The sequence below is a fragment of the Haliaeetus leucocephalus genome, unplaced genomic scaffold (assembly GCF_000737465.1).
Source record: "Haliaeetus leucocephalus isolate CR32 unplaced genomic scaffold, Haliaeetus_leucocephalus-4.0 Scaffold616, whole genome shotgun sequence".
Classification (NCBI taxonomy): domain Eukaryota; kingdom Metazoa; phylum Chordata; class Aves; order Accipitriformes; family Accipitridae; genus Haliaeetus; species Haliaeetus leucocephalus.
The window spans coordinates 3,836,804-3,962,453 of NW_010973052.1; the positions used below are offsets into that span (position 1 = coordinate 3,836,804).

General features: G+C 38.3%; 1 protein-coding gene across 1 annotated transcript; it reads left to right on the top strand.

Annotated features, from left to right (window-relative positions):
- Nucleotides 1-9,103: 9,103 nt before the first annotated feature.
- Nucleotides 9,104-114,491, top strand: SLC36A4 (solute carrier family 36 (proton/amino acid symporter), member 4). Its single transcript, XM_010578271.1, has 12 exons — nucleotides 9,104-9,216; nucleotides 9,463-9,497; nucleotides 13,798-13,921; nucleotides 14,708-14,798; nucleotides 15,967-16,055; nucleotides 17,351-17,446; nucleotides 19,057-19,141; nucleotides 30,766-30,993; nucleotides 32,239-32,337; nucleotides 48,808-48,977; nucleotides 56,593-56,762; nucleotides 114,184-114,491. Exons 1-12 carry the CDS (start codon nucleotides 9,104-9,106, stop codon nucleotides 114,489-114,491), a joined length of 1,608 nt encoding a protein of 535 aa, XP_010576573.1.
- Nucleotides 114,492-125,650: the final 11,159 nt, after the last annotated feature.

Here is a 125,650-nt window from a genome sequence, read left to right on the forward strand (position 1 = left end):
GGGGTCGGGCGGGTCTGAGGGAAGCGGAGCCTCTCCCGCCGCCGCGGCCTCCTCGGAGAGGGAGAGCCGGCCGGGGTCTCTCCACAGCGGGTCGGCGGGCGGAGGGGCAGGCGGCGGGCCCGCCTGGCGGAAGGCCGGCGCTGAGGGAGGCGCGGGCGGTTCCCTGAAGGCGTCGGGCAGCGCAGCTGGCCGGCTCTGGGTTTCGTTGGGAAGTCGCGGTCTTGCACAGGAGTTGAGGAAATACTTTCTCTTTGAATCGCTAGGTGATGCTGTCATCTGTGATGAAAGGCGGGGGGGTTGGGGGTTTGGTTTTATTTGGGGGGTGTGTGTTTTGATATATTAGCTGTATTTATTGCAGATTGCTCTTCGGTCCTTTAAGTCTGAGTGTTGGAGGGCACAGATGCGTTCACCGCTTAATTTGTCTCTCCTTAGATGGGCGAGAGATAACTCGTAGCAGGTTTAAAGTATAGCTGATTCTGGGCTGGACTGGGCAGACTGAAAGTCTCATCTCAAAGCTGTGTCCCACAGTAATGTCAGGAATTCGTCCTGTCTGGTGGTAATGGTGGGCAGCAGGAGACACGCTTCAGATTTTATTGTCCCAGAGTCTGATCCACCTTGCAATGAGAGATTGCCACCTCTGGAGCAAAGGTGGCAGAAAAAAATTTTAGCTTTTTTTTTTTGCTAAGGTTCACAGCTCTGACAGTTTCTCTGTTAGAAACCTTAAAACCAAAATTTTTTATGGGATTAACTGTTTAAAAATGCAGATCAACACCTGGTAAGATTTCAGAATTTTTTTGCATGGTTTGGTCCCGTTCAATACTTAATAAAATTTAAATGTTACCAATGTGTCATCACTTGAAAGTGTGTTAATCATGTAGAAATGTGTAGCTTGCTCTAGACAGGACAGTGGATTATTTAAGACTAACATCTTCCCAAAGAAATGATATGTTGTAGGTCGCAGTAAAAGCCCTCTGCTGAAAGTTCTTCTAAACCATGGAGACCTGTGTCGGCTTTGGTTTAATAATTCAGGTGTCTGGTTTTATTAGCCTTCTGGATTTGACAGTTATGATGCAAAAGCAAACCGTTCTTCCTGCTTACTGAGTGGCATTATTGACTTTCAGCATTTGTTCAGAAATAACTGTTCTCAAGATTAATAAATTCTGCCATAAAGCAGAATAAATCTACTTTATTAAAGTTACAGTCTGTAATGAAGAGAAATAAATGACACAAAGACATGTTTTCCAAAGAAAAATAAGGAGTGATTCAAATAATTGCACAAAGTAGAGCTTTAAAGTTCTTGGAAAAACAAACAACAAAAGCTAATGCTAACTTTTACTATTATGGAAAATAATAATTATTAGCATTTAATAGCAATTTTTAAATCAGATTATTTTTCCTTTTTAATTTTCATTCTGGAAAATACATTTTCATTTTAGGGGGGATTTTTTGTTTCTTTGTTTTTAGCTCTCTTATATTCAGTAGGAGTTGTGGTAGTGGAAAATAAAGAGAGCTGGCTGGTATATGTTTGAATGGGATTATCTGTTAGCTCCCCCTTGAACTAGAAGCTACGAAAGTTTTTCAGTCTTGACAAGCATGCCCCTAGCACTACCATTCATAGTCACTTTTTATTGATCTGTAATTTCTTCAGTGGTTGTGGAAGCACATGACTGAGTAACGTGGCAGATCTTGCCAGATTTATGTGTGTTTGGTGGACAACGCTGTACTTTACAGTTCGATGCCTTCTGGAGAAATGCTGGGAAGGTTATTTATAGGCTGACGTTTGGAGAGTGGAGAAACAGGTATTTCTTTCTATGGTTGAGGGAGTAACAGCGTTATACAGCAAGCTGCTTGCTGAGCCAGTTGCAGATTCTGAAAATAATGGCAGTGTTTTCTTTGTAACTATTTTTTTCTTCAGAGCACTGGTTCAGAATGCTGAATTGAGAAGCTCTGCTATTCAGAGACTTGATCACTAATCTTGTCCCATAAGAGCAGCCACTGGCTTGGTTAGGTGACAGAAGCTCTGGGCATGCCCTCTGGATCATGAATATGGCATTCTATAGCTTGTGAGAAAATATTAACATAAAACCACATTTTAGGCTAGTGTAAAGATTATGTGGTTCTGATTTTCTCTTTTATACAGCAGTCAAAACAGCTTCTTATTAAATTGAATCTTTATCCCTATTGCAGAGGCACTGGGTCACATTATTTAATAAACGCATTTCACAGGACTGTGAATCTTGTGCTATGTTTCTGGCCACGTTAGCATGTTCTTGTGTAGAAGCCGACTGAGCAGTGAAGTACTTACAAGACCCCCTTTGCCTACTGCTTTTTGCCAAGCATTTAATGTACATGTGAAGTGGTGCTCCAGCAAGACCTGTGTGTTCCTTCTCCCACAAATGAGTAAAAATAGCTGATGTAAACAATGATAAGCTATATCCTATCCCCCAAATCTTTTAATGCTTGTATGTCAAATCCAGTTTTTTTCTACGTGATGACACTGACTTCAAAACCCTCAAGAAAAAAAACCAGATCATATTGCTTAATTGGTTTTGGAAAAGGGGTTTTAGATAGGAGTTTTTCTTGGAGGTGACCTTCTGCGAAGGAACAATGGGAGATTGTATTTGGCTTTGTTTTTAATACGTCCTTTGCCTTTAACTTGCTGTGCAGGCCTGGCAGACTGCTTCATCCTTTTGTCTCTGTTTCACCCACAAAATTCAAATGGTGGAGATTAGTTTTGTCCCTTGTGGTGCTAAGGGGTTCAGTTAATTTTGGAAGTGTTAATTGCTTGAGCAGTATAGAAAAATTAACTCAAGTTCTCAGTGAAAATTAATTTCTTTGCAGAGCTTTTGAACCAAAGGATTACTTCAGTGTGCTATAAAAGCTGTAGAATTAAGTACATTTAGTAACAGTTCAAAGGTTTCTTTGGCAGTACATCCATAAATGTTGGCAAGATGCTGGCAAGTTCTAGGAGGTAGAAAAATACACTTGAAGATACAAAGGTGGAAATACTGGTTATGACAATTTAAACAATATAGCTTTAATCTCACTGCGTAACTAGTGGTTGAGTAGTGATTGGAATTCTTCAGAGGTCTTTGAGGGTATAGTGTTGACATTTATGCATGATTACAGTGTGATGTGTAGCTGTAATGAATCAGTGATTTATCTCTCCAGTGGGTTAAGGAATCAGTTTAATGTTGCAGTGGTAATTCTGGGAGAAGCTGAAATGCACTTTATGTTGCCTTGTGTGGTGGGTTGACCCTGGCTGGACACCAGGTGCCCACCAAAGCTGCTCGATCACTCCCTTCCTCAATTGGACAGGGGAGAGAAAATATAATGAAAGGCTCATGGGTCAAGATAAGGGTAGGGAATGATCACTCAGCAATTACCACCATGGGCAAAACAGACTCAACTTGGGGTAATTAGCTTAATTTATTACCAATCAAATCAGAGTAGGATAATGAGAAATAAAACCAAATCTTAAAACAACTTCCCCCCACCCCTCCCTTCTTCCCAGGCTCAACTTCAATCCTGGTTTTCTCTACCTCCTCCCACTGAGCAGCGTAGGGGGATGGGGAATGGGGGTTGGGGTGAGTTTATCCCACCTTGTCTCTGCTGCTCCTTCCTCCTCAGGGGCAGGACTCCTCTCTTGTCCCCTGCTCCAGCATGGGGTCCCTCCATGAACTGCTCCAGCGTGGGTCCCTTCCCCGGGCTGCAGTCCTTCAGGCACAGACTGCTCCAGCGTGGGTCCCCCGCGGGGTCACAAGTCCTGCCAGCAAACCTGCTCCAGCGTGGGCTCCTCTCTCCACGGGTCCACAGGCCCTGCCAGGAGCCTGCTCCAGCGTGGGCGTCCCACGGGGTCCCAGCCTCCTTCGGGCATCCCCCTGCTCTGGCGTGGGCTCTTCCCTGGGCTGCAGGTGGAGATCTGCTCCCCCGTGGAGCTCCCTGGGCTGCAGGGGGACAGCCTGCCTCACCAGGGTCTTCCCCACAGGCTGCAGGAGAATCTCTGCTCTGGCGCCTGGAGCATCTCCTCCCCTCCTTCTGCACTGACCTGGGGGGCTGCAGGGCTGGTGCTCTCACATATTCTCACTCTCTCCGGCAGCAACTTTTCCCCTTCTTAACTCTGTTCTCCCAGAGGCACTACCACTGTTCCTGATTTGCGCAGCCTTGGCCAGCAGCAGGTCCGACTTGGAGCCAGCTGGCTTTGGCTTTATTAGACATAGGGGAAGCTTCCAGCAGCTTCTCACAGAAATCATCCCTGTAGTCCCCCCACTACCAAAACCTTGCCACACAAACCAAATACACCTTGCTTGATAGTAACAGTACTTGCAGAGTTTTTTGGCATCCTTCTTGCATGGGTGTTCACAGAAGAAAGCAGAAACAATGACAAATATTTAAATAACTGTTAAGACAATCTGAAGACAGCATTTGATCTGAAAAGATTTTTGTGGTGGCATGAGGAGAAAAGAAATTCATATTAGCTGAAGGTAAGACAGGGCTGAAAATTGGCTGATACTTTGGCTAAGTAAAAACAAAAGGGTGTGTAGAAGTGAATTTCCTTATTCTTAGTTGTGTTGAATGAAGATGATGCAAAGTTTTCAGCAAGTCCTGTGACTAAGCAGTGGACTGGATCCCTAATAGTGTACGGTGTTTGGACGCAGTCTGGACAGCTTGGTAGAGTGTGGACCTAAGGCAGTCTGAGGTGTGCTCTGCACCATGTGCTGTGTGAGACAGCGGGCAGCCAACTTCATCTCTGATTCGGGTATGGCACGCATATGCTGTTCTTGTAGCTGGAATTTGAGATACATATTTAAACTGCATGTATTGGACCTTTCTAGGAAGAAATCAAAGTCACTGTGCATATTCCATGCTGATTTTCTGTCAGTGACTGTGGACTTTCCAGAATAGTTAATTTCAGGCTAGGTCCAACTATGCAAAGCACTTGCTCTTCTCTTTTGTGAGTATGTATCTGTTTTATGGGGCAGAGAAATCTCAAGCTTTCTTGCCTGGTGTGCTCTAGACCACAAGTTTGGATCCATTAAATTTGGATGTTACACAAATCTGGATGTCAGTGTGAGTATGGACTGCGCAGTAGGGACGTAGCCACAGTATTCCAACAGCAGACATCTATTATCAAACAAAACCCCATGCTTAGAAAGTTGCATAATCCAAACCTTGTATTATGTCCCAGTACCATTACTGTTAATAGATTCACATGTTTTAGGCTAAAGCTATACACCAGTCATGGGATAAATGAGGAATGATGGGGAAAAGAGGCAATTCAAGAACATTTATATGGCTAGAATAGAGACCAAACAGCATTGCTGGAGTATTTTATATAATGCAGTATTTCAGGTGAACCTGTAGTAAGTGTAGTTGTCACAATATAAGTTGGTGCTGGTTGCTGTTACCTGTGTTTTAAAACTTGTAGTGGAATTTATTCTCAAATGAGCTATTATGTTAGAATAGGATCAGCGAACTGCCAGCCTGAGTGTATAGATAGGAAGTGGATATTCTGAGGTCTAATTTAAGCAGTTTCTGAGAACATGGGTAAATAGTCGACCTAATTTACTCCAGTTCCCTCCATATCTGTTGCCCAGAACTGGTATGCCAAAGGATGGCTGAAGAGATTTCGAGGTACTGTTGTCATGGTTATGTACTGGTCCCACAGGACAAAAAATGTACGTAAATGGATGTAGATTTTAAAGTGTTATTCTTCTGTGGAGTTTTACATGCACAGCTTTCTACTGGGTGCTTGGTTGAAAATCATATTCTTTCACTCTGGATTTAATTTCTTCAGAAGAAGTCTTAGATTTCTACTGTTTTTTCTGCTGACCTGCAAATATATTTTAGAAGCAAGAGATTTAGTCTGTAGTAGTACACAAAATTTCTCAAGACTTACTATGACCTGTACACATAAAGGACATATAACTTTAATTTGTGTTGTATGGGGTAGTATATTTAACAATAGTAATGATTTTCTTTATTGTCTATATTAAGTTCAAATTTGTTGCTTTGAATCTTGTTTTTAAAAAAAGAATTTGTTTCCAGGCATATGCTCAGACAAATGAATGTCTGCATAATAACTGGGTTAAAACAAATGCTTCTCATCTGTAAAAAAGGCCAATCATAGAAGATAATTAATTAAGCCTCCTACTGTGCTCTAGCTGTGTGCAATTTTGCTGCTGTTGTGACCAGCTACCACCTCGGAGAAAAGCTGATGGCAGTGGTCTTGGAGCTTTGGAAGGCCTGGTTGTATTTTTGAGATGCATTAGATGAACTTTTTTTCTTTTAAGGATTATCAATTTGATCAGCATTTTAGAAGTATTAAAAGTACAGCAGTGTGGTGAACCAATAGCAATAAAATCAGTTACGTAATCCAAATACTATTCAATGAATGTTGGCAAAGATTTTATCTGTAAAAAGAAACACATACAGATGTTTTAATTGAATGCAGCTTTAAAAAGTTTTTAGTGGGACATTTGGGGAAAATCACCTTTTGCTGTGGTCAGATAGACCAATTCTCAATGTTTAAGTAAGGTGAAATCTTCCCTTCTTTCTGGAACAGCTGATGCTACATCCTTCACATAAGGAAATTCCCTGTAAAACGTTGTTTTGACACTTAGTGGCTTGGCACATGAATGTTGCCTGGCTTGAGAAGTCTGGCACACTGCTTAGCTGTGTTTGAAAGAAGTACTTTTAAAGAAACGCCTAAGATCCTGCCATCCTGTTAACTTTTATTGACATTCAAGTCTTCATTTCAACATGTAGACCAATGATGATGGGCAGGTTAGCATGACATGTACTGAAGGCAGAATGTAGGTAACTGTTAACATGTAGCAGAAAGTGGTGTGTGTGCAGAAAACTTTGGGTTCTTGCATGTACTGACAACAGAATAGCAGCTGCTCCTTTCAAATAGGAGGTTCCATGCTATTGGGACGCAAGTTTTGTATGAAATGTGTTGCCTTGTACGTTGAGCCGCTTCGTAAATAAAACTTTAATGTGGTTTTCAAAGTAAATATTCTTTATGATGCATTGCTTTTCTGTTGTTATCAGTGATAGCTCATGGCTTTCAGCTGGGAAAGCAATTGAGTATGAAATTGGGATGTTCTGTTGCGTAAGTGACACTAATAAAATAGCAGAATGGTGTGGGAAAACAGATACTAAAAAATATGTAGCTTATTCTTCCCCAGGACTTGTAAATAAATATTCAAACCACCATGATAAATGTATTTAGACACCATTTTTTCCCTGAAAGGATGGTCAGGTACTCTACCCAAGTGGCTTAAGTTAAAAAGTGGGTGCTATATTAAATTCACTGTTGCCTTCCTTTTGGGCTAAGACTATTATGATACTGCTTTTAGCTTAGGAAATGGTATAAAATTGCCACCATATGTGGTCTTCCCCTGCTCAGCGTTCATGAGACCCCTCCTGGAGTACTGCACCCAGCTCTGGGGCCCCCAGCACAAGAAGGACATGGACCTGTTGGAACGGGTCCAGAGGAGGGCCCTGAAAATAGTCAGAGGGCTGGAGCACCTCTCCTGTGAAGGCAGGCTGAGAGAGTTGGGGTTGTTCAGAAGAGAAGGCTCCGGGGAGACCTTAGAGCAGCCTGCCAGTACCTAAAGGGGGCGAGAGACTTTATAACTAGGGCCTGTAGTGACGTGAGAAGGGGCAAGGGTTTTAAACTGAAAGACAGTAGATTTAGATTGGTCATGAGGAAATTTTTTAGGCTGAGGGTGGTGAGACACTGGCACAGGTTGCCCAGAGAAGTTGTAGATTTCCCATCCCTGGAAGTGTTGAAGATCAGGTTGGATGGGACTTTGAGCAACCTGATCAAGTGGAAGGTGTCCCTGCCCATGGCAGGGGGGGAGTGGAACAAGATGATCTTTAAAGGTCAGAAACCTTTAAAGGTTTATGTTGGCTATATGTATGGACTAAAAACTTTACATATAACCTCTTTTGGTGGGGAAGTAGGTTATCTTTCTTTTGGGTCAGTATAGTGGGTCACATGATTGGTTGCGATCTCAAGGAGTAAATTGGTGAAAATTCTATGGGAAGGATACTTCTTAAAAACTGCATCGTGTAGACATCTCCTTAAAACTCAAGTTTACCATTACCAGTAGCAGGCAGAGTAGTAGTCTACTATCCAAGTGTCCTGCTGTTTCTCCAGGAGGCATCCCTGAAAAGCACAGTGGTTACTGATATTTCAGATAGCAAAGGATTTTTTCTGCACAAGAATTAATGTATTGGAAGTGGTGATGCATGAAGGGACGTAAGAATTTAAATATACAAGGAAAGTATATATGGTGTGAAGGATGGAGAGGTGGGAACAGGCTCATCAACTGGGGGAGAGGCTGGCTTTTTGGAGTGGATAGCTGGTGTAAATCTTCTAGTGCGAGCTTTCTTCCTGCCTCGTTGAGAATGCTTATGTTGTTTTCGTTACTGCTGTCATCTTGCTCCTGAACAAAGATCAGGATGTCGAACAAGGAAAAGATGAAGAAAAGGGGTAATGGTCAGGCATTCAGTCTCATAGGTGAAGAGGCTGGCTTCTCTCTGGATGATGATTCAGTCTGGAAAGACAGCATCTCCTCCATTTCATGTGTTATCTGTCATCCTGTTCTTGGTCTTCTATGACAAATACAGCGAATTTAAATAAATCAGGACAGTGTGTATTGTCTGACCTGCATATATTTCCTTCTGTTCAGTTAATTCTTACATCCAAAAATGCTTTGCTTTTTGTCATAATCGGTCAACTGCTGTGTGGGACAAATGAGCTTATGGCTCAAGATCAGAAGTAAGGCCAACCAGCAAGAATAGAAAGGCGAGTCTCTGCTACAGACCACCAAGTCAGGAGGAAGAGGTGGATGAAGCCGCCTTTAAACAACTGGAAGAAGCCTTCTGTTCAGACGTCCTGGTTCTGTTCAGACGTCCTGGTTCTCATGGGGGAATTTTACCACCTAGTACCTCCTAGGGAGGCAATGTGGCAGGGCCCAAGGAATTGAGGATTTTTCTGGAGAGCTTGTAGGATGGTTTCTTTCATGCAAGTGCCCCCAGCTAGGGAAAACGTATTGCTGGTTCTGCTACTCATGAATATAGAAGATGATGGATGGCAGCCTTGGCTGCAGTGACAGTGGATGATGAAATTGAAGATCCTGAAATCAAGGAAGGCGAGTTCCAGATTAAAGCATGCTCTGTGATGGTGAATGTATGCATGTTCAGGTCATCTTGGTCAAGAGTGTAGCAAGAGTATAGTAAACATTTTTGTTCTATTTATTTACTAATGGTAGAGTGGTAAATAAGAACTGAATTGTGTATCTCTCTAGTGCACACAGGGAAGAAACCTTTTTTTTTTTTTTGATGATGTAACCTAGAATTTACATAGATGCTATGCATTAGTTTCTAAATAGCTGCTATGTTATTTTCCTGCCAGAGTCGAACTTGGAAAAATTAAGTGCATTTTGCCAGTCTGATTGTGCTGTTCTTTGGTGGCAAAGAAGTAGGTAACTGACAGTGTCTGGTGGAATACCGATAACTAGGAAAAATAGACTGGTACTTGAATTTCTTTGAAAGTTCTCTAAATATCTTTAAAATTTCTTGCTGTTAAAGATTTTAATACTGAAATCTTGTTCTGTAGTGCTTTAAATTTTTGCTTGTTTGTTTTAATATGTTCCTAGTGTGAATTAAATTTACCAGTTATTGCAAATATCTATTTTGCTTTGGGCTTATTTGGTACAATGCATTTGTGAAATCTACTGAAATAAATGGGACTGGTATTTATATAGATGACAGAATAAACCATAAAAAACCCTCAAAGGCAATCTTGTTTAAGGACAGCCTACTCTGAAGCAGTCCTTCAGTGAGCTGCACAACTGCTTCACAGGAAAAGTTAAAAATGACAAATGGTTTAAAAAAAAAAACCAACTTCAAAAATAACCCAGTAGGTGAACTGAGGATGATTAGACTGTAAACTCTTTAGGGTAGGGGCTGTTTTCTTAATTTCCGTTTATGCAGTGAGTTGTTTAGCACTTCTAGACATGACAATAAGTTAGTAATTATCAGAGCTGGGATAGTGATAACAATAACCCTTAGATGACTAGGTGGCTTTAGGCATGGGCAGACGAGTTTTTGAGGGAAATAATAGCCTGTCTTAGAAAAATTCTTATTATTTAAAAAATGAGAGGAATGCTTGAGTATGTCTAAATCCATTCTTAAAGGACTACCTCTGTGATCAGAAGAAGGGTCAGGAAGTTAGGAGAAAAGTAAAATGGGATGTCTATAAAATTCAGTCTTCTGAGCGTGATCTGGTTGAATGGTAAACAGTGTGGATGTATGGATATATCCAACATTTCAGTATCAGGCTGGAATGGAAGAAGAGAAATTCACTTTTCTCCCTTCACTGAGCAGTTGTTGATACTCACTGGTGCTGTTGGTCCTAAGAGTCATGCTGATCCCCTCATACTGCTAAATAGGAACCTTACTTGCTGTGTGTTGTCATCGTTTAGCATTACAAATAGCATCCTACAAAATGTGATGGAGTCAAAACTGGAAAAGTAATTTAACGATGATTTCTTTTATATGTTGTTGAATCTCAGGTGATCACAGACTTTGCATGCACACTTGTAGTTTGGCTTGTTCCTAGTGAAAACACTTCAGATTGTTAGTTTAGACTCAATATTTTAAAAATGAAAATGAGCCTAATCACTTGCCCACTGGGTGAAACTTCCAGCATTGGCACTTTGTCTCCTCTGACCCCTGAGGGGACAGGCTTTTACTCCAGAACTAGAGTACGCAGGTCTTGTTGAGTGTGGAATGAGCCCAGTAGTGACTCAGAGCTGAGAGAGGATGGTCATGGCATTCTCAAGAACTAGTCAACACAAAGCTGTGGGAGTAGAGGGAAGAAACTTCTTTGCTGACCTTTCTTTTGATCAATTCATAGACTATATGCTATGTAGTGAAAGATGATTAAGTCTGTCTTGACTTGTATAATTAGAGTATCACTTGAGTATAAATTTGCTTTACAGTGTACTTTCTGGTTGAGTCTCTGACCTCTGATTTTGCTCTCTAATGGGCATCTTTGCTTCTGTCAAGTGCTTTCATTACTGACTTTAAACTTCATTGACACCAAATTCAGATGACACTTTGCTGTTTTCAGGAGAGTTTGAGCTGTATGCATTTAATTTTAACTACCTGGATAAGCTGCTTTCTGCTTTATGGCATATATTACACTTCTACAGTTTTCCTTTGTGAGTGCCTCTTGCTTAGGATTGACTTCAGTGCCCTGCTGATGGGTTAAACATCTTTAAGGTTTCATGGAAACCTTCATAATTTGTTGAATGGCTGTGGTGGGTTGACCTTGGCTGGACGCCAGGTGCCCACCAAAGCCGCTCGATTGCTCCCCTCCTCAACTGATCAGGGGAGAGAAAAAAATATAACAAAAGGCTTGTGGATCAGGATAAGGACAGGGAGATCACTCAGCAATTACTGTCATGGGCAAAACAGACTTGACTTGAGGAAATCAATTTAATTTATTGCCAATCAAATCAGAGTAGGGTAATTAGAAATAAAACCCAATCTTAAAAGCACCTTACTCCCACCCCTTCTTCTTGGGCTCAACTTCAATCCCGTTTTTCTCTACTTCCTCCCACTGAGTGGAGTGGGAGGACAGGGAATGGGGTTGGGGTCAGTTCATCACACATCTCTGCTGCTCCTTCCTTCTCACAGTCTTCCCTTACTCCAGCCTGGGGTCCCTCCCACAGGAGACAGTTCTCCACAAACTTCTCCAATGTGAGTCCTTCCCAGGGGCTGCAGTTCCTTCCCCGGGCTGCAGTCCTTCAGGCACAGACTGCTCCAGCGTGGGTCCCCCGTGGGGTCACAAGTCCTGCCAGCAAACCTGCTCCAGCGTGGGCTCCTCTCTCCATGGGTCCCCAGGTCCTGCCAGGAGCCTGCTCCAGCGCAGGCTTCCCGTGGGGTCCCAGCCTCCTTCGGGCATCCCCCTGCTCTGGCGTGGGGTCCTCCCCGGGCTGCAGGTGGAGATCTGCTCCCCCGTGGAGCTCCCTGGGCTGCAGGGGGACAGCCTGCCTCACCATGGTCTTCCCCACGGGCTGCAGGGGAATCTCTGTTCTGGCACCTGGAGCATCTCCTCCCCTCCTTCTGCACTGACCTGGGGGGCTGCAGGGCTGGTGCTCTCACATCTTCTCACTCCTCTCTCCGGCTGCAGTTTCTGTCCCCCAGCAACTTTTTTCCCCTTCTTAAATACATTATCCCAGAGGCACTACCACCATTGCTGATGGGCTCGGCCTTGGCCAGTAGTGGGTCCATCTTGGAGCCGGTTGGTATTGGCTCTGTCGGACATGGGGGAAGCTTCCAGCAGCTTCTCACAGAAGCCACCTCTGTAGCCCCCTGCTACCAAAACTTTGCCATGCAAACCCAATACAATGGCTAATTTTCAGTATGTTCTGTATTTCCTGTCTGTTTCTGTGCATGTCTCTTGTTTTCAAATTAAGCAGTAATTTTTATCAGACTGATCATAACTCCTCAAAATAAAACTTGTATTTGGCATGTTCATATATGGCTATGTACTATAAAGATGTCAGTTGTTCATGCCTTCTTTTAAATGTATCTACAGTCTCACCGGTGTTAAAGATTTCAGAGGTATTTAGTTAATATCTATATTTTTCTCACAAAATAAATAAGTTAGTATATGGTTAAGGTATTTAGTGTTCACTCAGTTTATGAAATTTCTTTGCTTGCTGAAGAGTGAAGTATGTTTTAATGTAGCTAATGTCTTTTGTGATATTCTTCATGCTTTCCAAGTTCCATAAATAATCTGATAATTCAGTAAGATGTGCTCTTGCACACTTAGAAAAATAATGTGATAATTCAGTAAGATGTGCTCTTGCACATTGAGAAATACACAGTATTTTTCTTTTAAATAGATGATGTTAAAATCACAGGGATTTCTTTTTTTTGTGAAAATGATGGAAGTTGAGACTTATTCAACATATTTTATGAATGGATACTGTGGTAGACAAGTGTAAGGTAAATAAGCTTTTTGCTCTTGGCAGGGTTTGTTTTGCTTAACTGTAGTAATTTAAAAATGTTTATAATCTAATCAACATTAAACTGCCGTAAGCTGTAAGTTTTGCCTGAAAGGCAATTTTGTTCACTCCTGGCTGCTTGCTCTTGCTTGGTGCTGTTGTTTAGCTGGATGGTGGAATGGCATTTGTTGACTGCAGTGGCAGTTTATGCTACTTTAAAAGGTTCGTGAAATTGCAGCTTTCAAAGCATGCAGCCTAATTCCTTTATCTTGGTTCTCTTGACATTGACTGGAGACGTCTTCTGCAGTACCTGTCTTACCTATCCATTTTAGGATGGGATGACTCTGGGGAGTGCCCTTGCTCACCACTGATAAGAGTAGACTAAATGCTTAGTTTTGCGGTAGCTAATGGGGGGTAAGATGAATCTCATCCTTTTGTAACAATAGATGACTTTTCTGTTTTGCTTTATGTTTATTAGCTTTCAAAATGATCTAAACCTTTGACATTTTGATGATAAAAGGTTGGGTTTTTTAATGAAAAACTGTAGTGTGTGGCCATAATGATAATTATAATAATGGTAATGAGATGATGTGCCAGAGATAATTTCCTGTGCAAACTTGTGCTGTATGTATCTATCTGCCTAAATCGGCTTTATAGTTAGGAACACAGGTAAACCTCATGGCATGGGAAGTTTAAGTCACATTTCACTTCTAAACTGTAAGTTAGTTTCTAATGCTAATGTAGTGTTAACTCTGTTGTACAGACATGGAAGTAATGAAGCCTTTAATTGATGAACAAAATTCAGATGCCATCTCAGATGAAGAGCATGAAAATAATTTCCTGCCAGTTGAGAAGCACTACCAGCTTGATAATGAAGAAGGCATTACGTATGTATTACTCTTAAGTATGAGCTGGTTAAATTTTGTTGCTTCTGACTTGTTTCTCACGAGTAGTTTACTGAACTCTTAAGGGTTTTTCTTGCACCTGTGGTACAGTTTAGTGGTTATACATCAGGACTTTGCATAGTTCTGCCAAAAAGCAGCCCATTTTGAGTAGGTTCTCTGTTTTTTGGAAGCTAACAATGTACTCGCTGTAAAATATTTCAAGGTGCTCATTTATAAAGTGATTGGGTCACTCAAAATCCAAGCACTGTTTAAAGAAGGTTTTGATTGATTTTATTTTTTCATAAAGAAACTTCAGAAAACTTTGGAAATAATCTGTTTGTTAAAGTTTAATTAGAAGAACTTGTGAAGTGTTTTTTTTTCTTTTGATAAATCTTTGGCTGTCAGACTTGTGATTTGCAGCTGGTAATTGTTTTGAATGTTATTGATTCTAAAATAGCATGGACGAAACGTGGTAATTTTGACTCTGTGGCAAAAGGACAGTAAAATTGCACAGAAAATAACCTTTCACAAGCTGGAGGAAGGAATTGAAGATCAGACTTGTATATTGTATTTGAGGGAGCTCACATGTAAAGATGAGTAAGAACATTATTTGAATGTGCTGGACATTCTTTAAAGTAGCTGGACCACTTAAAGTAGTTGAAGCTCACAATTTATCCCTTTATTAATAAATGACAGAGGGTGTGGTTTTGGTTTTGCTTTTTTTTTTTTTTGCTTCCCCCCCCAATCTCAGCGTACTTCTAATGTGACTTTCTATATTTTTATCCTCAGGTTTATACAAACACTTACACACCTCCTCAAGGGAAACATTGGAACTGGACTTCTTGGTCTTCCACTTGCAATAAAAAATGCTGGCATTGTGGTAAGAATTCAATTATTTTTCATAGATTAGAAAAATTATCTAGAAAGATCTACAGATATGTGTCTGAGTCTGAAAAACTAAAATCTCAATACTTTTTGTTTGTCACTTCAACAGAGTTGTGTTCTATTTTTCCTCTTTAGTCTGGCGAAGTTGGTACTGAAGATTGAGTTGGTTTTTTTTGGTTTTTTTTTTTTTTAGAATTACTACTTCACACTGAAGGCTTTATAGCACGTGCTGTGTTTTTGCTCAGCCAAAGTGTTTTTCTGGCGAAAACAAAAACTTTATCAGAAAAAAGAAAGATTTTGATTCACTCAGACTCCTATGATGTCTCATGGGAATTGTTACTATGGGGTTGTCTTATCTTTGTCCAGACTTCTCTAGAGCCAGACTGTATGTCCGAGGATGCAGCATCAGCTTGTTAAATCAATCTTCTGTTTCTGCAGAAACAGGGTATAGCACAGCTTGTTTATACTAGGTAACAACCAATGCATTTCCTAAGGCAGGGCAAATTTAATCAAGTGAAATTTTCACCTTATGCTAAATAATCCTGTAATTCTTTATTATAGGACATTCGGTTTAAGAATGGAAGTTACATGTGAAAAGCAAGTACCTTCTGTGAAAACTTTTGGTCAAACTTCTACTCCAAAACAAATTACTTAATTTGGAAATTATCTATGACTTCTAATAGTAGAAGTTATCAGGGTTGTGGTTGTGTTCTTGTCTTTTTTTTTTTTATACTGTACATCGTCAAGTCTACTAATGTAAGGGAAAGAAACTTTCGTTGTCATTGCCACTTTAAAGTGGTTCAAACTACTGTTTTGAATTGTGCATATATGCAGGCTGCTCCCTTGACAGATTTTTTTGGGAAATGTCTTAATGAAGCTGTTAGAGGAGTGAAGTTGTTCACACTCATTTGGTATTTATGGCTTGATCTCCCCTGAGTAGCCTTCTGTCAGGTAGTGAACTAAAAGTAAGGAATGCCATAAAGCATCAGCAGCAAATCCCCCTCTGTGAGGGGGGGGGAAAAATATTCAGTTGCATAAAATTTTTAATTCTTAATTTATTTGCTACAATGTGAAATTTTTGCATGTAAAGATTTTCCCCCAACATATTTTCATGGAAAATTCTGTTTATCTCCTTTGTCCTCCCTTTTTTTTTTCCATACCAGATTGGACCAATCAGCCTTGTGTTCATAGGAGTTATATCTGTTCATTGTATGCACATCTTGGTACGTTGCAGCCACTGTCTATGTCAGAGGTAAATGTGGAACTACTCTGTTGCTGAGTTTGAATATTTTTTTCTTTCTTCTTTTCTATTCCTGATTTTTGGCCTACAGAATGTCCTGCTGCTGTAGCAGTTTCTTCTTTTCTGTTCAGAATCCTGTACTTGAAAGAAACAACACTCAAATTCTTATAGTGCAACTATAAATGATAGCTATGCTTTGTGCAACACTGCTTTAATACATTGAAAAAATATTTGTTCTCTGCTCATACACAAAATGAAGTCGGTTTGACTTGTGTTGCCTAGTATCCTGGTTTTTGCTGGCAAATAATCAGGTCTTTTTCTTTGCAGTTCTAATTGCTTAGCTTCAGTCCATTAGTCCTTCTTTATCTTCATAGCTTCTGAATCTTCATAGCTTTGAAAACTGTCCAATTTATAAATAGCCAGTTTATAAGTACTTTAATAGGAATAGAAGATAAACGCAAAATTGTTGTTGATGTCTTTCATGATTATATGTGAGTTCTGTTTCTTTGGATTGTGACAACTTGATTCTTTGAAATTGTAGTGCTGAAAGAATGTGTTAAAATGATGCTAGTGAGCAGGTAAACACTAGATACTCCTCCAAGTGAGGTGTGCAGTACTGGGGGGGAAGTAGCAAATTTGATAGAGTATTTTGATTAATAGTGACTTTTATTAAACATTTTTATCTTACTGTCAGGTGTTAAAGAGAAACAGTGGGAGGGTCTCGTATTTAAGAAGTGCGGTGAAGTTTTTGAACTGAATAGAAACACAAAACTGTTTGTGTCCCTGTAGCTGGAAACACCATCTTATCAGTTTAATGTGGTATTGTACTGTGAAGGGATCCTGTCGTTCCTGAATTCTTCACTTTCTCTGTAGTTTTGAATGGCCTTTGAAGATGTACATAAAACTAAGATCACTGAAACAATTGTGGTTGACTGCTTGTCCAGGAAAATCTGTTGAATCCTGTTGAAGTTTTTTGTGACTTCTAGGTTTGAGATTAATTTCTTAAGCTGATATTCTAAGAATCTAATTTTGGATTAACTTACCAAGAAAGTTGTTCTGTAAGAAACTGACTTAGTACTGTTGAATTAGGGGGAAGCATCATTGTGGTTCACATGCTTGTAGAGTGCTGAATAGCCCTTCCTGGGGGAAAGAAGCCCAAACCATACCTCTAAAATTCAGCAGTTGCAGAATGGTGCCACAGGTTATTACTTATTATAATCCTGGGAGGCCACCAGCATTTTCAAGGTAGGGATCTAGGCCCTCGTGGTTTCTAGTAACTCTGTTCTTTCTTCACTCTTTGATTTCAGGATGAAAAAATCCTCACTGGGGTATAGCGATACAGTTAGTTACGCCATGGAAGTGGGGCCCCTGACTGCTCTTCAGAAACGAGCTTCTTGGGGACGGTAAGTTTGCATTAGAATTTAATTTAATAAATTTGTTATTAAAAATTAATGGCTACACTTGCATTGGTTAGGAGATTTCCTTTTTACTAAGATGTTACCTGCTTTAAGAATGTGTTTTCCATGTTTGAAATATTTTTATGCAGTGTTGTTATTTCATGCAGCCAGCTAGTAGTGGTGACATGGGAGGATTGAGGAATGTCTCTCTCTGTTAGGCATTTCAATTTTCAGGTCTACAAGAGCTGTGAAGAAAAGAACTCTGTGTAGTAATATAGGAAGAGATGTGGTACAATCAGAAATGCATTCTGTATTGTCTAATGTAGTGAAGTAATTTAAATTTTCATTCTCTTTTACCATAAACACACTTTCTCTGCATCAGAGTTCACTCTTTAAGCAGGTCGACACTGCAGATGTTAATTACTTCAGTATATTTATTCTGAAAGGAAGCAAAGCAATTCTTTGATTCCTGTTTAAATATAACATACAAATAATGGAGAAATACTTACTAAATATCTGCATGTCATTATTGCAAAATAAATAGCTTGTTGTCTCTTTTAAATACTTTATCCCTCTTTTAAAAAAGACCAATATTTTTTCTTTGCCATTTGTTGCTGTATAGCTGTTCATGGAGTTTATGGTATGAATAAAGAGTAGTGAAACTCAAAAACTCAGACATATTGTTCAACGTTAATTTAAAGTGTTTTTTCCTCACTTGAGGAAGAATTTTTTTTGGTTCTGCTGTTTTCAAGGATGCAGCATCTTGCATCCTGTGTTTTGGCTGTTTGTTTCGAATAAGAAAAAGGTCAGCTAGTCTTTCAAGATCTTTTGTGATAACTGCATAGGAATGGAGTAGAGCTCAATTAGAGGAAAATTGGTTTGTAGTGAAATATAATGGCAATTCTGTAATGCCCCAAAGAGTTACAAGCCACAAACGGCAGTTTGATTTCCAGAGACACTGTGCTGCAGCAAATCCATTCTCTGAGGCAGATCTCTGCTGTATGCCTGAATCTAGCAGAGTTTAGTTACAGCATGTATTCAGTCCACTATTGTGTATAACATTTTTTCAAAAACAATCTGAACCATAGTTTAAAGTGTTTTTTCAATGAGATACAGTGTCTGAATGTGTATTTGGATACATTGATATAGATCCACTTAGTAAGATGTGAAAATGTTTGTTATTTTGAATTGCTGAAACTTATATAACTTAGACTGTATGAGACATTTCATCTCTGGTCCTGGTGGAAAACTGCTGTGTTGGGGGCTAACGGACCCCAGCAGAATTTATATCTGCATTGAATGTGTGTGTCTGTTGCTTATATTTGTCCCACATTGTTAAGTCTTTGAATTTCATTTTATGCCACTTTAAAATATGATCACCTTTGTTGTTTTTTTTTTTTTTTGAGAAACTTTGATGCCTACTATAAAAAACAAACATACAAACCCACTGTGTTTTGCCATAAGAGGAACCTGCATTGCAGTGCTCATGAGATTAATGTGGCATTTGAATCTACCATTTTGACCACTGTAAAAAGGAGCAGTAATTGTATATTTGGTAGAAATGGGTTAATTGTTTGGATGGTAAGTATAATGTATGTTTGTTTTTTCTTCCTCAGGTATATTGTCGACTTCTTCCTAGTGATAACACAGCTGGGATTTTGTAGTGTTTATGTTGTGTTCTTGGCAGAAAATGTGAAACAAGTGAGTAAGTTACTGTATGGAAACAGTTATGGTTTTACATTCATTTTTCCTCACTTTTATTTCCTATCCTTATAAAGTCCAACAGAACTACTTGTAAAATGTGAAGTTGAGAGATGCACAGAATAGATTGGTTCTACCACGGTTTCCACAAAAGAACCTTTGGTAAAAAAGAGCAATGTGCAAGGTGAACTAAATTCAGATCTTGTGCAAGTGTTTGTGGCTTCATTGACTTCTAATTTGTTTGTTGAATTTAAAAATAGTGGAAATGATAGAAAATTAAGGTTGAAACTGTTCTAGGAGCCAGTCGTCCCTGATATTCCCCCCCCACCCCGGCTTTCTGGTGACTTCCTTCCCCCCCCTCCCCCCCAACCTCCTGGCATATTTTAGCCTTTTCATGTCACTGGAATCTTTCTTTGGTTCTTGTTTAGTCCCTCCCATTTTCTAGAACGGTCTCATCTGCCACAGAATCCACTGTACTTAAACCAATTCTGATTTTTGTTTTTAAAAATGCCTGACATTGAAATTTCTGCAGCCTCCTCCAGTAGTCAGTTCCAATGCTTTCTTATCTGTTAGACAGCTTCTTCTTTGTAGAAGCTTAAAATTTCTTATCGGCTTTGTAAGTCCTTTATTTCATGTTCTAGCTATAAGTAATTCACTTTTTTCTATTTGTGGATACCTTTTATATTTTTGAATATGTTCCCCTATTACAGGGGAGGCATGATAGAATCTGATAATTATTCTTGCTTTTCTGTGAATGCTCTGCAGTTGGTCACATCTCTCTCTTTTTTCCAAGTTTTATCCCTGAAGTTGGTTATGCTACTCTAGCTGAAGTTCTGCTTGTGACCAGTAGAGCTGAAAGGTTATTTCAGAGGTCTTACAGATCATATTCCAGACTTGACACTTCAGTGTCATGGTCATTTTGCAGGAGCATGTCATTGCTAACTCATGATTGACTTGTGATCCACTGTGATCTCCTGATCCTTCACTGCAGAGCTGCATTCTAGGCAAGTCTTCTGGTTCTTGTTTCTGTACAGATGGTTTCTGCTTACCTATAGAATACTTTATTTTTCCTTACCGGATTGATTTTTAACAGTTCTCACGGTTTAATTTTAATGCTGTTTTTCAATATTCTTTCACTTTCCATCTGGAATAGATGTTTAAACCCTGTTTACTACATCATGTGTGTTACTAATGAGAATATTAAATAGCGCTGCTCATGGAGCATTTCATGTGTTTTACTGTAAAACTATTACATGTATAGTATGTAGTATTAAACATATACAGACACATTTCAATATGTTATAGATTTTTAAATAGATTGGATATTAATTGTTAGAAAAATACTGTGATTCATTTGTGCAAGTTGATTTATTTAAGGATGTCTAAAAATCAAATACTTCACCATGCCATATTTATGAAAAAGTCAATTAAAAATTGCAAATGAATCCCCACAAATGCCTATACACCTCCCAAGCAACCCCCAAACCTTTCCATAAAATCCAACTATCCCTTTTCTCCCCCACAACCATCCATCACTGACAAAAGCAAACAAAACCATGCCTGTCACTTTCATGACAGCTGCTCCTACTTTCATTCATGTTTTTTGTCTTTCATTCTCCAGTCCTTCTAAGCTCTTCTGTTTCTCATCGGTGGAGATTTTTCTGTTGACGGGCTCCCTGATGTCTGTTGGTCCTTCCTCTTTGCACACTCAGCAGTTGCAGTCAGCAGTTTGTGTGTCTGAGCGGGTGGTCCGCAGGAGGTCAACCAGCACAGGCTGGATGCTCAGACAGGAGCCACACACACTTTGAGCTTGTGGTGCTCTCTCCTCCATGGACTTATTAAGATGCCAGGACTATACCAGTGTACTCTGCTGTGTTTTCTGCTCATAAGATTATGGTTAGTCACTTGACTTAAAGCTAATGAAGATGATTCTGGGCCTGTGTCTAAACATGAGTGCTTCTGTAATTAGTGAAGTGGGTGAGGAATAAGGTATGGCAGATTACTGAGCATTAAACATCCATATGGACTCTTATTCTACCCAAAAGGTAGAATAAAGGTGTCTTGGCATAGCTTAACTTACTTTAATTAGGAAGAAGAGTGTCCCCTTGAGAAACTAGTACACAGAAGATAGTATGTTTTTTTCCTTCCCTTGTAGATGAGTATTTATATTGTATTTAAAAAGTATTCCAAGTTCTACAGATGAAGATCCTGTCAAGATGAGGCAAATTTGTGTGTTTGGAAGCTGGATACACTGTAATTTGCGTCTTGGGAGAGAAAAAACCCCCCAACCTTGAAAACTACAGTCCTACTGTCACAGTCTATCTCAATACCTAAAAATCCTATTTTACATCTGCTGTCCTCCTTTTGCTGGCCTTCTGAAGTGGGGTTTTTTATTGCATCCTTTCTAACGTAAGTTCTAATTAAAACCTTTCTTATCAAATATGTATCTGATCAACCAGTTGCTATATATGTGTTTTGACCTTAAGGAAAAGATGAGACTGAACACTTATTGACCTTGGCACTTGCAGATTTAAAAAAAAAAACACAACCCAAAACCTTTTCAAGAAACTTGTTGGTGGTTTCTTGAAGAAGAGTTGAAAGATCTTACAGGAAAGCAACTGCTGCAAAAGCAGTAGCTGCGGAGACCCATGACATGTAGCCTGTGAATGAATTGAAGTCGTCAGCAATTCAGAAGTTCCACTTCCAAGTGTATTTGATTTAGATTGCTCTGTGCTCTCCCTTCTGGGAGGGAGAAGTCTGTGGTTTCTTCCTGGCAACTTTCTGTTGCAGAAATCTGTCCCGAAGAGGGCACCAAAGAACACAAATTGGTACTGCTTTAAATCTCTAATTGGGGGTAGTGGAAGGATGAGGAAGGGGAACAGAGGGATTGGGGGAGTGGAGAACTGAGGTAAAGGGAAAACAGCAAAAATGTTACTAATACCACTCCTTGACCCATACCTCTGTGTTATGTTCATACTCTTCTGATCATGTTTGCATGTTGGTATGTGCAGATTAAGCCCACTGGAACCAGTGGGAACTTCCACTGAGATCTTTTCTTTATTATTCTTAGTTAAAACTAGTACCAACCCAAATTAGTAGTCTCTTCCTTCACTTTATTTACTGTTTCAGAGAACTAAGATGTGACAAAGCATTTTAAAGTGGTTCTGGCACATGAATGGACAGTCCAGATTACTTTGAGGTGAATATTTAGTTAGACACACAGTGGTGCATGTGAGTCTAAATATTTGTTTCATCTTTTGAATTCTGTGAAATGTTTGATGTACCCTTCTCACTAATGGATATGCAATATAGCTTCTGGTGCTAAATCTTTTCTGATTAGTGTCTGTAGGATTGTAACAATGTTGGCTGCATTACATTAGTGTTTTCCAGTTACTTTGTGCTACAAGACCCTATTTTGTTATATCACATTTGAAATGAGGCTTTTCCTAAGGAATATTTTCCTGGGGCACCAAAGAAACTTAGGTTGGTGGAGAGAGTTCTGGTTAACTCTGGCAGGATGCAATAAGGGGCTTAGGGGTGAAGGTGTCTAGAATTGGAGAAGAATGGTGAAACTGGAACAAAGAGCTTGAGGGTTGACTGCAAGCAAGACTGGAGCAGGAACACACTGGGATAGGAAAAAGGATCTGTGCTCAAAAGATGGTCCCCTTTCATGCCATGGTTCTGTTGCTCAAGCAGGAAAAGCAAAGTAAGACCTTAAGTCAAGCGTCTTGGCATTTATCAACTTGCTTGTGAGTATTTGCTGAGTTCTTTGGAAAAGTGTTCTTTTCTCATTGTTTGCTGGCAAAGCTAAAAAATGCCACACAAGTCCTTGCTGTGTGGGAGCACTTTATTAGATCTTTAGAATTTTGAAGATGACCCATGAGTGGGGTGCTACATAATGGAATATTGATTTACCCACCCCACCAGTTTTTGTAAAATGGAAAGGAAAAAAACCCAACACCGTCAGGAAATTGAATTTGGACATAAAATTAGAAGTGTGAAAAATGTGTAGTTTGGAAAGTTGAGTGCTGAGTAATAACGAAATACCAGAAGGAAATGAACTGTGAAAATTTTCTTTGGCCTTTTCATGCCAAATTACAGGATTACAATATAGTATTTATCTGCCTGATAAAATATTGGTTTTGTGCCAGATCTGGCCTTGTCTGTTGTACTGGCTGTTACTCCAAGTTGAATAAGGAAGGAATTAAAAGGAACCAATGAGCTCAATGACTATTGTTTTGATCCCACTAGGTGCTAAAAAGTCCGTAGACTGTGTGACAGAAAGAGTGAGTTTTGGGATACAGGCAAGAAAACAGTGGTCTTGGTTGAAAAGACTAAGGAAACAATTATTTCCTGCTTCTGAGAGAGTTCTTGTGTGTTTATCAGTTGAACTGAATTTTCTGCAGTCACTGCTTGTGCATTTGTCATTTTCTGAGTGCCTGACATAAGGAATCTGATAACCAGATTTGCACAAGTGTTTGATCTTCCTGGATACAGCTGAAGTTGGTGGATGCTGCACTTAAGGTATGTAAATGAAACATTAGGAGAGGCACTCCTGTACAGAAAGCTGTTTCAGACATCACACCATCAAGTAAGTTAATGCTTGAATAACCGAAGTGACTTCTGATGGAAGTCACTTTGTGACCGAGGACTTCACTAGCCTTTGTAGTCACTATGGCTAGTGACTTCCGTGGCTGTGTATTTCCTTTCTAAAACCATAATGATATTTTCTCATGTGGTTTAGGGAAATGTTTGTGGAAGGTACAGTCATGATAAGCATAGAACAATATGCAGATAATGTGTGTTCAGATTGGAAGTTGAACACTATTCACTGGGCTCTGTGACACGTACAAAAGAATACGTATGTATGCACGCCTTTTTCAAGAACAGATCCATTGGATGGATAAGTGAAAAGATTTGTCTAAGTTGGCTGATATTCCGATGAAATTTCAGATTATGTTGCTTTCTTTAGGAAAAAGACAGATATAATGTTTGCTGTTCTTGGCCCAGCATGACTGCCATATGCAGTGATGCACTAGCAGAGAGCAGCAGGAGATTGAAAGTGCTTGTTGTCCAGAATAGGAATCTGAGATTATATTAATCCTAATATTTAGGAGTCTAGGTTAGACAGACAGTGAGTCATAGCTTGTCCTAACACTATCAGCAGTAAAGCTTATAGTAAGCTAAACAGCATATGAGAAAGAGTTTAAAAAACCCAAAAGTCCTCCTGCTGCTTTGTATTTTGTTACTTGTTAGAACAGCTTTAAGTGTTGTCTGATTAATTATTTTTAAAAAAAAAATCTAGTAAAACACTTTCAAAGTGATGGTAATGTTAGCGTGCACCTGAACAAATCAGTATAATCTCATCTTCATTAGAGTTTTCCTGTTGCTCTTTACTGTCAAATCTCCCACAGCCAATTGCTCTACTCTAAGAGGGAGAATAGTGATCCTTACTTTTTATAATTTTTACATTTTACTTTCTGACTCAGCTTTCTTCAACTCGTCAGTCACTCTTGCCTGTTTGTTTAGCTCTTTCACAAGATTAACCTTTGCTGGATCTTATCTGGTGTGCCTCTTCTGAGTCAATGTACAAAATCACTATCCTGTCATGTTTCAAAATCCACCTCTGTGATATGGATATTTCCTGTGACATGCCTAAACCTGTAGGTAGTACTGACCTGATGTTGTTAAAGCTACTTTATTGATGTGAAGTTGATTTAAAGGTATAAATAGCCACAAAAGGGAATAAACTGTCTTCCTGTGCTTTATATCAGTATAATCGTGTCCATAATATGGGTTACATGGTATATACATGTGTGTGTATGTGTAAATAAAACTTAGCCCCAAAGTATTTTATTAATGCAAAACCCTGTGTATAATGGACATAATGAAAACAGCTTGACTGTCAACAGTTGAACTGAAACTTCCAAAAGTTTCTTTTTTTTAATAAATTGAACTATTAATTTTGAAGTCACGGGCTTCACATTTTGCTGCATGCAAGTAATAGCTAGTGAAGAGTAAACTTCAGAAACCTCCTCCTTGCCCAGACAATACTGTTGTCTTTAGCAGTGTTACAGTTCACAGTAACCTCTTCATCTGATGGCAAGCTGATTTCTAAAATACTCTGCCTGGGGTAAGTGTGTGCAGTTTCAGCAGTTATTAGGGGATAAGCAGAACTTAACTAACCCTTTCATGTGGTTTTTCTCTATACAAAGCCATAATGCTCCATAGGATAGGCTTCAGGAAACAGGGCTGTTTCAGGTAGGACTCTGATTTTCTTTTTTTATTTATCTAAAGACTTATAGCAGAATAATCCTCTAGGGTTGGTCACATCTCACTAGGGGGTTTGTTCCATTTTCTGAGTAGAGTTACAAAATACCGTCATACAATGACAGCTGTGACCACACAGAACAAAGATGGGAAGAGTAAGGAACTACCCTGCTTTATATTGTCGAAGTCAGTGTCACTGTTGTGCTCTGAAGACGAAGAGAAAAGAGGGAGTCTGGGACCAGATGGGCTGTATCTGAGAGTGCTAGAAGAAACCTGAAGTCTTTGAAAGACAATACAGAGTGGGGGATTTCCCTGAGAACCAAGGAGAGGCAAGTGTTGTACTTACCTTCATAAAAGGCCAAACGAATAATTAGGAGAATTACAAGGCAGTCAGCCTCCTTTCAATCCCTTTGAAAATCAGGGTTTGAGTCTTCTTGGAGCATATTCTGGGCACATGAGGGAGAATAAGGTGACTGGAAACAGTCAGCATGGATTTACCAAGGTCAGTTGATCAGTCACCAACTTGATAGTCTTCTATAAGAAAAAAGTCTGCATTTGTACATAATGACAAAGTACTAGATGTCACCTTGACATTAGCAAGGTTTTTCATGCTGTCTCTGACAATATCCTTGTATCCAAGTCAGGCTGTTATGGGTTGGATGGATGGGTGGGTGGATGGACAGACAAGACAACTAGCTGTGGAAAAAAAAGCTGGTTGTATGGTCAGGCTCAGAGGTCATGATCATGAGCCAGCAATGTGCCCTGACAGCAAAGGAAACCAACAGCATCCTGGATTGTATGAACAGGTGAATTGCTGGTAGATTGAGGGAAGTGATTATCATCCTTTACTTCACGTCTGTTAGACCACATCTAGAATACTCTGCCAAGTTTTGGATATCCCCAATACTGGAAAGACATTGACAAACTGGAATGAGTTCAGGGGAGGGCTGTTGAAATGGTTGGGGCTGGAGCACTTGCCCTGTGAGGGCTGGGGAAAGTGGGTTTGTTCAGCTTGGAGAAGAGCTGGCTTTTGGAGGACCTAAGAGCAGCCTCCCCAGGACTGCAAAGATGGCGTCTAGAAAATTGAACCAAGCTCTTTACTGAGGTCAAGTGGGAGGATGAGGGAAAGTGGTCATAAAATAACATGGGAGTTTCTGACCTGAGGCAAAGAAAAACTTTAAGACAGCCAAACACTGGAACCAGTTGCCCGGAGAGGTTGTGCAGTCTCTATCCTTAGAAGTTTTCAAGTTTTCAAGCTGGACAAAGGGGCGAGGAACAATCTGGTTTGAACCCATAGCTGATGGAGCTGTGAGCAAGCGATTGGACTATAGACCTCCTGAGGTCCCATCTAACCTGAATTATTCTATGATTCAGGGAATTCAAACCTCCATTTTTAGATGAGGTAATGGAGAAGACTGTTGAGAATACAATGTTTTGGGTAGTAGATAGGAGGTTTGACAAGGCAAAGTGACTCAAATGAGAGATGGTGTGGGAGAGGGGAAGGGGCAGCAGGAAGACTGTGAATTTTGTGGAACTGACATTTATTCCAGACCTAGAATTGCAGCTTTTGGGTTAAAAACGTACAAGAAGTCGGTGCTTTTGATAGCTGAGACTAGGACAGCTGTGATTGCAAATCTGCTTTACTCAAAATATTAATCTATGCTGAGCGGGTTCAGAATTTAATCTTTTTTCTTTCTTTCCTCCCAGCTAGAAAGTCTTTGATACCCTGGCTTCTTTCTTTAAACTGTATTTCAAGGGACACGATCTGATGCAGGCTCCTGCATGTCGTGACATTTTTGAGAATCCGCTTGGCGTCCATTTCCTTCCTCTGGTGATGCTGGGGCAGGGAAGAGTGTGGGGAGAAGAGGCTTACAGTATTGTAAAGCAGAATACAGTGTTGTGGTTTATTGTAGGAATATAACTCATATCTGAAACATGCAAGTGGGAGGTGGGAAGCTAGGGTCAGGGTGTCACAGTCTGATAATTTTAACTGGCTGTGTTTTGCTAATTCTGCATCGATATTCATTCATCTGATAATGGTTGTGGAGAGGTTGTGTGCAGCTGTAGTGTGTTCTGTGCTTTCCTCATATTTTTGTGAAGATAAAAGGCAGATAATTATAAAGGCTGTTTTGTATGACCACTCTTACCTAACATAACGTGGAGGTATGATCTGATCTTAAGCCCATTGTCAGGGTATGTGATCACAGTAGACCTAGTCTTGAATAGAATTATATAGAATATTGTATATGACATTTTTCAGCCATATTAGCCAGTAAACTCTGGTTGACTATCTAGTTGGAATTTGGTGGTGTTAATAGAAAAAAAATAATAGTTCTAATTTTAGGAACTTTTAATTGGGGTTTGTGTACAAAAATAGAATGTTTTTGTCTTAAGAGAAACTGAAGTGTTTGAATTCTTGAAATGATTTGAGTAGAAGCTGTTTTATACTGTGGTTTTGTAAAAATGTATTTTAGAACCTGAACTGTATCCTGCCTGCAGTTATTTTTTTAGGAATAATTTATTTTTTTTAAACAGCTCATCAGGCTTACAGACATTTATGTAAATAGAAGGCACATTAGATTAAATATTTATTGTAGCAGAGGTTTTCAGCAGGACTTACATGCTCAAATCACACTGTCATTCTTAGGAAACCTCTTACGTGTCCTTGTGGGCAGGCTACCTGTGAATGCATGCAAGCAAGTAAACGCACGAGACTGTTGTAAAAGCAAAAGGCTGTTAAGTGCTTGTTCTGTATTTCCTGCTTTCCCACTACACTTAAAATAGAAACTTCTACAGAGAGCTTTACTTCATGTGGCATTAGGGAAGTAATTTGGTTAAGTGTTTGACATATTGCTTGGCAAAGTGGAGTTACTGTAGCTGCATGAATTCACTGGAATTCAGTTCTAAATGTATTTAGGTCTTCGCCATAGCTTTCTAAAACCATTATCTTAATGAAAACTAACAGATGTTAAACATCTTGTAAGTGACACTTAAGATTCTTGCAAGGTGGAAATGATCAGTGTTTCCATAATGACTGGTGTCCTCTCTTGTCATTTAAAGTGAGATTTCTGGAAAACATGTGGTTGCAGAATTGTATCTTGTATCTTTCCCTTTTTCATAAGGAAAAAAATCTGTGTAGTGCTTTTTGTTACAGAGAAAAGAATTTTAAGTTAATTCTGTCTTCCTGAGTTTGTGGATTATTTGAAACAATGGACATAAAGTGAATTGTGCAATTTTTTTTCTCCTAGACTTGTGAAGGCTGAGTTTTGGCAAACTTGCCAATTTGAATGACTTGGTTTACATACAGTTGGTCTTACATTATCAATTAATTCCCTCTGCCTCATGAAAGTCTCGTAGTGCAAATGATGCCTTGATTGCCTACCGTATCTCCAGCCTGTCCTCTTTTCTCCACTTCGTCCTCTTCCTCAAAGTAAAAAACGAATAGCCCTGAGTTACTGTGACCTATAAAATAAAATAGATGCCATTAAGTACTGGTAATTTGGTGTTCGGTTAGGACTGCCGTGGCTATGTAAAAACTTAGAGTGTAATGGTAATACTTCCTCCTTTCATTGTAACAGCTTAACGTGTTTGGATTTTTAGAGACAGGATCTATGATCTTATTTCACTTGCACAGACGATAACTGGCATCCTAAAGAACAAACCACATTGAAAGAATTGCCCATAAATTAATCAGTCTTGGGACCATGCCTGTGAACTGTGACAAGGATAATAATATTTGAGAATTGCTACATTGTACACTTCCTGGGATTGTAGGGTTATACAGTCTTTCTCTGAGTTCAGTTCTATATTAAGTTTTAAGAAAGTGCTATAGTACTTGGTTGCCTGACAGTACTTAGGAGTCAGAGTATTGTCTTCAGTTGTTTTGTTATATATTTATAGAATCATAGGGCGATTTAGGTTGGAAGGGACCTTAAAGACCATCTAGTCCACCCCCCCTGCCGTGTGCAGGGACACCTTCCACTAGACCAGGTTGCTCAAAGCCCCATCCAACCTGGCCTTGAACACTGCCAGGGATGGGGCATCCACAGCCTCTCTGGGCAACCTGTTCCAGTGCCTCACCACCCTCACAGTGAAGAACTTCTTCCTTACATCTAATCTAAATCTACCCTCTTTCAGTTTAAAGCCATTACCCCTTGTCCTATCACTACATGCCCTTGTCAAAAGTCCTTCTCAGCCGTTCTTGTAGGCCCCCTTTAGAGGTACTGGAAGGCTGCTCTAGGTCCAGGATATTGATTTCCCATTTTTGTTTAAGTCTCTTCGTGCTATAAGGAACTTTTTTTTTTTCCTTCATTGTCTAGGTATCTTTTCATAGTCATCAAGCTAAAGGCTTTCTGCAGCATGACAGATTAAGCACAGTCATGTGCTGATCTGTAAGATGGTGAATGCAATGTAAGGGAAAAGGAAAGGATAAGCTCCTAGGGAAAAGGCATGATAAGATTTAAAACAAATGGATTTGAACTATTACCATTTTGCAGCAAGCAGAATAACCACCAGCTCTTGATGTTTTGGTTGTGGTGTGCACATAGCACAGAATATATTTCCACAAAACAAATTTTGGCAGTTATGGCCACATTAACGTTTTTCCAAAAGAAGCAATGAGAGTTGTGAATAGTGCCAAACTCAGTTTTCTGAACTGCACTGTAGATAGCTATTGTAATGTTATGTACACAAAATGTAATAACACTTTTACATTGTGTACTATTGTTTATCTATAGGCATTAATTTATATCAGTTTAATGGATACAGGACTCACAAGTCTCTCAGAGCTCATGGTTTTTAAAGTTGAGTTAACACTGATTAATAAAAGAGTAAAGAGTGAAAAATAAAATAATTTGAATTAAAGAGTTCATATTCTAACTTTATTTTGTATGTGTGCTGCTATGATGTGCATGGCAAAGGCATAAGATTGTTAGGCACTGAAGTCAGGTACAATAGCAGTTGGTCATCTTTACTCTCCTTAGGAAAATTAAAACTAATATTTAGGCCTAGATCCATCTGGCTTACATTCATTTTACCAAACTCTGTTTCTGAAAGGAATCTGATCTAAACTGCTCATGTGGATTTCCTCTTTAGTCATTGGTGGGGTAAAGATACTTTCAGGTCTTTCAGGTCCTGATTTCATCATTTGTCTTAAGGATGAAACACTTGCTAAAAGTGCCTTGTCTTCCACTCTGCACTGAGAGTACAGGGATCCCCAAATGCCTGACACTCAGCAGGTAAAGCAGAGGGAAAAATTTTCCTATAGAAAAACACCGATGTGACCATATACTCAGTGCTACCACTGTTCAACACGTTTTTTGGGGTTTTTTTTTGTGTTTTTTTTTTTCCTACAGGTCCATGAAGGATTCTTGGAAAACAAGACTACTCCCATAAATGTCAGTACCACCAGCAGTTCTTCTGAGAAAAGGAGTACTGATTTACGCATATATATGCTGGGTTTCCTGCCATTCATGATCCTCCTGGTCTTTATTCGTGACCTTAAGAGCCTGTCCTTTCTTTCATTGCTTGCCAATCTGTCCATGGCTGTCAGCCTGGTGATCATTTACCAGTATATTGTTAGAGTGAGTATGAAAAAAAGTTTATTATCTTTTTTTGTTGTTGTTTTTAGTGTGGCAAGTTGTATTTGTTGCATATGGCAGTTGGTCTCTGATGGATGTATACTGACTGACAATTTCTGAAAGGCAGAATTATGTATTTAATGGAGGCATCTTAATTTAAAGAGGTGCCTTAATACTTGAGACATGCTTTAAACCAGACTTTTACAGTACTTTTGAAAGAAAGGATAATATTGCTGCACTTAATAAAAATATGTATTGTAAAGTCCTGGAGTCCTTGAGTGGAAGAATATGTGAATTTTTATGGGTTGCGCATAGAACTTGCAAGGTTTTAATCTGGGTCAATCTTTTTGTTGCAACACAAGAACAATTTCAACAGCAACATTTATTTCTAGTGTTTCTCCAATACAGTCAGGAAAAATTTAAGACTTAACCCTTTAAGAATACATATTACAGACTTCCACCTCCTGAGAAGTTGAATAGTTGCTGCATTTTCTGGGTTGCGGCTGTTTTTCATATTTGGAGGCATTCCATAATGGAAAAAAATCACATCTAGAAACCTCTACGTTTTTCTTATGATTTTTGAAAAGTGATAAGTGATAGACACTGTTGCACATGGTGTAGATAAGTGGTGAGTGCCACTATTGTTTGAGAAAGCTTTCACATGAGTGTTATTAGACAAGGGGGAAGTGGAGGATGGGGATGAAGGCAGAAAAGCCAGCAAGAGGTATTGGCTGGGCGAGGAGGCGGGAGAAGTTACACAGAAGCGATTGGGGGACATAGTCATTAATTGTTCTGCAGGAACTCAGCTTGTATTAAAAAGATTTTCTTTTACTGTCCCTTATGGTTACGAAGAATATTTGTCCAGTATGAAAAGAGATTAAAAAATGCAATACTCTGAGAATAGCATAAGTTTGCAGAAGATTAAGCTTGAGGTGTGAGCTTTCCCTTTTGTTTTAATTGATGCTCACTCATATACACCAGTGTGATACTTTGAATGTGAGTATTTCTAGTGTCAGTAATATGAACCTAGAATAAATATATCTGCAACTGTCTGTGTGTGTGTGGGAAGACGGCTATAAATATGTATATAGGACTAAGTTTGGGAGGAAAACCAGGGATTGTAAATAGCAATGTATACACCACTGTCAACACGTACTGAGTTTTCTCTCCTATAGCATAACACAACAATCAAAATTGTAGGAACAGCTAATGTGCTTTACATAGCACTGTTTTGCTTTGTTTCTTCAGGATATAGTAGATCCTCGAAAACTGCCTCCTGTGGTTGGCTGGAAGAAATACCCACTGTTTTTTGGGACTGCAATATTTGCTTTTGAAGGAATTGGTGTGGTAAGTGCTTTTTACTGACTTAAAAAAATTTGAGTTTGTGCTAGACGATGGGACACCCGGCAGTTTTACTCCTGTTGTTATTTAGTTGTTTTTGTTGAAACAATAATCTCCCATGTTGATATGAAAAGGGTTAATTTATCTTGTCAAATGAGGCAAAAGTTGAGGACACAACATCCCCTTCAAAGGGGAGTTTGGTGAATAATGATTGCTACTTGGGACACTTAGCACCTTCCCAAATTACAAGAATGTCTTCAGTTCTAAATAGAGTGAGACAATACTGTAATAATAACTAGTATCATAATATGCTATATAATAATTTAATACTCAGCTAATAATATGATGATACTATAATTATAATGATTCAGCGGCTCAGTTTTAGGTGATGAATGTGTAAAAATAGAAAGCTATTCAGCATCCTTCTTTTCCTTTGGGATCACAGAGGACAGTTATTTATTAGAAATGTATTATTCTTCCTGCTTCAAACTTGTCTATAGATCTGACTTGACAGAGATGGAGTTGATAAGAAAAAGGATAGAAATTTAAGAATATTTTTTTAATTCATGGCCTTCTTACAATGAAACTCAGTTCCTCATTGTTTCCTGAAAGATGTCAATTAAATAGATTTATCACTGAAAATTCGGGTTTTAAAAGTGGATCTTTTTAAATCTCTTACTTTTTCCTGATTCTAAGGGCTTTCTGATTGCATCTCACACTAGCAAAGTTTGCAAGATAGCACTTTTGTTCCACATGGCATATTTTAAAAATGTAGCCAAGGAGGCTTCTGGGAATGGTAGGTCATAATGTCTTTAAACTGTTGGGAAATTACTATATACACTTTATTTGCTACTAATATAATTATGCACTTCAGCAAGTGTTACTGTATGCTTAAAACTAAAAAAACCCAACCCTAAAACCCAAATAAAACAACACCTCCACCGTCCAAAAAAACCCCAACCAAACCAACCCCAAACCAGCATGCCATTAATCTGAAATGATGGTCATGAATGTAACACAGGAGAGTTTTTTCAAATCTTTTTTCTTTTCTGGAACTGTCAGCACTGCATTAAACCAGAATACACCCTGCTTCTGTATTATCACTGCCAGAAGAGCTGAATAGGAAAACCTTTTAACTCCTATTATGTTGCAAAAGTGTGTTTTCACGCATGGGATATGTGGATCTAGTGACTGCGAGTCTGCATTTCTCAAACTGTTCTTGACTGTTTCTCAAACTGTGAACTGACTGATGCAGAGGTTTAGCTGCCATATTTCTGAGTGTATCCGGACATCTTCCCTTTTGTGATCTGGAAGTTCCGTCATAGAAGATCAGCCATTTGTCTGGGATTGTTTGATGCCTACAAGTCTTGGGCAAAAAACCCATACTCAGTGAATCAGATTGCGCTATACTAAGCTTGTTGCTCTTAAATTGTATATTCTGTCTGGGACAGACTGCATTTACTGCATGTGGGGAAATGCAAGTCACGTACAGTGGGTCTGATATGTATCCCAGTTGTATTAGATTTGCTCATGTACTGCCCAGCACGTGGGTGTGTATTTGTAGCCAGAAAATCCCAAATGAGAGTCCTGTGAGCCTCAGGAAAGTGTGGAAGGGTTCCCATTTGGTAGTAGTAGTTTATTGAATTATAGGTAGGGAATTGATGTATGGTAATTATTTTCTGCCACATTAGATGCCACGTTAGACAGCTCCTTAAATTTCCATCAGCAGTAGGAACACTGACTTCTGATGTAAACCTTTAAAGAACTGCCCAGAGCATTGTGCTTGATTGAATCCCTGGCTGTTACTAATGACATCTTTAAGAACTCCAAACTTTTTTCCTTCTTTTATTCAAGAGCATATAATGTAGGGTTCATTCGAATTGTACCTTTAAAGCATAAAAATATTGCTTGATATTATTAGATAATAGCATTACACAGTTGCATATATTTCTGTATAGGCAGTCTCAATTTCTTACTTGATCATAATTTACTCTTCAAAGGAAATGAAAAGTGCATTTTAGTTTTTTCACTTTGTTACTGATGTTTACAAACTAATTAGATGTTTATATTCTTTATGGTTTGATATACTTTGTGTGTGTGTTTACATTACACAAGACCATTAAAATAATGCAGGTACCTTTACAAATTAAAATTATAGTAAAAGTGAAAATCTAGAGCTTAAAAGTTTCTTATTTATATGTAAAATGATATTAATATGTCTTTGCCTCTCGGGGATATTTTGAACATTCATAATGTTTGCTGTGCATTCTTTGCTGTAGTTGCATGCACCATAGAGAAGATTTGAAGAAAAAAATTACTTTATGGATTTGAATAATCAGTACTAAATAAAGTTGTTTAAGCATGAAATAAAAAAGATGAGTGAAGCAGAGGCACACATTTCCACTCTAAATAGTTAATATTTCATACAGTTCTTGGTGATTGATTTAATTGGTAACTAGTTATTACAGCTCCGTAAGTTACCATCATAGACTGAACTGTGATATATCTGTATGTGTGTTTGTGACCTCTTGCAAATGTGAAGTGAAACACATTTAAAATTCTTTCACCGAGATGTGAGCTAATGCGTTTCAATTCACATTACAATGCATTAAGAATATTCACATAGTCAGTTGCTCAGTTGTGATAACCTGTTACCTTGTGTCTTAATTACTGTTTTTATATCCATGTGGTTGAATAGTTCCAGTAAGGAAAAGAAACTACACTATTGAATTAGATTGACTCCTTAGTCTGCTCTTTCTGAGTGCCGGCACTCAAAATGGATTTCCCTAATCTTGGTCTTGATGTTAGAGACTTGATTTTAGATTTTATTCTGGAAAGTCTTACAAATAACACTTATTCTGTGAAGCTATCTGAATATTACATTAAAAACAGAAGGCTTGAGGTCTTAATTTTATCAGAAAGTTTGATTATGGTTGATTCATTTTATGCAATAAGTTAGCCTTAAGCAGTTATGAGGCCTCATTTTTCCTTTTCCTTGATTCCAAACATTCTTTACGCTAATTCACACCGTACTCATCTGAGAGCTGCGAGATTACTGAATGTTATGAACAGGGACAGCAAATGAAATTCTGAGTTTTTTGGGCTGGTTAAATTATCTTAAGCAGAACCTGACGTGAAAGGAAAAATGCCCTTGGTGTGGTTTCTCTGCCACCATTGTTCTGTTTAAAATGGTCTTTCCTGCTAGGAATATTTAATGATCAACAATTTGAGTGGAGGAATAAATGACCTATCAGGCATTGTATAAAACAGTACACCTTAGCCATAGCAGTCAGGAGGATTTCTTTTCAAAGATACTTCATTGATTCTGTTTTTATTAACAGGGGAGTGGCTAACGTAGACAGAAAATAATTGGCAGTTCATAATGCCATCATGCTCAGTATGGAAACATCTGTTTTTCTGGTTTCTTTGAATCAAATAATTGGCTGCAGGGAAAATACTCTAGCTCCGATTTTTCTCATCCTGTTGTATAAAAAGGTTTTTATATATTGATTTTTAGATATTGATTTATTTTTCTGTGTTCTTTTAGTTCAGCACTTGTCATCACTTGAAGTATGACCATAGTTCTTCAGTAACTCTATTAAAATTAGTGAGACTAATTAAACAGAGGAGTCTAAAGTCCTGTTCACTTTGGGAAAAGGGAAAAGTGATTCTGGAAGGTGCAGTGATTCAGCAGATTCCTAGTAGGATTTTCTTCTTGATCTTGAGAGAGCGTATTTCTCTTTTAGATGGTGTGTGTACAAACATGGGTTTTGGTTAAAATCTGTCATTTAGTTTAGGACTGATTAGCTGTCCCTGTGTAAAAAGAAAATCAGCAGTATGGAAGTAATTTGGAGTATTGTTGCTTTGGCTATAGTCGATCTGTAGATAAATAGACTTTAAGAACTTTAGTTTTACTAACTTGTGTCTGTAGTAACTCCAAGGAGGAAGGGTAGCTTATTTATAATTGAAATATAGAATCTCAAATAAACCAAGGCAGTGCCTCGAAACTAGTACTTGTGTAATACTAAGATCTAGTTAAACATTTCATCAGCCAGTGTTATAAAATTATTTCGTGATATTTTCATTAAAATAAAAATAATTAATGTGATGAATTGATTATATTAGTAAGATGATTTGAGCTGTTCATTTCTGCCTGCGAGATCAATCTAAACTCTTATTTGATGGCAGACTTGAACAATTTTGTCATTTTGGTAAAGTCCAGGCAAGTTGTTCGTTTGTTGCTACAACTACTACAGCAGAAATAAGGTTAGTGCTGTCAAAGGGCTGATTAATGTTAATGCATGCTAAACTCTGAGTGATAGTTGTAACAGGATTAAAAAGTGCTGCAGTCTGTTGCTTGTGCTGTTCATTTCTTTGCTCCCTGTTTTGAGCTGTCTGTAAAAATGGGGTCACTGCTGACTGGTATAAGGTACCTGCTGCAAATTGTGAATGTCTTGGCAGCCAGGTGGTAATCATCGCTGTGTGCTAACAGCAGGAGTTCGCAGCAGGGTGTCCTGGTTTCAGCTGGGATAGAGTTAATTTTCTTTCTGGTAGCTAGTGTTATGTTTTGGTTCAGTATGAGAAGAATGGTGATAACACACTGATGTTTTCCTTTGTTGGTAAGTAGTGTTTAGACTAAGTCAAGGATTTTTCAGCTTCTGATGCCCAGCCAGCAAGAAGGCTGGAGGGGCACAAGAAGTTGGGAGGGGACACAGCCAGGACAGCTGACCCAAACTGGCCAAAGGGGTATTCCATACCATTTGATGTCATGCCCAGTATAGAAACTGGGGGGAGTTGGCCTGGGGGGGGATCACTGCTTGGGAACTAACTGGGCATTGGTCAGCGAGTGGTGAGCAATTGCATTATGCATCACTTGTTTTGCATATTCCAATCCTTTTATTATTATTGTCATTTTATTATTGTTACTATTATCATTATTAGTTTCTTCTTTTCTGTTCTATTAAACTGTTCTTATCTCAACCCACGAGTTTTACTTTTTTTTTTTTTTTTTTCCCCAATTCTCTCCCTCATCCCACTGGATGGGGGGCGGAGTGAGTGAGCATCTGTGTGGTGCTTAGTTGCTGGCGGGGGTTAAACCATGACACAGGGGTACCCAGTGCTCCCTTAATACTGAGTTAGCAAACAGCAACTGAGAGCTCAGTACTGCCAGTCTGGTGGCTATCATTCATAGTGTTTAGAGTTGATTTGGGATTTCAACACTAGACAATAATACGTTGATTAGGAGATGATTGATTAGGCTTCAGGTTGTGCCAGGGGAGGTTTAAATTGGGTATTAGGAAAAATTTCTTTACTGAAAGGGTTGTCAGGCACTGGAACAGGCTGCTGAGGGAAGTGGTGGTGTCACTGTCCCTGGAGGTATTCAGAAAGCACGTAGACAAGGCACTTCAGGACATGGTTTAGTGCGCATGGTTGACGGTTGGACTCGGTGATCCTGAAGGTCTTTTCCGACCTAAACGATTCTATGATTCTATGAAGAAAATGTATATTCAGCCCTCAGTGGACCTTTTTGAGTACAAGGCTCTGCTGGGGATGGGAGGATCTGCAGCTGCTTCTTTCCCTTTGTGCTTTAGGTTCTCTCTGTCTGTGGGTTCCCTGTGCCAAATGATTCTACCTGGCAAATCATGGGGTTGGTGTTCAGGCCTGAACAGAAGAGAGTACCAACACAAATTCTTGAATGCAGGAGCTGCTGGTGGTATTATGCAGTGAATGTGTCTTTCACAGAACGTGTAACGTTATTCTGTAAGAACCATGTTCAAGAGCTTCTTTCATATTCCAAAGGTGAGTAGGTCTGTTTTTGTAGTGAATGTGAGGTTTTTGTTAGTGAATTAAAAAGTAACTTCAGATTGTGCTCCTAAGTGTGCCCAAAATATAGTAAAACCTCTTGAACATACTCTTCAGAATAGTGTAAAACCAAAGCCGTCAGGCTTGGATATGTCTGTAGCATTACCACGTGCAGGTTAATAGCTTTGCATAATGTTATGTTTATGTAATAGCAGTTACACTTAATATTTTGCGGTGAAATTCTTGTCGGCTTTCGCGTTCGAGGTATAAAAGCCAAATCCAAATGTGGAAGTGATATTTTAGTATAAGCTTCAGGGGGAATGAGGATGAAATAGATGCGTAACGTTTAAACAGGAAAGATAATTTTTCTTCTCTATTACATATAGGTATGCTAAGTTAAGTATGGTTTGTACAATTAAGTATGGGTTTTTTTCCCTGTTGAGTGCTGCAGACTGATTAGCCTAGCAAAGAGAAAATGTTACTTTCCAATGTTAATTTTAGGTCTGGAAAATAAGGCTTCTGATATTTTAGCCTGTTACTTGAAGATGTCTGTTCAAACTGCTTTTGAACTTGGCTATCACAGTTTTGCAGTAGAAGGTAGGGCGGTATTTGTATACCAAAAGACAGGCTCTGGAATCACATTAGGCAGCAGCTAACCAGTTCCAGGAGATTTAAAAAAGAGAGAACTAAGTGGATTATAATTTTAAAATGTCATTATTTGGATTTTGAAAGTGATGCAGATGAGCTTGCTAGGTCTGTGGCTTTGAGATAAAAGCCTCTCATTGTCAAAAAATCTTTCACCAGATTCGTATTATCCTTTAAAAAAATTAACGAAACCCAATGGCACTCTTCTGTTGTCTAAGGCCAGACTGGATTTGTCAGAAACAGACATTTAACAGGTAACATGACATCATCTAAATCTGCTTGGGGGCATCTCTGGACCAGGGTGTATCAGTTTCATTGGCATTCTTTTGAGATGGTGCAAAGGCTTGTATCATCAAAATACAAAAGGTGGGAGTTGTCAGAGGATGTTTTTGCATTTGGACGCCCAAGTGTAGGTGACTGAATGTGATGACTACGGAGATGACCTACTGCTAAATGTACATGGTAAACGTAGACTTTAAATGTCATGTCAGCAACAGGCATGTTACAGCTAGTGTGCAAAATCACATGGTTTGGATGTCTTCTGAAGATGATTAATGTAAGAGTGGAGGAAAAAGATTATGGGCCAATGTGTAGAAACAGAGAATGTTATTAGATGTAGCAGATTTAAAAAAAAAATGTTGTATCAGAAACTGTAAAAAAATTCATCATCTGCCATATTCAGCTGAATGTTGATAAAATCTCAGGCAACTTGATATTGCCTCTTTATCAAGTTAAATATTCCTTACTGATATCCTGCACTTCCTGAGTATGGAGAAACTTCCTTTTACTCTGGAGAACCATTTGTTTGTGCATATTCTAACTTTAATACTTCTTATATTTATGGCAAATCTTACTAACACAGACTCATGAGTATAACTTTCTTTCAGGCAGCATCCCATACCTGACGCTTGCTACATTCAAATGTTTCCTTTTCCATAGAAAACCTAAGATACACATGCTTTTACACAAAGAGGAAACTAAGGCATTTAAGTTTACTGCTTGCTCGCCTGAAATGTTTCTTAATCGTTATGTGATTCAGTGACTTTGGAGAAATGGGAAAAGAGCAAGAGTGACAATGTGCCAAGCTGTCATGTGTTCTGCTTTGCCAGCTTGAGCCAGGTAGTTTTTGGGGTCTGATACACATGGCTTCAGTGAGGCACAAAAGCTAATTCTTCTGTTTAAATGTGACCCTGTCTTGGAAAACTTGTCTGAAGTATACGTGCAGTAGAGCCAGAGTGAAACACATACTTCTTATACTAATTATATGTATAATTAAACAGCATAGTTAAATAATTTCAGGTAGAAATATTTTATGTAGTTACTTTGCTTTTTTGGTGTCAGATTTTTTCTTTCCCCCTGGCCCATCATCCTGTAATCCTTCTAAGCTGCTGCCATTTTGCACTTACTTGTAATGGTCTCAGGTAAGCAGGTTTCCTCCTGCTTTCCAATATGTTCTGAGTGAGTACTTGTCTGCAGTGTATGGAATTGTCTAAGTAATATTTAAATACGAGTCTTCATTATATGGCAAACTTTTTGAATATAGCTGTGAAGATGCAAAAATGTTAATAACTTTTCCTGGGGAGAGCAGGTAAATAAGAATAAATGCTTGCATCCTTAGTTTTAGACTTTCATATCTGTCCTTTAATTAGCAACATCTTAACTTTACCATCTATAATAGTTTTCTTCCCCGCTCTCTGAACAGCCTTTTCATTGATGAAAGTGGCACTGCAGTGTGTGTGCATGTGTGTGTGTATATATATCGATAAATAAAATGTAAGTACTAGTTTACCTCCTAAATATTTTGTGAACATATTTATTTTCTAAATTAAATCTACTGCAAATCATACAGTAATTTACATTTATTGGATCAAACATGATGGAGACAAGTTTTTAAAAAAAAAAAGCAATTTTATTGTATGGCTCAAAATACTAGCTATTAATAGACCTATGATTTTGTCAAAGGACTTTTAAACTCAGTAGTGTTCTTGGATGTTCACTGAAGAATAATGTTCCTAAACTAAAAAATTTTTATGAATACGTGTTCTCCCAGATTTGAAAAAGCCCTAAACATCCACTGTTGAACACTTCTGCAAGCATCAATTGTGGCTCCCTAATAAACACTGTGGCTTAAAAATCATATCAATTTGTCAAGAGCAGCAGAAAAAAAAATCCTAAAGGAAATGGGAGAGGCGGAAAGGAAAATTATTGTCAGGGTGAAGGCATTTAAAATAAGAAGATTGTAATAGGAAGTGGTATGTTTTGTATTCTTCAACTTGTCTTTGTTGTGTATTCTTCAACTTCTCTTGTACTCGAGCTGTTTTGAGTGCTTCACGGAAGGAAGCGATGAGTGGTTTAGCTGTCAAGGTGCCATGCTCTCATGTCAAATGGAAGTGTATGAAACTTTCTGTTCTTCTAAGAAAAGCAAATACAATAATCAATGTCTTCCCTCCCTCTATATTGGATGGATTGATTTTTTTTTTCAGAATAGGGTGGTTATTTCTTTCAATGATGGTCATGTTAAAATGTAAGATGTGAATGCAAACCCCTTTCTATTGCTAGGCTTCCTATGTTGATTTTTAACTGTCTTGGTCCAGGAGTGTGCATGGCTGTTTTCAGTGTTCCTTGTCCCAGGATAGAGAAGTTTCTGTATTTGGAGTTGTAAAGCTTTGTAGGATCCTTAATCCTGTTTATTTCCTGTGATACTCATTAATCCTTGATGGAAAATACTGTCATTTATTTTTTCACTTCTGTAGTCATGGAGTTTGCTCAGCCCCATGCAGGACCTTGCGATATATGTATACTTTGTCCCATGCCACTTTAGAAGCTAAAGCAACATATGAGTGAAAGAGCATTTTTGATGAAAAGTCAGAAGACCTTTTGGGAAGACCTTCTGTTTTTTAAACCATTTGCTTTGAAACGGATTAAAGTTCATAGGTTGTTTGGCTCCTGCCTACAAAGAAGCAGATATGGATAAGTGAGAACTTTGTGTTCATTATAACTTATTTTAAGGTGATTAAAATTTGATGTGGGTTTGATCCTTGGCTGGCATAAAGGTTTAAGTGCCATTGCAGCTTTAGGAAACTTAATTTTTAACTCATGAGCCAGAAAGAGTCCAGAAATACTTGGTCATGTACTATACCTTGATGTATTATTGCAGTAGGTTGAAATACACTCTCCAGCAATGCTTGTGTTTCTAACTCATATTTTCGTTTATCACTTATCTTCTAGAAATTTTGAGAGTAGCGTAAGTTATAGAGGACATGTTAGGATATAGTATTGTATAGTCTGTAGGCTACAGTTCCAAATGCAGTGGGGCGGGAGGGAGTAAAACTGAAGAGTGTGGCTGGAACTGATTAATTAGGAACATAATTTTCTATTGACATATATGATTTGTTGGATAAAATTGCATATTAATATAAATGACAGCAAAGCATATAACACTTCAACAATTTTGACAGGACAAATGTTTTCAAATATTAGTGACAGAACTAATGCTGCTTTTTAGTTTTCAGTTTGCATTGTAGGGAAGTATTTCAGATTTCATTCATGAATAAAGTCGGATAAGACATGATAGTACACAAACTTGCATAGATTCTGTTAAATTTCAGAGCAAGCTAAAGATTAAATAAATGTCATAATGGAGTGATAAATAAGCTCTTAAGCATAAAAAAGTAAAAAGGAAAAAAGACCTTCTGCGGAAAATGCCAGGTTCAGGTGATAAGCGAAGTAGGATTTATAAAAATCCTTTAAGCATTGTTAAATCAAGGCCATCAAAATTGGGCAACAGATTTTTTTTTTTTTTTTTTTTTTTTTGTGTGGTTATGAGTAATTCTTTTTCCTGGTGAAACAGGTAGGAAGCTTCTTTGGTGGAATCTGAGAAGATTGGGTTTTGGAGTGATTGGAATTGCTCAGCAGATTTCAGAAGGTAGTGTTCTGTAATGAGAACTCAGCTTCTGGATTTATTTATTCTGTATAAACCTTTCACTAAAAATTGATGTACAGTCACTACTTGGCTTGTGTCTTTCCTACCCTTTTATTTGCAGTCATGAGGGATCTGTTAAGGAAAACTAGATTGTTTATTGCACTTATTCCAAAATAGCGATGTTCTGTAACTTCCTCGAGACTGAGCTTTAAAAATCTATCTAAAAGTGATGGAATAAAAGCTTGTTGCTCAAAATATTGCATAAGACTTTTTCTGTACAGTGAAAGAGGAGATGGACAAGGACAGGCAAGAAAAACATGCAATGTAATAATGACGTATGTTATGATCATTGTTTTACTTGGAGAAACCATACTTTTTCTGCAGGCAGTTCCCCAGTGTGCTGTAGGGTTGTAGATCTACCTTTCAGTGAACAAATGAATTCACTGGTACCTTCTGCAGACAAGAAGGAATGGGCCAGGCCTGGGCTCTGTTGGTTTGCTGAGGATTCAGTCTTCTGTCTTTGGGGGTTAGGTAGTAGAATTTGTGTTTACATACCTTGAATACCTTTGATATTATATATTATATATCAGCTTCCTCAGCTTTTTTGCTTTGAATGAACAGAGCTTTATTTTGTTGCAGTAGGACATGATTATAGATGGATTTTGTTTTTTTCTGAGTAAATGTTGATAAATATATTTAAATTTCCAAAATTCTTGAGTTGTCTCTACCTTAAACTAATCAAAACATCTGTATAGCTGTCTCTTCTACCTGAAATACTTACTTTAAAAGTGTAAGGGATGGAGTTTTGCTTCATTCTTGCCATTTTAGTGGTATTTCCTAAAAAAGGGAAAGATGACCATATGTATTTAAACATTAAGCATGTCTGCTATTAAGTTATTCATTACAAGATTAGTTTTTAGTGGCCATGACAATTAAATCACAATTTATCTAATTATCTGCAGGCTTAATTCTCTCGTAGTTTTTTTTGGTCCAGTCCTATAAAATGTACAGTTGAGTTAAAATTAGACAGTCCCCTGCAGCTTAGCTGTAGAAAGGCTGAGTGTAGCAGGATATTCAAGGCAAGGAATGAGGAGACAGTGGTATTACTGGGAGATGTTTATACCTACTTCATGCAGCTTGAAATGAAAGGGAAGATACTTTGCATAATGGATGATGGTAGATTAGCTAGGTTATTTCAAGGATTTGATTACGCTTCTTTGCCAGTAAGTTATGGGTACTTTTGAGTTATTTGGTGAATGAAAGGAAGATGGATTATGCTTGTTTTGTAAATTAAGAACCCAAAGGTTGATAGTTACTAAAGGAATAAAGTATTAAGTTTCAAGGAAGGTAATAGTAGTGACATGTGCCAGTGTGTCAAAAATGATAGGAAGATCTCTGTGAAGCAGGTGACAGAGAAAAAGATGGAGAACTTATTCTATTGAGGAGGAAGAAAAATGATGGAGAATGAGAAATTATTAAAAGGATCAGTTTTGTTTAAAATATCTGATTTCATAGGTGTTTAAGGCTATGACAGAGGACTAGTGTGAACTGGGGTCAAAAGAGCATGAAGCAGAGCATGGAAATCAGAAGCAGGGAAAAGACCCATTAAAAAAAGTTAAAAAAAAAAAGCTCTTTGAAACTCTGAAAGTAAACTCATCTCATGGATCTCGCACTTCTCTCACCTCCAGCATTCTGCCCCCGTTGACCTTGCTTGGGAGAGAAGATTATTCCCCAACGTTTTCTGTGACCATAGTATTTCCCATCACTAGGTTGTGCAGTGGCTGTATATGTGGTGATAAGTTATAGGTCTGAAGAGTGTGGGAGGTGTTGGACTAGATTAATGATACTGCCTCTTATAGCAGAAATGGTTGTCTGAACAAGGGTAGAGCAATGTCAAAGCTTTAGTAAGAGATACTGGATTGATGCAACATCCTTTTTGAATGAAGATGTTATGATGCAAGTATTGGACAGAGAGAATCTGTCCCATCATCCAGGTCCTTAAGGATATTAATCAGCATCATCCCTACGATCAACCCTGCAGGAGCAACATAAGTAACCAGTCTCCAGTTGAACTCAGTACCCATTGAGCCCTCTAGTCCAGACTGTTTTTCACCCAACTTGGAATCCTGCCATCCAGTCCCCATCTCTCTACTTTGGTTACAAAGGATGCTGTGGGATCCTGCATGGATAGCCTTGCTCAGTTAAAGTAAATGACATCCCCTGCTTTCCCCTTGTCTATAGAGCCAATCTTTTCATTAGAAAGGGCCATGAGATTGGCTAAGCGTGGTTTATCCTTGATAAGTCCATGCTGGCTTGGCAATTCAGAGCATGCTTTGTGCAGGTGAGGTGACCATTGCCCTCAGCCCTGCCCTGAGGAAGGAGCACCTCATAGTCCCTGTAGCCTCAGATCTGGACGGTGTCTTCCCTCAGGAGTTTGTCTTGGTCCAATCCCCTGACCGTGCCAGGGGTGGCCACTCAAGCTGGTGCAGGGGACCTTGCCCTGCAGCAAGTCACCACCTCTGTTACGGAGATCCAGCGGTGGCGCGCAATCTTGAGCAATGTCTCCGGGCTCCCTGCGCACCCCCTCCTACAGCAATGGCTGTGCCAACTGCCTTGGTCCTGCTTACTGGAGCTCCGGAGGAGTCAAGTCCTTGGGAGGCTGGACCCGAGTCCCCTCGCTGCGTCGCAGCGTTTCCTGCTCAGCAGGGTAACTGCGCTGTCTTTTGGCTCCCAACTGCTGCTCGCTTACCTCCTGAATGCTGCCGGGTGCTGCACGCTGCTTCCTCCTGCCCTGCGCTCTGGACAGGGAGTGGAAGCCATCCTGCATTTGATATAAAGCGTTGTGTATGTGTAACACGTCATTACCAATAATAGTTATTTATTAAAATCTGGTACAGTCATATAAACATATCTTTTCTTTTAATGTCTTTCTTTCAGAATGGCTATAGCCAGTGTTTGTCATACATATGTAACATTTTGCTATTTCAATTGAAAATGTAGCCGAAAAGTAGGATGTTTCTTTCTCTTCTGCATTTTTATGAATAGCCTGCAGGGTTTTTTTTTTCCTGAAAGAAGGCATAGGATCATAGAATAGTTTGGGTTGGAAGGGACCTTTAAAGGTTATCTAGTCCAGCCTCCCTGCCATGGGCAGGGACATCTTCCACTAGACCAGGTTGCTCAGAGCCCTGTCCAACCTGGACTTGAATGTTTCCGGGGATGGGGCATCGACCACCTCTCTGGGCAACCTCTGCCAGTGTTTCATCACTCTCATCATAAAAAATGTCTTCCTTATATCTAGTCTGAGTCTACCCTCTTTTAGTTTAAAACCATTACCCCTTGTGTTATTGCAACAGGCCCTACTAGAAAGTCTGTCCCCATCTTCCATATAAGTCCCTTTTAAGTACTGAAAGGCCACAATAGGGTCTCCCTGGAGCCTTCTCTTCCCCAGGCTGAACAACCCCAACTGTCTCAGTCTGTCCCCATAGGAGACGTGTTCCACCCCTCTGATCATTTTTGTGGCCCTCCGCTGGACCTCCTCCAATGCATGCATCCATCATAGTGAACGGTCCTGTAGTCTTTGACTTGAGCTCCCTGACTGTGAAACCACAGGAAATTTTTTTACCCATTAGTAGTCCCTTATACATTGCTTTTGCAATTCATAGGGGCAGGCAGTCTCCAGGATCCCTTTCCTGCCAGAAGTCATGGTGCTAAAACATGAGATTTTTTTTCATGGCTGGCATGCGTATCTGAGTTCACTGCCCTCCTGCCAGGAGCGTACGAAATGAATGCTGGAGACTCTAGAAATCCAATCTCTGGGCCAGTGAACTTAAGAGACTCCTGATATCTGTAAGCTGGGCAAGCAATTGCCATTAAAGCTCTGAAGAGATAATATAGCTTGGAATAAGATCTTACTTTAACGATTTATGCTTGTTAAGATTCCCAGAAGCTGTAGAACATGGCAGAACTTATGCAGAAAATATATTTCGTTTATAATCACCAGAGAATTAACAGATACATGCTGAGTGAGCATTTTTATTACTGATCCAGCCCCAAATGCTGTCGGTTTGTAGGAAGTCAAGAATGGGAAAACCCAGATGAAGGGGAAAAATTGCCTGTAATTTTCATCCTTCAAAGCTCTTAATAAGGAGGTATATTAAAACAATCTAATTGCAACTGAGGACAAAAGAACCTGAAGTACCGTCTGTCCTACCTGGGAGGTCTTGATGTGAAATATAAAGAGATGACTTGATAGGTATTATATGGACACAGAACCTTAATTCATTTAGAGGAATGAATGTATTTTGTCTGTGTGGCAGTAAAGTAATACTTTCAGCCACATGTCTCCTTTTGTATTTTTCCTGCTGCTCAACACTGTCATGTAAAAATTGATTTTAGTTTTGAAACTCTTCCTGGTTTAAAATTTGCATTCTCAACCAGATAAAGTTACAGTGCAAGCTCAGATTGCTTTCTGGAGGAAAAACATCAGCAGTGGAGGCTCTGAATTATATGAAGAAGATCCTCAGTTAAGATGTATGATGTATTTTAATTGAAGATGAATGAAAATTTTGAAATGCCTCCAAATGTGCACCTTTTTAGAGATCTCTTTGTTCCCAAATATAAAATGACTTCTTCCGGATTTCTGGTGTAGGAGAAATATAACAACATGGGATGGATTGGCAGTGGTGATACTCAGCGATAGGTCAGGAAGTGAAAATCCAGGAGGAAAGGAATGATTGCCCTATAGAAAATAATATGGCAGCAATTCAAATATATCAATTTGTTTGTTAATTAGTGCATGAAATCTGCTTTTTTCAAAACTTACGTTGGTTAAATTGAAACCAGTAAATATTCAGTCATTTAAAAAGCAATTTTACATGATGGACATTAGCTTTTACAGGGCAGCCCTGTTGCACTGAAACTGTTTTGTCTGTATTAGATTTGACATAAGTGTTAATCAGATACAACAAGCTTGTTTAATTACGGTGCCGTACTGTTAATCAAATATAACCTGCATGTCTACTGAAAGATAAGCTGAACCGTGATCTTTATTCCACTGACTATGTTGACTAGATCTTCATTACAGAAGCTTGGACGTTTTACTTATATGTAGACGTACAACTTTAGGTGTCTTAATCTTGAACTATATCCCCTATTGAGTATCTCAGATGAGTGTACAGTTCTCCTGAAAGAGATAGGGAAAGTATGCTTGTCTAGGAGCATCCATGTACCTTTAATTTGTGTTTTAATGAAGATGTAAAAGGATGTGTTACGCTGATGAAATTCAAGGTGGGAAGAGCAGCATGTGAGCTTGTTACTTGGTTTTCCTGCCTTGCCTGGAAATTTTGTTTTGGTGGCTAAAAATGTAAGTTGGAACTTACTAAGTATATTTTTCTATATGCTATATAGTACATGTAAAAGGCAATCTTTCCAGCAAACTGCATGCAGTAATGGTTGTAATGCCTGTATCTTCACTCTGAAGTGGTGGCAAGCCCAGCAACGTCACTTGGCTATAGTTCGGGCTCAAAGCACCTACACTGTATTTAGGAAAAGCAGTGCTTAGTGTGCCTGGCCCTATCTCTGTCAGAAAAATGAAAAAGAACATGGGTTTGTATTCTGGTAGTCATGGATGTAAGCTTCCCTGCTGGGCAGAGCTGAGGCTGACTGCTGAGCATGAGCTTGTGTGTCAACTGTGTGCATGGTAGGTTTGTCTGTGAGGGAGACTGACAGTGCAGACATACCTAATAAAAATATGAGAATTACCCTTGGATTCTGAACAGTTCTGTTACAAAAAAATTAATGTTACCTTTATTGCCTATGTATTTTCATCTGGGCACCATAAGTTTCTCTCGTCAGTTTTTCTAACCTATAAACATTGCTTTATATTTCCACACTGATGCTGTTTTCCAACCAAGATAGGTGTTTTTCAGTATTTGAACTTTTCTATTGGGTGCATAAAACATTGTGATCTTCCAGGCTGTAAAACATTATTGTAATCTTATTTATCAACAAAATCACCTAAATTTTGGAAATCAGCTTTGAAAAGGGGGGGAGAAAAGTAGTTTTACTCTGAGGACATAAAATGTAATTGATTCTCCCTCTATTTCCAGGTACTCCCATTGGAAAACAGAATGAAGGACACCACACGTTTCCCACAGGCGCTGAACATTGGCATGGGAATAGTCATGACCTTGTATATCTCATTAGCCACTCTAGGGTATCTGCGCTTTGGGGATGAAATCAAAGGCAGCATAACTTTAAACCTGCCACAAGATATATGGTAAGTGCATATGTGATTTAAAAGCAGTAATCTAGAAGGCAAAAACATTATAAAGGTTGTTCCATGGATCAGTGCAGTCATAGTTGATAGATGCTCAAACCCTTTTAAAATTGGACTGTATATAGTATCTCTGTGCATTCTGCAGCTGAGCTGTGATCCTACCCAGCAATTTCTGGGACATTAAAAGGAATTGCATATGGAAACAGATTAATGATCTTTATAGTAAAGTATTCCATCTCTAGCAGGAGCTACTTCCCTGTATTGAAGGAGGGAATATGCAGTTTGTAACCAGCTATGTTGCAGTTCTGAAACCAGCTAGTTTTAACTTGGATATCCTGGTAATATAGTGGCCCTTTTTTAGTGGAGTCAGTGACTTAAGCAGATAAACAACTGGAATAGAAGACAACAAAACGGAATAGGTTTGTAGTTCAGGTGCAAGTCCATGGATAATGCATAATAATGGCTTCCTATCAGGAAAATGAGACTTACGCTTGCCGGTGTCTCCGGGGTATTATAATTTTTATTTAGCTTTTTTTTTTAATGCTATGAGAGCTCCACATGTCACATGCTGAAGAAGCACTGAAGACTGTTTCAACTGGTGCATTGTTAGTTCTGTATCTTATCTATGGATGGATATATACTGTAACTATTAATTTAAATACAACTCTTAATTTTTTTTAGTACCTTTATGTCTGATGGGCCTAAAATTAGGTATATCAGCAGTGCACAAGTATAAAAGCTGAGAAGTATTTTAATGTTTTCATTCTGATCAAGTAATGTCCTACAGGTTATATGTTTGCATCTACTTGTTTGATGTCTGTTGTGGTAGCATATGGAAGTCATGAAATCTGAAATTATGTGAAACAAAAACTGCTTTGCTGAACTGAATGCTGACTCCTTTTTTACTCTGAAAAAGACAAGAACACATATAAAGAGTGTTCTTAATTTTCAAGTATTACTTTTTCATTTTCTTTTTCCATTTTCATTCCTTGGAGTCAGTGTGAGCTATGCATTTTTAATATTCTTAAAAAGTTTTGTTTATTGCCTGACTGATCCTGATGATAAATACATGAAATGATAATAAAATTTGTCTTTGAAGGATGATTTTTTTTTTCCTGTTGCTAGAATTTTCATGTCTCTCTTGTTGCTTTTTTTGCTTGTTTTGTTTTTGTACTACTATTGTAAAAATAGAGATTTGGGGCCCAATTTTTTGCCCATTTTGTGGCACTTTTTTCTATTTTTTCTTGTGGTTCTGGTTTTTGGGGCATGTTGTTCATGATACAAATTTAATTATGTTCTTTCATTGGACATAACATACATTAAAAGAAGTAGAAGTCTTTCTGTATCTATTTCTGTCTATGTGATGCATCTGGAAGGGAAAATACTTATATTGGTAATATTGCATAGTATTGCTCATTGTTGATATGATTAGTGAAAAGTTTGTTTTAAATGGTAGATCTGGCTTTATTTTTGCCTGGGAGAGGGATGTGGAATATAAGGTAAGGTTGCTCACTCACTCTGTTGCTTTTTATTGTGTTCATGCAAGCAACAGGATGAACTTTATTATGCTGTAATATTCTGCTTTATTCTGCCACCCTGCTGTTTAATACGGCTGTTCAAATAAGAGTTTTCAAATAGCTCTTGGCTACAGTGCAGATGTGATGATAAGATGATAGTTATCCTGATGGCTTTAGAGACCTAATGCAAAGAAAGAGATAATAAAAGAGATGGAAACTGGTGTTCTATAAGGTGGAGAACTGGCATCATAAGTTTAATAACCTCAAAGCTGCTCAGGGCACATACGTAGAGGTAAAGTTATCTATTTTCATCTTACCCTGGATAGTACCCCAGAGCATCAAACAAAATTAGAAGGAGAAGCAGCTCAGTGGTGTGTGCTGTTGTGACATATGATGATGCTATTGCTGTGCAGTACTGTGGGTCTACCTGATACAGTACCGATGAGCAAATGTATGCAATTAACTGTGCTAGCAAAACAAATTTCCAGTGAACCATATGACAATATTTTGTTATTTGGTCCTTATATAAAAAGCCAGTAAGTATCTGGATTGAACTAGAGAAATGCAAGGAGCACACAAGCTTTTATAAGCAAGTGGTCATGCAAAAGAGCCTGGAATGTAGCTGAGCAGTGAGACTTGGCTTATGTGTTTAATTCTAGCTGGACAATCCCTGTCTTAAAAATAAACCTTTCTGGACAAAGAAAATTAAAATTCTGTTGCTTTCTGAGTTTTATTTGATGTTCTTGCAGATGAATTGACCAGAAGGCATACACAAGCCCTAGACCAGTTAAGTCCTTAAGTTTAATTTAAATAGAGGACTGCTTATATTCTAAGAACATTCTGCTAGATTGGAGCTTTTGGAGAAGAGAGTTGTTGCAGTTCTAGTTTCAAATGTTTTTTGCAGCACAAACCATTGGTTGGCACAATACATTAATTAGAATATGTTGAAAATTATGAAAAGAGTAGTTTTCAGCTTTTTTTTTTCTTTTTCCTGATCTTTAACAACAACTTCTTTCTGGAATCAAAGAGTTCTATTTTACTACATTAAATAACTTTTCTTTTTTTACATGGAGTGATGTTTAGCTGTTTGGAATATCTTAATTGTTTTTCATGTCCTCAGAAGTTTGCAGAGTACCTAGTGATATGAATCTTTACTCAGTTTGTTGCTGACTGAGAACACACAGGCACAGAGTATAGTTTACCTGATTTATTTGCGATCACGAGGGTGCCTCCTGACTGAAGCGAAGGAGGGACTCTTTTTGCCTAAACCAGCACGTATTTATAGTAAAAAATTACATAATTATTGTTGCTTGATCATCAGTTCAAACCAAGTCCTGGGACATCTGCAAATATAGATATGGGGAAATTCTGCTTTAGTACTTTAGTAGTGTCCCTTGGTTGGGGTCTTATAGAATCATAGACTGGTTTCGGTTGGAAGAGACCTTTAAAGATCATCTAGTCCAACCCCCCGCCATGGGCAGGGACACCTTCCACTAGACCAGGTTGCTCAAAGCCCCATCCAACCTGGCCTTGAACACTGCCAGGGATGGGGCAGCCACAACTGCTCTGGGCATCCTGTTCCAGTGTCTCACCACCCTCATAACCAAAAAAAATAAAAATTCTTCTTTGTCCTTGGTTAGAGCCTCATGTTTTTGAGGCCAAAGGTTCTTCCTGCTGTCTGTTCTTCAATAAGTTATATGTGATAGTCTTTGTGCAACAAGTCATTTGCCATGAATCCCAAAGATTAATTACCATACATAATATTATAGCATATTCCAAGTTCAGCAAGAGGTTACATGGTAGTAGTTCAAGTGGAAGCTTAGCATAACTAATGCCATATTTGCCCTAGCTGTATTGATATACAAATTTTGTTACACTGGTTCCCAATTTTTTCCCTTTAAAAGAGGTACAACAAAGTCTAAAATGTAGATTGAAGGGAGGCAGGCTTTTGTTAATTTCTTCTAGGATGTATGAATGATTTAGAAATCTTTTAAAAGGTAGCCTAAGGAGCCATCTTTATCTGATTGGAGTATAATACTAAAGTACTAGTAAAATCACTTTAACAATATAAAAGTTGTTTCCTAATTTGAAAAATTTGAATCCTTGTAGAGTTAGAAAAATAGTGTAATGGAGATGCTTTGAACTACTGTGAAATTAAAGCTTTGAATCCTGTTTTTGAATCTCTTTTTAAAATAAAAAAACCTAAATTGAGGATTAAAAATTTTATAAAGTTTTGGGATGATCTGAAGCCTGAGGATTAGAGGCTAATTGGGGTAGCTGCTCAGGTTTTCTTTTTGTTAACCAGCTAAAATCCATCTAAGCTGGAGGGAAGGGATTCCACCCAGAGGGACCTTGACAGGCTTGAGAGGTGGGCCTGTGTGAACCTCATGAAGTTCAACAAGGCCACGTGCAAGGTCCTGCACATGGGTTGGGGCAATCTCAAGCACAAATACAGGCTGGGCGATGAGTGGATTGAGAGCAGCCCTGAGGAGAAGGACTTGGGGGTGTTGGTTGACAGGAAGCTCAACACGACCCGGCAGTGAGCGCTTGCAGCTCAGAAAGCCAACTGTATCCTGGGCTGAATCAAAAGAGGCTTGACCAGCAGGTCGAGGGGGGTGATTCTTCCCCTCTATTCCGCTCTTGTGAGACCCCACCTGGAGTACTGCGTTCAGCTCTGGAGCTCCCAGTGTAAGAAAGACATGGACCTGCTCGAGCGAGTCCAGAGGAGGCCACAAGGATGATCAGAGGGCTGGAGCACCTCCCCTATGAAGACAGGCTGAGAGAGTTGGGGTTTTTCAGCCTGGAGAAGAGAAGGCTCTGGGGAGACCTTATAGCAGCCTTCCAGTACCTAAAGGGGCCTGCAAGAAAGCTGGAGAGGGACTTTTACAAGGGCATGTAGTGATAGGACAAGGGGTAATGGCTTTAAACTGAAAAAGAGTAGGTTTAGATTAGATGTGAGGAAGTTCTTCACTGTGAGGGTGGTGAGACACTGGCACAGGTTGCCCAGAGCAGTTGTGGCTGCCCCATCCCTGGCAGTGTTCAAGGCCAGGTTGGATGGGGCTTTGAGCAACCTGGTCTAGTGGAAGGTGTCCCTGCCCATGGCGGGGGGTTGGACTAGATGATCTTTAAGGCCTCTTCCAACCCAAACCAGTTGGCCTTAGGATAAGGGGCCTGTCGTGGTTTAACCCCAGCCAGCAACTAAGCACCACGCAGCCGCTCACCCCCCCCCCATCCAGTGGGATGAGGGAGAAAATCAGGAAAAGAAGTAAAACTCCTGGGTTGAGATAAGAACGATTTAATAGAACAGAAAAGAAGAAACTAATAATGATAATGATAACACTAATAAAATGACAACAGTAGTAATAAAAGGATTGGAATGTACAAATGATGCGCAGGGCAATTGCTCACCACCCGCCGACCGACACCCAGCCAGTCCCCGAGCGGCGAATCCCTGCCCCCCACTTCCCAGTTCCTAAACTAGATGGGACGTCCCATGGTATGGAATACACCGTTGGCCAGTTTGGGTCAGGTGCCCTGGCTGGGCATGAGAAGCTGAAAAACCCTTGACTATAGTCTAAACACTACTGAGCAACAACTGAAAACATCAGTGTTATCAACATTCTTCACATCCTGAACTCAAAACATAGCACCGTACCAGCTACTAGGAAGACAGTTAACTACATCCCAGCTGAAACCAGGACAGGGCCAAAAGCAGTCCTGGCCTGATTTTATTTACTAATACAGATACAGGCTATGATACTCAAAGAGAGAAGACTTTGAGTGATCTCCACCAGGCTTTGGAAGATACAGAGACAAGGGTCCCATTTGTTCTTTCCCTACTCTTGCAGCTGTTTCTTCTTTTCTTACTGTTACAAGTTGCCTTTGCTTTCTGGTTGCAGCTGAACCTCTTTTTGAGAACTGAAGCAAAAAAAGTATTCAGTGCTTTGGTCTGCTTAGCATCATCTTCTGTTATCAGAGGTTGTTTATGAGAAATATTTTCTTTCTCATTTGTGAATACACAACATCCCATGGCAAATGAACCAAAACCTTACCCCAAAGCTTTGATCATGTTCTTAGTTATATTTTTAGAAACCAAATCATACCAAGAGACTCGTAACTTCTGTCAGTTGGCTGTAAGCAGACCTATGACAAATATTTGTAGTTTATGCAGCATGGATTAAGAATGCATCTAAACTTAAAACTGTTAGTGGCATGGATAATACTGTGTTTCTTGTTTATTCAGCCACAAGTAAAAGTGGTAAAAGTGTCCACACTTCAAATTTTTTGGAAGATTTACTCCAGCTTTTGCGAACTTAACAGAAATTCTCAAACTAATTTATCTGAGACCTTCTCTTGGAGTAGATCTGCAGACATTTTATTTACAAAAAGCTGGAGATGTAGGAAAAAACAATAGTGCTACAGCCATATAGCAATGGGTTTTGCTGCATTAAGATAAGTGAGATAAGAGCATGAGGATGATATCTAAAAAACCTTAACTAACTTGGGGAAAAAAAGGTATTTGTTACCTAAAATTTGGCAAGACAGTGCCAATATATGGATTATTGTCTGACATATGTAAGGAAGCAAGATGCACAAGTCCATGCAAAATTATATTGAACTTAAGCTGTCAATCCATTCAGGCATTTTTTTTTCCCAAATATTTTCCTTATTTTATACCTGAGCCTCACAGCCGCTATTATTATATTTCTTACTGAGATACAGTTTATGTGAGTGTAGATGTGAACTTTTTTCCTTGATTTTTTTTTTGTCTTCACCTTTGATATGTCACTTTTTTTCTGATAAATACTAATAATCTTTTTCTTTACTCACAGGATAGGGTTTTCTTTTTCTGCACAGTTCTGAAAAAAGAATTAAAGCTGGGTGATCTGAAATCAGTGAATATTTTTGGAATAATAAAGAGTATTTTTAACCAATTTAGGCAGAAAGAAGTTAAATGTAGCTGAGTTTTATATTGTTATAAAGAAACTGTCCACTATGTTGCATTTTCTTAACATTTTTATCTATACTTCATGACATGCAAGGTGGAATAACACTACAATGGAAAGAGATTGATAAGAATAGAAATTCTTCCCTTTTCTTAAAATGTGGCTTGTGCCTTTTACCCATCTATGTAGAGATAATTTTGCTTTTTATGTAACTGAATTCTTGGGAGTGGTACAAGACAGCAGCTTATCTGTGGCACAGAATTTAAAACCATCCTAAAGTAACTTTTCAATAAAATACAGTCTCTTAAAAAACAATAAAAAATATCTTGACCCCTGAAATGTTTGTCTAGTTACAGCAGCTCTAGTCCTGTATGTTAGGAAAGACATTCCTGCATCAGAATGAACTCTATTCTACACATGCATACATTCTGTTTCCAGTTTCTTTTTCTTAGTAATGTATCCTGCCAATCCACCACTGGCATAAGGTTGGCACAATTTGGAGCTGTAGAGCTTAGTACTCCTTTGTGTTGCTCTGAACCCTATGAAATACTATGACATGGCACAGTAATTTAGTGCTGTTTTGTGCCTAGCGGTTTTGAAGAGGAGAGTGTGGACCACAAGCAAATTTGGTTATGGATATTTTCTAGCCTTAGAAGGTACTCCTTCCAATTTTAACAAATAAAGTGTCCTGAGATGCCCTCTTCCCAGTGTGAAAAATCTTTTTAGGAACACTTTGTGAATATGCAGAAATCTGGACGATATTGGCATTAGTCTTTAAAATGTCTAATGTTTACTGCCACTGTGAAAGGTTTATCAATGTACAGATGATATTTGATGTGAATTTGGAATTTTCTTTTCCCAGATAACTGCTGGCTGTTTAACCTGTTCTTCTTTAACTTTATTCATTTATAATTGCATGATACTGCTTTGGTTTTTTTTTTGTTTTGGTTCGTATTTTGGTAGTCAGCTTATCTTCTGCAATTTCATAGGCAGTTATAAATTGCAAGCAGATGATGTTATCTTCTTGTTTGCTGGGGGGAAAAATGTATTTTTTATATATATCTATAGATATAGCCTTAGTGCCATTAGCAAGCTAATTTTTTTTATGAAGAGTTTGCAACTTACATGAACATGTGTAAATGTTTTCAACAGGTTGTATCAATCTGTAAAAATTCTGTACTCCTTTGGGATTTTTGTGACCTATTCAATTCAGTACTATGTCCCTGCGGAGATTCTTATTCCAGCTGTCACCTCCAAAGTCGAGCAGAAGTGGAAGTTACTCAGTGAGCTTGTAGCGAGAGCACTGTTAGTCTGCTCAACCTGTAAGTATATGCAGAACATCCATAAAAAACCTTCCTGTTACATGTTGTTGGGGTCTGCTTATTTAAATACATGTTTTGTTATTTATTTTTCCAGAGGGTAGCAAACCTGAAATTTTATTTCAATGATTCAGTATGTTTTGACTTTCATGAGCAAGTGAATCTACTGTTGTATTTGTATTTTAACCATGCTTTTTTTAGTAGGTGTGACCAATTATTTGACAACCATATTTTCTGCCAATAATACTCTAAAGGTCCCAACTTGAAAATAATTTTCTTAGAATAAAAGTTTTTAATTAACAGACACACGTTGCAGTTTCATATCAGCATTTCTCTATGCGATCTGCAGTACATGCTGCTCCTGGAGAAATCCTTTTTCTGTTTTGTCCGTCTGAGGATTAAGCCTAAGGTGTGCTGCTCTGTAGCTATAAAATAGCACTGGCAGACATGGATGCCTAGTCACAGTGTTCGTGCAGGGCCACTTACTTTAGGTGATAATGCTCCAAAGTAGTTTTGTATCACTGGCCTCACTGCTTGTTATTCCTATTGTTTTTCTTGTTTGTCCCCTACTCTTCCCAGCCCTTTTACTGTGTCCCTGCTTTTCTCACAGCTAGTCTAGATGTCGTAGATACTAGTAGGAATCAGCAGTACTCATTGAATGGTGAGCATGGTCTCATCTAGGAATCAGTATTCCTGAAGATAACGAACTAAGTTTAGGTTTGTCTTTACTGCTTACATCTAAAGTGCTGAATAACATTTTTTTATAGCATCTTTTCTTAAAGATGTTATAAAAAATTGTTTCTAGTACAAAGCTGGATTCTTGACTTGACTATTTGTACTGAAATGAGCTGTTTACCTTAAAAAGAATCAAAACCGCCAAACAAGCAAAAAATGCTAGACTTTGGGTTTTTGGAGGGAAAGTATTGATGAAAGAGAATAGTTTAGTTTTGGCTGGTTCTGTTCTCTTGGTTAATGCTAATGTGCTGAATGGCAGCTAATAATTGCTTGTTGTCAAAGAGAACTTGAACATCCATCTTAAGGTCAAGCCTGTTGAGAGAAGCAGTTGAATGTTGACGGAATCTAATTACTGCAGTAAGCAAAGGGAAGTACCATTAACCTAATAACTTGCTGCTCTGAAAATACATCTGCTATGTGAAATTAAAAAAAAAAAATGTGAAAAGCTTTCTTGAATAATGAAATGCAAATCTCCTGAAGCACCATGTAGTCTGTGTTCTGCTTCAAGTGTTCACAGTGCATCACGATCCTGTTAAGGTTTTAAGGTTGAGGATAGATGAATAGCTCTTGTAATACCTGAGAGACATCTAGATCAAAATGCTTCAAGCTTCAAAATGCTTTTTAGTGTTTCTTCAGGACCCCAGTAAACCAGTCTTAACTGTATCTTGGTGTCATGAGGCCCTTTAACTTCCACTCATTCTCTGTTGCCCTTTATGTGCCCCTTATAACCTGCCCTGGTAATGATACCACAATAGATTTTAAAAGCTAAAATTCTTGTAGATACAAACTGTTGTTTACTGCTGAAGGTTTTGAGAGTTTATAGGTGAAAGATGTTTTCAGAGATGTGTCTGATGAGGAGACCCTGTGGTGAATAGGTTTAAAAGCACATTTCCCTGTTTGACTTGGTAAAATTATAGATGACTCCATGATATTCAGCCACAGTTTTTTGGGTTTTTTACTCAGTTTTATTATTGAGCTTGCAATTACTGAGTATTCTGGGAAGGCAAAACTGGGGAACAGTCTCCAAGAAAAGGAAGTAGAAAAAGAAAGAAAATTAGCTTTACAATCTGAAAGAGGAGTCTGTGAAAGCTGAAAAGAAATGAAAGCAAATCAGAGGTGGGGTACCTTGTGAGCAGGACATGAAAATGGAACAGTTGCCTCTTGGGTATAATTAACTACAGTTGCGTGAATTGGGACAGGAAGAATCTAATCCAGCATGAATTGTGGTCCCTTTTTCCCAGAGATATGTTGACACACATTCTTTCTTCTTCTTCTTGTTTTCATGCAATTTTTCATTGTGATTTTTTCAGATTTCTTTTTTTTTTATTATAAACCAGCAGCTAATGGTCTTTCTTTTCTGAAGGGATAATTAAATACTTTAAAATGATGCAGTATAAAGTGAATGCTGTATCTTTATGTCTTTGAAAAAAATGTCTGTAGTAAAATTGAACCTGGTTTGTGCCATTGAAACTTATCTGTGATGCAGATCTCTAGAATGGATGTGCTGAAGCATTACAGGTGTTGCTGGGATATTTGAGAGTATTAAATTGTTTGCTGTGAGGCACAGAAAAGTAAAATTAAAAGTTTGCTCTTAAATGTTTGATATTTGACAGGCTGTTGTGTGATATGTTGTATTTATCCTAGTTGTCATTTCAGGTTTTTTTGAAGTGGTTTCTACAAATTGTATGCATGCAGTATCTATAATAAGTTTTCACCAACAATTGTGTGTGTAAGCTCCCATGCTTTCACTCATCTTCTCTTTGTCATTTTTCATTGAAGCACTGGTTATAAACAGAATTGATTTAAATAATGCTTCGCTTTCACTAAGGGCAGAACATTGCTCCTAAAATGATTCAGAAAGTGTTTCTTTGATAGAGAGAAAAAATCGAAAACCTTTTAAATTGAGTTTTAAAAATGAAATGGTTTTGGTATCAACGACAGAATATGTTGTAATGTCTGGACCATTCAGAGGTCATACACTGATTAAAGGGGCTCTACTTGCTTGAAAATAATTCTCTGAAAAGAGAAACTTCAGCTGTGTTGCTAATAATGCATTAGCTTTTTAAGAGAAGTCTTGAAAAATTGGTTATTACTAGTTTTTGGGGCTTTTGCATTACTCAAATAAAAATTAGGTCATTGTTTTATCATTGCAGTATATCAGAAACTTTGCTGGGAAAAAGCAAACCTTGGAGTGATTGGAATTTTTTTTTTTTGTCTGGTAAGGTTTGTTTTTAGGTAAGGACTTGACAAATGACTGGAAATGTAACATGCATCCAAAAAACGATATGCATTGCTTAGGGTTATTCACTATTTACTTGCTCACTTTTGGGCACTTAGCATTGCAGGAGGATGATCGCAAGCATATTTTGCATTTTTAGAATTGCATGTTCTGCTTTCTCTGTTCTTGTTTCACAAAAGAGACCTTACCTGAAGCATGCTATGGAAAATGCACTTGACCCCTAATGTCACCAGTCTGAGCCAAGCCTTCAAGGCTGGGGCAGGGGAGGAGCGTACCCAGCCGTCAGGAAGTGTGTGTCTGGGCTGAGTGGTTGTTGCTGTGGGAGTAGGTCAGTCTTGGCTCACTGAGCCATTCCCAAAGAGCAGTGAGGTCACCTGGACTCTTTTTCTAGACAAGATTGGTAGTTAAAGCTGTTCAAAAGACTGTTTTTTACCGTATTGGAAAGGAAGTTACAAATAGATGTAAGAACAAAGTTCGCAGTAGCTGTCTGAAATTTCACATCTGTTCTTAGCAGGTTTTTCAAGACTCTGACATGCTATTATTCAAGGTAAAAGCAAATACTAAGGAGTATTTTTGCTGGAAGAATGCTAGACTGACAAAAGCATGCTTTTCCTTTGGTTATAGCACCTTGTTTGTACTTTTTGAACACGGAAACAGTGAGTGCAAATGACTAGACAGACCTTGTTCCCTACTGCTTTTACCCCTTCTTCCAATTTATTATAGTGTTACAATAGCATCTTAGTATTGCATGGGTAAAACCGCAAGTCAGATACTTCTGAATTTTAAGAAAAAGGAGGCAGAGGAGGAGTTCCCACTTCATTTGATACTGAACACTTCATTTCATTTGCAAGAGACATACATCTCTTCATCTTTGCTTGGATTTCACCGTGTATGGTGTAGCAAGTTGGAAGATCACACCATACTTCATAAATCATAACACTAAGCAGTTGTACAAACTAGATGAGCACCTTGTGCACTGACTGGAGGGATGAGCTAGGCTTGTGTTGGAAGTCCAGGCTAGAGCTGGAGACTGGGTTTGGTAGTTGTTGAAAGTAGGTGGGAGCTGGTCTTGAAGATAGCTAGGCAGAAATATGATTGAAAGCTGGACTAAGCATCACTGTGGGGGGCCAAGTTAGAAGTTAGGAATACACACAAACAGAAGGAATTGGAGGAGAGCCTCTACAGGATTTGGAAAGCAGTGAGAACAGATATGGAGGTACAGTGTTCTGTGGATACTCACCGGCTGCCCTCAGGTCGTGCTTGGAAGTTCGTCACTACAGGAGTCCTCCACGTACGTGCCTAAGGTTCTCCGGCAGCTAGCTGCATTGCAGCCTCTGCCTGATGACTTGCCAGCTTTGATGTTTGGTGGGTCAGTTCAGCTCATCGTAATAGTTAGAGACGCTCCTTGTAAGACGTAAGAGGACAGGAAAAATCTATCTGATCGTGCTGAGATAGTACAACCACATCCTTCTAGTTCCAGTAGGTTCTGTTACTGTTGCATATGCATTTTTATTCAAAGTGTAAATGCTTTTCATTTATTTTTCTCACAGATTTTATGTAGCGTTTGTGGTATTTGAATGTCAGGTAATTTCAGTACTTTGAAATATTTGTCAGGGTGGAATTTTTATAAAATCACGGTAAATACTTTAGACATTATATCTTTAAAACACATCACAAAAATAGTTTGGATCTGTAGTTGCCGCATCGGCTTGGATAAAGGTTGGGCAGTGTGCCCGTGGTTCAGCCCTTAGCTGAGCCTGTTACGTGATGGGGTTGTGGCTGCTGCACATTGGGATTAACCAGTTGAGTGTGAAGGTTTTCAGTTTGCTTCTGAAGGAGCTGGACCATCCTGGCTGAATTTTGAAAAGCTTTGTTAATATCTTTACATAGAACAGTGTAAGTTTTACTTTTATCTTTTGAGAGACCGGTTTGTCTGGGAGAACAAGAAAAAACCTTCTACCCAAATGAGTCCTGTTTAGTGCTTTGCTTGGAATAAGCTGCCATTATATCATGAAAGTTTTTTTACTCTTCCCTGCTTACCTGGCACTGAAATCATAGTAGGGAAGAGTTTGGAGAGGTTTTGTTGAGCCTAAACATTTAATTCTCCTGTGTTAACAGCTTCAAAATATGTTGAGCACATGGAGATTGAGAGGACGTCTGGAGATCATCAGCTTCAACTGCCAAGCATTAGTCAATATTGGTGCTAAATAGCATCAAACATATTCACTTCTACTGATGCCTCTCAGAGAAAATTGTGGTTAAAAAAAATCAGGATGGGGCAAGAATAAAAGCTTCTAGTAGAATGTAAATGTAAATTTCTCACTTACTGTCTAGCAAAGGCTTACTCATGTTTTCTGCCAGAAGAGCACTGTCGCAGATGAGATTTAGCATCCTTAAAGAATCTGTAAAGTGCAACTTAACAGAGTTCAATGGCAAGGTTCATTCTATTACTTACTACATGGGAGAAACATACAAAGGAAAATCAACTTAGAATCGATTTAGGAAGATTTGCACAGAGATTGGAGATGCAAAAAGGTAAGGGACACCCTCCTGTTGACTCACGAGATTCAGAATGGACCGCCTTGCATTCTAAACTCCTGATGGAGCTTAGGTGTGGCTGGATCCAAACTTCATCTCAGACCTGGTCATCGGTTTATGGCTAAGAGATTCAAAGGGTAAGGAAAACCTCCCGTTGAGTTATGAGGTTCAGGAAGTACTCCCTTCCTTTCTAAACTCCTCAGAGAGGAGTCTAGGTGTGGCCAGATCCAATCTTAGTCCCAGACATGGTCAATGGTTTATGGCTAAGGGAATTATGTGTGCACAATCAATCCTTTATATCACTTAGTTGGGATTTCAAAGTTTAGCATGCTATCAATCACTTACTGCTCTGTCCAGGCATCCAGTGTTAGTTCACCCCAAAGTTCGAACCCTCAGTTTCCTGAAACAGACTCTCAGGCATCGAATCTTATAAAAATAAATAATTATTTTAATAGAGTGGTACAGCAGCAGGGTCAGCTCCAGCAGGGTGCCTCTGGGGAGGGACTAGCCCGGGCAAAAAAATGCCTGGGCAATTATACCCTTACAGACTATTCACCTGCCCCTCACGCACTCTTCACACTCTCTTCACGCACCTTCCAGACACCCTTTGGTCCAGTAGTGATTCTGGCTGGACACCTTCTGACTCCTTATTGGATTCCTTCACTGTCTCCAGACAGGCTGTTCGTCATCTTGTTGAGTTGCAGGTGCTGTTGAGGGTTGTAGCCTTGAAGCCTCCTTATCTCATGATTTACGCTGGCTCTGGAGACCCCTGTTTTGACTAAGTAGGTACATGTTCAGTAAATCTAAGTGAAAGTTTACAGCTTGTGACCTAAGGCTTCAGCAAACCTAGCTACTCGTGCTAGGTAAGTAAAGCTAAGCAAACAGCATATTAAATCACACAACGTTATAACTCTAAGTGATTAATTCTATTTAAAACCTATTTAAGCTAAATGACTAACATCTCTTAACATGGAGAGGCGTCCCTGCTTAAGGGGAGAGTTGCCTGGTGTGCAGCAGTTGCTGTCCAGGGAGAACTCGAATTGGGCTCATCCAGCAATCTGTCCTTGGTAAAAGATCTCGTTGCTGGAGATCACTGCCATGCAGCCACGCTGCCTAGCTGAGAGAGCTCAAAGAAGGCTCACTTCGGCTGTCATATTTATGGGATAAAGTGGTTGGCTCGTAGTCAAATTGCATACAATGGGAGAGGTATGCACCAGACTCCTTGTACCCACAACTTTCACTGTGTCGCTCTGCTCCTTCAGGGGTCTCCTAGAGGAGTTCTTGGCCCACCTACGGCTCAGACCTTCACCTCCTTTGGAGCCTGTACCAAACTGCTGCTCATTTGGTTAGGGGGGGTTGTGTGCATCTGTCACAGGCACTAAAATTAAATTGTGCTTGCTGGAGTTGTTGGAAGAATTAAAAAAAGAAGTATTGAGAAAATAGTTTTCATCTGAATGGTGGCAGCAAATCCATGAAGAAGTAAAGGAATACAACAGAAAAGAATAATTTAAGCAGTACTTTAGTTTTTAAAGAATAAGTTGCATTTGATTTCTTAGTTTCAAGATAGTAATGAAAGAATTTTTTTTGTGAATTGGTAAAAGCTGCTGAAGAGCATCAGCAAATATAATGGAGAAAACTGAAGTTGAGAGTTAATAGTATCTTTCTTCCACACAAGAAATATAGATTTATTTTTTTTTAATAGCTTAATTTAGGGCTGTATTCCTGCAGCCACAGTGCTCCTGTTAAAATGAAAATTAAGAAATGTTGCATTTGAATGTGGATGTGGAGATATCGGTTGAATTGTCAGCTGTTTTGATTGTTAGCTTGAAATGAAACAAATTTAATTGAATGGCTGATCCAACTGAGCATGAACTGAGCTGTTAGTGAGCTGCTTTCCATTAAAAAAAAAACAGCCGGAGCTTAGTGTGTAATTTTACCAAGAGAATAAATGCATTATTCACTTGAACTTATCAGTTATGCTTGTCTAAATATTCCCCTGTTTCAAATGTACCTTGTTTTAGGAAAGAACAGTTCTTGATGCTGAAAAATTAGACACAAGATAACATGATGTTTACCAGTTATCTTACACTGTTTAATGACATTGTGCCAATAAATTAGTGGCTTAGAGTAGCTACAGCAGAAGTAACATGAAGGAATTTTAAGATCTGTATAGATTTTAATACATGCTTTTAGGATTAAGTGATAATCACTTACATAGAAGTGGTTTGTGTATCAGCCATTGGACACAAAATTTTTTAATAAGAGTTTGTTCATTTTAAAGGGTAATATTAATGACAGATAAATTGAATAGTTAACTTTGTGATTTAAAAAAAATCCAGATGGGATATAGAATATTTGTGTGGACTGCTAACAGGCCTCTCAAAGTGGGCTTAAACACAAAATAGTTGTTTATGAATTGTCAAAGGAGTAAAATGAAATATTTGATTAATTAATTAAAACAATTTTTTTTTTTCATTGTGGGTTTGTATATATTTTTGGGGGTATGGGTGGCTGATGACCATAATTCTTATTTCCTGCTAGAAGATCCTGTGGTGTGGTTTTCAGTTGGGAGATGAGAACAAGCATCATTGTGTGGTTTTTGGGCATATGCTTAGGCATGAGAAATAAATATGTGAAATCTAGTTTCTTCCAACCTTTCTGAATATCTTTGCAAGACGAATGGATCGCTTAATATCAGGGTTATATCCTGATTACAGTTTCTTTCTTTTGATATGCCGTTATGAATTATGGCACATCTTATGAGTTGCCGTTGGTGTAAGCATCACTTTATGTATGTATAATAACTAATGTTCTTTCTCACAGTACAAATATTAAACTTTTTTTTACACTATTTTAACATATGGATACCAAATGTCTACCAATTATGATTAATGGTTAAATGTTATGGATTATCTGAGTGGTGCTAGAAGTGTTTCTTATTGCTGGTTGTTCTAGAGACGTTAACTTGTGAAGGCAAGTTGTATGAGATAACAGACTGGGGATTTTCTTTCTAAAACTAGCACTGCTCCAGAAATAACTCTAGGGTCCAGCAGAATGGTCTAGTGTTAGTATTCATCAAAGCCTTATGAAGCCAACTGGTTTAGTTCTTCCTTTTGATCTGTTGCTTCAGCCAGATCTTCTTTAACAGTGACTCTGATATGGACCCAAACAAGATAGTACTTGCAAATTATTATGTTTTTAAAATCTTACACAGAAAGTGAAGGTTGTGAAGTAAATTCCTGAAAAGTTAAAACATGTCCTGCTTTTTTTTTTTTTTTTTTTTTTTTTTTTTTTTTTTTTTCTTACTGCTGTGTAGGTTGGACCTCCTTCCATTCAGGTGTTCATTAGGATTCTGTGAATAAATTCAGATTTTGAAGTGCAGCTGTTTTCCAAAATTTTTTGTAGGTATGGGACAGGAAGAAATGTATAGGCTTTGTGATTGAGGTGGAAAATAGAAAATTTTGAAAGATTTGTAGTAAGAAAATTGTAAAAATAATTTAAAATAACAGCAGTGTCATAAAATTTGCTTGCTTTTTCTTTGTGAGACATTTGTTTTATTATTTTAAAAATTGTTTAAGAACAAATAGTTTAGCAATGCATTTATGTATTCTGAAATAGTTGATCCTATCCTTGAACAGTAATTATTTCCTAGTAAACAGACCTTATTACTTGCCACAGTTTAGTGTTTGCATTAAATACGTATTTTACAACTCTGCAGGAATTCTTGTGGAAAAGCATTATGGTATTTTAATTGAAAATTGGATTATAGCAGAGCTTTTTTTTTTTCCAATTTATAGTTCCTTTTACAGGCTCCTTGGCAAAATTTATTCACTTATTGTGAAGTGCAAGCTGAAGATTCATAATACCATTTACAGTCTAACTGTGGCAGTCCATGCTCTGAAGATTTTAGGTGTTGCATGGCATAAGTTGCAAAGCGCTACACGGGTTAAGAGTCATCTAGTTTAGCATGTAGAAGTTTGTTCCATGGACCTCTACACCTGCAAAAATCATCTTAGCCAGACTCCTTGTAAGCGAGGGAAACAGGTGCTTGAAAGGGCACATTTTGTCTGATCTATTTTACATATATTTTATATGTATATATTTTATATTTTTAGCTTCTGGACTAAAACTGGAGTTGAACTGGGCCAACTTCTGGAGTTGAACTGGGCCAAAGAAGTGCTTGTTTCCTTCTTTGGGCTATTTGAAGGAATATAGGTGAGAAATATATCTAGCATTTGGTATGATGGATCCTTCTCAGGAAGAGTCAGAAGTGATGCTGAATATCATGCTCAGTTTCCTGCAATTCAGTCCTATCTTCCCTTTCTAACAATAATTTTAAAACTAATCAAGTCTGCTTTTATTTTTTGTTCCACTTTATATTTTCCATCTGTATGCTTACAAATATAACAAAATGGTGATCTGAAAATTCTTTGTCCAAATAACAAAAATCCATATATTCTCTAGCTCATGGAAAGTGATCTTTGTAACATGCTTATGACTGTATCTCTCCGTTATTTTGGCCCATTATATTTCTATGCATGAACTGGCTTAGAATAGAAGGTCATTTATGGAGTGCCTTCTTAAATGTCATATACGAGCCAGTGATTTTTCTGTCATACTTATTGAGTGGAGCAGCTATTTTCGCACATGCTCCTTATGCATTTTACATCTATCCAGTGGTTCATAGACTTGAAATTTCTACAAGATCCAAAGATTCCTAAGGGAGAAGTAAAGGAAAAGGCAGATGGAAAACCACCCCTTTTTCCTAGTGCCCAGTTAAGAGGAAATAGGTAATAGTGCTTGACATTGTTAAAAATATCCTCATTATTTTCAGGAGATTGGCATATGTCTTCCTTCCTCCCTTTTGACATGCAACAACACAGATTTGAAAAATATATTGTGTTAATGGGGATACCAGAAGTAATAGGATGCCCTGCTATGCTTACTTGGTTGATCTGAGTTGAATATTATTGAATATTTATCTGTACTTTTTCACTTGATTAAGGTCCCACAGTGTAGATGTAGTGATAATGAGCAACACCGATTTACAGTTACAGAAAGTCTGAGGGAGCTCTAGCACAAGTGATATCCCATTCACTTTTTAATCCTTATGTTTTCAAAGTCATGTTCAAGGATTCATTAGTTTGTTCTTTCCTGTTGCATCCTGTAAGCTTCTTTTTTTTCTTTTTTTCTTTTTTTTCTTTTTTTTTTAACCTGGAACTTTTTCTAGACCTGACTTGCACTGTAACCCAGACCTTTGTCCTGGCACAAGCAGAAGAGCTGTATTCTAGAGTTTAGGAGATGGAGGGAAGAAGAAGAATATCTTTGCAGTATGATTTTATGATATGTGAATCAAATTAACAGCTCACTGCTTACAAATGTAGGGATATCTTACCCTTCTCTCTGTTTTTCTTTACCCTACCCTGGCATGTAGCCCCATATTCTTCCTCATGCTGGCTCTGGCATTCAATCAGAAAAGAGCAGATCGAATTCACTAATCAGCACAAACACCCATGTTCTGTGCTTAACTGTTTTGTGTTATTTTTCAGTTCAGTGAGTGATGGAATGTGTTGTGTTTTGACTTGCAGTAATGGCTTATTGATCAAAGCTGTTCCGTAACATAGCAAAATAAAAATTCTGTCTTGTTCCTCAAAGTTAAATTATGTTTTTATTTCATATGGACTTCTCTGGTAAGGTTATCCAGACTATAGTTCTTCCTTTAGTAAAAAGTATCTTGGATCACATTACTGTCCTGTAAACTGGTAACTCATTAGCAAGGCATTTCTGTGGTAAAACAAAGTAATGTAACTGATAATCATACAATATCAGGCAGTCCCTTTTTAATTATAAGCTTGAAAATTGCAACAGGCTACTTTTGAAGTTTTATATATTCCACAGTGTGTCAGCAGAACATCCTACCTACTGATACACCGTGTTCTCAAAGGGCAGTTTTGACAAGATGACTGAGTACAGAAGATACACTGGATGCTTTGATTCTGCATTAAGGTTGAGCTGCCTTAATTTGTGTACTATCTTGGCTGATTTTTGGGACAGTGCTTCAGACACACTCTAGTGAGAGGGCTTAAATGAAAACGACATCAGAAGTATGTCTGTGATGTGCTAAAAACCGCTGTTTAATATTAAAGATAGTTTTCTAGCAAAGAAGTATGTAGACGAATTTTCAGATAAGAGCAGCATTGATGTGTGATGACTTCTGTTCACCACAGTCCTGACTGGTCGAGGAAAAAGCCTATGTATGTTTATTTACCTTCCCATATGGATGGGGTTTTGTGATTGTTCTTCACTGTTGCCAATAAGAAGTTGCAGTAAGACTAAAATTGTTCTTTTGATCTTTTTTTTTTACCTTCGGAAGCTTTTTCCTCCAGCTGAATCTCATAAGATGTTTGTCATGCTTAAGTTGGTATCTAGTATGTTCTGTAATTGCAGATAATGGCATCGCAAACCATAGGGGATGAGTTCTGTTACTGTGTCCCACAGAAAGAAAAAAAAGGGAGGAGGCAGCAGTTTGGGATATGAGACTAAAAAGGTACATATTGTTTTATTCTATTTTTGTGTTCTCCTGGAGCAAGTCAATTTTAAAATCCCCTTGGCAGATTCTCTTTTATTTTTATCCTGGTGCTTTAGAAATTTCAGACCAGTTCTATAAATGTAGTGAGTCTTAAGTTACAGAAACAAAATTATTTCAATTAGGATGAGTAGCGCGGCTGTGTGGTTGATTTTACAGAGTATGGTTCATAAAGATAGTTGATGCAAGATGGCAAACTGAGATTTCTACAGCCTGAGTCAAAAAATTAAGTTAGCTTTCAGGACAGAGGTGTCCTCTGTCTTCTCACAGGTGCTAGGACTTTATAATGCACGTTATGTAATTGTATGGTATGAAGCAGGTCAGGGAATTGCTCGAATTACCATTTTGGCTATAGCTCTTGGGCACTGTGAGACCTTTGACATTCAAAATTGATTATCCAGGACTACCAAGACCACTCATAGGACTGTTGAGTAAGACCTTTCATTATCTTGAACACTTGTGTATGTCTCAGTTCTTTTAATTGCTTGTTAGTATTTTTATATTCTGTTTTATTTCCTTTGAAGGAAACAATGATATAATTGGTCTAAGCAAAGTTAAGTGGAGTACACACATGTATTATGCAGATCTGAAATGGTTTAAAATTCGTTATGATTTGTGCAATAGTTCTGTCTTGCTGTCCTCTTGTCTATTCTAAACTCAGCAGACTCTGACCAGGTAATGAATAAATTACAGTCTTTCAAGGACAAGGAAAGTATAGATATATGAGGGAGCTGAATTTGAAGAACCTCTTCCATATGATTCAGTATGGATATATAAGTTTTTAAGGAAAAATAATTCCTTGCAGGTGAAAGTTCCGTATCAAATAAATGTTACTTACTGCATATAATCCAATACCTGTTTGAAATGAGAGTTGAATTAGTGTGCTATACCTATTTTTTTTTCTTGAATTATTCCAGCTGTTTACTGTCCTTTCAGTGGTATGGTGCGCATGTGCATTGTTGCACCATTGCAATACAGTTAATAGATTAATTTGGGTGCTTGCATAAATATTATCTTTCTGCATAAAAAAATATTTATGATGACAATGCTATGCTCTGAAAATACAAGAATTTATATTATGATTACCATGATTACATGAAATATTTGTTGGTATTACTTACCTGAATGTTTGAATGAAAATTGGAGACATTTAATTTCAAAATATCTTTTAAGAATTATGTTGATGCTGACTGGTTTCTTTTGTATAATTGTGTAGTGGCCTCTTAGAAACTATACATACTCTATCATTTTAGTACTTTCTTTGACATGCCATAAAGAAGGACATTCATCTGTTCTGGGGATAGGAGAGGAAACATTCTTGGAGGAGTGTTCTTAAAAGCTCATTGATGTATTATTATTATTTTTTATTTTTTTATTTAGTTTGTGTTATTTAGTTTTATTTATTTGGTTTCATAATTTTGTAGAACTTGACAAGCAGCTAAGATATTTGCAGTAACATTGCATCTGTGGTATGTAAAAGAAAGTTTTATATCTAAGTCTGTAAATACTTCTGTTTCAGTTTTTAGAGGTTAAACAGCTCTTGCAGTGTTAGAGTCAGTATTTCAAGTTCTTTTTAAAGTAACATTTTAGTTTCTTCTTTTTTCTTAAACTCAGTATTTTGTAATCTTGTAAACGTGAATGATATGCCAAGATAACGAAGAGATTTCTTGCCAGTTGCATTCTACTTAAAGTACAAGGTATTATGTTCAGGTTTATTAGTAGCTTATAAGGGAAAAGTAGAAGGATGTACCAAATGCCAAGGTTGTTTTGTATTGTAAAGAAGAATCCAGGACAGAAAAAATGCTAAGCGGTGTTTTCCTGTAGAATCACTTGCCCCAGCTCTAGTGAGTTAGTTAAATTTTAGCTTATTGCCTTCAATCTGTGAAACAATTTAACAGAAATTAATTAAAGGTTTTCAAGGAAAGTGTGTCTAATCAGATGATTTGGCTACAAACATTGACTGATTAGTTTGAAACATAGTTTCCACCACTGAAGACTAGTTGGTTCAAAGTCAGGTTTCTGGAGGAATTAGGTGTATACAATCGTTCCATCAATGTACATCCCTCCCCCCCCTCCCCCCAAGTAGCATTTAAAATCATAGAATAATAAGATTTAAGATTGGAAGGGGCCTTTGAAAGTCATCAGTCCAACCTTGTGCTCAAAGTTAGCCTAACTTCAAACTTTTCAGCCACTTCAGAAAGAAGGCTGGTGGTCTGAATGATGATTGAATTAATACAATTTTTTCATAAAACTTGTCTTAAGTATGGGTTGGAGAACCAGGTGTTTCCACTACTGGGAAGATGGGTAGAATTTAATATTGTGTGTTCTGTTCAGCATTAGATGTTTAGCCTCAATGCTCAGCTCTGGACTACTAGTAAAGTATAATGCCTGTTGGGAAGGCAGTAGGGACATGTGGAAGAGAAACTGAGGGAGGCAACTTGGGCGGAAAGTTAGAAATCCATGAGAAAGTTGAATGGCAACGCTAGCAGAATCTTCTTTCAGGAAAATACTGAGATGGCATATTTTATTTTGGATTACTCATGCATATATCTCCTGTAAAGAAAACTCAGGCCATACTTTACAAGTTAAGGAGGAATGACTATACATTGTTTTCAGGAAGCCTGTTGAAAGTTGCTGTAAGCATGCTGCAGTATATTATTAGACTCAACAACAAAAAGTCCTAATACTGCCTCCTGTGCAAATATTTCTATGAAATGGATGAATTCCAATATCAAGTGCATCAATGAGAAACTTGTAGTTGGACAAAAACATCTGAAAAAAGGAAAATGTTTCATAGGGTTCAATAACTTCTTCTATCCAAAGGCACTAGGATAGTAAATTTGACTTCAGAATCTGGCTCCTGCCTACTGGGTAGAAAGGGGGGTGGGAGAGAGGGTAGATGGGGACTGTTTTTTCTCTGGGTAAGTCTTACTTATGTGATTGATTATACCATATTTTGAATCATGGTATCTGAACAGATTTAGCTTGTGCCTCAATAGCAGAGAAATATTGCATCTAGGCCACTTACTGGAGGCTGCCATTTCTAAGAACAGGGAAGAGTGGTATCTCTCTGCATCTTTTTGCCTTTTTAACACTTTTGTGATTGTGGCAGATCAGGAGCACTGGCTAAATCTACAGAGCTAGTCATTAGCTTTTTGGTTACTCTTCCATCTCTACAGTCTGTTGACAGTCCCTCTAGCCGGAGTGCATCTTATGCAGCTGGGAGTTACTACACCTATTTTTAACAGTTACATCCTATGATTTTTTTTTTAATATATATAAACATACATATTATAATATTTAATATAACTACACAAAATGAAAGTCACACCCTGCAATAGCTTAACTAGCATATATATACTGTACTATATGCAGTGTGGTAGGTATTCAGATTTTTGTTCTCCCATTGGCAGCTTTCAGTCCCTTGTTTACTGTTGACATGATTTTTGATATATTGCAAAAAGTCTCACTGCCCTCTTTGTTAGGAATAAATCCAGTTCTCTTGTATCATGGTCTCACAATGGCAGCTCTCATTCCCTCTTCCCTGGCTCCCAGTGTTGCTTCTCATGCTCTAGGTTAGCAGAATTCTTGTCTTGTCACACTTCTATCTTTGTAGCCTTTGCTAAATCCCTCTGTCTGGATTAAGATCAAGTTCTGTAAACTACTGCATTTTCACTCTACTGGTACCTGCTCATGATCTTGCTAATTGCATTCTCCTTGACCTTTTAGATCTCTACATCCATTTTAACTACTTGTTGGAAAAGCCACTGAGTCTCTTGTTCTGTGTTTATCCACTGTTTGTCCAGTATCCAAACCCCTTTTGTTTTGTAACTTTCCTGCATTTATTTTATTGTTTTCATCTTTATTTTTATGCCTTTCCCTTTATGCTTTGTTTTAATTGTCTGACATAATTAATCTGTAATATCAGACAAGGAGCCAGAGCACTATTAGTATAAATGCATGGAATGAGCCTCTATTATTATGTGGCAAGTCATCAACTTGACAATATATTCTACATTTGAAGTCTCTAAGTGGTTTGGCTAAGAGAGCTGCAATTATGTGCTTTATGTTTCTTTTAATTATCCCTATTTGCTAGTTACTGACTATATTTCTTGTTGGAACGTGGAGGCAAAATAATTGCAAATACTTGCTGCAAAGTGCACCACTGAGAATATGGTAACAGTTTAATTTTAAGACCTGGTGCTTGGACATATAGACTTGGCTAAAAGAATTTACTATTCAGTTAGATGCAAAATGGTACATTCTAAAGGTATGTGGAGTTTGATTTAAAATTTCGATCTTGTTTCAAGATTGCCATCTGGAAGTTACATATTTTGTGGAAATGTCCAGTAGAGTTAATATGCAGCTTGGAGACCTGAATGAGTTTTGATTACAGAAGTACATATTCTAGATTTGTAACTCTTGGGAAAACAGGGTAATCATTTTGGATATCATTGCTTAAATTAAAGCCCTGTCTGTACAGTGAAGTAATTTTTTAACAAATTCAATCCAAAATAATATTTAGTGACCTAGAAAGAAATTGCAAGGCAGCTAGCTGACGTTAAGGAAAGGTTAAAGTATCATGAATGAAAATTAAAATAATTCATATTGGTGGCTCTATTGAGCTGGGTATCTTAGATCTAATTCTTACTCAGCTTTGTGCCAAATAAACTGTGGAGTAGTGATAAGTTAACCTGCCTCCTGAGGGTACAACCATCTGATGTGGTATTGTGAGAAACTGTGAATTGCTTGGCAATGTTAGCATTTCTTCAGTGGAAGAAAAAGGACCAGAATCCTTTGTGTTTTGGGTCTTGCCAGGCGCATTTCCATGAGTCAGTGTTTTAGAAATGGCTCTTTATAGCCTTTTTTTAATTGCTAGAAAGAAATGCCATCCTGTGTAACTCTTTGTCCACTTCAAAGCAGAGAAAAATGCTTGAAGTGTTGGGCATATCAGTCTCGGTTATAAAGATGAATCCAGTGGCTTATTACCCATGCTGTTTTATTTGTGTATTTAAATTTTTTTCTGTGTTGCATTTATCAAGTTTCAACTTTTAGTTATTGTGCTTGCTTATCTTTTTTTCTGCTAGGTTTAAGGATTCTTTCTTACCACACTTTTTGTTCCGCATGTTAATGCAAGCAGGCTATGATTAATTTATAGTTGGTGTACTCTTTGGTAAACTAAATAGACTGAGCGTAGGAGGCATTTTCCAATCCTTCTTGTTTAAGACAATCTTTTTTTTGTGCAGAGTATAAAAGAATACTCATACAGTCTCTTTCACATCTGCCAAAACAGAAACAATTTTCCGTACAGAGCAATAACTTCCCTATTTTTACTTATATTCTTTCATGTTTATGACCATGTTATCGCTTTTGGTTGTAATATCAGCCTCATGTTCACCAGGGTAGCTGCCATGTTCCCAAGACAGAAAAGCAAAGTCTTTTGTTCTAGACTAGGAGCTCTAGGGCTAGATCCTGTGCCCCTTTCCCCAAGTGTCAGGATTCCTTTCTCTAGTTTCCTATTTCCCACAATGATTGTCAGCTCTGACAGTAAACAGGTTTTTTTCCCCCGTTTCAGGACAGAAATGTTAGATGATTGACATTTAGGAACTGACTTTCATTGGAAATAGCTGTTCAGTAGCTGGCAATGAAGATATGATCACTAACCTGTAACTAATGAGTAGTTCAGGGATCAATTTTTTTTTTTTTTTTTGTCAAAATGAGACCTAAGACTGAATTCTTTCATTTTGGATACAGCAGTTTCCAGTTAGGAAATTCTTAAATTTAATTCTAGAGATTCTGTGGTATATTAGTACTGCATGATGACATCCATGACACACTGTTTGGATTAAGGTATCGCATACTAAAGCAGTTCTTCTCTACAGTAATTTGTTTTTTAAAAAACTAATCACTCTTTATTGCATCAATTAATATTTGATGCAATACTTGTATGTACCTGTCAGAACTTTCATCAGAAACATTCATGATGATTTGTTTACATATTGTTGGATGCAAAACCAGGTAATGTGACTGATGGCATGAGTACTGTTTCTTTTTTTTTTCCCTTCGTCTTTTGCAAGTCTTGTTCTTCCTAACCTCTGCTGATTATTTTTTTTTTTAATATTACAACCTGACCAGATTCTTACAGTACTTTCTAGATTTATTGTAGGAGGTGGTGTGTAGCTGATCAAACCAGCCTTCTCTTAATTTTTCTTGAATTTTCTTTTCCTACTGATTTACTATTTCTCCTTCCTGTTAGTTGTGCAGTTTCTTAGGTGCAGTGTTTCTACACCATTTTCCCAGATTTGTTTCCCTTTTTCTAATATGGGGGCTATCTAAAATGGGCAGCATCCTTCTTCCAGTAGAAGGTGAACCACAGTTCTGCAAAATCTCAATATTTATTTATTTGGTTATCCACTTCTGCAATTTTCTACCCTTCATCTCCATGCGCTTGAAAGATAAGAGGAACTTGTAGTAAGATTACTTAACAATTTTTTTTCCTGCAGCCCTTTTTATAGTTTGTGAAGTATCGTGTAAAGACACGAATGCAGACACAAAGCACGAACACGAAATCCTTTTTCACAAGCAACAAATATCTAGTTAATTTTGTAGTTGCAACCTGTGGTTTTGATATAAATGAGATTGCCACCAATGGAGTATCGTGCAAACAAATTTGACAGGGGACCCATACAATTCCACTGCCTGGTTTAGGAAGCAAGTGGCCTCAGGAGTTTATCCAGTCCAACCTACTACTCAGATCAGGTTCATTGTGTTTGAATTGAGAAGCCTCCAAAGATGGAGATTCCACAACCTTCTGGACAACCTGTTCCAGTACTTAACTGCCCCCAAAGATGGGGGGGTTTTTTGGTCTTGTCTCAAGTCAGAAGATTCCCTGTTTTGTAAGCATTTTCTCTTGTCTTCACGCTTGACCTCAGTAAGGAGCTGGGCTTGGTCTTCTAAGTAACCTTTACTTTGGTAGTGGAAGACTGCTATTAGGTCTCCTCTCTGTCTTCTCATCTGCAGTACTGTTGTGGTTTAAGCCGAGCCGGCAACAAAGCACCATGAGGCTGCTTGTTCGCTTCTCCCCCCCGCAGGGATAAGGAGGAGAAAATATAACAAAATCTCGTGAGTCGAGACAAGCACAGGGAGGGATCACTCACTATTTATGGTCATGGGCAAAAACCGGAGTCAACTTGTGGAAAAAAGCAAAATCAATTTAATTTGTTACCTATCAAATAAAAACAGGATAATGAGAAGTCAACCCAAACCTTAAAACACTTCCCCCCCCACCCCTCCCTCCTTTCCAGGCTCAACTCCACTCCTGGTTCTCTCTCCCTCCTCTCCCCACAGCGGCGCAGGTGGATGGGCAATGGGGGTTGAGGTCAGTTCATCACACATTGTCTCTGCCGCTCCTTCCCCCTCACACCCTGCTCCAGCATGGGGTCTCTCCCACGGGCAACAGTCCTCCGTGAACTTCTCCAATGTGAGTCCTTCCCACGGGCTGCAGTCCTTCAGGCACAGACTGCTCCAGCGTGGGTCCCCCGTGGGGTCACAAGTCCTGCCAGAAAACCTGCTCCAGCGTGGGCTCCTCTCTCCCCGGGCTGCAGGTGGGCCTCTGCTCCCCCGGGGGCTGCCCTCCCTGGGCTGGGGGGACACAGCCTGCCGCCTGGTCTCCCCACGGGCTGGGGGGGCAGCCCCTCCTCCCCCGCTCCTCCTCCCCTCCTTCCTCCCTGACCTCGGTACCCGCAGAGGGGTTCCTCTCCCATCCCAATCCCCGACTCCCTGCAGGTTCCCCTCTTCACTCTGCTCTCCCAGAGGCACGACCGCCCTCATGGACGGGCTCGGCCTGGGCCAGCGCCGGGGCCGGCTCCCACCCGCGGAAGCTGCCGCCAGCTTTGAGCAGCAGCCGGCCCTGCGGCCTCTCCCCCGCTACCAAAACCCTGCAACACAAACCCGATACAAATACGATCAAGCCTGGTTCCCCCAGCCTCTCCTCACAGGGCAGCTACTCCAGCCCCCCAACCACCGTGGTGGCCCTCTGTAGATCTCACTCCAGTTTATATACATGTCTGTCTTGTGCCGAGGAGGCCTAAAACTGGACATGATATTCCAGGTGTGGTCTTTGTAACGTAGTTACATTCACAGGATCACTTTTCTATAGGACACTCGTCTTCTCTCAATCTAAATTAGTTGTGTTGGCTCCCGCTCCCGTGAAGTAATTTTTAATCCTTGTGGTCAGTGGAGTGTAAGGGGGTAGTGTCATGCTTTCTGAAGAACTTCATATTTGGTTACATAAATTGTACTCAAAATTTAATTTATGATGTTGACTAGATCTCTACCTCACACTAGCTTGTCTGTAGGCACCCAGATTTAAGTGGGAAGAATTGAATTCTATTTTTTGATATTTCTGTGGATTTCCTCCATGGCAAGAGGTGAACTAGCTTCTTTCTATATTGTTATTTTTCTCCATTAACTTTATTCACCTGAGAGTCCTAAAGGAACTTACTACTAAAATGCAAAACTGTGTGAACTAATATTACAAACAGCCCTTGCACCATAGGATTGGCAGGCTGTCAATCTAATTTCGGTATATTTAAAAAAAAAAAAGGGGAGGGGGTGTCTAGTGGGGATGGAGATGATAATCAGACCTTGTGAGTAGTGGAATGTCATGCCAGTGGTGAGGAACCGTTGAAGGAGCTTGCAAAGATGAGAAGCTTCCAGATACCTGGCAGATGAAGTTCATTTTAGATAAATTCTTAGGTAACGCATCAAGGGGAAAGTAATTTAAACTGTGCTTACAAGAGTGATGGGCTTAGAAGTACCTGTTAAAACTTGGAAAGGGATCTTGGAGTTATTGTCAGGAGGTTTCTGAAACCATCAGCTCAGTATTCACTGGCAGCAAAAAGGCCAATGAAAATGTCAGAGAACAAGACACAGGGCATTGTTTTGCTGCCATATAAAACTTGGCTTCCCACAGCTTTAAATATCAGTGCGGTTCTAATCTCCATATTTTGACAAGGATGTACTGGGGTGAGACAGAGTATGTGTAGAAGAGCAACTGTTCTCTGACTTCAGCCCAGGTTCAGCTCTGTGGGATTCAGTTTCTTATTAATACATGCTGGTAAATACATCTCTCTTTAAAAGCCATTCCTTGGCAAAAAATAACCTGATAGTTAAATGCAAAAATAAATAATACAGTAGTTCTTTTTTAATGTTACTATTACAATTTTTATTGGCAGTTGTCAGAGGGATAAGAAGATAACTTACTATTTTCATTTACTTTTTGTTCTATGCATAGTGGGTTTTTTTGTTTGTTTTTTCTTTAGTAGGTGGTTGAACCCCAAGGAAACACAACAGCTTAGATATTGAATGGTCTGTATATGCATAACTGTGAGTGCTCTACTCTTGCAATGAGAGTGCTGGAATGACAATAATCACAATACAAATAAACACAAAAATTATTGTGAGCAATTGCTTAGCTCAAATAACTGTCATTCTGTATAACAAAATTACAGGGGGTAAGCACAATAGAAATAATTGATATGATTAAATATGAGCAAAGTGCTTGATAGCAAAATAAAGCAAGAATATATGATTACTGATTTGTTTACCAAAAGTGTAGGGTAGCATTTTAAATTCACTAAAGATGATCAGCCTTCAAGTCCTTTGTAACAAAGGACTGCGTATAATAAAAAAAATAGGGTGATAGGTTTTCTCAAAAGGTCCTGTGGTTCTTGGTGCTGCAACTTGAATATAAAAGCCATAAACCAAGCAGCATTCATGGCGTGTGTTCAGATTAATTCATAATGCTGATTATTGCCCATCTTACTTGTCAGGATAGGGAACATAATAACAAATTATATCCTTAGGCAGGCAGGCAAGGTAATGTTTCTACTTTGTATTGAAGGCCCTTTCTTAATTAAAAGAGAACAGAGAGAAGTTATGGCTACCTTTTTTGTAGCACATTTCTTCAGCTCTGTCACTTGGCATAGCTATACTTTGCAAATGAAAGATCCTAGAAAAACTGGTATGGTTATGTTCAGCATAGTTCATCTAAGGCTGAGTTCTGTGTGTTGTGTTAGCAAACAGTAGACATGCTGAATCTCTTCTGATGGTTCAGAGAAAACTGGAGAAGGAGTTTCCATTGAGGATATAATTAATATTTGCTATTCTGAAACAGGATATTTTGAAAAGAGTTAGCATTTTCATAAAGCTGCCTGCTGGTTTATATACAACTATAAAGTTATCCCACAAGCTGAGAATAAAAATAAATTTCTCTAATAATATCACAGGGAAAAAAAATTGCAAAATATATTATGTAATAGTTTGTTTTGTTACATGTATTCAGATATATGTCTGTATATTTCTCATGCAGACCACAAACCATGAGAAAGAGAGAAAATTTATGAAGCAGGCTCTAACTGGTCTTGTATAAAGTCAGGTTCACTGAGTCTCTCACACAGCAGTAGAAAGTAGGTGAGCATTTCTTGCACTGTAGGCTATAGTCTGCAGTGTATAGACTAAGACTATAAATCACCAAAATAACTGTTGGTATCAAAAGCACACATAATAGCTAAAATTATAGTTAACCTTTTCCCCTAATTGGTGGTATACTTGCATAGCAACATTTCATGCACTAAAATATCAAGGCAGTTTCTGCACTTCTCTCCAGTAAATGTATTTCTCCTACCGTCAGACCGCTTTTCCTTCACCTGCTTAAATTATCTATAGTATTTATACTAATAAATTTCAACAAAACTGCTTGCTGAGATACCAATAACACTATTTTTATTTAATACTGAAGTATTTAGATGGCATGTGTATTTTTGTGTGTGTGTGTATATATATATGTATAAAAGAGAAAAAAATAAAGTTAGATAATAGGGAGCAAAGACATCTGACACGTGTTTGGAGTCATGAAAAAAACCAACATGTCATTTCAATTTCATCATCATCTAAAGGAATACTCATACCTTTGCCTTTCTCCAACCAAAGGCAGTTTATGATACCACTTTCCTTTCACAAATGCATAGTATTTAAAAACGGTACACTAGTGGATATTGGACAATGAGTACTGGAAAAGATAGATATTATAAGAGAAATTTGTAAACAGAGTAAAATACTGGCACAAATAAGTTAATATTGTATATTAATAACTGGTGGTTTGTACCTTTTCAAAGATGTGGCCAGAGTTGGAGGGTATATTAAGCTGGAAAGTGTGATGAAGGGCAAAGCATGTGCCATTACAAATGGTTATTTATGAATGGACTATACATTTTATATACAGAGAAGAACATATGTATCCCTGTCAGTAAAGACCTTTGATCTCAACAGAAAACAAACAAGAACAGGCAAGAAAACACATGATTAAGTAACTACCCAACAGTTGTTCATCAAAGGCTGGCATTTCGCTGTGTACCATTAGCAGAGTCAGTTTATTGAGAAAGTCCCAGGTGTTGCACATGTAGATGATGCAAAAAGTACTTTGAGGAAAATGGGTTGAGAAGTGTATGTTCTGCTGCTTTGGTCTTCACAGTTCAGAGTGCAGTTCAGCTGCACACCAGTGGCTAGTGACAGCTTCTGCAAAGGTGGTGTATGAGGTTAAAGTGAAATTTTACAAATTTACTTCATAAAATCTGATACCAGAAATCTCTCCATATGCACAGACAGGCTCATGAAAAAAATATGTCCATTGTTGGTGGCAATGCCTTGGTTGAATCAGGAGTCTTTGAAAGTCCTAATACTCTGTTTCTTGTGTATGCACTCCAAGTAGCTCTAAAATTAGAGGACCTTGAAGAGACTTTACAGAAACCGGTGGTTGACAATGTAACTGAAGGAGGATAGTGCCTATTTTAGAGAGTTGGATAATGCACATGAGTGTCAATAATTGCTTCAAGAATCACTTAACTCTTCTTTGACTGGGAAAGAGTAACTACTGCTTGGGGATACTTAACATTAGGTAAGCATTATCTGTGTTTTGGTGCAATTCACTGGACTACAGGAAACGAAAAGATAAGGAAGAATTTTACTATTACTGTTCTTTCCTGCATGAAAACACCTGCTCTTTTAAAAAAGCTGTTATGCTTTTGTTGTCCTCTCCTTGGAACTCACTTGTGCTGTGATCTCTGCTGTTGCCCAAGCTATTAAATATTTCAACGGGCTACTTGTATGTATTGAGATGTCTTGGGAGAGATTGTGCTTGTATGTCCTTTCAAGATCTCTTTTATTACAAATTTATTTGTTTCCTTTGCCTGCCTTCTTTTTCTGGTCACAAAGTTCATTTGGTTGAAATTCCTACACTGCACAACAGTTTAAAATCTTCATTCATTTTTTCCGTGTGCATGGAACCATGGAAAATTAGAGTTTGACATAAGTGGTTACATAATTTCAGTTTCCTAATACAAAAATTCAGTGTTTTCTAAAAAAATTCCACCTTAAATAGTCTTAAAATAAAAAAGCATGGAAAAAAATAATTTTGAAGGAGACAGACTGTTTTAATATTTATCGGTGTTTAACTTGCAGAAATATTGGGACTGAATCATTGGTAATAAGAATCTGTTTTGAGAGCATGAGAATTTATAAAAACAAACATAATTTTCAGCTTCTGTATCTAAACAGTTCTGCCATCTTTAGTACCTGTAAGTTTACAAAGCTAAACATAACTCTCTTTTGCTTTTCTCCATTTTAATAGAAGTCCTTCTGTGTTGATTTAGTCTTGTATTGGGGTATTTTTGCGCAGAGGGTACTGTTTAAATTTTAGAGCAAAGGAATTGTTTTGATTTGAGCATATAGTCTTTTGTTTATAGACAAATGTGAACTTTTTGAGGTTGATAATTTCATTATCTAGTTAGTTACTTTTGAACTCTAAGGTTGCACTGGAATCTTGGGACTTGTTTAAAGTGAAAAACCAATGAGTTACTTAAAATGTAAATTAGTTTGACCTTAAATTGATCTAGAACATACGATGTAGTGGTTTACTACAGCTCATAATTTAGAATTGAGTTTCTTACCACATGATAGCTTTTTTAAATGGCGAAACTGGGTAATTGAGTATATAATTGTAGTTCTCTTAATTTCATAATTCCATAGCCTTTTCAGAAGATTACACTTTGGTTTTGATCACAACCTTTGTAATCAGTATAGAGCTGTAATGGAGCAAACTATAATGCAAGGGATCAAGATTCTGAAAAATGCTGGCAATTTTATTTGCTCTCTAATAGTGGGTGCTGGTATTGACTGCAGCACCATGGCAGAGAGCTGCAGAGCAGGTGATGTATTTGCCTGACCTCTAACTCAGTGAGAAGAGGAACGATGATGGCAAAGCTTAAAACAGTCTGGTGGGATTTGGGAACTTCTGGAGCTCAGGCAGGGAAGGAACGTTTTACAAGGAAAGGTTATGCACAGAGAAGTGGGGCCGAACAGTTGAATGGCAGGAGAAAGATGGTACCTTCACTTTTTCCTTGAGACCTGTTGCCTCCAGGAATGGAGGAGTGCTAATGGTGCTGTAAGTGTTTCCTTCTGATCCCAGTGAACTCTATTCCCTTGTGATCGACTAGTATTCACACAGATGGAGAGACTAAAGCAGTTTAATATAACTGTTAGTATTTTATATACTAAGCTGGTCAATGTATGAACTGATTATCTCAGATGGATTTAGCTTCTTTCTTTACAAGTTCCAATTTTTTGTTGTTCTGAACAAATTTTTTTTTTTTGGTGCTTCTACATTCCAAAATTTAATTGCATTATCTTCTACGTTTATTTGGAGATTAAGAGACTAACTGCACAGTCTGCTTCAATGTTGTACTTACGCTTTTGGGGACAAACAAATTTGGACCTTACATTTTGCAATTGAATCTCTCATTTAGAAGTGTAGGCTTCAGGGTCTGAGCTTTCCTTAAGTGGTAAACAAATTCTATAGTAGTGTAAATGATGGTTGAACTTCTGTGATCAGTCGCTCTTTTCAAATAACTTGTTTTACAGATATAGGCAATAGCTTCTTATTCTTCTAAGAGGCAGCAGAGGATTCAAAACTAAGCAACAATTTTCCTTACAGTAGGCATTTGAATTGATTTTTCAACAGCTCATGTTGGGAATGTGATTAGATTTCATGTACTAGAGTTCCTTTCCAAAGTGTGTAATACAGAGATTAATCTGAGGAACCTTTTTTTTTCCTTTTTTTTTTTCTTCCAACTTCCTATGATTTTGCACATTTCTTTCAGATCTTATGCTATCAGAGCCAGTAAGTCCCATCCATTCCAGGTTGTTCATAGGGCACGTATGTATGGTAGTTTTCAACTTTTATTCTAAAATGTCAAGTGCTGTAGTAGTGTTGTACTAAAACCACTCCATATGCTTCTAGTGAGTGACTCCCAACCTGTAAAAAAAATACATGAGGAGTACCTGGACCAGGGCACAAGTCTCATTGGACTCCCAACCGTATGGTCCTCAACAGTACTGTCTGCACCTGCAGCTTTTTAGTGCAGGGCCTTGCTCTCTCCTGAAGTTTGTCTGTAAGTGGTTGGGCACTAATACAATCCAGGACACATGAGAATATTTTTAAAAAATGATAAGAAGATCAATTGTTTGAAAAAAATATATTTCAGTATAAAATACAGAGTTCTTTTAAAGACAGTGCCTTCACAGTACAGAACTGAAGGCAGAAGAAACAGCCAAAACCAGGCTACGCTGCACAATGCTGGCAGTGGCAGAGTTGCTGCAACATCTGAATCAAATCTTGTTTAATTACCCTGTATTTATACTGAAATGCTGTATAAATAGATAGTAATTATGTCTTATGGATCGAATTGCAATTATCTTTCAGTTTCCATCTCATTCCAGTGATCTTTGTATATGAGAAAGCTGAAAACTATAATGTAATTGTAGGGTTTTTCTGTTCCACAAATGCTAATGCTTATCAATAGATAGTAAAAAAACTTAAAAGAAATAAATGAAAATTCTAATTAGTTGTTTAGCAAAAATAATCTTCCTAGCTATTGGCCTGATCCCAAGCCAATGAACTGAATGAAGGGGTTGGAACTGAGCCTTCATGTGTGTTTTTTATAGAGCCTGAGGCGTAAGATAGGTGAATAAATGTGGGAGCTGTAGCAGTTTCCTGGGGAGGAATGGGAAAAGATGAATCCTTCATTTCAGAGAAGAGAGAGAGATATTCATTGTTATGAAGGGACAAGAGTCATAGTGCATGTGAGATGGTATGTCAGAAAGAAAAATATTTAACAGCTACTGTAAGTACTGGTGTGGAAGTGGACTACTGCAAATGGCAAAATGCTATTGATCTGAATTAAATTATCTGAAGTTTCTTCTGAAACTGTCAGTGTTTTAGCTTTGTGAAACCAACATACAGTGTATTAAGATTGAAATTCTGTGATCAGTAGTATCTTCTTTACCGTGATACAATAGCAGAGCACATAACAATACATACAGTTGGCTCAAGTCTCAATTAGAATTTATTCCTAAATTTCATTCTTTTTTACACTCAAAATTTTGCTCTGGGCTAAGACAGAACACATTATACACAGATACAAAGATTTATTAATTAAGTCTAATTAAGATTTTATTAATATAATTAAAATACAGTGCAGTTATTAATCCAGTTACAGTGATACTAACACTCATAGTCCAAATGAATTGTTACAGAAAGCTATGCACAATGTGAAATTGCTATACACAATGTAGGGTTACTCAGTAGGTACATGAGTTTGCTAGATTGTCAACATATATTGTATTTACGGAACTAAGCTAGAACAAGTTAGGCAAAAGTCAGTTTGACTGATGGCTAGAGAATTGCTCTCAGTTAAAACAAGCTAAAATCAGCTCAGGCTAATACAGGTCCAGACAAATCCAGAGACCCTGCACTGTTAGGTGTGTACAAACCCCGTAGACTTTATCTGGTAATAACAAAATCATATTTAATGACTTACATGTTAAATTAAATTATATATTTTAATACTGTTATGCTAACTAATTGCATGCAAAACTGTTGAAAAAAGTTACTTTAAATGTATCAGAGATTTTAAAGACTAAATACTTCTGTTTATTCACAACATAATTCCGTACCATCTTTTTGTAGCAACAGAATCGTCTTTTTGCTGGGATGAGAAACCTTCACTTTGTCATTTCCCGACTTGTAAAATGTTCTCCGATGTTCTTGTATTACAATATTCTGTTGGGATATGATATATTCATGGAGGAACTGAACGTTACATTCCACTGTTGGAAACCAGATGTTAGTTTTGAGGCTTCATCAATGTTAAATCTAATTTTCATTTTTTTAATGTGGACAAACAGTTATTTCTGTTTTCCCTGCTCTACATCAATAGCATCTTTCCTCCGTGAAGCAGCAATGCTAGTGTGTATGTTTTTGTCTAGTGGAGATGTAAAAAGTAGTACTTATACTGTCTTCGTTGTGCCTTATCTGCTCTGTAGGGGATAGCCACTGAGCTGATGATGCATATACATACTGCGAAAATTAGATGTTCCTTTGTTACCATCTTATATTCTTGCCACCTACTTGTTTGTCCAAGTGGTCTCAAGAGATATCCTAATTATTAGGTACTTTGGAGTTCTAGAGAATGGGTGCCATTTAGCACACATGTGACTCATTACAAATGCTCTGGTTTTGCTTGATGTTCTTACAGTGCAGTTAATCCCCATTTCCCCTGTTGCTAGCTGAATGGTTCAGGCTCTGGAGACAAAGGGACACTCTTAGGTCATTTACAAAGAATCTATGTGTTGAGATAATTAGACACGGGGTGTCTAGGAGAGTATAAAATATGGATTTTTATGTTGTTAATAATGCTGGTATTCACAGTGCCTGCCTTTCAGAATTGCACATATGTTACAACCATACAAGTTTTTAAAGTCTTCTAATGGGGTGTAAAAGCCATGATTCCAGTAGGTTAAATTCCTTTCACTCAGTTTATTTTATAAGTATACAAAAATCAGGTTAGAGAAAACATGCAGTCTGTTAAACCTTCATTAGCTATGTCACACTGAAAAAGGTAAATGCTTTTATTACTGAGTTAATGCAAGTACTTCTTGTGTTCTTCAGTTTAGACTTTATGAAGTTAACCTATATTCTGTCTTACTTTGTGTTCAATATTACCATTTAAATTACTTGTGCTCTTCTAATCTGTCCATGCAACTCTATGTACTTCAAATGGCCAACTATTTTTTATTCTAAGCTGATACTTTTTTTTGCTTTTGAAAATATTGATCTTCTGACTGATTTGTAATCTTCCAAGTGATTGTAGTATTGTGATTTTTCTTTTTTAATGTTACGAAAGTCTTCATTGGCATCACCTATGCCATGCACAAGTTGGAAAAGACATTTCTTATTAAAGAGTATTTCTGGGATGTTTCATTGCACTAAACTTAGAAATTACTATGTAGCAAGAAACATACATTATGTACAATTAGAGCCATGGCATCATTGCTGCATTTTTGGAATTCAGGCTTCTTAAACCAATAAATGAAGCTGAAAATCTTCCCCAGGAATTGCTTACTGATAAACAATCATGATTCTTAACCATATCTACTTTAGCTGATAAAGAAGGACACCTGTGACATTGAAGAAATCAGGGCCAGGTCGTCTTCTCTGCACAAAAAGAAATATTCACAAATGAAATAAAATAAAACAATCCAAATGAAATAATTTTCATACATTCTCCTACTCCAAAGTGAGTTGGTAGATGTGAGTTGGTAGATGAAAGGAGCAAATAAAGGGATGAAAGAGAAACAGGTGATGTGTATCTACACTAGCCATTGCCAATAGAAATGCTTCTGAAAGCAGAGATGCTTCTTGGGTTGCTTTTGGAGAAGAACAAAATGATCAACAGAAATAGATACAGTATGCTTCATATCCAGCATGTTCCTATTGAGAAAGAAAAACAGAATTGTGACATCCTGAGGGAACAGATGTGTATCATTTGCATATTAATTATCACTGCATTGATTTAAATTGAGTTCTTCAGGAGGCTTCCGTTTACATTGGAAAATGTGGTGGAAACTTCATTCCTCTTGCACTCAGATTAGCAGAGAATCCCTGATTGTCCTTAGCACTGGCTTCTCAAGGTACTCATGGAAGGCAAAATCTATTCCAAATATCTGGTGGACCTGTGAGGGATTTTTGTGTGTTCCTGGTGCTGATCACTTGGAAATCCTGTGGGACAAAGCGTGTTGGGGGGTAGGATTTAGTGGTAGCAGTTCTTAAATGTACTTAATTATAGTTCAGAAAAGGGTTTACCTGTGGCCCTTAGAAATGCAATACAGCTATGGTATTATCTTGATCAACCTTAAAACACTGTGTAATGCCTTGACTTCCATTTGTGATGGCTGGATTAAGAAAATAAAAAAGGAGCAAGAAAACTGGCCGCATGAAGAGGCCGTCCCTGTCCGTAGTTAGCAGTAGTTCTGACTCTTCCTGGAGGAAAGCAGAGAATCGTGATGCAGAGAAAAGGACTATGGCATCATGGATAGCATTTTTCAACCTGAAAGTTTGTTTTGAAACACAGTTGGCCATTCCTTCTAGGCTTCAGGTCTTGATTTTGGTTGATGAACTGTCAGGATTTCCATGGGTTGGTTGCAGAATTATCATGCCTAAGGGAAAGCTTAAGGCTATTGTAGAAACAGAAACCTTGACTTTTACTCTGACCACTACTGGAGAAATTAGAGGAGTTTCAATGATATGCCTAGCCTTGTGGAGCACTTGATGGTTTGTGTAATAAGTAGCTTTAACAAAAGCATTTGCATCTCATTGACGGGTTGCAAGATAATTACAGTGGAAGATGGTAAATAGATTGCTTCCCTAATCCAGTTTAGAGAAAAGACTCACAAATATTGGTTGAAAGATTTGAAGCAGTAACTTAGAGCAAGTAAAGGACAAGTTTGTGGCATGTTTTTTTAAAGGTAGTAAGTGAGTTTGAGTTTCTCCCTGTTTACTCGGTGTGCTGCTTTTTAACTGAATGCCTTTACCATTCTGTTAAAACAAACTACATGGAAATTCTGCATTTAAATTGTGCCTTTGAAATAAATACTGTTAAACTTTTTAAGGTTGATGAGGAAGTTATTTAAAGCTAGTGTGAGCAGAAGACACCTGAGTGTGATGATGGGATGTCAGTATAGATGCTTACTTAGAGTTGAAAATGAGAAGGCAAAATGAAAAATGTGTTAAATTTGGGGTTTTTTACATTTTAATCAAATCCAGCAACTAGAAAATGAACATTTACCAAAATACTCTCAAATAAAACTTAGGAATAATGATTTTTCTTGTTAGTGTTGTTGTCCAGCCTTTTTTCTGTTGATTAAATGCATTTTTGTGGATGATACCAGACATTCATATCTGTTATGGTTTTTGTATGTCTGTGATAACGTGAATGCTGAAAAACTGAATGGATTTCTGGCGGGAAAAGTTGCCATTATTTTCAAAAGTCAAGCATATTCAATATGCAGCATGCAGTTTTGTATTCAAGTCTGGTCTCGAATTCTGTTATCCTGTACAATTCCTTAGTTTTGCTATGAAGCTTTGACATCAAGAAATCATGAAATCAAGGTTATCTGTACAGTCTTAATCCTTCCTATTATCTAAAGAGCATATAACATTCTATATATTCAAATATATATATTTGTATAATCTTATATCCATTATTTATGCCTACATACTCTTCTGGTTGCTGAAGATTTGTGAAAAGCATTTATATTAAAAATTTAAAGTAAAAGCTCCCACTCTCATAAATAGACCACTAGGGCAGTGAAATCAACAGCACTAATTTTTCTATATTATGCCTTTCAAGACCAGGGCCTTAAAACTGCATCTGTACAATAAGGATGCAGAACATAGTCCTTGCTTTATTTTGAACTCCTACCATTTAGAGTCTCTTTGTCTGTCCCTGGCACAGCTAACATAGGTAGGATTTTAGTCTTCTAATAGAGTATTTATGTAAATATCTTTCATTGAATGGAATTGATGAACCTTAACCCAAATCAAAGTCATGAAAGTCTGTTCGGAGTAAGATGCAATATTCTTTCATTTTAAGCAAAGGCTTATGAACCAAAATAAACAGGTTTGTCAAGCTTTATTTTTCACTTCTTGTCCAATTTTGTCCGGCTTTTAGTCATTGAATTTTTGAAACACCATCCTTTGCAAAGATCTAACTGTATTTCTACATTTTCTTTTCTCCTAGTACAGACTAATCAGATCAGTTTTCAAATTGTTCCCATCACCTGTTTTTCCTTCTGATCGGCATGTTAATAAACTCTGTTGTTCCAATTTTCACTATCTCTATTTTAGCATTCAAGTGTTGACTTCATTAATGCTGAGTGAGATGTTAAAGGTCCTCATGTACCTATTCACTTCTTGGCAGCCAAAGATTCAACTCTGTAGAATTGGGGAACTACAACTTAAAATTATATGACTTATATTATAATATAACGTAAAATCTCCATAAGTAGTCCAGATCCAAAAATTTCATATATTGAAAGCTCTTACATTTGAGAAAGTTTAGACATGTACAAGACAGGGTTTTTTCCTAATGTATTTCTATTGCTATCCTAGGGTATTCCAAATTCCTGAGGATTTATTTTTGTTCTTCAAGTCACGCTGCTCTGTGTCTGACACTTAGGTTAAATGCTGTCATTCAGACACTTGTCTTGAATTATCCTTGTGCTAATACATGCAAGTAATTTTAAATTTCAGTTCATCTATAGGAAGCAATTTCTGATTTGATGGGGTGCCTAAGTGGTATTTAGCTCTGACTGTATGAAAACACTCTGATGTTCAGATTTACACAGCTGATATTTTTGTGCAGTGTGCCAGTAAGATTTATTTCATTAGTTTGTCTTATGCAACTGCAGGTGATCAGGCTGTGAGGAAAGCAGTCTGCTTATTTAGATGCCATAATGTAGAGATACAGTACTGGGGAGATGTAATATTGACTATTTTTGAGGACCCAAGTTTGAAAATTTGGCCACAGCAAATCTGTAGGATGAAGTCATGTTGCAGTGATTTCAGTTTTTCTGCAGTTCAGTATATGTCTGAGCAGACTGTGAAATAGTAATTTTAGTCCTGATTTCTTCAAAAGTCCATAGTATTTGAAATTTTTTATTTAAATTATCCATTCAAACAACTATCAATGCAAACTGCTATGTGTTCTAAGGTCATACTATATTGCTTTGGATCTCATCCTATACTTTGCTTATTTTTGTTAGCAGAACTGAGTGAGGTCAGCCATAAATAGTCTAGTCTGTACAAGATGTGGTGAGGTAACATGAAACTTGTTAAAATTTAGAGTATTTTATATCCAGTACCATAAAGCATTTAGTTAATTCCAGAGCATCTATAGAATGTAACATACCTACGTGATTATGAAGGGCTGTGTCCTTTAAATTTATTGGCATCGTTTTTATTTATTAATTTGACATAGGTGAAAGTATTTAATAAAAATAATTACAGAGCTTTTAGAACATCTGAATATGTACCTGTCGGGAAAACAGATTATCTCATTCCTTAACATGCAGAAGTGAATCTCTATTGGACATATATGACAGTGTTATGTATATCAGCAGTTGTGCTTAGGCAGACTTCTTTTAGGGTACAAACTGGATTGTTACTTGAGTTGAAATTCAGTGTAGTCAATGGAGGAGCAGAGGAGGCAGGATAAGTCTCTCATCCCTAAGGTAATTCTCAAACTGATAACTAAATACTGAATTAAATTTTAGAAGAAAATCAAACAAACTTCTTGGGCTTTACATTGATAGCGGTTGGGGATTTTTTTTTCTGTCTTTAACATGGTAGAAGCTTGAATAATGGCCAGAAGTTCCAAGTTCTACTGTACTATTTTTACAAAAAGTTACTGTGTCAACACTTCTGATGTAAACAGTGTGCTTATTTGGAAAGTGTTTGATTGTCAGCATTCTGCAGCTGCTACATCACCCATTGCATAGTTAAGACATAACTAAGCACTGCTATGATGTTGATTACAGCTTGTCAAGCATTTCAGGCTGCTCCTCTATACTTAAGTGAAGTAGATATTTTCTAAAAGCATGTGTCTCAGGCACCACCACTAAATTTCAGAAGTTTCCATTTTATACCATTTTAAACTGTAATATTATACAGGACAAGATTTTCTTGAAATTCATTTTTGTTTTCTCAAATGGAGAAATGAAATTGTTTTGGATCCTTTTCAATGTAATTTCTGAAAGGTTTCATTTTTAATGTACAATTTTATGGGCAGTTGAACAATAATGTAGAGTAGACTACCATTTGATTTCTGACACTATAATACAAGTCTAACAAAATATAAAAATGCTTAGCATTGAAGTAGGCAGCTATTTTTGTCCTCACGTGCAACTACTGCATCTTATATTTAGCTTTTTGTTTGAATATAAATTCTGCAGGGCAGGGACTTCTACGTAATAGGTATAAAGCAGCTTGTAAAAAATAGCATGATTCTGCATCAATTTTATTCTATAACAGGATTAAAAACAAAATTACTTCCTTCTTGCAGTCTTTCCATGTTTCTCTGTCAATACCTATTTACAAGAAAATTGTGCTGAAGTCAAAAGTGAGATACTCGTTCACCTGAAGGCAGGAGAGATTTTATGGAAGGAAATAAAGCTGCATGAAATAAAACTGATAATGTTTTTATATGGCATTTAGCACAGTGAACTCCTGCCATGGTGATATTATAGATGTCCAAATATTAATCATCACAGTGTCTTACCTTATTGCATTCATTATCACTCTGATATTTTCTTTTGTTGAGAATCATTACTTTCTTTTGTTTCACCTCTTTCCATCTCTTGTTTCTTTCACTGCAGCTAATTCAGGGCTTCCAGAAAAGCATTAGTATGGCAAGAACCTGAATCAGTCAGTGCATTGTTGTTTTCAACTACTCATACTGATGCGGCTTTGTAACTGTTTGGCACTCAGTACATTGAACTGAGAGTGACAAATCTGCCAGTAAATAAAAGTGGTGTCTGTTCAGATCAAAAAGTGAAATACGTTTCTCTTTACCAACATGGAGAAAATGTGAGCAGAAAGCCATTTGAACTGCAATAGAATTGCATGATACAGCGCTCTTGACAGGCTCTCTGGGAGCATCATCTTGCTGCCTCTGCAACTCCTCCTCAGATGCTTTCTCTTCTCTGCTTCTTTTGATTGCATATTACCTAGGGAAGAAATTAAACCATGTCTTTTTATCACATTCCCTTAAATTTTCTTCTGAAAATTTAAGCTGACTTATCAAAGACATTTTTAAAATGTAATTTATGAATATACTTCAGGAGTAAAGTTAGAATAAAAAGTTTTATTTTACTTTATTTAGTAAATTCAGTAACAAGATTGCAAGAAAAACTGGAATTTATTTACTTCCTTTTGACATCATAGAGAGACAAAGGATTGTAGATGGAATAATGCAGTCTGTAAGTAAGTAAAAGTCTTAAGATCTGTTTGCAAAAATGTCTTCGACAGGGAGTTTTGTTCCATTCATTAACTGTATGTTGCTCCATATATTTTTAAATTACAGGCAGAGATTGTACTTTATACAGAAAGCTTTATCCACAGTACCAGTTTGCACCTTACAGTAATGCATTTGGTCTTAATTTTAGTTTCTTATAGCAGCCAACAAAGATACTGTTGCCCACCTGTAACTTGAGTGGGTGTATCTCCCTTTGGAAATTAGGCTGCTATGTTAGAAGCCTAGTGCAACTTTTACATCCTATTTAACCTTGAAGGTACTGGTGACTTAGTCTGTAAAAATAGGTATATTTTTTCTATGTTTCCTGTTGAAAAGTTGTAATTTTACTTGCAGTATGGCAACTAAGAATAAGATGCCAAATCATGTTGAATAAGTAGCTAATGTGGATTTCTGTTGAGATTCCTGCTTGGGACCCCAGCCCTTTTTAAGAACCTTTAAAGTCTGCCCATGACATAGCTTTTGAGTAACTGTGTGCCCCATTAGTCCTTTTATTAAAGCCTGGACCATTAGGTCGCAGCTTGTGGACAAAATTTGATGGGACCGCAGAGTTTCTGCAAAGTTATGATAATCACTTCTTCAACTGTCTACTAACTTTTTAAGGAGTTGTGTAAGAACCTCCTCTCATCCCTTCTGAAATGCTGTGTGGATGAAAGCTACTCTTCATCTTGGTGATGAAGAATAGGAAAGTCTCTTCTCAAGGATGATTGGCGTATTGTCCTTTAGAGAAAGAATTGCTGAACTCCTTGCTTGGGCCAGGAAAAAAAGCATAAACATGGCCCGTAGTAACAGAAGTTCTAGCATGATCTGTTTGCTTGAACTTGCCTATATAATATGGGGGGGGGTGTGTGTCTCAAATTGTAATGCTTTTATTTATGTATAAAAATAAACTGAAGCTTCTGGAAGTAAAATCTTAAAAGATCGTCTAGTTACTGTTTTCAATTATGTAGCTCGAGTTCCAAATTGGACTTTGTTATCATTTGTCCCTTGGCAGAGGGATTCTAATCCTCCAAACTTTCCCGCTTTCCCCAGCTACATCAGCCAGTCTAATAAAAAATGCTGCTTTTACCACAAAATTAACTTTATTTTAGGGAATATCTGGCTGCAGATATGAACACTCATAATTCAGGAAAGTCAAAAGTTAATGGCTTAAAAACCATGAAGTTTTTTTTCTGTTTTATTTTATCTGATTTTGTTTATTCTTAGTAGATACTGATCTTTTTATCTTAAAACCTCAGGTTCTAACTTATTTTCATCCCTTGATATCAGTGACTTCTTTGTGTTCCTGTCCCTAGACATTACACCAGAAGAGACTGTTAGTTGATCAGTCTGAATTAATGAGTATCACTGGCTGATGGATTGGGGAGTTTTTGGGGGGTTTATTTGGTTTTAGTTTTAGTGATCTGTGTTACACTTCGCTATGTTTCTTAGACTAGCATGCTGTCTTGAACTGAAGACAAGATGAAAATATTGTACTATGAAGTATTTTCCAGATATATCTGGCCTCGGCTTTTAGAATTCTTTTGTGCCTACTTCCCCTTTTTCTAGTCTCAGTTATGTTGTGCGCAGAAGTAAGATACTTTTTCTGTCCTGACTTACAATTTTGTGTGCATCTCCAATGAGTGTAGTAGCCCTTTTGCCATAGTATTAGTGGGACTTGCTCCCAAGTTACTTGCTCAGCCTAACCTGTAGGTACTTCTCACGGTTGTTGCTCTCCTGCACCACGCAACATTCTGTAACTAGCGCCAGTGTTCCAGTCTGAGGCTTGTGTTCTAGTTATAGGTGCGCTGGGTCTTAGTTTTGAATACTTGTGCTCTTCTAGAAAGTTTTGGGTTTTCTATAGGCCATGGTGGAGAAAACCATACAGAATCTGTTGGTTTGTGGTTTTGGGGGGGTTGGTTTGTTTGTTTTAAATCTACTAAAGTTATAAGTTGGTAATTGTACAACAATAAGTTGTGATTAATTTGAGAAAACATCTTAAACATTGTAACAAAGGTTAAAGCCATTCTGGGGCAAAAAATTCTTTTGCTATGTTTAGCACATAGCTCAGGAGGAAGTGGTGCTGAACTGGTTTTGGTATGGGAGTTAAAGACGAAAACAAAAGACTTCAGTTTTCTAATGGAGAGGTTTTGAAGAAAATTTTTAAGGGATAATATTTGAAGAAAATTAAACTAGCATGAATAAGGATAAAATCACCATAATAATAGAAGGGAAGAGCCAAAAAAAGAATAGAAGAACTGTTTTCTGAAGATAAAGATATCATAGTTGTAGTATTAATTTACATAGTAATCTTTTACTCTTAGTAATCTCCTTCTCTTAGTGTTTGAGCAGCCTGCTGAAGTGATTGCTTTTATCATGGCCGAAGCTCTCCTTTAGGTTTGGTTTGGGTTTGCATTGTTACTAATTCTCAGTGTATTGCTGTTTCATTGTTCTTTCAGTGTTAGGTTACAGCTTACATTTCAGAAATTTTTAAAAAATCATTTACTTTTATGACTTAACCCAAATTTTCACAGAATGTGCCTGTCTCTTCATGGAAGCCAGTTTACAGCAAAAGAACAAATGAGTCTGTTACCCAAGGGATGACCTCTCTGTTTTAGAGCACTAAATAAGTAAGTCTACATTTTTTAAGCTGTCTCATTAAAGACAACATACATTTCTGGTGTTTCTATTTATTTATATTTCTCTGCATAGGAGAAAATGAATTCTGAAGAATTTACTTGGTAAAGTCCCAGGAATTTTAGACATAAGAATTCTGCCTAGGGCTGGTTTATCTCATACATCTTTACCCTGTCTGACTGTTGTGCTGCTGAGTCAATCTGTATTTCTTGCAGTATCCCCTTATGAACACGACTTAAGCAAAGGGAAACCCAACTTTCATACTTCTCCCTCATTCCATTGGGATTTATCACAAATTGTTTTCCCTTTCTTACAAAGTTGTATCTGTATCTTCATGGCATCCAGTCAGCCTGGAGTGACGTGAGCGTTTGGTCAAGCAGTCTTCCCTGCGGCTCTGGCTTAAAAGAAGGATAGGATAGCCAATGAATCCCTTAATTAATTTTCCTCTTTGCAGACAAGACATTTACGTAGCCAGTAGAGACATGCAGGCTAATTAGTAAGTTGGAAGATGCCGAACATTGTCCTCTCCTGATGAGGAGCTAGGTCAGTAAAGATAAACATTTTAGTGAAGGGGTAGTTCAACTTTGGGGAAAAGTAGGTGCAGAAAAATTCAGCAAAACCATCTAAGCAGTATTTACTCAAACAAATTCCTCTGACTAATTGACAATGAAGTCTATCAAGTACTTAGTGGGGAGACTCACAATGTTACTTAATACACTTTTGAAAGTAATTTAGATACAATTCCAAGTTGTTTTCAGATACATGCTATAAATAAGACCTATCAAGCATGCTACTAAGTAAGGGAATGAATATGACCGGGAAGCAAAGCAATTCTATGAGGAAAGGAAACTGAAAATTATTGTCAAAAACATTGAAAGTGTTTGTTTCCCTTCAGGAATGTATGTAGAATATGGAGCGTAATGTTGAGAGATGTTTTCAGTCTTTGCGATTTACAAACAGAAGCCATTTCTCCTTTGGAGTACCATAACCCAGCTATGGTCTATGGGATTTGATGGCTCTTTGGGTATGCTGTCCTAACAATAAGCTTGTAGAAGAAAATGCTCTAACTAGTACAGCTAACTGATTAGGAAATGTTTCAAGCAATGATGTAGGCATGTTTTAATGTCTTAGCCACAAATGCAGCACAGAGAAAGATTTGACTACTGAGCAAGAAGGAAATGACTCAGCTAAATGTATCTGGGTACATTTTATGTTTACAAATTGTTGACATTGTTTCTAAACCTAAAATTGTTTTAATTTTCTAGTGGTCATTATTTTTCCTACCTATAAGTAGACCAGCAGATATTCAACTGTGGCTCTAGTAGAGGCAAACTGTGGTCCAGTGAATTCCTTGCTATGGACTCTGCCCATGCAGCAAGTTCACTGGAGAATTGATGCACACTTCTATAAGTTACACGTATGTGGCACTCTGGATATCACTAAACCGACAAGGGGCATTTAGGTAAGATTTTATCCAAATTTAAAGTGACAGGGAGTCAAAGTGATTGCATTCCTTTAGCAGCACTACTTGGTAGAGAGCAAACTCTGCTTTCCTAGGGAAGGCAGGGGAGATGAGGTCAGCATCTCAGACTGACTGCAGTCTTGTGTAAGCTCATGTAAAAGTGAGTGAAAACTGTTCTTACCCATCTGTATTGCTAGATTAGCATGACAGAGCATTTAAAATTTGAATAGTGAAATACCATATTTAATGAATACTAAATGAAAAAAATTCAGAAATTGATTTGAAGTCTCTTGAAATGAGCCCCAGCAGGACATCCGCTGCTCAGGTTGCGTTGCAACTAGCAGGAGGTCCTAAATAAAGACTTCTAATTAGAAAAGCCCTTAATTTTCAAAATAATTTCCTAATTTATGGATGGGGAAAAACATTTTTCCTCATGCATAGGTAGATTGTTGTGCATAAAGCCAAATGTGCAGATTTTTTCTTTGGAGATGCTAGAAGTGATAGGCAGATTGCAGTTAAGCCTTTTGAAGATTGCAAAGGATAAAGGTAGTGAAAGCATTCTTCGAAAATATTTGAGACCTTTTTCACCGTATATTGAAAACAATTAGCAACAAAGAAAATACTCGGGGCCATCAAAGTATAACTTTTCTGCCAGTTTATATACCAGCATCCTAGTGCTTCTTTTTCTTTTTGATAAAAGTGAAACATTGCTTTGCTTTTTAATTGTTTCTTAAAAAACTACTTCATAGCTGGAATTAGTCACTCCAGGCATTTTCTTTGCTAGTGCTTCAAATAAGCATAAAAGCTAAAATATTAATGATGCTTTAGTGTTATTCATGATTAGTGGTTTGATAAGCTGATCCTCACAACAGGCTTTCAAATGTCTGTCTTGTTTTATAAAGGATTGGAGAGCAATTGCTGGGTGGTAGCAGCTTGTTTTTTCTTCTGAACTGCCATCAGTCAAAATGAGCAATTTTTAAATTTTTATTTTGTTTTGTTTCCTCTACCTTTACCGCGTGTAATGGGCACAATGTTAACTTTAAGTCTTGAGATACAGATGGAAATGTATGAGAATTAAGTCCTCTTCACGAGCCTGCTGCAGAGTTAGGACTTTAAAGATCACTTGTCATTATAAAGGTATACAGCCTTAAAATGTCAGAGCAAAATTAAGAAAAAATGTATAGCATATTTAAATGAATTACATCCTTGCAGTGTTACATTCTCTCATTACTGTTATATTTTCTTTTTATGTGATTTTTCCTTTGCCTGCCCTATTGAAATATTGCAACTCACTCTGAAGGGGAAGATACTTATGAATGGGTGTATGATCTGCTTATGTGGATATACTGGCTAAATTCATGCCATGAGCAGAAGGGATCCATAAGACCTTGTCATTTACTCTTGAAGGACTTTCTTTTTTATACTATATTCTCAAGTGCTTTGTCTAATCCAAAAAGAATCACTTATCTTGAGATAAGTGTAAGATATCTTGTGATAACAAAAGGGAGGGATAAATCTGAGCATTCCTTAGTATAAAAACTGTTCATTTCATTTGTAATAGATCTTTCAAGGTCTTTGGGAGAAGAGGATCTCATAGACCTCACTGAGATCAAGTCTGGAAGAGCAATTCAGTCTTGAATGTGTGCCTAATCTGTCCATATTCACTCCAATTAAGTACATACTTTTTTTGCTATACCATTTTGCATTTCATACAGTAGCTGAAGTTAAGTATTATTTTTATAATTAACTGTAATCAATATTATATAACTTAGGCAAATTACATAAAATACATTCTATAAAATAAATAAATAAAATATTTTAATAATTAAATATAATTACCCAATAAACATACTGGGTAATTCAGGCCACGGTGTACATGCTAAACTGTCATTCACACAAATATGGAACGTTACCACCGAGGTATGAATATTTGCTGGTGGGACTTAAAGCAAAATTTTTACCCACTTTGTTTTCTGACCATGTTAACAGTCCTCCATGGTGTTCTGTGATGTTCAGCCATGCCTAATCTATAAAATATGATTTTCTGTAACATGCTTTTTATATTCAAGATTGATCCAACCATCAGTTTTTGTTTATCCCCAAAAGCAACAGTCAATACTGATCTACCTTACCATAAGCCCCTTTTACTTAAATCCACATCTACTATATTTTTTCATCCTTTTTCTTTTACTTATGTTGGAAAATACTCTTAATCCATTCTGATACAGTTTGATATTACCATTCTCCTGTGCGTATTTTCATAATTCCTTTTTCTTGTTTCATTCATGACTTTCTCTTTAGAGGAAAACTAATGAGAGGGAATTCTTCACTGTCTGATCTATAAACAGCAGTATCATCTCTTCTAATTGACCAAACTTGTGGCAATTTTGTGTTCTTAATAATTCACTTGTTTTCTAAATTGATTCTTTATACTGACAATGGGTAGATCAATATTCTAATTCTACGGTTATAATCACATCCTTAAATCAATGTTTACAAAGCTCTTGGCAAGAAATAAACTGCTCCCTCAATTTAGGTTGAGAGTAAAGCAGTGCTCCAACATCCAGATCAAAATTTTGGGAACAAAAAACAGTATAAGGTCTTTTCTATATTTACCCCACAAAGTTAATTTTATTTAACAAAAGTACTCTAAATTTGAATATTACATTATAAATACAGTGTGATCCAGAACTAACGATGAAGTCATTGCACCAATTTTTTGACAGTAAAAAGTTAGGAGTTTGATGAATTTCAAACATACCATAATTCACTTTTTTGTGTTAGCTTACACTGTTTTTAGTAATACAAAGACCATAGAGAGCGAAGGTACATAGTAATTTCCACAAGAATATTCCAATAAATTTTAATTAATGCAACTATTTTTATCAAAGTATGGAGATAGTATTACATACTCTGAAGATTTTTTTATTGGCTTTAGTAGTTGATCTAATTAAGATGGCTAATTTTGGGCTTATTGGAAGTAAAATAAATCTTAGCAATGATGTGACAATGAAATTTGCTTGCTGCTGTTGGGAAGTGACAAGTGTTAAAAGCCATGCAAAAAGGACATATTATTTGAGACGTCTGTTAGCTAGAAGAAAAAGATGAATATATGGTTGCTGGCAATCAAAATACTTTTATGTAAAATTAATCTTGCTAAATAAATCTGATTTTTTTTTTCTGTGGGATTACTAGATTAAAAATAATTTATAAAGACACAGATGTAAATTTAGGTTTTCATCACACAAAATATGGTAATTTATCATTGTGAAGTAAGCATTTCAGATGAATTGAGTAGTGATTGTCTATATCTCATAAAGAAGCTGCCATTGAGGCTAGATACCCTTTAAAAATAGCCTGAATTCTGCATCTGGTGGAATTGGTACTAGATGTGACACTAGTTGGTGGTTTTGCCCATCACCTGAAAATTAGAATTAAAGCTGACAGAACATACAGACAATACAAAGAGCAACACACTAATAAATAATGAAGGATACGTAGCACACAGGCATTTTGATTAGTGCTTAATACAGCTGTGGGAAGATGGCATTCTAAGAAGAAAGGGAAGATAATGAGGTAATTAACTAGTTGAACCGGAGCTCAATGTTCTGTATTGTGACTGAGGAAAGGACATAGTACTAATGGTTTTGTTCAGCTTATTATCTATACCCACAAAATAGTTAAGTGACTTCAGATAGTGGATAGAGCTTTAATTATCAAGACCAGATAGCAAAGGTTACTTGTCTGGATTGACACCACACAAATTCCTATTAGAAAGCACAAACTTCCAGTGGTGAGGGTACTAGGCCACAGAGGTAGCTCACCTATGGAGGTAGTGTATCCTCCTAGTAGGGATGGTATCCAGGTTTATAAGGGACTCTCTTCAGTTTTAGGTGACCAAGTGTAGATGCATGCATGTATAATGTTGTGTAAATAGGTGTGTAGTGTAGTTTCATTTGTGTTGCATCTGTCAGTGAAATGTCAGCGTCTAACATATAGCCTAGGACATCAGGGGACTCAGCTGGGGAATCATTTTGATCTTATACCCTTTGTATTTCATATTTTCTCTGATACAGGTTTAAAAAGAGGGCAGATGATACTTATTTACCAGACTCTTCTCTGGCTTGATGCTTGGCACCGTCCTGGGAAATGGGAGCTGGCAAGCTTGACTTCTCTGAGATGTGGATATTGGGCTGGACTCAGCTCTACAGGAAAATATTAAGCACCATCAAAACAGATCTTTATTTCAGGGTCTGGAAGGGGCATAAACATGGAGATGATGAAATTCAGGATCCCAAAGAGATTCATGTGAGCTGTGGGATTTAGGTGCCCAGGTTAGCTACTGTGATAGCACTTGTGGATGTGTGTAGCAGAAAAGCAGCTCCTCATTTGGGCCTTTGTCCCAGATGGCCAGGATTTCACAATGAGTGATGCTGTCCCTTGGTATCACCATCACACAGGTAGTGCTAATTGAAAAAGAAGCATGGTGGTTTTGAGGGACTGTCTGCATTGGTTTACGTTCTTCAGAGGCATGAGGTTTTCTCATAAAGACTTTTCTCCTGTAGTACTGAACCACAGTATTTTTAAATAAGTTCAAGTGAGAATGTTCTCTGAAAGCTGTATCTAATACGAGCCCACGCTGAAACAGGTAAATTGAAGCCAATGCCTATGTTCTGTGTCTCCTTTCACATGTCCTTTTACGTTGACATTGAACTTTGGGGTAAGAGAGTAGTTTATATCATGAAAAGGAAAATCCTATTGTCTTCAATTGTTTATTATTTAATTATGCTGCTAGGTAAAAACATAATACCTAATTTAAATTAAAGTTTACTTCATGACTTTTGTCTGAAGTCTTACCTTTTTTAGATACTTCTTTTTTGAGAATGAAAGGAATATTGAGTTTAAACATTAACTCAACAGTAACTTTTAGGGAAAAAAAAGTTGTTGTTTTTTTTTCCTGTGGAAAGTTAGATAATGATTATCTAAAGAGCTGTAGGATAGACATCAGCACCATGCTTCACATTCATCTCAGATGAGTTATAACTGGAAGCATACTCACTTCACTTGCCAGGTTTCTGCATCTTTATTTGGAACGCTACCAGCAGGCACCATTTTTACTTTGGGTAACTGACAGTTTTGAGGATGTTGGCAGTGGTGGTTGTAATGCCTGCTAGTTAAAAAATGGCATTATAGTACAGTAATATCTTGAGCTTGATATTTAGTATTGCATTTATTCTGTGGGAGTCCATACTGCTTTATAAAGTATATTTACACATAATTGTTTCACTGTCCACTTAAAACCATTACCAAAGGTAAGGCAAAGTTTGGTATAGAAAGAAAACCATCCCTAAAACAGAGTGCAAAGCATTTGAGGATAGCCAAAAAACGATGTCTGATCACGTAACACCAGCTCAGTTCTTTAGTTACCATCTATTGTGTAGGGACATGGTCAATTAAGAGTAATGCTCTTTGGTATCAGAGTTCCAGCATAAGTATTAAAGCTCTAGCAGCAACTGCAATGGTACTAAAATTTATTATTTTCATATTGTTTTTATCTGTTACCGTCAAAGTGCCTTACAAAGGAACTACTCACTGTTATTGTTGCCATCTTGCAGATAAGGACGCCGGGGCATGGGGAGGGGAAAAGATATGCCCAAAGCTACTAAAAGACCCAGTGCGAGTGACACATGCTGAAAAACGGTTTCCTATGCACAGATTAAAATCTTTATTTCTAAGTATAAGGTGCCTTCCCTTTGCTTATGGCGATACAAAATTACAGGACCTACAATCCCAAACATTACAACCATGGGGGATTTATAAGCTGTTTGAGAGCTCGTCTTGTCCTGGTACTTTTACAGTGTTGAAAATCACTTTCATTGACCATTTCTTTAGACCAGCTGCACTGCTTGTCTCCTGATAGACTGCAAAAATGTTAATTTTCCAGTCAATAGTCCATCAAGATGCTTTCTGCTGCTTTGCTGTCTTTCCTTCTCAGATAAGTGCTTGTTTGGTGTGCTGCTATTTCTGAGCAACCTACATCCTATGACTACATCCTATGCAGATCTGTCAAATCACTGGCTCTTACGAGTACTGTTTTTAACAGAAAATTTCTTGACTTGAAGACTGCCTGCTGTTTTATGTTGACCGTTATAGGACAGGAAATTTAACTACTTCATTCTTAAGTAAAAAGCTGATTTGAAATGTAACTTTAAATTTGCTAAACTTAGGAACAATAGAAAACATGTTTATTTCAGAAGACTGCTTCCTCAGAAGCCATAGTGAGACTTTTATAGCTATATCATTTCTATGTTGACAACATGCACAGGTTTTAAATTTTTTTTTCCTTTAGAAATGTTGAAATGGAGCTGTGTTTTAAAAACCCTGCACAAAATCTGAAAATTCAGCTGGCAAAACTTCAGTGAATCAGCAATTTGGTTTCTTAAAAAAAAACAACCCAGAACACATAGCTTGAATAATTTTCTGAATCAAGTAAATTTTTGGCAAACTTCTTTGGGTGATTTAATGAACACTGTTATGTTTAGAAAACAATAATTGAAAGGTAATTTTGTAGGTGAAAACTATAAACCCAGTGTTTGGGACACTCAGAGTGGGATTTAAACCTCGGTCCCCTGAGGAGAGCATCAAACCTGAGCCCCCCTATTCCTGTGTAACCGCTGTAAGATTAGGTTATTATTTTCCCTCTCCCATCAAGTTGAAAAGATGATGGTGAGCTCTTTGAACATTATAGCTGAAGGATATTACATAGCTGTGCAGGCTTATGATATGCAGTCACATGTTTATGTTGGGTATTGATTTATTTGGGTCACAAAAAACTAAGAATAAGTGCTAAGGAGTGTGACCCCTTCTTTCGGGCATGCATAGCGTACAGCAGGTGTTTCCAGACATCTGGCAAAGAGTGACCTGGGCAGTAAGCCCCAGCCTGCAGCGAGCCCAGCTGACTTGACTCTGGGAGAGGACAGTGCTTCAGACACGCTGCGCCTGAATTTCCCCATGCTGAGCTGTAGGCAGCTATGCATTTGGCCATCGGGTTTTCCTACATGATGAAGCAAGCTACTCTCTCTGCACTTCACTTTGCGAGGTGAAATACCGACAAATTAAGATTAAAAACATCTGCAGATGACTGCATTTTTTGATGGATTTGGACTGCAGGCCATAATTCAGTACTTCATCTGCCTAAGCCTGTCAACACAGGGAGCTGAACCTCAACTAGCTACTGCACATGATTGTCTCTGGGAAGCTAAGGCACTTGGCAGCTTGTTTTTTCTGTATCATCAATCAACACAGCAGGCTTTAATTCGTGCCTGTGACACCAGCTATTGCAAAGTGTTGCTTTGGAAATGCATTGGTCATCCCACTGCAGTGTGATTGTTATCTTTTTATGGGCATTATTTTTTAATTTGCTTTTGATATGTTGCAGTGTATTCACAAGTTATTTATTAGCATGTCAGTAATAATATAATACCTACCATATGCAATAGGTATTGATCATACCAAAAACCTCTGCATTTTCACAGCCCAGAGTAAGCAGGCCCATTCATACACTTAAAAAGTACATGAGAATCCAAGCATTTGCTTTTTATGAGAAACTTTTAACATTGTGTAAAATCAGAGTGTGGCTTCCCGTTTGAAAGTGGCTAAAATTTCTCTGGGGACTAGAGTATTTGGTTTATAAGATACTTAGCACTACTATTATTTAAATAATACAATGTATCATCTGAAGTTATCAATAAGCAAGAGCAAGTATCTTTTTAAGCCATTTTTCTTTAGAAATTAAAAAAAACTGTGAAGTATCACTATTAAAATACCAATTTTAATCGATTTTTGACTCATGATTAAAAATCAATGATGTAAATTAATTTGGAATTAAAGGTGATGTCAGCAGTCTTTCAGCACTGTTACTTTGTGCTACAGGGACATTTTTGTGAGACGTTAGTATTGTAGTGAGCGTATTATCGTTTTGTAGGCTTTAAAGAACATCATTCATATCATCTTAAGTGATCATTTCATGGTTTTATCAGTTACAGGAAACTTTTACTTTCCCTACTAGCTGTAGGATTTTTACCAGCCTGCAGGTGAGTGTGACCCATTAACCACTATTCTTTCGTCCAGTGAGTTTTTTACCCATCTGGTTTCCCTCCATCCAGATAAAAGAGTATTGTGGCAGATGGTGTCAAAGACCTTTCTAAAACTGAGTAAATGACATCCACCGCTCTCCCCTCATCCATAAATCCAGTCGTTGTATCAGAGCAGGCAATCAGGATGGTCAAGCATGATTTATCCTACATAAATCCATCTTCTGTTCCCAGATACCCTTTTCTCCTTCATGTGCCCAGAAATGTGCTCCTAGATGACTTGCTCCATGATTTTTCCAAAGGGGGAAAGGGACCAAAGTGAAGCTGACTTGGCTGTATTTTCCTGGATTATTCTTTTGGACTTTCTTGACAACATTTACTTTCCCGCAGTCACCAGGGATCTCCCCCAATTTCCATGACCTTTCAAAGACAATATAGAGTGGTGTTAGAAGGACGTTGGCCAGTTCTCTTCAGCACTCTTGGATGCAACCTGTCATGTCCTGTATACCATTATGGTTTGAGTTCTCTCAAGTAATTCCTGATTCAGTCCTCATCCACTGATCATAGTTCTTGTTAAGCTCTTTCACTGATCACAGGGGCTGGGAGACCGACTGAGACAAAGGCAACACCGAGTCCCTCAGCCTTACCTGTGTGTACTGTCACTAAATCCCACACCCCATTCAGCAGCAGGCTCACACTTTCCTTCTTCAGCCTTTTATTACCAATGTGGTTGTAAAAGCGCTTCTTACAGCCCTCGGCATCCCTTGAACATCTCGGCTTCAGCTGAGTTTTGGCTTTCCTGAGACCATCCGGACATGCCCATGTGATGTTTCTAAATTTCTCTTTTTGTAGCATGTCCCTGCTTCCATCTACTTTATGGTGGTTTTTTTAGGTTAGAGCTCTGTCATGAGTTCCCTCCTTAGGCAAGCTGGTCTGATACATCTTCTTGTTTGGAAATTTTGCAAATTAATGTGTTCCTGCTAATGGAAGCTGTAGCACATACCCCCAAACACAGGTTAGAGACTCTTAGCTCAGAAGTTTTATTACAGTTATCCAGAACAGAATCTTCTTGTTCTATAATTTATTTAATACTTGGGGGAAGAAGGGAGAGCTAACTTACATCTGTTATTTAATAAATTTTTTAGTCCTTAGAGAGTAATTAGAGAAGATAATTTATCTGGCATAATAATTGTGATTTATGGCATCCTGATGGATTCTATTCTGACAAAAGAATTCCACATTAACATAGATATTTTTTGTCATCTTAATCAGCTGTTCCTTTAATAATCTTTAATAAAGAAATGTAAAATTTTACTATGAAATAGAACAGGAAGCCTGAAGGATAAAGATAAGTAATTTTAACTATTCCTAAAGCTGTCTTTTGTAATGTGTCTCCTTTAGATGTGTACATGTTTAGTATTTATGGAGCAAAGTATAGTAGTTTAAGATTAAAGCTAAATACATTCAATTTAATCTTAATTACATTAAATTTTGCTCACTTTATGTAGTAATCAAAAGGTATATAATGAGATTTTTATTTTCAAGGGTGAGGGCAAGACAAACTCTTTTATATAAAATTCTTTTATCTTACTATTGCCTGAGTCTTGCTTTTGTTATAAGACAATAAAGTAGCCATGGATTACTGCCTACTTTCCTGTGACATAACTCAATATACATAGTGCATCCAAGAGAAAGAATGGGGAGTATGGAGTGATGACGATGAGTGAAGGGAGACACGACTTTCCAGCAGCATCAGAAGCAGCATAGCTGGCTTTTCAAGGCTTAGCCTCTGCTCTCAAATTTTTTCTTCACCTCTGCTCCCCATAGCAAAAACAGTCTTGTCCTTGGATGAGCAAACATTAATTTTTGTTTGAGCTGTTGGGAGCCCTCCAGCTGTCTCAGAGTCACAATTTATTTTAAGAGACTGAGAGAAAGAGGACAGAAGTTTAATTGCAGACTTATTTCTGGTGGGTCCATGGAATCAGATGTCTGAAGGAGACTGACTGGCAGTGGGAACAGTGTCAGTACTGTAAAGGTGTAAGATCATCCATTTAGAGCTCAATATTAATGACTTTCGCTGCATGCTTTACATTAATTTGTTGAATCTGGCTGCATATAGCAGTTGTTTACATTATTTCACTGAAGTATGTCTAAAAAGATTTGTATGATGAAGTATCTGTAGCAAAGCCCAAATAAACTTACCGCAGAGGCAAAAGAATAAATACAATGTTTCAAATGTAACAGTCTAACCAGATGTCATTTGCGAGCCCATGGGTTTTAGTTAATTAAATGGTGGAATACATTTGCCCGTAATCCAGCTTGTGCTGCGCCAAGCACCTGTGCTTGCTGGTTTTATGAAGATCTCTTGGTGTTGCAGCTCTGGGCAACCTGCAGCATGAGGAGCTGCTTATGTCTTGCTGCCTGGTTTGCTTTGTATGTTGGCATCCAGGAGCGGTGCTTAGTAAAAAGACATTAATTCTGAAGATCTGATGGGGGGGGAAGACAGAACAGAATGAGGAGTCCAAGCAGTTTATTAACTACCACTTTGACATTTGACTGGGAGTGAGCAAGTCACTCCGAGTGGTCCTGAGGAGGTGAGCGGGGGGAAGAACGGCCTTATAGCCACATGCGTCACTGCTACTCCATCCCTGTCCCTGTCCATCTGTCCCTGCTCGCGTGGCCTCCTCCTGCTTGGGATTGTTGTGACACTGAATTCTGCTTAAAATGGGTGCAGATCCTGGAAACTGAAGTCTGAACAAATTACACTATCTGAATTTTGGGGTCGTATAAAGCACAGACGGCTAAGGGGGAGAGATTTTATTTGTGGCGCACAGGGGGGACCGCTGTCCTGAAAGGGGGCTCTCGTACCACTGGTATGTGCCAATCCTTAGCCTTGGCTGTAGGTATTTTAGGTAATCTGGTAAGAAAACGGGACTCGATGCCCCTGTTAAATCACTGTTTGGTATGATGTCATTCTTTATGCATCTTTCTGCATAAGGAATAAAAAGAATATAAATATAAAACCTTCTGTAAATAGCTTTGTAATCTCTGATGCAAAGTGCTGTAAAAAATGAATTGACTTACACATTTTCGAGAAACTGATGTGGAGGTTCTGGGCAGGGGATGGATCTCCCATTCACTGAACAGGTTATTAAGGCTCTGCTGTGTGTCGGGGCAGTGTCCTGGATTACCTCTCGTTGTGAAGGGTAAGGATATTTATAAACCGTCTTCTCCTGTATGAGTCTAGTCTTTCCTAATAACATAGGACAAAGCAACCATAAACAGTGAGTAGTAGTGTGAGGGCAAATGATGTGAAGTGCTTGCTGTCTCTGCCTACTGTATGTTGCAGGAAGATAATGATGAAAGAGTTTTCCATGCCAAAGGGAATAAAGCCAAACCATATGATGTGTGCGGCTGTCCTGTGTGCAAGCTGTATCTCTTTTTCTCTCCAGTGTGACAGTAGAATTTGTCACCTCATAGTGTAACTGCGATTTATCTTCTGCTTTGCTCCTTTTTCTGTTTAGCTTTGGTTTTGAGATTGAGCTGGTCTTTAAAAGCATGCTTTTTAAGAAATTAGGTTAAGAAAATTATTTTGGGTGAAGACTGAATCTAAATAATTTTTGAAGAAATTATTTTCTGTACGTATCTTATAGTCTTTTGATGTCTCAAAGAATAGCTAAAACAAACACCACCTCAAACCCTATGTTAATTAGCATTTCTAGCCAGAAAAAATAATTTTCTAATTCACAATTATGTAATATCAGGATCTTTATCTAAAATCCTTTTTTTAAACTGCATCCATCAATACGTAGATTCCATTCTACCTGTGTGCAAAGCTCTGTAAGTTACTCGCAAATGCCCTTAAGTGATTATTTGCATTAGTTTATCTTCAGGTTGGTAAGAGGTTTCTACTTGGTCTTGTATTCCTTTGTACATACATATCAAAACACAGTTTAGTTTCCACTGTGGAACTCTCAGGGAAGGCATTATTTTTTTTTATTTATTTAAATGAACAGCTTTTTATTGAAATACTAAATTTTGTTACATTTTGTTATTTATTTTTAAAATGTGAATTATTTTAACTGTGATGTAGTATGTTACTGTTTTATAAAAGAGAGATAAATGATTTATTGTGGTTCTCTAAATAAGTCTGTGATGTCCAGCTGATGTCAAAGGAGTAGCACGGACTATTTTGCCTGCCTGCAAGCCAAGGTGGAAGATATAACTCATGTACAGAGCATGGAAATACATTTGCACAGAGGACACAACACAGATCCCCTGGTCAAATGACCACTTGAGAAGATGTAGATATCCTGACTTTCTAGTTGTCCAGCCTACACGTGTAAACTCCTTACAGCCAAAGCTGCTAAGCCTTCTGGGGTACTCTGTAGCAGAGAAATGGTTTTCTGTTCTCTTAGGAGATAAAGGAAAATAACTTGGGTGATGTGGAGGAGAGTGTTGCAGAAAAGGAGGAGTGAGTTGGAAGAAAATATGAAGGTGCTGCATTAGGGCAGGGGATCCAGGAAACAATACAGTAGGGTGAAGGGAAAAAGAGGATGCCAGTTTGACTGGCTGAGCACTACTGCAGTAAGGAAAGATGGACAGAGAGCACAGCCTGGGGTATTGGAATAGGAAGGAGGATTCAGGCTGATATTTTGAAGTGCCATTTCGCCTACAGGCAGAATCCTTTGGCAAATGTTTAATTGTAGGCATTTTTTCTTCCTGGAAGGGACTCTTTCTTTGCCATATCATAGACATCTGTCTGTTTAAAATACAATTTTGTTTTGTGCTTTTAGAAAGTCGTATGTATGTCAGACACCCATCTTTAATACATCAATACTTCAGTCTTCTGATTTGGTCCTGGAAAAGCAGTACAAATAGAGAGTAAGTTCGGGGTGTGCTGACATCCTGCAGAAGAGGGACCTCTTCAGCACTGTCACTGCCTTTAAAGAAAACTGGTTGTATATTGCTTGAGCCAATTATTTTGCTCTTCAACTGTGTGAATTTACCACTCCCTAGTAATATCCAGCATTTCTTGTACTAAAGAAGGCCTCAGTCTTTTTCACCATGCATATTTATAAAATCTGCTGTTAGGACAATTTGCTTGGGCCATACTACTGATCTGGTAACATATGTATTACTTCTTTTCTTCAGATGCACATGGTTAAATACCACTGACCTGGTTTTTGTCAGAATTATGTTTGAATACTTAGATAAAATCTAAAACCTGCTACTATCTGGAAAGTAATTTCTTTTAATGATTTTAGTAAAGAAATATTAAACAGCTTTATTATTTGGCTAAAATAAAATTTAGTAGAAATTATCAGTATTAGCCTTTTAAATTTCAAAATTGCTTTCTGGCTTCCTATAAGATGCTTGTAAATCAGTTAAGTCCTACTAGAAACATGGAAAAAAGGCTTTTTAAGTGAGTTGTATCATTAAAATCTCATGATGAAGTCATAATATGTTTTGCTTTTGATCTGTATATGGACAGGACTAAAATTATAATTCAATCTTTACTTAGATCCATAGGTCCTAACTACAGCAGTGCCCATCTTGCTCAAGAATTTAGCATGGCATATGCGTTACTTTTTGATAGAAATAAAGTAGCTCAATATTTGATTACTAGAGGAAGTATTGGAATATGGTAATCACATATTTGACTTCATCTGCAGTTATAAAGCACTTAGGTTGGGTAGTAGTAAAGATGGCAAAAGTATTTTTTTTCCCAGCAATCTCATTGAAATTACCTTGGCAAGCAAGTCTGTCTAGTAATGTGCTGATTCTGTAACAAGGAAAGTTGTAAAAGAGCAGCACTATAAAATAAACAGAATAAAATCAAAGAGATCTTTCCACTGGGGTGATACGTTCCTCAAGAAAATAGGAACATTCTGCTATTGTATTCCTCCCCCAAGAAAGCCCCAACTGACACAAATGGGTGACTACATAGCTGAGAGAGGCTGGAGAGTCCATTAGTAGTTTTTGAGATTAGACTGCAGAGTTTAGGGTAGAAGCAATATGATGCTATCTGTCATTATCTCTGTGGGATGCTTTGTTCATACGTGTCGCAGATGGAGTCATACAATTCACTGAAGAGAAAAGCAACAATACACTTCGTTGATACAACAAAGTTCAATGGTAAATGCGACAGTGGTTTAACAAGATTCAATGGCAAGGTGCATTTGATTATTAACTGCACAGAGGACAGGGTCAGACAGAACTGTTGGGGAGACCCTCCCATTGAATGACGAGGTTCAGAAAGGACCCCCTTGTGTTCTAAACTCCTTCTCAGAGAGGAGTCTAGGTGCAGCTGGATCCACTCCTAGTCCCAGACTTGGTCAACGGTTGATGTCTAAAGGATTATATATGCGCAATCAATCCTTTATATCACTTAGCTAAGATTTCAAAGTTTAGCACACTGTTAACCACTTAGCGAGAACCTGTTGCGGCAAGGAATCTCTCAACCTCGAGGAGTAACCTTGAGAGGTGTCCATACTCGAGAGGAGATCCTGGCCTGCAGCCCACTGCTGTGCAGGAGAGGTCAGCGGGCCCTGGGCTCTCCACTGTTTATAAAGGTGATTGGCTTGTAGTCATATTTGCATATCCGCAAGCGAGCATACCAGATAGCCCTTAGCTACTACGGATGTTGCCGTCCTTCCCCCAAAGTCCAGAGTAAGCTGGATGCAGCCATCAGAACCCCCACGGGTGGTTATGGCTCAAGCCGGAGGTGGGGCGAGCACACCGCCACGATCTGGCCCTTGCTCTTTTATTCAAGCCTGAAGACGATTTAACTGTTGGCTGAAAACTAAGTGTCATATTAATACTGTAGGACTTATTTCTTCACTTGAGATTCCCAGAGCTTCCAAACCAGAAAGTTTTATGACTGTTGATAAAGGTTCAGAATTTCTTCTTGATGATGTATTTTTAAAACCTATGCATGGCTGGGAAAATCAGGCTCCCTACCTGTAAGAATGCCCCTTGTTTACTTCTCCTGGAAAATGGACCCCTTTCTTAACTTTGAGGACATTCTTTCTTGGATTGTTAGAGAATGAGTAAGACACTTATGAAAACCTTGAAACACATTTCCAAACTTCCTCCCACAGCAATATCTAGATTCATACAAATTCGTATGAGCCAGACAAACATTTGACAAGATCCAAACAAACACACAGCATTTTGCTTTTCTGTAACCTGAAGCAATTATAAACTGTAGTTTTATTTTTTCCAATTAAAAAAATATGAAGAATATTCTTATTATTTGTAATGAAGCAGAATGTTTCAAACAAAACTATGAACTATAAATTAATGAGTACCTTCTAAATTCTGGACATGTTGAATTGAAAGAGGTCTATTACAGAAGTTGAAAATCTATGTTTAATGAATACACCCACTACATCTATTAAATTGGCAAGATAATAAGTGTGCAGCTCTCTCTTTTACTTCAGAAGAACACTTTCAACATATTCATTAGCTGAGAGTTTTACCAGTCATTGCAAATATACTTCAGCTGCGCTTTTCACTTACAGACTGTGCATTGCTGTGCAAGTGTCAAGCATGCTTGCCAAACAGTCTGGTCTGAGCACTCATGCTACGTTGTTTGGGCATTCATGGTGCCTGGTCTTATGGCTTGAATGGAGTTATGGCTGCAAAAATTAGAGAGGTGGGTACTTTATAACTTATTGACCTTGGCATAATTCCTTTCTTGTTCCATTCAACTTCGTCCTAGAAAATGCATGAACGTGTGGCATTTCCAGTCTTTAAATGTCACATTCATGCAATGGAAGAAACAATTTGGCATTGAGTAGGTCCGTCGTAACAGTGGGATAAAAAACTTATCTATTTTTGAATGTCAGGGTGTTCTTAAGGTTTCCTGAAGGACACCTCTATCTCTGCCCAAGCTTCGTTTGGCCACATGGTGCCTCTCATATCTCTGTAGAATCACGAAGTGTTAATAAACTATAGTTGTGACAAGCAACAACAAGTTAATTGATTTTTCTTGGCAGATCTGTGCATGAAATGCTTCTTTCAAATAGGATGGGCTGGAGAATCCTTTATCCCTCTGTGGGTTTATAACTTAAGTCTTGCGTCCTTTTTATGTGACATCTCTGTAGTTAGGGGTTTTAGTAAAATGTGTAGCAGATGGTTACCTGGTAGCAGCAGATAACTGTTGTGTTCTGTAAGTGAATTTTGAGTCTATTTGCCAATGCCGTTTTCCCCAAGTTAGATATTCTCAATGGAGAACATCAACACTAACATAATTGAGTATGTTGCCTTTCATCATCAGATGTTGTCAGAGTTGGAGGCAGCTGGTTTATTACCTATTACCACAGCAAAGATGCTCTGCAAATAGAAAGCTTATCTTGAGAAATTATAAAGCTGATATGTACCTTCTGGTTTTCATCCTCACGTGTTATGTGAGGAATTCCTTCCTGCTTGTTCCATTTGTTTATTGCCATAAACATTGTCTACATAATATTGCTTGGTGGAGGAGTTGCTCTAAAGCCAAACATGCTTTGTTATGGCTTAAGAGTTAAGAAGGGAGGTATGGAAGAACCAAAGCATATTATGTGATATTTTTTATTTGCTAGTGGTTTTTACACCAGTTTTCCCCATTCTCTTTCTTCCTGATTGCTTCCTTGTTTTGATGAGAAGTGATAGAAAATGGCAAACAGGCAGATCCTGTGGATGTTTACACTAATGTCTGACAGCTAAAAGGCAATATATTAATGGAAGGGAAAAAAGACATTTCCCCCAAATACAGAGGATCATATAGAGGTCTGTGCTCAGCTGGCCTTTGAAAACTGTTTTCTAATGCAGAACTGAAAACGTTACATGACAAGTGGTGTATCTGACTTAATAGTAGGGTACCTTGCCTAGTCTTGCCAGCTGAAGGGGTTAAAACCAGAAGCGGTTCTGCTCCAACTTGATGGATTCTGTTTCTATGAATGGTATAGTTTCAGGAGGTGAGACCAGCTATGCCGTGCTGAAAGTCTGGTGGGCCTTGTGTTCAGACTTGTCTCTTGGCAGAGCTAAGTTCTCGTTCGGTTGACTGGGCAGCTATTATAGTGGCATTTTACAAATTGAATGCAATTGTTAGACCAAGATTTTTCAAGAGGCAAGTTTGTAGGTAAAAGCGACTTAAATGATTCTGAGACTGCCAAGTGGCCAGTGGGTTTGGTTCATTTTGAATAATATTATGTCACTTTCAGATTATTAGTAATATATAGTAATTAAGGGTAATATATTTTGCCCACTGTCTCTTGGGCAGCATGCAATGGACCCTTCCTCTGCTCTTCCAGAACTTTATTCTTTCATCATAAAAAACAAGAACCAAAGAGGTAAAATGTCTCGATACAATTTCATATTTCTCATTTCTCTTATGATTTGCAGGCCAAATTTATTTACTCTCTAAGTGTAAGAACACTTTTAAGATCTGCGAGCTCGTGCAGAAATTCAGAATTGAAACTGAGTATCTCACATGAGCATGAAGATGTATTTTACTCACAAATACATGCATTAATCTGTCTAGTGCACACCACTTGTAGCTGGAAAAATAGTGAATGATGGAAGTTTTTAAAAAGCCTGAACCACTAGATTATGTGTTTGTCATGGTGTTGTTTTTCATGAGGATGTTGAATCTGAAGCCACTGTACTCTTCTTGTGTTTTAGGTGCTGTAGCAGTTTTGATCCCTCGCCTAGACCTGGTGATTTCTTTTGTCGGCGCTGTCAGCAGCAGCACTCTGGCACTAATTCTGCCACCTCTGGTTGAAATCCTCACTTTCTATAAGGAAAACTTAAGTTTATGGACAGTATTTAAAGACATTTTTATAGCTGTCATTGGAGTTGTTGGATTTTTAACAGGGACATATGTGACGGTTGAAGAAATTATTTATCCTGCATCCACAGTTCTAGCTAATGCAACAGAGAGCATCTCTGCAGATTTAAATGCTACAAACTTAGTGAATGGTTTAAAGTAATAACCAGGCACTATGAACTATTTTGTTCCTTATCAAGAAATTCTAGATGGGTGGCAGACCAACGTGTGGGACAAATTCCAATGGATTTTAAATGAATTTTCGAAAAATAGCATGCAGCCCTTTATTATTCTGTTGTTTGTTCTTTCCTTCATTCCTTTCCATCTGCTACCTGAATTAACCCCTTTGCTCTCAACCTCTGCTCATCTAGTGAAAAACTGAATTGACATCAGGATTAAAAATATATACATGAATATAGGAAGGAAATATGATTTTAGGTTATTTGTGAGAAAAAAAAGAATAATTTTTATAAGGAAGTCAAGATGCCTTTCTCCTCAGAAAAGGTGGAAGTCACTCCATTTATCATATCCAGGCAGCAAGTCTAGGCGCTACTGTTTTCACTGCAGCTCTGTTGTAAGGGTTGGAGTGGGAGCTCAGTGGTGCATAGACCTTCTCTTGGCTGTCTCTGACAGTGTGAATTGCACCCCAGTGAACCAGAGACACCTTAGTTTTAAAAAATCGCAACTGTGTTTTTCATTTCCATGCTGGGGACTTAGATATTTGTCATGGAGAAATTTTTGGGTAGTTGCCGTTGCCTGGCCCTGATTCCTGGGAGTTGGTATGTCTGGAATCAGTGCACTGTGCGGAATGACTGTGACTCTTGTTCATTTTTTTCACATTGGCTCCAAGGGAAGTTTTTCAAGCAATTGGAAGGACCAAGCCCTTCCTGGTTAGTATAGCAGACCACTGCTGGTGGTGGGTTACAACAGTAAGTATAAAGGCATTTTTTCATGCTGACCATCTTAACATTTAAGCAGAAGAATGGACAAGACTGTAAGGTAAGTTTTGGAGGTATAGGCTGGATCTTTTATTACACCCAAATTCAACCAGTTAGGAGTATTCTTGCCATCTTACGTGATCTGTTACTATATGTTCCTGTACCATGAGCTGCTCAGCATGGCCAGACCCCTGCTCCAGGGAAATGGCAACTGTGATGCTCAATAGAGCCACAGAACTCTGACTGTCCAGAGCAGCTTAAAGATACACGACATTAATTTCTGTGTGAGAAAGGAAAGGATGAGACACTACTTTCTAGAATGGAGCTTGTGCCATACTTTCACATGTATAAGCTGTGGGTTATTTGTGAAAGATCTTGTGATTCCACAGCACTGTGAGCTGGGGAGGGCACTGAGGATGTCTGGTTTTTGAAGCCCTTTCTTCCTCCAGCACACCACCTGCCTGCAGGTTGTCTGAAGAAGTGACTCAGGACTTGCTTTCAACTACTGGTACTTTGTAGAGAGGTACGGTTTATGAGAGACATAGGGTATACATGTGAAAATACAGTATTTTTTTAGAAAGTAATTATATATCCCTTTTGGATTTTGAATGAAAAGTTACGGGATGTTGTTTATCAGAGCAATATTACTTTTATGATGCAAAACCATTCAACACCACAAATGATAAGCAGTTTATTTTTGTACATTTTGGTGACTGCTGTCCTGACCCATTTTTTACATCATTTCTTTATCCTTGATTTCAACTGTACAAATGTATGAAATATGGTAATTTTTTTTTACCTATTGCTAGAAGTCTGTAGACTGCCTATCTATATTTCTATTGGAACATAAAATAATTATTTTTGCATTCTTATGTTCTGCCTTAAATAGGATCTAACATGCCCTTTACTGATTTTTGCTGCTTTTGTCTATTTTGGAAGAAAAAAAGAACAAGTTGATAAGTTAGTAATTGGGTAGAAATTAGTTTTGTTCAGCAAGCCTGCGCATTGAGTCCCCACCCGGAATCCTGATTTTCAGGGTTCGTATTTGACTTGCTGGCTCACACTTCATAGGTGACTTTCACTCCAAATGATAAAGCTTTATTTTTGGTCTTGTTTTCTAAAAACACTCTATATTTTGTACAATAATAGAACTGTATTTATCATACTCATTCCTGTTATGAAGAAACTCCTTTTTCTAAGGAATATTTTTAATTATAATATTCCCTCAAGAAATATGGTATGCCAAACCTCTTTACTGTATTCATACAAATTAAGATATAAATACATGTAATATTTTGCTTGCCTTCAGTATATTCTTCAGAAATCTACCGTTTGGTAATCTACCGTTTGGTATTACAGTGCTAGAGTAATGTACTGCTAGATATTTCTGTATTTGTATTTTCTTTTCAGAATATTTCCCTAGTCATCTACCACATGGTGACTGTATTTGAGCACTTTCATCTCCATGTTGATGAGGGCATTTCTGATAGGGATTTGTTACAGCATGTGGTTCAAACTGCATGTATTAGTTCAAGCAATAGTTCTGAGTAGTGTTCTTATTTTCATTTTAGTGTGGACAAAGTTAAATACTTGGCAGGCACTTTAAAGGGATGAGTCCCTGCAGGTATGATACTATAGAATTAACCTTTCATATAAAAGTGCCACAGAGGAGCAAACACAGGTAGTTAGTGGAGAGGCAAAAGGTAGTGGAGAGGCAGCTTTTTGTCTTAAAGGTTTTTTAGTCTTTAGGCTGTTTTAAAAGACATTGTATCTAAGTATTTCCATCTGTTTTCGTAATCAATCTGTTGTTTACCTAAACCATATGCTACATACTGATAGAATATATTTCTGTGTAGCATATTTTACTTGACATAAAATACTTCTACATGGAACGTTTTTAGTAGGACTGTTAGGACTTAAATGAAAGTTTTTTGTGTTAATTTTGCATCTTTCTACCCATGTGTGTTTGGAGAATAAAGGACTGTGAAGTCCATTCATATCATCTTTTCTGCATCAATTGCGTCCTAGTGAGCAGCTCTGCCAGCTTCTGCCATGGTGCAGAAGGACTTGACCAGTTCAGGTTTTGGTGGTGATTTTTGGCCGGTGCAAGTGAATACTGACATGGTACTATCAATTTTGCTGAGCTGGGTACCCAGAACCTAAGTAGGTGGTCTTGGTACCCAGATGAATGCTTCGTATCTTTTTGAAAGTCAAGTGACTTGTTTAGAAGCTTGATAGGTTTGAGGAAACTAATCTTAGCCACCAAACTTTGGATAACCTGGCCCAAATACAAACCCTTACACGTCTTATTGCTGTGTCTCACCCGGGAGCAGCCTGTCAAGGAGCAGGTTTTCAGACTGATGTATTGCCACTGACCGACCAGGTATGAAGTAATGTGTTTATGCAGTGGGCCAGTGTTGCCGTGTCAAACAATGTTGTATCTTTTGAATCTTTAAAATGTTAATTAATATATTTTGCACAATGTTGATTTTCTCCTACAGTGTAGGATTTTTGTTACTTTAACACTCATACAATGCATTTCTGTGGCTTGCTCTTTCAAATAGAAAGAGTCAGGAATCAGAGTATTGTGCTTTGGATAAGATTAAAATGTCACGTAGTAAAAAACTACTAAGTCTGAATAATAAGAGTGTTCCTATGAAACATTGCCAAAGATTTAAAAGATAGAAAATTCTGACAGAAACCTCTTCTGAATAATAAGAGTGTTCATTCAGCTTTTAAAGTACTGTAATATAAGTTGCAAGTTCAGATGCAGGGAGTGAAACCGAGAGATTTAATAGGTGTGGTTTACATTAATATATATTTAAGATGGAAATGTACTTTAGCGCAAGCTAAATTAAACTGAAAAATGTATGTGACTGGCTTATGTTCCTGACAAGGAACAGAAAGCTATTGTATTTATATACTGTACCTGCACTTATATTTTACAATATAATATTGTTAATGGTTGTAATGTAATTTAATCATTAGCTGCACTGTAAGTAACGGGATCATTTTCTTGTCTGTAGCTGTTCAACCTCAAATATTGGGCAAGTAGGAGGGTGGGTTTGCCTAATGTTCTGTAACTTAAATCTTCTGTATCAATAAAGACTACAATAATATTACCCTGCTAACTCACTGATATCCTGCCTGTCACCACTACTGCATCACTAGAAGAAATAGCTGTCTTGATGCAGAATTTACCTTTGAAGTTATCAATGCAATGGTATGGGAATGGCAAGCAAGTGACTTGAGACTGTCAGACAAGCTCAAGAGCTGACTTTTGATTGAACATAAATCTCATTTCAAAGTCATTTGGTGCTATTTGAGATGTCTAAGAGCATCTAGACATCCATCCAGTTTGTAGATATGACAAGAGACCTGAGCTCTCCTGAGCAGCAGTAGGAGACAAGGCAGGATACACTAGGGCATCCCAAAGGGCAGTGCATGCCTGTGCTTGGCAGCTAGACTGAGCCCTGGACCATATAGGTAGTAATGGAGCTTAGAGTAATTTAGCTGACCAGCCACTCGGGGGGTGTGGGGGGGTGTAATTTGTCTGAACATAGTACCTTGTGCCACCTTCAGGTGTTGCTCAGGTTTCCCATAAGTCATATCTTTGGTGATATCTGTGCAGCTCCATGCAAATGTCCCAGAAATACGGTGGCATTACAAATGACACTAAATGCCTGTCTTGAGGCTTGAACTTGATCCATTTTTATGCATCTCAAGTGTGCTGACTTGCAGTCTAGGCTTCAATGACTAGTATAGGAGCTTAGACACCCAGGTCACATATGGACGTCTGTATGTGCACTATGCTATCTAAATTTAACCTAGATCTGAATACCCCCAAAAGTCATGCTGCTTGCGTTGGCAACAAGGGTGTGTAACTCTGAAATACTAGTGGCGGTTTACCACTCTATCTTGCCTTGTCTTCTACTGCTGATCAGGAAGGACTCAGATCTTTTGCCTATCTGCTAATCACACATGGACGTTTTGGTGCTCTTATACATTCCCAGTTGTTTCAATCATTGCTTATGGCGATAAAGATTTGCCTTTTTGTAATTGGTTTTCAGGAACCGTCTTTCATGGGGTGGTGATGAGGGTGGATTTCTAAGCTGGAGGTATAAAATAAAATCCAGATCATGATGTCCACATTCTGGATGACCCTGCTCTGTAGTAAACTCTGAACACCTGAATAAGGACCTTGACATGCAGACCTATGGAATAATTTGTTTTAAATATTTTGCTATAATATTTTCCATGTGCTTACCTCAGAACATACTGTAGTTGCATGTTTCCTAATTCCATGTTAAAGTAATAAATTTAAAACATTTCCAACCAACATAAGACATCCCTGGATTGCTCTCCGAAAATCTTCCATTGTGCCTTCTGCAGAACTGCACCACCATTTACATATTGTTTCTTTTCAAAATATATATTTAAATGAAGATGAATTGAAATAGGATTTGTGCTGTCTCAACATGTTGACAGAGATGGGAAGGTGTCACTTGGAAAACTACAAGCTAGAACTGAGGAATGAGATTAGTTGGTGAAAAACCTGAAGGACTCCACTCAATTAATCTTAGGTAGAGTGAAAGGTAAGAGGGACATAATGGAAAAGTGATTATTTTATTAATTCAATATTAAAATGTTTCCAGATGATACGGAGAAGCTGTGTACATCACTACCATTCTATAATTGCTGGAATGTATTATGGAGCCTTGTCAGACCTCCCACTCTTCTGCTTTAATTTATTCTGTTCTGTATGGAATAATCTGTATTTCTGCTCCTTGTAGGTTTCTCAAGTGTCAAAGTATCCTCTGGTAGAAAATTAAGCAATGCAGCTAACATCTGTTATAGTTTATTTTTCACATGCTGTCTACAGGCGAAACCAATGCAACATTTTGTTAGGGTTTCAGGAAGGGAGAATAACCTTCTCCATCCTTTTGTGTATAATCTACAGGCATCCTGCAGATGTTTTGGTTACCCTGGACCATCTTACATGGCATAAGAAGTCTGAATCTTGCCCAGAGTTAGCCAAGTTACCCTCTAGATTCCAGTATGGTACTGACTAGTATAATATAGTTCTGTGAGCTGACTACACCGCTGGACATATGTACTAAGACTAGTTTAAATATTAGTTTATAATCACTGTTAGTAGCTGAGTGATTCATATTTGAGTTCTCCTAGAACACTTGGGTGAGTACCATCTGGTAGTGGTAATTTTTTTACTCTTAATTTAATTTGTTTTTCCTAAAATGTTTTTATTAACAATTAAGAATTGACCTCAATTTACAATTCCGTAGAATCTCTCCATGCAGATAATAGCTGGGGTGTAGAAAGCAGCGTATAAATAGACATTTAGTTTGAGTTCAGCAAACATTTCAGTGCACGCAAAAGGAGATGCCTCTGAAATTACAGAGGGAGAATCTGCAAGGTTATATGGCAAAGGGATCATCTCTACATATATGAAGGAGCACAGAGGCACGATCGTGGGTGGATGGAACCCCACTTCAGATAAATTTACCTTTTTTTTCATTCCTACAGGATAAGGCCTTATTAAGGGTTTATCTCAAAAGAGCAAGATTCACAGGTTGCACCAAATGATTGAGGAGCCTGTCTTGTGGAACAACGACAAGGAAAGGGAACGGGGCTGGTGGTGTGGCTAAAGACTAATCTCTGTAAACACAAAGGAATGGGGGAACCCCAGTAACCTATGAGAGGGATGGAGCCCCTGACCCAGCTGCTCCCAGGGCTGTTACAGGACAGCAATTGGCTTGTGGTCCGGGTGTGAAAACCATCAGAATGAGTCAATGGGAGAGGCTCTCCCAGGATCACCCCACAGACCGAGGGTGTTACTGCTTATAGGGGTAGGGGACACCCTGTGGGACATGTAGGAAGTGTATTTTGGGATTGTACAGGACTTGTTATGGACATTTAGGGTAGGAACCAAAGGTGAGAAAAGGGAGGGATCAAAGTGTTCTGGGAAAAATAGAGGAGTTCTATGAATGTAGAGATAAAAGAGGCCAGTCAATCACATGTGAGCAGGGGATGGTCAGTACAGGTGTCTGTCTGTCCATGCCCTGTGCCTGACCAGTGCAGTGTCTCCTGTCTTCTCACTAAACTCCATTTATAGCTGTTTCCTTTGGTGTCAGCAACTGGAGACTGGATGCCTGAGACCAGAAGCTGGAGAGGTCCATATTGTGTCTCTCTATATGTATATGTGTATATATGTATACGTGTATATATGTACATGTACATATATATTTATATTTTTTTCACCAACAGCCTTTCATCCTGATCAGCCAGAGAGGGGAACAGGATCAGGCCATTGGTGCTGTTTGTGAGTGTGAGAGCACTGTGTTTTCTGTCTGTGTTGATCTTTGTTGCTGGCTGCGTGCATATGTATGTAGTGTGTGTGAGTGTGTACACATACGTACTTGTGCTTATTGGGAATACATGCTCAGCCGTATTATGGGCTGGACCTGGTGACATGGAACTATGGCAGCCTCACCTCCTTTCTGCTACCAGATTTGGCAGCTCCTAACAGACCCCACTCATATTCCCTGAGAATACTAGATTCTCCTGGCGCTCAGTCTCATTGCCTGATACTGCTCAGTTTTGGCCTTTCTGTGATTTTGCAGTAGAGGGTACATGTGTCCCCCAGCACACCTTTTCTTTAGATAATGGCTTCTTTAGTGTTTTTTAAACAGCTGTGGTACGTTGACCCTCGCTATATACCAGGTGTCCACCAAAGCTGTTCTATCACTCCCCTCGCCTCAGCTGGACAGGGGAGAGAAAATATAACAAAAGGCTTGTGGGTCGAGATAAGGACAGGAGAAATCACTCACCAATTACCATCACGGGCAAAATGGACTCAACTTGGGGAAAATTAACTTAACTTATTGCCAATCAACGAGAGTAGGGTAATGAGAAATAAACCCAAATCTCAAAACACCTTCCCTCCACCCCTCCCTTCTTCCCAGAGAACAGCTTCACTCCCGAATTCTCTACCTCCTCCCCTCCAGCAGCACAGGGAATGGGGGTTGGGGTGAGTTCATCACATGTTGTCTCTGCTGCTCTTTCCTCCTCAGGGGCAGGACTCCTCACTCGTCCCCTGCTCCAGTGTGGGGTCCCTCCCACGGGAGACAGCCCTCCACGAACTTCTCCAACGTGGATCCTTCCCACGGGCTGCAGTCCTTCACGAACTGCTCCAGCGTGGGTCCCTTCCCCGGGCTGCAGTCCTTCAGGCACAGACTGCTCCAGCGTGGGTCCCCCGTGGGGTCACAAGTCCTGCCAGAAAACCTGCTCCAGCGTGGGCTCCTCTCTCTCTCCACGGGTCCACAGGTCCTGCCAGGAGCCTGCTCCAGCACGGCCTTCCCACAGGGTTCCAGCCTCCTTCGGGCATCCCCCTGCTCCGGCGTGGGGTCCTCCCCGGGCTGCAGGTGGAGATCTGCTCCCCCGTGGAGCTCCCTGGGCTGCAGGGGGACAGCCTGCCTCACCATGGTCTTCCCCACGGGCTGCAGGGGAATCTCTGCTCCAGCGCCTGGAGCACCTCCTCCCCTCCTTCTGCACTGACCTGGGGGGCTGCAGGGCTGGGGCTCTCACATGTTCTCACTCCTCTCTCCAGCTGTCGTTTGTGCGCCCCCTGCAACTTTTTCCCCTTCTTAACTCTGTTCTCCCAGAGGCACTACCACCATCGCTGATGGGCTCGGCCGTGGCCAGTGGTGGGTCCGTCTTGGAGCCGGCTGGCATTGGCTCTGTTGGACATGGGGGAAGCTTCCAGCAGCTTCTCACAGAAACCACACCTTTAACCCCCCTGCTACCAAAACCTTGCCACACAAACCCAATACAACAGCTCAATCATTTCTTTAAGTTTTTGGATGTGGAATTTTGTGAAGCGCTTTTCATGACTTCGGTGGATAAATTATGCTGGACAATCTTTTACTCCTGGCCTTATGGATCTGTTTGACTTTGAGTGAACTCAAACTACTGAAGCCAGTGAAGTCCCTTCAATTCTGTTCTAACATACACACTCAGAAACAAAGTTTTATTTTGGGAGCGCTCCCATCTTTACCTGCACACAGATACTTCAGAAGAATTGATTGTTCTGGATTTTAGTTTTCAGCAGCTTTCCAAAATGGTATTGTAAACACCCCCAAATTCAAATAAAATCATATCTTTAACGTATCCATTCCTCTAAATGTTGACATAAAAATGCCATTGGAAAGTTCAGAGTTTACTGATATTTTTGACCATTTTCTTATGTAATACAATTGCTTTGCAGAACAGAACTTTTTGTTGTTGTTTTCAACTGCCAGCCCCGAGAAACCAAAGAGTCCTGGGAAACCAAGCCCAGTGCTTTGTTTTTTGTACTTCGTCATGGTTAATAAAATCGTTGTGAGGATTAGTTAGTCTCTCAGCGTCATTTGTGCTACACCATCTTCTTCAAAGCCCTTCAGAGACACTATTGCTGTTAATGGATTTATACTGATGTAAAATATTGGACTAATTCTCCCAGCACACAAGTGAGAGGATCCATTTGTTCCCACAGCTGGGCAGGCTCTGAAGGGTGTCAGCCTAGGGCTCAGCAAACTTGTTATCACTGAAGTGACTAAATACAACTCAGCTGCCCACAGGGAATAAGTCTGTCAAGTGAGAACTTGGCCTCTTTCACCTTGTTGGTCCTGTAAGCTGTCCTTGAAGGAGTATGTAGTATGTGGGTTTTCCTACATATGTGTTAGCCTTTACAACACAGGTACTACTTTGCTTTAATCTTCGTAACTTTGATCAGACTTTTCCAAATTTTTGCATGGAGAGTTGGATCAGATTCATCTCCTTGCTTTCCGCTCTCATTTGACAGCTCTTTGTTGTCTGAAGTTTCTGTCAGAACCCGTGGTGCATACACTACCTCTGCAGAGTTATTGCATCAGAATGCTCTTCCTCCTGAGTCTGATGAGTCCATGGATACTTTTGTGACTTCCCAACCTAATGCTTCACCCTATCTGTCACTTAGGGATTCCTTACTTTGATAATTTTTAGCTTGAATTCTCTGCCATTTAAAGTTCTATATTGCTATAATAATTGCTGAAGTCATGTCAGCTTGGGTGAAAGGTTCTTATTTTTAATATATAAACAAATATATTTCATATATCTTTATTAAAATTACCCATTCTTTTCCTGTCTAAGCAATTTTCTTGCAAGTCACTGCTATGCCTTGTGTCCAGTGATCTTTCCTGGCTCAGAGTGCGAGGCTTGCTCTGTCCCTGGCTCTCAATTTTAGACTAAATCACGCTGCTTATCATCATGCTGTGGGCCATTATTTATGCTCTGCTTTGTTCATTCAAAACACCCGTATATCATAAATGCATATCTGAACCAAGTTACTCCAGAATTTCAAATTTATGCTTGTTTTGTTGAACACAGTTGGCACAGCTGATTTTAAAAGATGAGAATTGGAGGGAGTTTAAGGACTCAGTTGGCAGTGATGCCAATAAGAAAACGTGCCTGTGTTCAGTGGAGTTATCTAAGAAATGAAACAAGGTATGTTCGATTGTTGTTGTGGTTGTTACTTTAGGTGGGAAGCAGGAAAATTCCTCGGAAGGCTTCCTGAGCCACATGTGCCCTTTCTGTTACAGTGGTCCCAAAGATCACACGAACAGCGGTGTCGCAAAGATCACATGCAACAGTGGCACAAAAGCCCCAGCCAGTGGACCTGTGTGCTTTCTGAACACACGCATAATGGTCCCAGGCACAGTAAATCCCTGGTGAGGTCCCTATTGGCTTGATAGACCCCAACCAACCACGAGACCATGTGCCTGCTGCCCACAAGCGTAATGGTTGTAAGCGACAACCCGCAGTGAATCGGGATTTGGGGTTTTATTTACCAACAAGATCAGAGCTTTTGCCCTACTCAGTTATCTCACCTTCATTCTCTCACTACCCCCCCAGTGCTATGTTCACCAGGTCCTGACTTCCCTTCCCAGCAGGGAGGTTGGCCACAAAGTTTTGTTGGCCGGTGCTGCAGTTACTAGTCCTGGGCACCCACCAATGTTTGTGTCCATACATCTCTCCCATCTCCAGGATCTGCCCCACTTCCAGGATCCTTCCTCCGGCCAGGTTCTTCACCTTCTTCATCATAGAATCATGGAACGGATTGAGTTGGAAGGGACCTTTAAAGATCATCTAGTCCAACCGCCTGTCGTGGGCACAGATATCTTTCTCTAGATCAGGTTGCTCAAAGCCCCATCCAACCTGACCTTGAACACTTCCAGTGATGGGCCATCCACAACTTCCCGGGTCCTCTTCTTTCCAAGATGACTTCTTTTCAGGAAGCCTTCTTTTCCACCACTGCTCCCTAGTTTTCCCCATGTGAATAGTCTATGTG

What these genes read in the sequence shown, in the direction of transcription:
- SLC36A4 (XM_010578271.1), top strand. Translation starts at nt 9,104, where the DNA reads ATGGCAGCCTTGGCTGCAGTGACAGTGGATGATGAAATTGAAGATCCT. An exon ending in GTGAATGTATGCATGTTCAG is followed by an intron (nt 9,217 to 9,462) that starts GTCATCTTGGTC and finishes GCATTTTGCCAG; the next exon opens with TCTGATTGTGCTGTTCTTTG. An exon ending in GATAATGAAGAAGGCATTAC is followed by an intron (nt 13,922 to 14,707) that starts GTATGTATTACT and finishes TTTTATCCTCAG; the next exon opens with GTTTATACAAACACTTACAC.